The 144,179-nt window shown below is 44.4% G+C and overlaps 2 protein-coding genes and 4 long non-coding RNA genes across 7 annotated transcripts in view; all 6 read right to left on the reverse strand.

The window, feature by feature from the left end:
- Positions 1-25,813: 25,813 nt before the first annotated feature.
- aldocb (aldolase C, fructose-bisphosphate, b) lies at positions 25,814-83,127 on the reverse strand. Its single transcript, XM_052516038.1, has 9 exons — positions 82,882-83,127; positions 59,427-59,539; positions 58,833-59,044; positions 44,336-44,390; positions 37,492-37,652; positions 37,227-37,310; positions 29,836-30,010; positions 28,559-28,758; positions 25,814-27,567 (listed from the first exon to the last, which is right to left on the reverse strand). Exons 2-9 carry the CDS (start codon positions 59,536-59,538, stop codon positions 27,475-27,477), a joined length of 1,092 nt encoding a protein of 363 aa, XP_052371998.1. The 5' UTR covers position 59,539; positions 82,882-83,127; the 3' UTR covers positions 25,814-27,474.
- Positions 45,233-46,804, reverse strand: LOC127928740 (uncharacterized). The gene is made up of 4 exons (XR_008132042.1): positions 46,565-46,804; positions 45,895-45,936; positions 45,596-45,721; positions 45,233-45,301 (listed from the first exon to the last, which is right to left on the reverse strand). It is a non-coding gene; the product is annotated as an uncharacterized LOC127928740 (long non-coding RNA).
- On the reverse strand, positions 50,566-54,251 carry LOC127928739 (uncharacterized). Its single transcript, XR_008132041.1, has 3 exons — positions 53,903-54,251; positions 51,300-51,677; positions 50,566-50,626 (listed from the first exon to the last, which is right to left on the reverse strand). It is a non-coding gene; the product is annotated as an uncharacterized LOC127928739 (long non-coding RNA).
- Positions 56,164-57,889, reverse strand: LOC127928741 (uncharacterized). Its single transcript, XR_008132043.1, has 3 exons — positions 57,635-57,889; positions 56,591-57,553; positions 56,164-56,506 (listed from the first exon to the last, which is right to left on the reverse strand). It is a non-coding gene; the product is annotated as an uncharacterized LOC127928741 (long non-coding RNA).
- A 2,762-nt stretch (positions 83,128-85,889) lies between the features above and the next one.
- LOC127928753 (uncharacterized) lies at positions 85,890-86,365 on the reverse strand. Its single transcript, XR_008132068.1, has 3 exons — positions 86,189-86,365; positions 86,088-86,155; positions 85,890-86,054 (listed from the first exon to the last, which is right to left on the reverse strand). It is a non-coding gene; the product is annotated as an uncharacterized LOC127928753 (long non-coding RNA).
- Positions 86,366-125,309: 38,944 nt separating this feature from the next.
- The window catches only part of LOC118377889 (ribosomal protein S6 kinase-related protein-like), a 79,022-nt gene continuing 60,152 nt past the window's right edge, over positions 125,310-144,179 (reverse strand). For both annotated transcript variants that reach the window (XM_052516103.1, XM_052516104.1), the window contains exons 11-12: positions 143,176-143,286; positions 125,310-126,135 (exon numbers count right to left, since the gene is read on the reverse strand). In XM_052516103.1, the coding sequence (XP_052372063.1) occupies positions 125,572-126,135; positions 143,176-143,286 (675 nt within the window). In that variant the 3' untranslated portion in view covers positions 125,310-125,571. The remainder of the gene's footprint in view (positions 126,136-143,175; positions 143,287-144,179) is intronic.

Genomic DNA, 144,179 nt, shown 5'->3' on the forward strand with positions numbered 1-144,179 from the left:
GTAGATGTCCAAGGTACCATGGTAGCTCCAAGTACCACTCCTCAGAGACAGACTAAGGCAGCTGTCCAAGGGACCACTCCTCCTCAGAGACAAACTATGGTAGCTGTCCAAGGTACCACTCATCAGAGACAGACTATGGTAGCTGTCCAAGGTACCAGTCCTACCACTCTTCAGAGACCACTGTCCCCAGAGACAGACTATGGTAGCTGTCCAAGGTACCACTCCTCAGAGACAGACTATGGCAGACTAATTAATTTTTGCCTTTATTTAACCATGTTGGCTAGTTGAGAACAAGTTGTCATTGACAACTGCGACCTGGTTGAAGATAAAGGAAAGTGGTGCGACACATAACAGTCTATCTCGCTTTCATAATAAGGTGAAACTGATATGATAGAAAGTTGATAAAAATCAAGGTTTTGGACCAGTATGAGCTTCGTTATCATCAATTATAACGGTGGTATAATCCTGAATCCTGATTGGTTAAAATCGCATTCCGGCTGGTGTCTATTCCACATGTTACCAACCGGGGAAATCTATGACGTTGAAATGCCATTTACTCCGTTCCGTCTGACTGCTCAATTCACTTTCTCATCAGCCCAGCCGGGCAATTTATAAACTTGATCTCCACTATAAAAAGCATCTAGACATTATCTCACATGTCTTTTAGACTAAGATATAGTTTTCAACATGGATATTTGTATAAACGTTGCTGTCTGTCTCTCTGACATTTACAACATTGTTTCAATATTGAAATTCAATCTACAGCTGTCCATCGTAATGAACATGTCGGGAGTCTGGAGTCTGGATTCGGGATGAGACAGACAGGAAGGCATCTTTCTCAGCCAATCATGAATCAGCAAACAATTTTATGGATATATAAAATATTTATATCGACAGAAGACAGGTCAAATGAAACAAAGTTCAGTTTGAAGTGATTGTGTTAGCTGTGTTGTTGTCTTGCTCCTCTGAACAACTGTTACGGTTTTCATGTGGTGAAGAGAGTGGACCAAAACGCAAGGTGCGATCCATGTTTAATAAAACAAAACGTAATCAACAAAACGTAAATGAAAACCGAAACAGCCTAAACTGGTGCAAACTAACACAGACTAAGGACATCAAGACACTAGCGACAATCACCCACAATACAGAAAAGCAAAGAATATGGCTGCCTAAATATGGTTCCCAATCAGAGACAACGATAAACACCTGCCTCTGATTGAGAACACTTTTCGACAGCCATAGACTCTGCCTCTAGAACACCCCATTTCAAGCTTCAACCCTACCAAGCTACACACATACAAAAACCCATGTCACACCCTGGCCTGACCAAATACATTAAGAAAAACACAAAAATACTGACAACAGTGTCAGCTTCAGTTTGAAGTGATTGGGCGCTTGCTACTCAACAACAGTGTCCAGCTTCAGTTTGAAGTGATTGTGTTAGCTGTATGTTGTTGGTTTGCTACTCTGAACAACAGTGTCCAGCTTCAGTTTGAAGTGATTGTGTGCTGTGTTGTTGGCTTGTGTTAGCTGTGTTGTTAGCTGTGTTGTTTTGCTCCTCTGAACAACAGTGTCCAGCTTCAGTTTGAAGTGATTGTGTTAGCTGTGTTGTTGGCTTGCTCCTCTGAACAACAGTGTCTGGTTGAAGTTAGACAGTCCTCAGTTTTTTCTCTGCCAGGTGGAATCACACCTCATTGGCTCATTGTTATGGATCCAAATAAATGTCACTAGAAAACAAATGCAGCTACTTGGCTGATATTCTGACATTTGCCGTAGCTGGCTAAACTAGCAAACAAGGGATAAAGAACGCTGACAGCCAGCATGGCAATGGAACATTTAGAACGAGCGACTGGGTCTCGTCCATAGATACAGAACAAAAAGACTGAACGACTGGGTCGGGTCCATAGATACAGAAACAAAAATGACTAAACGACTGGACTGGGTCGAGTCCACAGATACAGAACAAAAGACATAGATACAGAACAAAAAGACTGAGCGACTGGTCGCGTCCATAGATACAGAACAACTGGCTTGAGAGTCCATAGATAAACGACTGGGTCTCGTCCATAGATACAGAACAAAAAAGCGAGCGTCCATAAATACAGAACAAAAGACTGAGGACTCACGCGTCCATAGATACAGAACAAACAAGACTGAACGACTGGGTCGGGTCCATAGATACAGAACAAAAGACTGAACAACTTGGTTGTATCAATTGTCAACCGAACTGATAGAACTGTCACATTCTGACTTTTATTTCCTTTGTTTTGTATTTATTTAGTATGGTCAGGCGTGAGTTGGGGTGGGCAATCACTCTAGTATCTCTACCTGTACATGACCATCTGATCATTTATCACTACCAGTATCTCTACCTGTACATGACCATCTGATCATTTATCACTACCAGTATCTCTACCTGTACATGACCATCTGATCATTTATCACATCAGTATCTCTACCTGTACATGACCATCTGATCATTTATCACTACCAGTATCTCTACCTGTACATGACCATCTGATCATTTATCACTACCAGTATCTCTACCTGTACATGACCATCTGATCATTTATCACTCTAGTATCTCTACCTGTACATGACCATCTGATCATTTATCACTCTAGTATCTCTACCTGTACATGACCATCTGATCATTTACCACTCTAGTATCTCTACCTGTACATGACCTTCTGATCATTTATCACTACCAGTATCTCTACCTGTACATGACCATCTGATCATTTATCACTCTATTATCTCTACCTGTACATGACCCTCTGATCATTTATCACTCTAGTATCTCTACCTGTACATGACCATCTGATCATTTATCACTATCAGTATCTCTACCTGTACATGACCATCTGATCATTTATCACTATCAGTATCTCTACCTGTACATGACCATCTGATCATTTATCACTCTAGTATCTCTACCTGTACATGACCATCTGATCATTTATCACTACCAGTATCTCTACCTGTACATGACCATCTGATCATTTATCACTCTAGTATCTCTACCTGTACATGACCATCTGATCATTTATCACTCTAGTATCTCTACCTGTACATGACCATCTGATCATTTATCACTCTAGTATCTCTACCTGTACATGACCATCTGATCATTTATCACTACCAGTATCTCTACCTGTACATGACCATCTGATCATTTATCACTCTAGTATCTCTACCTGTACATGACCATCTGATCATTTATCACTCTAGTATCTCTACCTGTACATGACCATCTGATCATTTACCACTCTAGTATCTCTACCTGTACATGACCATCTGATCATTTATCACTCTAGTATCTCTACCTGTACATGACCATCTGATCATTTATCACTACCAGTATCTCTACCTGTACATGACCATCTGATCATTTATCACTCTAGTATCTCTACCTGTACATGACCATCTGATCATTTATCACTACCAGTATCTCTACCTGTACATGACCATCTGATCATTTATCACTCTAGTATCTCTACCTGTACATGACCATCTGATCATTTATCACTACCAGTATCTCTACCTGTACATGACCATCTGATCATTTATCACTCTAGTATCTCTACCTGTACATGACCATCTGATCATTTATCACTCTAGTATCTCTACCTGTACATGACCATCTGATCATTTATCACTCTAGTATCTCTACCTGTACATGACCATCTGATCATTTATCACTCTAGTATCTCTACCTGTACATGACCATCTGATCATTTATCACTCTAGTATCTCTACCTGTACATGACCATCTGATCATTTATCACTCTAGTATCTCTACCTGTACATGACCATCTGATCATTTATCACTACCAGTATCTCTACCTGTACATGACCATCTGATCATTTATCACTCTAGTATCTCTACCTGTACATCACCATCTGATCATTTATCACTCTATTATCTCTACCTGTACATGACCATCTGATCATTTATCACTACCAGTATCTCTACCTGTACATGACCATCTGATCATTTATCACTCTAGTATCTCTACCTGTACATGACCATCTGATCATTTATCACTATCAGTATCTCTACCTGTACATGACCATCTGATCATTTATCACTACCAGTATCTCTACCTGTACATGACCATCTGATCATTTATCACTCTAGTATCTCTACCTGTACATGACCATCTGATCATTTATCACTCTAGTATCTCTACCTGTACATGACCATCTGATCATTTATCACTATCAGTATCTCTACCTGTACATGACCATCTGATCATTTATCACTACCAGTATCTCTACCTGTACATGACCATCTGATCATTTATCACTACCAGTATCTCTACCTGTACATGACCATCTGATCATTTATCACTATCAGTATCTCTACCTGTACATGACCATCTGATCATTTATCACTCTAGTATCTCTACCTGTACATGACCATCTGATCATTTATCACTATCAGTATCTCTACCTGTACATGACCATCTGATCATTTATCACTCTAGTATCTCTACCTGTACATGACCATCTGATCATTTATCACTCTAGTATCTCTACCTGTACATGACCATCTGATCATTTATCACTCTAGTATCTCTACCTGTACATGACCATCTGATCATTTATCACTCTAGTATCTCTACCTGTACATGACCATCTGATCATTTATCACTATCAGTATCTCTACCTGTACATGACCATCTGATCATTTATCACTCTAGTATCTCTACCTGTACATGACCTTCTGATCATTTATCACTATCAGTATCTCTACCTGTACATGACCATCTGATCATTTATCACACCAATATCTCTACCTGTACATGACCATCTGATCATTTATCACACCAATATCTCTACCTGTACATGACCATCTGATCATTTATCACTCTAGTATCTCTACCTGTACATGACCTTCTGATCATTTATCACTATCAGTATCTCTACCTGTACATGACCATCTGATCATTTATCACACCAATATCTCTACCTGTACATGACCATCTGATCATTTATCACACCAATATCTCTACCTGTACATGACCATCTGATCATTTATCACTATCAGTATCTCTACCTGTACATGACCATCTGATCATTTATCACTATCAGTATCTCTACCTGTACATGACCATCTGATCATTTATCACTATCAGTATCTCTACCTGTACATGACCATCTGATCATTTATCACTATCAGTATCTCTACCTGTACATGATCATCTGATCATTTATCACTATCAGTATCTCTACCTGTACATGATCATCTGATCATTTATCACTATCAGTATCTCTACCTGTACATGACCATCTGATCATTTATCACTATCAGTATCTCTACCTGCAGATGACCATCTGATCATTTATCACTACCAATATCTCTACCTGTACATGACCATCTGATCATTTATCACCCCAATATCTCTACCTGTACATGACCATCTGATCATTTATCACTCTAGTATCTCTACCTGTACATGACCATCTGATCATTTATCACTATCAGTATCTCTACCTGTACATGACCATCTGATCATTTATCACTACCAGTATCTCTACCTGTACATGACCATCTGATCATTTATCACTCTAGTATCTCTACCTGTACATGACCATCTGATCATTTATCACTCTAGTATCTCTACCTGTACATGACCATCTGATCATTTATCACTCTAGTATCTCTACCTGTACATGACCATCTGATCATTTATCACTACCAGTATCTCTACCTGTACATGACCATCTGATCATTTATCACTATCAGTATCTCTACCTGTACATGACCCTCTGATCATTTATCACTCCAATATCTCTACCTGTACATGACCATCTGATCATTTATCACTACCAGTATCTCTACCTGTACATGACCATCTGATCATTTATCACTCTAGTATCTCTACCTGTACATGACCATCTGATCATTTATCACTCTAGTATCTCTACCTGTACATGACCATCTGATCATTTATCACTCTAGTATCTCTACCTGTACATGACCATCTGATCATTTATCACTCTAGTATCTCTACCTGTACATGACCATCTGATCATTTACCACTCTAGTATCTCTACCTGTACATGCCCATCTGATCATTTACCACTCTAGTATCTCTACCTGTACATGACCATCTGATCATTTATCACTCTAGTATCTCTACCTGTACATGACCATCTGATCATTTACCACTCTAGTATCTCTACCTGTACATGACCTTCTGATCATTTATCACTCTAGTATCTCTACCTGTACATGACCATCTGATCATTTATCACTACCAGTATCTCTACCTGTACATGACCATCTGATCATTTATCACTCTAGTATCTCTACCTGTACATCACCATCTGATCATTTATCACTCTAGTATCTCTACCTGTACATGACCATCTGATCATTTATCACTACCAGTATCTCTACCTGTACATGACCATCTGATCATTTATCACTCTAGTATCTCTACCTGTACATGACCATCTGATCATTTATCACTATCAGTATCTCTACCTGTACATGACCATCTGATCATTTATCACTACCAGTATCTCTACCTGTACATGACCATCTGATCATTTATCACTCTAGTATCTCTACCTGTACATGACCATCTGATCATTTATCACTCTAGTATCTCTACCTGTACATGACCATCTGATCATTTATCACTATCAGTATCTCTACCTGTACATGACCATCTGATCATTTATCACTACCAGTATCTCTACCTGTACATGACCATCTGATCATTTATCACACCAGTATCTCTACCTGTACATGACCATCTGATCATTTATCACTACCAGTATCTCTACCTGTACATGACCATCTGATCATTTATCACTCTAGTATCTCTACCTGTACATGACCATCTGATCATTTATCACTATCAGTATCTCTACCTGTACATGACCATCTGATCATTTATCACTCTAGTATCTCTACCTGTACATGACCATCTGATCATTTATCACTCTAGTATCTCTACCTGTACATGACCATCTGATCATTTATCACTCTAGTATCTCTACCTGTACATGACCATCTGATCATTTATCACTCTAGTATCTCTACCTGTACATGACCATCTGATCATTTATCACTACCAGTATCTCTACCTGTACATGACCATCTGATCATTTATCACTCCAGTATCTCTACCTGTACATGACCATCTGATCATTTATCACTCTAGTATCTCTACCTGTACATGACCATCTGATCATTTATCACTATCAGTATCTCTACCTGTACATGACCATCTGATCATTTATCACTCTAGTATCTCTACCTGTACATGACCATCTGATCATTTATCACTCTAGTATCTCTACCTGTACATGACCATCTGATCATTTATCACTATCAGTATCTCTACCTGTACATGACCATCTGATCATTTATCACTACCAGTATCTCTACCTGTACATGACCTTCTGATCATTTATCACACCAGTATCTCTACCTGTACATGACCATCTGATCATTTATCACTACCAGTATCTCTACCTGTACATGACCATCTGATCATTTATCACTCTAGTATCTCTACCTGTACATGACCATCTGATCATTTATCACTACCAGTATCTCTACCTGTACATGACCATCTGATCATTTATCATTTATCACCAATATCTCTACCTGTACATGACCATCTGATCATTTATCACTCTAGTATCTCTACCTGTACATGACCATCTGATCATTTATCATGACCATCTGATCATTTATCTCTACCTGTACATGACCATCTGATCATTTATCTAGTACTACCTGTACATGACCATCTGATCATTTATCACTCTAGTATCTCTACCTGTACATGACCATCTGATCATTTATCACTATCAGTATCTCTACCTGTACATGATCTGATCATTTATCACTATCAGTATCTACCTGTACATGATCATCTGATCATTTATCACTATCAGTATCTCTACCTGTACATGACCATCTGATCATTTATCACTATCAGTATCTCTACCTGTAGATGACCATCTGATCATTTATCACTACCAATATCTCTACCCTACCTGTACATGACCATCTGATCATTTATCACCCCAGTATCTCTACCTGTACATGACCATCTGATCATTTATCACTCTATTATCTCTACCTGTACATGACCATCTGATCATTTATCACTATCAGTATCTCTACCTGTACATGACCATCTGATCATTTATCACTATCAGTATCTCTACCTGTACATGACCATCTGATCATTTATCACTACCAGTATCTCTACCTGTACATGACCATCTGATCATTTATCACTCTAGTATCTCTACCTGTACATGACCATCTGATCATTTATCACTACCAGTATCTCTACCTGTACATGACCATCTGATCATTTATCACTACCAGTATCTCTACCTGTACATGACCATCTGATCATTTATCACTATCAGTATCTCTACCTGTACATGACCATCTGATCATTTATCACTATCAGTATCTCTACCTGAACATGACCATCTGATCATTTATCACTACCAGTATCTCTACCTGTACATGACCATCTGATCATTTATCACTACCAGTATCTCTACCTGTACATGACCATCTGATCATTTATCACTATCAGTATCTCTACCTGTACATGACCATCTGATCATTTATCACTCTAGTATCTCTACCTGTACATGACCATCTGATCATTTATCACTATCAGTATCTCTACCTGTACATGACCATCTGATCATTTATCACTCTAGTATCTCTACCTGTACATGACCATCTGATCATTTATCACTCTAGTATCTCTACCTGTACATGACCATCTGATCATTTATCACTCTAGTATCTCTACCTGTACATGACCATCTGATCATTTATCACTACCAGTATCTCTACCTGTACATGACCATCTGATCATTTATCACTCCAGTATCTCTACCTGTACATGACCATCTGATCATTTATCACTCTAGTATCTCTACCTGTACATGACCATCTGATCATTTATCACTCTAGTATCTCTACCTGTACATGACCATCTGATCATTTATCACTCTAGTATCTCTACCTGTACATGACCCTCTGATCATTTATCACTCTAGTATCTCTACCTGTACATGACCATCTGATCATTTATCACTATCAGTATCTCTACCTGTACATGACCATCTGATCATTTATCACTACCAGTATCTCTACCTGTACATGACCTTCTGATCATTTATCACACCAGTATCTCTACCTGTACATGACCATCTGATCATTTATTTATCTCTACCTGTACATGACCATCTGATCATTTATCACTCTAGTATCTCTACCTGTACATGACCATCTGATCATTTATCACTACCAGTATCTCTACCTGTACATGACCATCTGATCATTTATCACTATCAGTATCTCTACCTGTACATGACCATCTGATCATTTATCACTATCAGTATCTCTACCTGTACATGACCATCTGATCATTTATCACTATCAGTATCTCTACCTGTACATGACCATCTGATCATTTATCACTATCAGTATCTCTACCTGTACATGACCATCTGATCATTTATCACTATCAGTATCTCTACCTGTACATGACCATCTGATCATTTATCACTACCAGTATCTCTACCTGTACATGACCATCTGATCATTTATCACTCTAGTATCTCTACCTGTACATGACCATCTGATCATTTATCACTCTAGTATCTCTACCTGTACATGACCATCTGATCATTTATCACTATCAGTATCTCTACCTGTACATGACCATCTGATCATTTATCACTCTAGTATCTCTACCTGTACATGACCATCTGATCATTTATCACTCTAGTATCTCTACCTGTACATGACCATCTGATCATTTATCACTCTAGTATCTCTACCTGTACATGACCATCTGATCATTTATCACTATCAGTATCTCTACCTGTACATGACCATCTGATCATTTATCACTATCAGTATCTCTACCTGTACATGACCATCTGATCATTTATCACTACCAGTATCTCTACCTGTACATGACCATCTGATCATTTATCACTCTAGTATCTCTACCTGTACATGACCATCTGATCATTTATCACTATCAGTATCTCTACCTGTACATGACCATCTGATCATTTATCACTCTAGTATCTCTACCTGTACATGACCATCTGATCATTTATCACTCTAGTATCTCTACCTGTACATGACCATCTGATCATTTATCACTATCAGTATCTCTACCTGTACATGACCATCTGATCATTTATCACTATCAGTATCTCTACCTGTACATGACCATCTGATCATTTATCACTACCAGTATCTCTACCTGTACATGACCATCTGATCATTTATCACTATCAGTATCTCTACCTGTACATGACCATCTGATCATTTATCACTACCAGTATCTCTACCTGTACATGACCATCTGATCATTTATCACTCCAGTATCTCTACCTGTACATGACCATCTGATCATTTATCACTATCAGTATCTCTACCTGTACATGACCATCTGATCATTTATCACTATCAGTATCTCTACCTGTACATGACCATCTGATCATTTATCACTCTAGTATCTCTACCTGTACATGACCATCTGATCATTTATCACTATCAGTATCTCTACCTGTACATGACCATCTGATCATTTATCACTATCAGTATCTCTACCTGTACATGACCATCTGATCATTTATCACATCAGTATCTCTACCTGTACATGACCATCTGATCATTTATCACTCTAGTATCTCTACCTGTACATGACCATCTGATCATTTATCACTATCAGTATCTCTACCTGTACATGACCATCTGATCATTTATCACTATCAGTATCTCTACCTGTACATGACCATCTGATCATTTATCACTACCAGTATCTCTACCTGTACATGACCATCTGATCATTTATCACTACCAGTATCTCTACATGACCATCTGATCATTTATCACTACCAGTATCTCTACCTGTACATGACCATCTGATCATTTATCACTACCAGTATCTCTACCTGTACATGACCATCTGATCATTTATCACTACCAGTATCTCTACCTGTACATGACCATCTGATCATTTATCACTCTAGTATCTCTACCTGTACATGACCATCTGATCATTTATCACTACCAGTATCTCTACCTGTACATGACCATCTGATCATTTATCACTACCAGTATCTCTACCTGTACATGACCATCTGATCATTTATCACTCTAGTATCTCTACCTGTACATGACCATCTGATCATTTATCACTCTAGTATCTCTACCTGTACATGACCATCTGATCATTTATCACTACCAGTATCTCTACCTGTACATGACCATCTGATCATTTTTACCAGTATCTCTACCTGTACATGACCATCTGATCATTTATCACTCTAGTATCTCTACCTGTACATGACCATCTGATCATTTATCACTCTAGTATCTCTACCTGTACATGACCATCTGATCATTTTCATCACTCTAGTATCTCTACCTGTACATGACCATCTGATCATTTATCACTACCAGTATCTCTACCTGTACATGACCATCTGATCATTTATCACTCTAGTATCTCTACCTGTACATGACCATCTGATCATTTATCACTACCAGTATCTCTACCTGTACATGACCATCTGATCATTTATCACTATCAGTATCTCTACCTGTACATGACCATCTGATCATTTATCACTCTAGTATCTCTACCTGTACATGACCATCTGATCATTTATCACTCTAGTATCTCTACCTGTACATGACCATCTGATCATTTATCACTCTAGTATCTCTACCTGTACATGACCATCTGATCATTTATCACTCTAGTATCTCTACCTGTACATGACCATCTGATCATTTATCACTACCAGTATCTCTACCTGTACATGACCATCTGATCATTTATCACTCTAGTATCTCTACCTGTACATGACCATCTGATCATTTATCACTACCAGTATCTCTACCTGTACATGACCATCTGATCATTTATCACTATCAGTATCTCTACCTGTACATGACCATCTGATCATTTATCACTCTAGTATCTCTACCTGTACATGACCATCTGATCATTTATCACTCTAGTATCTCTACCTGTACATGACCATCTGATCATTTATCACTACCAGTATCTCTACCTGTACATGACCATCTGATCATTTATCACTCTAGTATCTCTACCTGTACATGACCATCTGATCATTTATCACTCTAGTATCTCTACCTGTACATGACCATCTGATCATTTATCACTATCAGTATCTCTACCTGTACATGACCATCTGATCATTTATCACTCTAGTATCTCTACCTGTACATGACCATCTGATCATTTATCACTACCAGTATCTCTACCTGTACATGTGACCATCTGATCATTTATCACTACCAGTATCTCTACCTGTACATGACCATCTGATCATTTATCACTACCAGTATCTCTACCTGTACATGACCATCTGATCATTTATCACTCCAGTATCTCTACCTGTACATGACCATCTGATCATTTATCACTACCAGTATCTCTACCTGTACATGACCCTCTGATCATTTATCACTACCAGTATCTCTACCTGTACATGACCATCTGATCATTTATCACACCAGTATCTCTACCTGTACATGACCATCTGATCATTTATCACTCCAGTATCTCTACCTGTACATCACCATCTGATCATTTATCACTATCAGTATCTCTACCTGTACATGACCATCTGATCATTTATCACTCTAGTATCTCTACCTGTACATGACCATCTGATCATTTATCACTCCAGTATCTCTACCTGTACATCACCATCTGATCATTTATCACTATCAGTATCTCTACCTGTACATGACCATCTGATCATTTATCACTACCAGTATCTCTACCTGTACATGACCATCTGATCATTTATCACTACCAGTATCTCTACCTGTACATGACCATCTGATCATTTATCACTACCAGTATCTCTACCTGTACATGACCATCTGATCATTTATCACTACCAGTATCTCTACCTGTACATGACCATCTGATCATTTATCACTACCAGTATCTCTACCTGTACATGACCATCTGATCATTTATCACTACCAGTATCTCTACCTGTACATGACCATCTGATCATTTATCACTATCAGTATCTCTACCTGTACATGACCATCTGATCATTTATCACCCCAGTATCTCTACCTGTACATGACCATCTGATCATTTATCACTACCAGTATCTCTACCTGTACATGACCATCTGATCATTTATCACTACCAGTATCTCTACCTGTACATGTGACCATCTGATCATTTATCACTCTAGTATCTCTACCTGTACATGACCATCTGATCATTTATCACTACCAGTATCTCTACCTGTACATGACCATCTGATCATTTATCACTATCAGTATCTCTACCTGTACATGACCATCTGATCATTTATCACTATCAGTATCTCTACCTGTACATGACCATCTGATCATTTATCACTCTAGTATCTCTACCTGTACATGACCATCTGATCATTTATCACTACCAGTATCTCTACCTGTACATGACCATCTGATCATTTATCACTCTAGTATCTCTACCTGTACATGACCATCTGATCATTTATCACTCCAGTATCTCTACCTGTACATGACCATCTGATCATTTATCACTCTAGTATCTCTACCTGTACATGACCATCTGATCATTTATCACTCCAGTATCTCTACCTGTACATGACCATCTGATCATTTATCACTATCAGTATCTCTACCTGTACATGACCATCTGATCATTTATCACTCTATTATCTCTACCTGTACATGACCATCTGATCATTTATCACTCTAGTATCTCTACCTGTACATGACCATCTGATCATTTATCACTCTAGTATCTCTACCTGTACATGACCATCTGATCATTTATCACTCTAGTATCTCTACCTGTACATGACCATCTGATCATTTATCACTATCAGTATCTCTACCTGTACATGACCATCTGATCATTTATCACTATCAGTATCTCTACCTGTACATGACCATCTGATCATTTATCACTCTAGTATCTCTACCTGTACATGACCATCTGATCATTTATCACTCTAGTATCTCTACCTGTACATGACCATCTGATCATTTATCACTACCAGTATCTCTACCTGTACATGACCATCTGATCATTTATCACTATCAGTATCTCTACCTGTACATGACCATCTGATCATTTATCACTATCAGTATCTCTACCTGTACATGACCATCTGATCATTTATCACTCTAGTATCTCTACCTGTACATGACCATCTGATCATTTATCACACCAGTATCTCTACCTGCACATGTGACCATCTGATCATTTATCACTCTAGTATCTCTACCTGTACATGACCATCTGATCATTTATCACTCTAGTATCTCTACCTGTACATGACCTTCTGATCATTTATCACTCTAGTATCTCTACCTGTACATGACCATCTGATCATTTATCACTCTAGTATCTCTACCTGTACATGACCATCTGATCATTTATCACTCTAGTATCTCTACCTGTACATGACCATCTGATCATTTATCACTCCAGTATCTCTACCTGTACATGACCATCTGATCATTTATCACTCTAGTATCTCTACCTGTACATGACCATCTGATCATTTATCACTCTAGTATCTCTACCTGTACATGACCATCTGATCATTTATCACTATCAGTATCTCTACCTGTACATGACCATCTGATCATTTATCACACCAGTATCTCTACCTGTACATGACCATCTGATCATTTATCACTCTAGTATCTCTACCTGTACATGACCATCTGATCATTTATCACTCTAGTATCTCTACCTGTACATGACCCTCTGATCATTTATCACACCAGTATCTCTACCTGTACATGACCATCTGATCATTTATCACCCCAGTATCTCTACCTGTACATGACCATCTGATCATTTATCACCCCAGTATCTCTACCTGTACATGACCATCTGATCATTTATCACTCTAGTATCTCTACCTGTACATGACCATCTGATCATTTATCACTATCAGTATCTCTACCTGTACATGACCATCTGATCATTTATCACTATCAGTATCTCTACCTGTACATGACCATCTGATCATTTATCACTCCAGTATCTCTACCTGTACATGACCATCTGATCATTTATCACTCTCAGTATCTCTACCTGTACATGACCATCTGATCATTTATCACCCCAGTATCTCTACCTGTACATGACCATCTGATCATTTATCACTATCAGTATCTCTACCTGTACATGACCATCTGATCATTTATCACTATCAGTATCTCTACCTGTACATCACCATCTGATCATTTATCACTACCAGTATCTCTACCTGTACATGACCATCTGATCATTTATCACTATCAGTATCTCTACCTGTACATGACCATCTGATCATTTATCACTATCAGTATCTCTACCTGTACATGACCATCTGATCATTTATCACTCCAGTATCTCTACCTGTACATCACCATCTGATCATTTATCACTATCAGTATCTCTACCTGTACATGACCATCTGATCATTTATCACTACCAGTATCTCTACCTGTACATGACCATCTGATCATTTATCACTATCAGTATCTCTACCTGTACATGACCATCTGATCATTTATCACTATCAGTATCTCTACCTGTACATGACCATCTGATCATTTATCACTACCAGTATCTCTACCTGTACATGACCATCTGATCATTTATCACACCAGTGTTAATCTGATAAATGGTAATTATTCGCTCCTATGGCCTATTTATTGCCTACCTCCTCATGCCTTCTGCACACACTGTATATAGACTTTATTTTCTCTACTGTGTCATTGACTTGTTTGTTGTGTTATTGGCTTGTTTATTGTTTACTCCATGTGTAACTCTGTGTTGTTGTCTGTGTCACACTGCTTTGCTTTATCTTGGCCAGGTCGCAGTTGTAAATGAGAACTTGTTCTCAACTAGCCTACCTGGTTAAATAAAGGTGATTTTTTTAGTTTATTTTTTTTAATTAACAATAATAATAATAATAACAGCCTTGTAGAACCACCCCTCGTGGTATCTCCAGAACCACCCCCCTCCCCTCGTGGTATCTCCAGAACCACCCCCCTCCCCTCGTGGTATCTCCAGAACCACCCCCCTCCCCTCGTGGTATCTCCAGAACCATCCCCCCTCCCCTCGTGGTATCTCCAGAACCACCCTCCCCTCGTGGTATCTCCAGAACCACCCCCCTCCCCTCGTGGTATCTCCAGAACCACCCCCCCCCCCTCCCCTCGTGGTATCTCCAGAACCACCCCCTCCCCTCGTGGTATCTCCAGAACCACCCCCTCCCTCGTGGTATCTCCAGAACCACCCCCCCCTCGTGGTATCTCCAGAACCACCCCCTCCCCTCGTGGTATCTCCAGAACACCCCCCTCCTCTGGTATCTCCAGAACCCCCCTCCCGCGTGGTATCTCCAGAACCACCCCCCCCTCCCCTCGTGGTATCTCCAGAACCACCCCCTCCCCTCGTGGTATCTCCAGAACCACCCCCTCCCCTCGTGGTATCTCCAGAACCACCCCCTCCCCTCGTGGTATCTCCAGAACAACCCCCTCCCCTCTCACCGTCCACAGGGTGCTCCTCCAGGCGTGTGTGTGTGGGATCAATCTTCTTCTGGTGTTCAGCAGTCAGAGTTCCTCTAGAGAACACCACCTCCACTTCCACACTCAACTGTAGCTGTAACACACACAGCTCTGTTAACCTGCACACACACACACACACACACACACAGCTCTGTTAACCTGCACACACACACACACACACAGCTCTGTTAACCTGCCGGGTCACACACCACACACACATCACACACACACATCACACATCTACAACCATCACACGGGTCATCACACCATCTACTGCAGGGGTCTGTTACCACTGCATCACAACCATCACTGGTGGGTCATGTACAACCATCTACACACACACACTAGCTCTCTTACCACTACTGCACACACACAACACACCAGCTCTGTTAACCTGCACACACACCGCTCTGTTAACCTGCACACACACATCTACACCGCTCTGTCTAACCTGCACACACACACACTACGCTCATGTTAATCCTGCACACACACACACACCGCTACTCGGGTCTGTTAACCTGCACACACACATCTACACCGGTCTGTTAACCTGCACACACCACTAACACACGGCTCACCTACACACCCGCTCTGTTAACCTGCACACACCGCTCTGTTAACCTGCACACACACCTACCTGCACATCTACAACCATCTACTGCGGGTTAACCTGCACACACACAACCATCTACTGCACACACATCTACAACCATCTACCTGCGGGTCATCTACAACCATCTACTGCCGGGTCATCTACACCATCTACTGCCGGGTCATCTACAACCATCTACTGCCGGGTCATCTACAACCATCTACTGCCGGGTCATCTACAACCATCTAACCGGGTCATCTACACCATCTACACACACCGCGGGTCATCTACAACCATCTACCTGCACACATCTACAACATCTACTGCGGGTCATGTTAACCTGCACATCTACAACCATCTACTGCGGGTCATCTACAACCATCTACACATCCGGGTCATCTACAACCATCTACTGCCATCTACACATCTACTGCGGGTCTGTTAACCTGCGGGTCACCATCTACTAACCGGGCATCACACACCGCTCTGCGGGTTAACCTGCACACACACATCTATTAACCTGCACACACACAGCTACTGTTCACAACCATCTACTGCCGGGTCATCACACCATCTACTGCCGGGTCATCTACCACCTGCACACACACAGCTCTGTTAACCTGCACCATCTACACAGGTCTCTGTTAACCTGTCATCACACACAGCTCTGTACAACCAACGGGTCATCTCTCTACGCACACCACACCACACCACACAGCTGTGTTACCTGCGGGTCATCCAAGCTCATCTACAACCATCTGGGTGACAGGTAGCCATGCCCTGTATGTCTCAGTGGTTTTCCACCACAAGGGAACTCCCACAGCGATCACCACCACTGCTATGGCCAGGGCCGCCAGACGCCCTCGGTGACGCTCTGCAACACACACATTACATTAGACTACTAATCAGAGAGTGATCCACGGCCTGTGGGTCATCTACAACCATCTACTGCCGGGTCATCTACAACCATCTACTGCCGGGTCATCTACAACCATCTACTGCCGGGTCATCTACAACCATCTACTGCCGGGTCATCTACAACCATCTACTGCCGGGTCATCTACAACCATCTACTGCCGGGTCATCTACAACCATCTACTGCCGGGTCATCTACAACCATCTACTGCCGGGTCATCTACAACCATCTACTGCCGGGTCATCTACAACCATCTACTGCCGGGTCATCTACAACCATCTACTGACGGGTCATCTACAACCATCTACTGCCGGGTCATCTACAACCATCTACTGCCGGGTCATCTACAACCATCTACTGCCGGGTCATCTACAACCATCTACTGCCGGGTCATCTACAACCATCTACTGACGGGTAATCTACTCACAGGACATCTACAACCATCTACTGCGGGTCATCTACAACCATCTACTGCCGGGTCATCTACAACCATCTACTGCCGGGTCATCTATAACCATCTACTGCCGGGTCATCTAAAACCATCTACTGCCGGGTCATCTACAACCATCTACTGCGGGTCATCTACAACCATCTACTGACGGGTCATCTACAACCATCTACTGCCGGGTCATCTACAACCATCTACTGCCGGGTCATCTACAACCATCTACTGACGGGTCATCTACAACCATCTACTGTCATCTACAACCATCTACTGGGTCATCTACAACCATCTACTGCCGGGTCATCTACAACCATCTACTGCATCGGGTCATCTACAACCATCTACTGCGGGTCATCTACAACCATCTACTGCCGGGTCATCTACAACCATCTACTGCCGGGTCATCTACAACCATCTACTGCCGGGTCATCTACAACCATCTACTGCCGGGTCATCTACAACCATCTACTGCCGGGTCATCTACAACCATCTACTGACGGGTCATCTACAACCATCTACTGCCGGGTCATCTACAACCATCTACTGACGGGTCATCTACAACCATCTACTGACGGGTCATCTACAACCATCTACTGACGGGTCATCTACAACCATCTACTGACGGGTCATCTACAACCATCTACTGACGGGTCATCTACAACCATCTACTGACGGGTCATCTACAACCATCTACTGACAGGTCATCTACAACCATCTACTGACAGGTCATCTACAACCATCTACTGACGGGTCATCTACAACCATCTACTGACGGGTCATCTACAACCATCTACTGACGGGTCATCTACAACCATCTACTGACGGGTCATCTACAACCATCTACTGACGGGTCATCTACAACCATCTACTGCCGGGTCATCTACAACCATCTACTACCGGGTCATCTACAACCATCTACTCATCAACCATCTACCATCCGGGTCATCTACAACCATCTACTGACGGGTCATCTACAACCATCTACTGCCGGGTCATCTACAACCATCTACTGCCGGGTCATCTACAACCATCTACTGACAGGTCATCTACAACCATCTACTGCCGGGACATCTACTGACAGGACATCTACTCTGACGGGCCATCTAAGGCTGTAGGCATCCAGCCGAGGAACTACACTTCCTCCCTAGTTAACGTTACCTTTACATATATGTTCGGAGCACACTAGAAAACTAGCTCGATAATTAGCACTGTGGTCAACTCTGCCTTCCGTAAACAAGCGCAGTAACATGGACATATGGTCGTATGGGAGAACTAACCCTAATAAAAAAAAGATATGTAGTAATTTACCCTTTTTTTTTTTATTATTATTATTTCTCGCTGATATGAAAAGGTACGTTCCTTATGTTTCCAAAACCGTACCTCGAGTTAACGTTCAGACCGAGCGTCGGGTCGGTTAATAGAAAGGCCCCGGTAGTTATCGGCTATGACTGGGAAAGCGAGACAGACAACTCTCTGGGCACAACACTACAACTATGAAACAAACAAAAAATATTTACAAATAGTCAATAAACGCTGCCTACTTCATTCTCTTCTGAATATACTGTTGTAAATGTGTGTGTGTTTTATAGCGCTAAAACTGCGGTAGTTTAAAGAAAACGACGCATTATTGTGCCAGACGCTTCACTCACCCACTTCTATCGCCGCCATCTCTGTCCATGCAACTGGGCAGGGCTAGAAGGGCAGGACGGCTGTCCAATCGAAAACTCGCTATTCCCCCTACATCCTACCCAATCACGAATCAAAAGGCGGGCTTTAAATATCTAGGGGAGATTCTCGTCCGTGTTCTTTTATTTAACCTTTATTTAACGAGGCAGGTCAGTTAAATAAGAACACTTTTCTTCTTTTTTTTTTTTACAATGACGGCCTACCCGGAGTCATTGGTAACTGCACACCCCATACAATTACAATCAGTCGATAAAATCGACAACTATCATCAGAAATCAAAGGATATGAATCAGACAGTGGAGCGCCGCCTGACCTATTCGTAGTTGATCAGAAGGTTCAAAATCAACGTTTCATATCGTGAAGTAAATGTACTGTAAATGTACTGTACTGACAATAACGCGAGACTCCGACTACTCGTGGCCCAGCTGGCAAGCTTAAGTGGCATTGCTAGACCGCGGTTGCGTTCCAGGATGCAGGTCGTTTCGGGTGCGTTCCAGGATGCAGGTGAGTTCATTGCTAGGCTGCGGTTGCGTTGCTTTCCCGCGGGCGCCGTCGCAGGTTTACACGGGTACTTTCCAGGTGGTCTTCATCGCTTCATGGGGGTAATAAAACAGATTGTTAACATAACAGATTAGCATAATTGGTTCACATTATTTGATGATTTACTGTTCTCTACTTTTATTTATTTTGTACAAATCCCAAATCACGATTGCAAGGCTGACCAACTTTGTTCCTGGAGAGCTACCATCCTTTAGGTTTTCGCTCCAACCCCAGTAGTTACCAACGTGATTCAACATATCAACTAGTTAGGTAGCTAGACAAAGGTTTGAACAAAAACCAACTCCCATTCAAACTCAGAATCCTATACTGGATTTCTCCAGACTTCCAAGACCATATTTGGAAGGATGGCTACGATTGGCTAATGTTGGAACATATCCAGTGGCAATTTTATTAGCTAACGTGGTCATGTCGCTGGTCGGTAGCTAACGTGGTCATGTCGCTGGTCGGTAGCTAACGTGGTCATGTCGCTGGTCGGTAGCTAACGTGGTCATGTCGCTGGTCGGTAGCTAACGTGGTCATGTCGCTGGTCGGTAGCTAACGTGGTCATGTCGCTGGTCGGTAGCTAACGTGGTCATGTACCTATCCTAGGTATTCCTTGAAGAGGTGGGGTTTCAGGTGCTGGTCTGTCCTGGGTCGTGAGGAGTAACTAACGTGGTCATGTCGCTGGTCGGTAGCTAACGTGGGTCATCGGTAACTCGCTGGTCGGTAGCTAACGTGGTCATTTCGCTGGTCGTGGTAGCTAACGTGGTCAGCTAACGTGGTCGCTGGTGGTCGTGGTCATGTCGCTGGTCGGTAACGTGGTCATGTCGCTGGTCGGTAGCTAACGTGGTCGGCTGGTCAACTAACGTGGTCGCTGGTCGGTAGCTAACGTGGTCATGTCGCTGGTCGCTGGTCGGTAGCTAACGTGGTCATGTCGCTGGTCGGTAGCTAACGTGGTCATGTCGCTGGTCGGTAGCTAACGTGGTCATGTCGCTGGTCGGTAGCTAACGTGGTCATGTCGCTGGTCGGTAACTAACGTGGTCATGTCGCTGGTCGGTAGCTAACGTGGTCATGTCGCTGGTCGGTAGCTAACGTGGTCATGTCGCTGGTCGGTAGCTAACGTGGTCATGTCGCTGGTCGGTAGCTAACGTGGTCATGTCGCTGGTCGGTAGCTAACGTGGTCATGTCGCTGGTCGGTAGCTAACGTGGTCATGTCGCTGGTCGGTAGCTAACGTGGTCATATCGCTGGTCGGTAGCTAACGTGGTCATGTCGCTGGTCGGTAACTAAATCGCTGGTGGTCTAACGTGGTCGCTGGTCGGTAACGTGGTCAAGCTAACGTGGTCATATCGCTGGTCAGTAACTAACGTGGCTAACGTGGTCTAACGTGGTCATATCGCTGGTCGTAACTAACGTGGTCATAACGCTGGTCAGTACTAACGTGGTCTGGCTGGTCGGTAACTAACGTGGTCATGTCGCTGGTCGGTAGCTAACGTGGTCATGTCGTCGCGTGGTCGGTAGCTAACGTGGTCGCAGCTACGTGGTCGCTGGTCGGTAGCTACGTGGTCATGTTGCTGGTGGACACGTGGTTTTTTCTCGTGGTCATGTCGCTGGTCGGTCTAATTTTATTTTAGGATAGCAGCCGGTAGCTAACGTGGTCACAATAAATCGTAAGGGGCGCGGGTCTGTTGCATCCCACAGTGAGTGTGACGTTTGGTGTGGCGTTCATTTATGTTTTTAATTTGTACCCTTTGTTTGTAAACCATCTGTCAACAGTGGTGGGGTGTTGGACTGATCTTGTTGATGGTCTACATACCCGCTACATACCCGCTACATACCCGCTACATACCCGCTACATACCCGCTACATACCCGCTACATACCCGCTACAAACGGACTAAATGATGAAAACGCTGCATCCCACAGTGAGTGGCAGCGTTCATTTATGTTTTTAATTTGTACCAATAAACATCTGCAGTGGTGGGGTGGGATCTTGTTGATGGTCTACATACCCGCTACATACTACATGCATACTCAAACACAAACGCCATGGATATCCCAATGGCATGGATATCCCAATGGCCCATCTAATCCCTGATTGTCTGTGAGGGGATTACAAACCCAAATGCAAACGTGGAAAACGTGGGGGAATCAGACAAAGAGTTTTGTCAAGAATCTCTCTGTAGTTTGCTCTGTTCATCTTTCCCTCGATCCTGACCAGTCTCCTAGTCCCTGCCGCTGGAAAAACATCCCCGCAACATGATTTTGCCACCACCATGCTGCACCTTAGGGATGGTATTGGCCTGGTGATAAGCGGTGCCTGGTTTCTCCCAGATGTGACTCTTGGCATTTAGGCCAAAGAGTTCAATCTTGATTTCATCAGACCAGAGAATCTTGTTTCTCATGGTCAGAGTCCTTTAGGTGTCTTTTGGCAAACTCCAAGCGAGCTGTCATGTCTTTTACTGAGGAGTGGCTTCCGTCTGGCCACTCTACCATAAAGGCCTGATTGGTGGAGTGCTGCAGAGATGTTTGTCCTTCTGGAAGGTTCTCCCATCTTCACAGAGGAACTCTGGAGCTCTGTCAGAGTGACCATCGGGTTCTTGGTCACCTCCCTGACCAACGTCCTTCTCCGATTGCTCAGTTTGGCCGGGCAGCCACCTCTAGGAAGAGTCTTGGTGGTTCCAAACTTTGTCCATTTAAGAATGACAGAGGTCACTGTGTTCTCTGGGACCTTCAATGCTACAGACATTTTTGGTACCCTTCGCCAGATCTGTGCCTCGACACAATCCTGCCTCAGAGCTCTACAGACAATTCCCTCAACAATATGGCTTGGTTTTTGCTCTGACATGCACTGTCAACTGTGGGACCTTATAAAGACAGGTGTGTGCCTTTCCAAATCATGTCCAATCAATTGAATTAACCACAGATGAACTCATATCAAGTTGCAGAAACATCTTAAGGATGATCAATGGAAACAGGATGCACCTGAGCTCAATGTTGAGTCTCATAGCAAAGGGTCTGAATAATTTATCATTTTTTAAAACATTTGTTATCATTTCCAAAAAATAGTTTTTGCATTGCATTATGGGCTATTGTGATGTCATTGTGGGGTATTGTGATGTCATTATGGGGTATTATGATGTCATTACGGGGTATTGTGATGTCATTATGGGGTATTGTGATGTCATTATGGGGTATTGTGTGAAGATTGATCTGGGTTTGTGTAGGACTCTAACGAATGGTACCATACTGTTTCTACCATGGACTTTCTACCTTAACCAGGACTCTAACGACTGGTACCATACTGGTAATAGACGGATCAGTCTTGCTGACTGCCTCAATTTCAATATAAACCTACTGTATAACAGACTGTGATTGACAGGCTGGTATAAACCTACTGTATAACAGACTGTGATTGACAGGCTGGTATAAACCTACTGTATAACAGACTGTGATTGACAGGCTGGTATAAACCTACTGTATAACAGACTGTGATTGACAGGCTGGTATAAACCTACTGTATAACAGACTGTGATTGACAGGCTGGTATAAACCTACTGTATAACAGACTGTGATTGACAGGCTGGTATAAACCTACTGTATAACAGACTGTGATTGACAGGCTGGTATAAACCTACTGTATATTGACAGGCTGGACTAACAGACTGATTGACAGGCTGGTATAAACCTACTGTATAACAGACTGTGATTGACAGGCTGGTATAAACCTACTGTATAACAGACTGTGATTGACAGGCTGGTATAAACCTACTGTATAACAGACTGTGATTGACAGGCTGGTATAAACCTACTGTATAACAGACTGTGATTGACAGGCTGGTATAAACCTACTGTATAACAGACTGTGATTGACAGGCTGGTATAAACCTACTGTATAACAGACTGATTGACAGGCTGTATAACAGACTGATTGACAGGCTGGTAACCTACTGTATAACAGACTGTGATTGACAGGCTGGTATAAACCTACTGTATAACAGACTATTATGATTGACAGGCTGGTATAAACTTACTGTATAACAGACTGTGATTGACAGGCTGGTATAAACCTACTGTATAACAGACTGTTGTGATTGACAGGCTGGTATAAACCTACTGTATAACAGACTGTGATTGACAGGCTGGTATAAACCTACTGTATAACAGACTGTGATTTACAGGCTGGTATAAACCTACTGTATAACAGACTGTTGTGATTGACAGGCTGGTATAAACCTACTGTATAACAGACTGTGATTGACAGGCTGGTATAAACCTACTGTATAACAGACTGTTGTGATTGACAGGCTGGTATAAACCTACTGTATAACAGACTGTGATTGACAGGCTGTTATAAACCTACTGTATAACAGACTGTGATTGACAGGCTGGTATAAACCTACTGTATAACAGACTGTTGTGATTGACAGGCTGGTATAAACCTACTGTATAACAGACTGTGATTGACAGGCTGTTATAAACCTACTGTATAACAGACTGTGATTGACAGGCTGGTATAAACCTACTGTATAACAGACTGTTGTGATTGACAGGCTGGTATAAACCTACTGTATAACAGACTGTTGTGATTGACAGGCTGGTATAAACCTACTGTATAACAGACTGTGATTGACAGGCTGGTATAAACCTACTGTATAACAGACTGTGATTGACAGGCTGGTATAAACCTACTGTATAACAGACTGTGATTGACAGGCTGGTATAAACCTACTGTATAACAGACTGTGATTGACAGGCTGGTATAAACCTACTGTATAACAGACTGTGATTGACAGGCTGGTATAAACCTACTGTATAACAGACTGTGATTGACAGGCTGGTATAAACCTACTGTATAACAGACTGTGATTGACAGGCTGGTATAAACCTACTGTATAACAGACTGTGATTGACAGGCTGGTATAAACCTACTGTATAACAGACTGTGATTGACAGGCTGGTATAAACCTACAGGCTGTTTGTTGACTGCAGAGTAGGAGGAAGAAGAAAGTGATTGACATCAAATGTTTCTAACTATTTTGTCATATTTATTGTAGATTTTCTGTTAATTTTTCCCCCCACTATTCATCACAGCAAGCGCTTTAGAGAACAACAAACAAACAAAGGAACATCAACAAACATCACAGTATTCCAACACAGCAGTGACTGACTTACTGGCCCCCCCCCTACAAACCCCACACTCCACCCAGACCAGCCAATAGGATTCACCCTCACCTCCGGACTGTTCCACCGGTGGGGGAGAGGAGGTGAGTAAGACACAGAAGCATCACATAATAACTACAAGGTCGCTCTCACAACACAACACATAATAACACATTGATTGTGTACTTTAAAGCTATTATTATCATCAGAGAAGTGCAGTAGTCCTAGACAACACGCTGGCCATTCCCACAAACTGTTAAAACACACTGGGCCATTCCCAGCAACTGTTTTAGATGGCAAGTAATAAAGTTATTATCAGTAGTTTATTGATCGATTGATTGACTGATTGATAGCTAGATAGTTAGGTGTGTGAGAAAAAGACAGAGGTTAGAGGATGAGACTTGGTGGTCAGTGGTTAGCTGTTTGTCTGTCTTTCCTTCCACCCTTTGTGTTCAGTCTCTAGCTGACAATGGTACCTCTCTCTCTCTCCCTCCTCTCTCTCCCTCTGTTTCTCTCTCTCCCTCCTCTCTCTCCCTCTGTTTCTCTCTCTCCCTCCTGTCTCTCCCTCTTCTCTCTCTCCCTCTTCTCTCTCTCCCTCCCTCCTCTCTCCCTCTCTCTCCCTCTTCTCTCTCTCCCTCTTCTCTCTTTCTCTCTGTTTCTCTCTCTCTCCCTCCCTCCCCTCTCTCTCTCTCTGTTTCTCTCTCTCCCTCTTCTCTCTCTCCCTCTCCCCTCTCTCCCTCCTCTCACTCCTCTCTCTCTCCCTCCTCTTACTCTCTCTCTCTCCTCTCTCATCCTTCTCCTCTCCCTCTCTCTCTCTCCCTCTTCTCTCTCTCTCCCTCCTCTCTCCATCCCTCCCTCCTCTCCCTCCTCTCACGCTCTCTCTCCCTTCTCTCACTATCTCTCTCCTCTTTCTCCCTCCTCTCTCATCCCTCTCTTCTTACTCATTCCTAACTGGAACTCAACACGTCACACCCTGGTGTCTGTCAGATGTAATCTAGTATCTGATTGGTCCCTAACTGATGTTATCTTCTCTCTGGTTGGTCACTGTTTGATGTAATCTAGTATCTGATTGGTCCCTATCTGATGTTATCTTCTCTCTGGTTGGTCACTGTTTGATGTAATCTAGTATCTGATTGGTCCCTATCTGATGTTATCCTCTCTCTGGTTGGTCACTACTTTAGACCAGAGCCCTATGGCACCCTATTCCTATATAGTGCACTACTTTAGACCAGGTCTGTACACCCTATTCCCTATATAGTGCACTACTTTAGACCAGGTCTATATAGGGAATAGGACTCCATTTGGGACTTAGTAAAGCTTATTCATGATACCGCCCTCTCTCCCTTCAGCATCCTCTTCATCATCAACTCCCCATACTAATTAATACTCATATTAACCACATCGTTATGTTGCCACGACAACGATGCTGTTTCTAAAATACGGTAGACAACGCAGGTCTGTGGTTGGTGGGTGAGGGGAGGGGCTGCAGCGGTGGGTTGTGATGTAGGCGTGGCCTGGGGTGTTCAGTACGCGTGATTGGCCACGTAGAGAGACTGCCCCGCCGCTCCGCTGTCTCCTGTTGACTCATACTTCCCCTGGGCAGCCAGACCGTTCACCTGGAGGACAGGAGGGGAGGGGGGAGAGGGAGGAGAAGAGGGGAGAGGGAGGAGAAGAGGGGGGAGGGAGAGGTGGAGGGGGAGGAGAGGAGAGAGGGAGAGGTGGAGAGGGAGGACAGGAGGGGGAGGGAGGAGAGGAGGGGAGAGAGGAGAGGGTGGAGAGGAGGAGAGAGAGGAGAGGGAGGAGAAGAGGGGGAAGGGAGAGGTGGAGAGGGAGGACAGGGAGGGGGAGGGAGAGGTGGAGAGGGAGAGAGGAGGGGGAGGGAGGAGAGGAGGGGAGAGAGGAGAGGGAGGAGAAGAGGGGGAAGGGAGAGGTGGAGAGGGAGGAGAGGAGAGGGTGGAGAGGGGAGGAGAAGAGGGGGGAGGGAGGAGAGGAGGGGAGAGAGGAGAGGGTGGAGAGGAGGGGAGAGAGGAGAGGGAGGAGAAGAGGGGGAGGGAGAGGTGGAGAGGGAGGAGAGGAGAGGGGAGGGAGGGAGGACAGGAGGAGGGGAGGGAGAGGGGGAGAGGAGAGGGGGAGGGGAGGGGGCGGGAGAGGGGAGAGGAGGAGAGAGAGGAGAGGGAGGAGAAGAGGGGGAGGGAGAGGTGGAGAGGGAGGAGAGGAGAGGGTGGAGAGGAGAGGGGAGGGAGAGGTGGAGAGGGAGGACAGGAGGGGGAGGGAGGAGAGGAGGAGGGGAGGGAGGACAGGGAGGACAGGAGGAGGGGAGGGAGAGGGGGGAGGGGGGGGGGGGAGAGGGGAGAGGGTGGAGAGGAGGGGGAGGGAGGAGAGGGGGGAGGGTGGAGAGGGAGGACAGGAGGGGGAGGGAGGACAGGGAGGACAGGAGGGGGGAGGGAGAGGTGGAGAGGGAGGAGAGGAGGAGGGGAGGGAGAAGCGTTACATTGAAAGATAGAAGAGATGGATAAGTGGTAGAAGACCGATGTAGAGTTAGATAGAAGGTCCTGTATTGAAGAGTTATTTTGTACCCACACCCCCCACCCCGTCTCCTCAACTCACCTCAGCCCGTTTAAGGAACTCCTCGGCAGCAGCCTTCTCGTTGTCTCTCTCTCCTCTCCAGGCGTTGAGGGCTGAGGCCTGCAGGGCACGACCATAGGAGAAGGTCAAGGCCCAGGGTTTACCCAGAGGACAGGTGTTGATAGCATTCAGGTTAATACTGGCCTCCTCCTCTGACTGGCCCCCTGACAGGAACGTCACACCTGAGGAGGGAGGGTGGGAGGAAGGGTGGGAGGGAGAGAGAGAAGAGGAAGGAAGGAAGGAAGGAAGGAAGGAAGGAAGGAAGGAAGGAAGGAAGGAAGGGAGGGAGGGAGGGAGGGAGGGAGGGAGGGTGGGAGGAAGGGTGGGAGGAGGAAGGAAGGAAGGAAGGAAGGAAGGAAGGAAGGAAGGGAGGGAGGGAGGAAGGGTGGGAGGAAGGGTGGGAGGGAGAGAGAGAGAAGGAAGGAAGGAAGGAAGGAAGGAAGGAAGGAAGGAAGGAAGGAAGGAAGGAAGGAAGGAAGGAAGGAAGGAAGGGAGGGAGGGAGGGAGGGTGGGAGGAAGGGTGGGAGGAAGAGAGAGAAGAGGAAGGAAGGAAGGAAGGGAAGGAAGGAAGGGAGGGAGGGAGGGTGGGAGGAAGGGTGGGAGGGAGAGAGAGAAGAGGAAGGAAGGAAGGAAGGAAGGAAGGAAGGAAGGAAGGAAGGAAGGAAGGAAGGAAGGAAGGAAGGAAGGGAGGGAGGGAGGGAGGGTGGGAGGGAGGGAGGGAGGGAGGGGGAGGGAGGAGAGAGGGAAGGAAGGAAGGAAGGAAGGAAGGAAGGAAGGAAGGAAGGAAGGAAGGAAGGAAGGGAGGAAGGGAGGAAGGAAGGGAGGGAGGGAGGGAGGGTGGAGGAAGGAGGGATAGACGCACATTCAGTTAGATATTGACAGAATGTAAAACAATCACACAAATATAAAGTGTCTATGTGAGCATGCATGCCAGTCTGTGTGTCTGTGTCTGTCTGTGTGTGTCTGTGTGTGTCTGTGTGTGTCTGTGTCTGTCTGTGTGTGTCTGTGTGTGTCTGTGTGTGTCTGTGTGTGTCTGTGTCTGTCTGTGTGTGTCTGTGTGTGTGTCTGTGTGTGTCTGTGTGTGTCTGTGTGTGTCTGTGTGTGTCTGTGTCTGTCTGTGTGTGTCTGTGTGTGTCTGTGTGTGTCTGTGTGTGTCTGTGTCTGTCTGTGTGTGTCTGTGTGTGTGTGTGTGTGTGTGTCTGTGTCTGTCTGTGTCTGTCTGTGTCTGTCTGTGTGTGTGTGTGTGTGTCTGTGTGTACCTGTGACGGCAGGGGGTACGGTGCGGCGGAGGGCAGTGACCGTAGCCATGGCGATCTCTTCGTTAGTGTATTTTTGGGGGCAGGAGTGTCCGGGAGTCACCATGTTGGGCTTCAGCAGGGTCCCCTCCAGATAGACGTGGTGGTCTGATAGGGCCTTGTACACCGCAGACAGAACCTACAGACAGACAGATAGACGTGGTGGTCTGATAGGGCCTTGTACACCGCAGACAGAACCTACAGACAGACAGATAGACGTGGTGGTCTGATAGGGCCTTGTACACCGCAGACAGAACCTACAGACAGACAGATAGACGTGGTGGTCTGATAGGGCCTTGTACACCGCAGACAGAACCTACAGACAGACAGATAGACGTGGTGGTCTGATAGGTCCTGCCTTGTACACCGCAGACAGAACCTACAGACAGACAGATAGACGTGGTGGTCTGATAGGTCCTTCCTTGTACACCGCAGACAGAACCTAATCGTTGTCTCTAATTGGGGATCATATTTAAGTAGTTATTTTTCCCACTGGTGTTTGTGGGATATTGTTTAGAGTTAGTGCACGTAGCACCTCTGTTGTTACGGTTCATTGTTTGTTTATTGTTTCGTTTTGCTAAGTTTCACTTTTAATAAATTATGTGGAACTCAACAACGTGACAGAACCACCACACCAGGACCAAGCAGCCCGGGAGAAGATGGCATCCTGGTCTTTGGAGGAGGTTGAGGAGAGAATATCCTGGACTTGGGAAGAAATCTTGGCAAGACACGAAAGCCTGCCGTGGAAACAGACGACAGGAGAAAAAGGAGGACAGCGACAACGCCAGGGTTCGCGGCCACAGAGAAAGAGAAGACAGCCTGAACACATGGTGTGGTCGGCGGAACCGGGGAGTGAGGGGGAGTCGATGTTCCGGTGAGAGTTTTTGGAAAGGAGTATGCTGCAGTGCAGGCGTGTTGAAAAGTGCTTTCTCAGCCCGGCACCATCTGTGGCAGCTCTACGCACCAGGTCTCCAGTACGCCTCCACAGCCCAGTACGTCCTGTGCCTCCTCCTCGCACACTCCCTCAAGAGCGTGCCACCAGTCCGGTGTCACCTGTGCCGGCCCCACGCATAAGGTCACGCATAAGGTCTCCAGTGCGCCTCCCCAGTCCAGAGCTTAAGGCGACGGTTCCCAGTCCAGAGCTTCCGGCGACATTTCACAGTCCGGAACCTCCAACGACGGTCCAAAGTCTGGAACCTCCTGAGACGGTCCACATTCCGGAACCTTCTGAGACGGTCCACACATTCTGAGACGGTCCACATTCGGAGTCTCCTGATGCGGTCCATGGTCCAGAACCTCCAGCCCCAATGCAGGAGCCTTCTCTGCGCCGATGCCCAGTCCAAACACGGTGCCCAGTCCAAACACGGTGTCCAGTCCAAACACGGTGTCCAGTCCAAACACGGTGTCCAGTCCAAACACGGTGTCCAGTCCAAACACGGTGTCCAGTCCAAACACGGTGTCCAGTCCAAACAGGGTGTCCAGTCCAAACAGGGTGCCCAGTCCAAACACGGTGTCCAGTCCAAACACGGTGTCCAGTCCAAACACGGTGTCCAGTCCAAAACAGTCCAAACACGGTGCCCAGTCCAAACACGGTGTCCAGTCCAAACACGGTGTCCAGTCCAAACAGGGTGTCCAGTCCAAACACGGTGTCCAGTCCAAACAGGGTGTCCAGTCCCAGTCCAAACACGGTGCACCAGTCCAAACAGTGTTCAGCCAGGGTGTCCAGTCCAAACAGGGGTGTACCAGTCCAAACACTAGACACCCCCTCTAACGGTGTCCAGTCCCTTTGGTGTCCAGGTCCAAACACGGTGTCGGAGTCCAAACACGGTGTCCAGTCCAAACAGGGTGTCCAGTCCCTGACCATGGAGAGCCTTTATTTGCATGGTGGAGTAGGTCAGGCAGGACTGGGGTGTTCAGCCTAGTTTATTATTTCTATGTACACGGTTTAGTTTTTCTAGTGTTGTTTATTTTGGTATGATTCCCAATGAGAGGCAGGTTAATCGTTGTCTCTATTTGGGGATAATATTTAAGTGGTTATTTTTCCCACTGGTGTTTGTGGGATATTGTTTTGAGTGCACGAGCACCTCTGTAGTCACGGTTCATTGTTTGTTTATTGTTTTTTCTATGTTTTCACTTTTAATAAATTATGTGGAAACCGCGTGACAGAGACAGAGAAAGAGAGAGGTCCGAAACTCATATCATGTTCAACAAGTTGCCAGGTTGGGTCAGGGTCGCCAGGTTGGGTAAAGGAGCGCCAGGTAGGGTCAGGGTCGCCAGGTTGGGTCAAGGTCGCCAGGTTGGGTCAAGGTCGCCAGGTTGGGTCAGGGGCGCCAGGTTGGGTAAAGGGCACCAGGTTGGGTCAGTCCAAAAAGGGCACCAGGTTGGGTCAGGGTTGCCAGGTTGGGTAAAGGGCACCAGGTTGGGTCAGGGTCGCCAGGTTGGGTCGGGGCCGCCAGGTTGGGTCAGGGTCGCCAGGTTGGGTAAAGGCGCCAGGTTGGGTAAAGGGCACCAGGTTGGGTCAGGGTCGCCAGGTTGGGTAAAGGGCACCAGGTTGGGTCAGGGTTGCCAGGTTGGGTAAAGGGCACCAGGTTGGGTCAGGGGTCGCCAGGTTGGGTGGGGGCGCCAGGTTGGGTCAGGGCGCCAGGTTGGGTAAAGGGCGCCAGGTTGGGTAAAGGGCACCAGGTTGGGTCAGAAACGCCAGGTTGGGTAAAGGGCACCAGGTTGGGTCAGGGTTGCCAGGTTGGGTAAAGGGCACCAGGTTGGGTCAGGTCGCCAGGTTGGGTCGGGGTCGCCAGGTTGGGTCAGGGGCGCCAGGTTGGGTAAAGGGCACCAGGTTGGGTCAGGGTCGCCAGGTTGGGTAAAGGGCACCAGGTTGGGTCAGGGTTGCCAGGTTGGGTAAAGGGCACCAGGTTGGGTCAGGGTCGCCAGGTTGGGTAAAGGGCACCAGGTTGGGTCAGGGGCGCCAGGTTGGGTAAAGGGCACCAGGTTGGGTCAGGGTCGCCAGGTTGGGTAAAGGGCACCAGGTTGGGTCAAGGGCCAGGTTGGGTCAGGGTCGCCAGGTTGGGTAAAGGGCACCAGGTTGGGTCAGGGTCGCCAGGTTGGGTAAAGGGCACCAGGTTGGGTCAGGGGCGCCAGGTTGGGTAAAGGGCACCAGGTTGGGTCAGGGTCGCCAGGTTGGGTCGGGGTCGCCAGGTTGGGTCAGGGTCGCCAGGTTGGGTAAAGGGCACCAGGTTGGGTAAAGGGCGCCAGGTTGGGTAAAGGGCACCAGGTTGGGTAAAGGGCACCAGGTTGGGTAAAGGGCACCAGGTTGGGTAAAGGGCACCAGGTTGGGTAAAGGGCACCAGGTTGGGTCAGGGTCGCCAGGTTGGGTAAAGGGCACCAGGTTGGGTAAAGGGCACCAGGTTGGGTCAAGGGCACCAGGTTGGGTAAAGGGCACCAGGTTGGGTCAAAGGCACCAGGTTGGGTCAGTGTCGCCAGGTTGGGTCAGTGTCGCCAGGTTGGGTAAAGGGCACCAGGTTGGGTAAAGGGCACCAGGTTGGGTCAGGGTCGCCAGGTTGGGTAAAGGGCACCAGGTTGGGTCAGGGTCGCCAGGTTGGGTAAAGGGCACCAGGTTGGGTAAAGGGCACCAGGTTGGGTCAGGGTCGCCAGGTTGGGTAAAGGGCACCAGGTTGGGTCAGTGTCGCCAGGTTGGGTAAAGGGCACCAGGTTGGGTAAAGGGCACCAGGTTGGGTCAGTGTCGCCAGGTTGGGTAAAGGGCACCAGGTTGGGTAAAGGGCACCAGGTTGGGTCAGGGTCGCCAGGTTGGGTAAAGGGCACCAGGTTGGGTCAGTGTCGCCAGGTTGGGTAAAGGGCACCAGGTTGGGTAAAGGGCACCAGGTTGGGTAAAGGGCACCAGGTTGGGTAAAGGGCACCAGGTTGGGTAAAGGGCACCAGGTTGGGTAAAGGGCACCAGGTTGGGTCAGGGTCGCCAGGTTGGGTAAAGGGCACCAGGTTGGGTAAAGGGCACCAGGTTGGGTAAAGGGCACCAGGTTGGGTAAAGGGCACCAGGTTGGGTCAGTGTCGCCAGGTTGGGTAAAGGGCACCAGGTTGGGTCAGGGCGCCAGGTTGGGTAAAGGGCACCAGGTTGGGTAAAGGGCACCAGGTTGGGTCAGTGTCGCCAGGTTGGGTAAAGGGCACCAGGTTGGGTCAGTGTCGCCAGGTTGGGTAAAGGGCACCAGGTTGGGTCAGGGTTGCCAGGTTGGGTAAAGGGCACCAGGTTGGGTCAGGGTCGCCAGGTTGGGCCGGGGCAACCAGGTTGGGTCAGGGGCGCCAGGTTGGGTAAAGGGCACCAGGTTGGGTCAGGGCGCCAGGTTGGGTAAAGGGCACCAGGTTGGGTCAGGGTTGCCAGGTTGGGTAAAGGGCACCAGGTTGGGTCAGGGTCGCCAGGTTGGGTAAAGGGCACCAGGTTGGGTCAGGGTTGCCAGGTTGGGTAAAGGGCACCAGGTTGGGTCAGGGCGCCAGGTTGGGTAAAGGGCACCAGGTTGGGTCAAGGTCGCCAGGTTGGGTAAAGGGCGCCAGGTTGGGTAAAGGGCACCAGGTTGGGTCAGGGCACCAGGTTGGGTAAAGGGCACCAGGTTGGGTCAGGGTTGCCAGGTTGGGTAAAGGGCACCAGGTTGGGTCAGGGCACCAGGTTGGGTCGGGGTCGCCAGGTTGGGTCAGGGGGCACCAGGTTGGGTAAAGGGCGCCAGGTTGGGTAAAGGCACCAGGTTGGGTAAAGGGCACCAGGTTGGGTAAAGGGCACCAGGTTGGGTAAAGGGCACCAGGTTGGGTAAAGGGCACCAGGTTGGGTAAAGGGCACCAGGTTGGGTCAAAGGGCACCAGGTTGGGTAAAGGGCACCAGGTTGGGTAAAGGGCACCAGGTTGGGTAAATGGCACCAGGTTGGGGCACCAGGTTGGGTAAAGGGCACCAGGTTGGGTAAAGGGCACCAGGTTGGGTCAGTGTCACCAGGTTGGGTCAGTGTCGCCAGGTTGGGTAAAGGGCACCAGGTTGGGTAAAGGGCACCAGGTTGGGTCAGTGTCGCCAGGTTGGGTAAAGGGCACCAGGTTGGGTCAGGGTCGCCAGGTTGGGTAAAGGGCACCAGGTTGGGTAAAGGGCACCAGGTTGGGTCAGGGTCGCCAGGTTGGGTAAAGGGCACCAGGTTGGGTCAGTGTCGCCAGGTTGGGTAAAGGGCACCAGGTTGGGTAAAGGGCACCAGGTTGGGTAAAGGGCACCAGGTTGGGTCAGTGTCGCCAGGTTGGGTAAAGGGCACCAGGTTGGGTAAAGGGCACCAGGTTGGGTCAGGGTCGCCAGGTTGGGTAAAGGGCACCAGGTTGGGTCAGTGTCGCCAGGTTGGGTAAAGGGCACCAGGTTGGGTCAGTGTCGCCAAGGGCACCAGGTTGGGTCAGTGTCGCCAGGTTGGGTAAAGGGCACCAGGTTGGGTAAAGGGCACCAGGTTGGGTAAAGGGCACCAGGTTGGGTCAGTGTCGCCAGGTTGGGTAAAGGGCACCAGGTTGGGTAAAGGGCACCAGGTTGGGTCAGGGTCGCCAGGTTGGGTAAAGGGCACCAGGTTGGGTCAGTGTCGCCAGGTTGGGTAAAGGGCACCAGGTTGGGTCAGGGCACCAGGTTGGGTAAAGGGCACCAGGTTGGGTAAAGGGCACCAGGTTGGGTAAAGGGCACCAGGTTGGGTAAAGGGCACCAGGTTGGGTAAAGGGCACCAGGTTGGGTAAAGGGCACCAGGTTGGGTAAAGGGCACCAGGTTGGGTAAAGGGCACCAGGTTGGGTAAAGGGCACCAGGTTGGGTAAAGGGCACCAGGTTGGGTAAAGGGCACCAGGTTGGGTAAAGGGCACCAGGTTGGGTAAAGGGCACCAGGTTGGGTAAAGGGCACCAGGTTGGGTAAAGGGCACCAGGTTGGGTAAAGGGCACCAGGTTGGGTCAGGGTCGCCAGGTTGGGTAAAGGGCACCAGGTTGGGTCAGGGTCGCCAGGTTGGGTAAAGGGCACCAGGTTGGGTAAAGGGCACCAGGTTGGGTAAAGGGCACCAGGTTGGGTCAGTGTCGCCAGGTTGGGTAAAGGGCACCAGGTTGGGTAAAGGGCACCAGGTTGGGTAAAGGGCACCAGGTTGGGTCAGGGTCGCCAGGTTGGGTAAAGGGCACCAGGTTGGGTAAAGGGCACCAAGTTGGGTAAAGGGCACCAGGTTGGGTAAAGAGCACCAGGTTGGGTAAAGGGCACCAGGTTAAAGGGCACCAGGTTAAAGGGCACCAGGTTGGGTAAAGGGCACCAGGTTGGGTAAAGGGCACCAGGTTGGGTAAAGGGCACCAGGTTGGGTAAAGGGCACCAGGTTGGGTAAAGGGCACCAGGTTGGGTAAAGGGCACCAGGTTGGGTAAAGGGCACCAGGTTGGGTAAAGGGCACCAGGTTGGGTAAAGGGCACCAGGTTGGGTAAAGGGCACCAGGTTGGGTAAAGGGCACCAGGTTGGGTAAAGGGCACCAGGTTGGGTAAAGGGCACCAGGTTGGGTAAAGGGCACCAGGTTGGGTAAAGGGCACCAGGTTGGGTAAAGGGCACCAGGTTGGGTAAAGGGCACCAGGTTGGGTAAAGGGCACCAGGTTGGGTCAGGGTCGCCAGGTTGGGTAAAGGGCACCAGGTTGGGTAAAGGGCACCAGGTTGGGTAAAGGGCACCAGGTTGGGTAAAGGGCACCAGGTTGGGTAAAGGGCACCAGGTTGGGTAAAGGGCACCAGGTTGGGTCAGGGTCGCCAGGTTGGGTAAAGGGCACCAGGTTGGGTAAAGGGCACCAGGTTGGGTAAAGGGCACCAGGTTGGGTCAGTGGCACCAGGTTGGGTAAAGGGCACCAGGTTGGGTAAAGGGCACCAGGTTGGGTCAGGGTCGCCAGGTTGGGTAAAGGGCACCAGGTTGGGTAAAGGGCACCAGGTTGGGTAAAGGGCACCAGGTTGGGTCAGGGCACCAGGTTGGGTAAAGGGCACCAGGTTGGGTAAAGGGCACCAGGTTGGGTAAAGGGCACCAGGTTGGGTCAGTGTCGCCAGGTTGGGTAAAGGGCACCAGGTTGGGTAAAGGGCACCAGGTTGGGTAAGGGTCGCCAGGTTGGGTAAAGGGCACCAGGTTGGGTCAGGGTTGCCAGGTTGGGTAAAGGGCACCAGGTTGGGTAAAGGTCGCCAGGTTGGGTAAAGGTCGCCAGGTTGGGTAAAGGGCACCAGGTTGGGTAAAGGGCACCAGGTTGGGTCAGGGTTGCCAGGTTGGGTAAAGGGCACCAGGTTGGGTAAAGGGCACCAGGTTGGGTCAGGGTTGCCAGGTTGGGTAAAGGGCGCCAGGTTGGGTCATTACCTTCTCAGTGATGTACTGACAACGTTTCAGGTCATGGTCTCCGTCAGGAAGGATCTCAGGCTCCACAATGGGAACGATGCCGTTCTGAAAAACACACACACACAGGGGTGTTACACACACACACACACACACACACACACACACACACACACACACACACACACACACACACACACACACACACACACACACACACACACACACACACACACACACACACACACACACACACACACACACACACACACACACACACACACCCTACCTGTTGACAGATGCTGGCGTAGCGTGCCAGTACGTTGGCGTTCTCCATGATGGCGAGTTCTGAGGGGGTGTTGTCGCTGATCTTCAGGACGCTACGCCACTTAGCGAAGTCTGCTCCATCCTTCTTATACTGAGCACAACGCTCTGCCAGGCCATCCAGACCTACACACACACACACACGGTTATGTAGTTATCTAGTTATGTGCTTATGTACAACCAATAGTGATTGACTGTGTGTGTTATCACCCTGGGTTGGTGATTGACTGTGTGTTATCACCCTGGGTTGGTGATTGACTGTGTGTGTTATCACCCTGGGTTGGTGATTGACTGTGTATTATCACCCTGGGTTGGTGATTGACTGTGTGTTATCACCCTGGGTTGGTGATTGACTGTGTGTTATCACCCTGGGTTGGTGATTGACTGTGTGTTATCACCCTGGTTGGTGATTGACTGTGTGTTATCACCCTGGGTTGGTGATTGTTATCACCCTGGGTTGGTGATTGACTGTGTGTTATCACCCTGGTTGGTGATTGACTGTGTGTTATCACCCTGGTTGGTGATTGACTGTGTGTTATCACCCTGGGTTGGTGATTGACTGTGTGTTCTCACCCTGGGTTGGTGATTGACTGTGTGTTATCACCCTGGGTTGGTGATTGACTGTGTGTGTTATCACCCTGGGTTGGTGATTGACTGTGTGTATTATCACCCTGGGTTGGTGATTGACTGTGTGTGTTATCACCCTGGGTTGGTGATTGACTGTGTGTTATCACCCTGGGTTGGTGATTGACTGTGTGTTATCACCCTGGGTTGGTGATTGACTGTGTGTTATCACCCTGGGTTGGTGATTGACTGTGTGTGTGTTCTCACCCTGGGTTGGTGATTGACTGTGTGTGTTATCACCCTGGGTTGGATTGATTGACTGTGTGTGTTATCACCCTGGGTTGGTGATTGACTGTGTGTGTTATCACCCTGGGTTGGTGATTGACTGTGTGTTATCACCCTGGGTTGGTGATTGACTGTGTGTTATCACCCTGGGTTGGTGATTGACTGTGTGTTCTCACCCTGGGTTGGTGATTGACTGTGTGTTATCACCCTGGGTTGGTGATTGACTGTGTGTTATCACCCTGGGTTGGTGATTGACTGTGTGTTATCACCCTGGGTTGGTGATTGACTGTGTGTTATCACCCTGGGTTGGTGATTGACTGTGTGTGTTCTCACCCTGGGTTGGTGATTGACTGTGTGTTATCACCCTGGGTTGGTGATTGACTGTGTGTTATCACCCTGGGTTGGTGATTGACTGTGTGTTATCACCCTGGGTTGGTGATTGACTGTGTGTGTTATCACCCTGGGTTGGTGATTGACTGTGTGTGTTCTCACCCTGGGTTGGTGATTGACTGTGTGTGTTATCACCCTGGGTTGGTGATTGACTGTGTGTGTTATCACCCTGGGTTGGTGATTGACTGTGTGTATTATCACCCTGGGTTGGTGATTGACTGTGTGTGTTCTCACCTGGGTTGGTGATTGAAGTGTGTTATCACCCAGGTTGGTGATTGACTGTGGGTTATCACCCTGGGTTGGTGATTGACTGTGTGTGTTATCACCCTGGGTTGGTGATTGACTGTGTGTATTATCACCCTGGGTTGGTGATTGACTGTGTGTATTATCACCCTGGGTTGGTGATTGACTGTGTGTTATCACCCTGGGTTGGTGATTGACTGTGTGTGTTCTCACCCTGGGTTGGTGATTGACTGTGTGTTATCACCCTGGGTTGGTGATTGACTGTGTGTGTTATCACCCTGGGTTGGTGATTGACTGTGTGTTATCACCCTGGGTTGGTGATTGACTGTGTGTGTTATCACCCTGGGTTGGTGATTGACTGTGTGTTATCACCCTGGGTTGGTGATTGACTGTGTGTTATCACCCTGGGTTGGTGATTGACTGTGTGTATTATCACCCTGGGTTGGTGATTGACTGTGTATTATCACCCTGGGTTGGTGATTGACTGTGTGTTATCACCCTGGGTTGGTGATTGACTGTGTGTGTTCTCACCCTGGGTTGGTGATTGACTGTGTGTGTTCTCACCCTGGGTTGGTGATTGACTGTGTGTATTATCACCCTGGGTTGGTGATTGACTGTGTGTATTATCACCCTGGGTTGGTGATTGACTGTGTGTTATCACCCTGGGTTGGTGATTGACTGTGTGTGTTATCACCCTGGGTTGGTGATTGACTGTGGTGTTATCACCCTGGGTTGGTGATTGACTGTGTGTTATCACCCTGGGTTGGTGATTGACTGTGTGTGTTATCACCCTGGGTTGGTGATTGACTGTGTGGTTATCACCCTGGGTTGGTGATTGACTGTGTGGTTATCACCTGGGTTGGTGATTGACTGTGGTTATCACCCTGGGTTGGTGATTGACTGTGTGTATTATCACCCTGGGTTGGTGATTGAAAGTGTTATCACCCTGGGTTGGTGATTGACTGTGTGTGTTATCACCCTGGGTTGGTGATTGACTGTGTGTGTTATCACCCTGGGTTGGTGATTGACTGTGTGTTATCACCCTGGGTTGGTGATTGACTGTGTGTGTTCTCACCCTGGGTTGGTGATTGACTGTGTGTTATCACCCTGGGTTGGTGATTGACTGTGTGTGTTCTCACCCTGGGTTGGTGATTGACTGTGTGTTATCACCCTGGGTTGGTGATTGACTGTGTGTGTTATCACCCTGGGTTGGTGATTGACTGTGTGCATTATCACCCTGGGTTGGTGATTGACTGTGTGTTATCACCCTGGGTTGGTGATTGACTGTGTGTGTTCTCACCCTGGGTTGGTGATTGACTGTGTGTTATCACCCTGGGTTGGTGATTAACTGTGTTATCACCTGGGTTGGTGATTGAAAGTTATCACCCTGGGTTGGTGATTGACTGTGTGTGTTATCACCCTGGGTTGGTGATTGACTGTGTGTGTTCTCACCCTGGGTTGGTGATTGACTGTGTGTTATCACCCTGGGTTGGTGATTGACTGTGTGTATTATCACCCTGGGTTGGTGATTGACTGTGTGTTATCACCCTGGGTTGGTGATTGACTGTGTGTATTATCACCCTGGGTTGGTGATTGACTGTGTGTGTTCTCACCCTGGGTTGGTGATTGACTGTGTGTATTATCACCCTGGGTTGGTGATTGACTGTGTGTGTTATCACCCTGGGTTGGTGATTGACTGTGTGTTATCACCCTGGGTTGGTGATTGACTGTGTGTGTTATCACCCTGGGTTGGTGATTGACTGTGTGTTATCACCCTGGGTTGGTGATTGACTGTGTGTATTATCACCCTGGGTTGGTGATTGACTGTGTGTGTTATCACCCTGGGTTGGTGATTGACTGTGTGTGTTATCACCCTGGGTTGGTGATTGACTGTGTGTGTTATCACCCTGGGTTGGTGATTGACTGTGTGTTATCACCCTGGGTTGGTGATTGACTGTGTGTGTTATCACCCTGGGTTGGTGATTGACTGTGTGTTATCACCCTGGGTTGGTGATTGACTGTGTGTTATCACCCTGGGTTGGTGATTGACTGTGTGTCATCACCCTGGGTTGGTGATTGACTGTGTGTGTTATCACCCTGGGTTGGTGATTGACTGTGTGTTATCACCCTGGTTGGTGATTGACTGTGTGTTATCACCCTGGGTTGGTGATTGACTGTGTGTTATCACCCTGGGTTGGTGATTGACTGTGTGTTATCACCCTGGGTTGGTGATTGACTGTGTGTTATCACCCTGGGTTGGTGATTGACTGTGTGTGTTATCACCCTGGGTTGGTGATTGACTGTGTGTGTTATCACCCTGGGTTGGTGATTGACTGTGTGTGTTATCACCCTGGGTTGGTGATTGACTGTGTGTTATCACCCTGGGTTGGTGATTGACTGTGTGTGTTCTCACCCTGGGTTGGTGATTGACTGTGTGTGTTATCACCCTGGGTTGGTGATTGACTGTGTGTTATCACCCTGGGTTGGTGATTGACTGTGTGTTCTCACCCTGGGTTGGTGATTGACTGTGTGTTATCACCCTGGGTTGGTGATTGACTGTGTGTTATCACCCTGGGTTGGTGATTGACTGTGTGTTATCACCCTGGGTTGGTGATTGACTGTGTGTGTTATCACCCTGGGTTGGTGATTGACTGTGTGTTATCACCCTGGGTTGGTGACTGACTGTGTGTATTATCACCCTGGGCTGGTGATTGACTGTGTTATCACCCTGGGTTGGTGATTGACTGTGTATTATCACCCTGGGTTGGTGATTGACTGTGTGTTATCACCCTGGGTTGGTGATTGACTGTGTGTTATCACCCTGGGTTGGTGATTGACTGTGTGTGTTATCACCCTGGGTTGGTGATTGACTGTGTGTTATCACCCTGGGTTGGTGATTGACTGTGTGTGTTATCACCCTGGGTTGGTGATTGACTGTGTGTGTTCTCACCCTGGGTTGGTGATTGACTGTGTGTGTTATCACCCTGGGTTGGTGATTGACTGTGTGTTATCACCCTGGGTTGGTGATTGACTGTGTGTATTATCACCCTGGGTTGGTGATTGACTGTGTGTTATCACCCTGGGTTGGTGATTGACTGTGTGTGTTATCACCCTGGGTTGGTGATTGACTGTGTGTGTTATCACCCTGGGTTGGTGATTGACTGTGTGTGTTATCACCCTGGGTTGGTGATTGACTGTGTGTATTATCACCCTGGGTTGGTGATTGACTGTGTGTATTATCACCCTGGGTTGGTGATTGACTGTGTGTTATCACCCTGGGTTGGTGATTGACTGTGTGTGTTCTCACCCTGGGTTGGTGATTGACTGTGTGTTATCACCCTGGGTTGGTGATTGACTGTGTGTTATCACCCTGGGTTGGTGATTGACTGTGTGTTATCACCCTGGGTTGGTGATTGACTGTGTATTATCACCCTGGGTTGGTGATTGACTGTGTGTTATCACCCTGGGTTGGTGATTGACTGTGTGTTCTCACCCTGGGTTGGTGATTGACTGTGTGTATTATCACCCTGGGTTGGTGATTGACTGTGTTATCACCCTGGGTTGGTGATTGACTGTGTGTTATCACCCTGGGTTGGTGATTGACTGTGTGTATTATCACCCTGGGTTGGTGATTGACTGTGTGTGTTCTCACCCTGGGTTGGTGATTGACTGTGTGTGTTATCACCCTGGGTTGGTGATTGACTGTGTATTATCACCCTGGGTTGGTGATTGACTGTGTGTGTTATCACCCTGGGTTGGTGATTGACTGTGTATTATCACCCTGGGTTGGTGATTGACTGTGTGTATTATCACCCTGGGTTGGTGATTGACTGTGTGTTATCACCCTGGGTTGGTGATTGACTGTGTGTTCTCACCCTGGGTTGGTGATTGACTGTGTGTTCTCACCCTGGGTTGGTGATTGACTGTGTGTTATCACCCTGGGTTGGTGATTGACTGTGTGTTCTCACCCTGGGTTGGTGATTGACTGTGTGTGTTATCACCCTGGGTTGGTGATTGACTGTGTGTTCTCACCCTGGGTTGGTGATTGACTGTGTGTTATCACCCTGGGTTGGTGATTGACTGTGTGTTCTCACCCTGGGTTGGTGATTGACTGTGTGTTCTCACCCTGGGTTGGTGATTGACTGTGTGTTATCACCCTGGGTTGGTGATTGACTGTGTGTGTTCTCACCCTGGGTTGGTGATTGACTGTGTGTATTATCACCCTGGGTTGGTGATTGACTGTGTGTTATCACCCTGGGTTGGTGATTGACTGTGTGTTATCACCCTGGGTTGGTGATTGACTGTGTATTATCACCCTGGGTTGGTGATTGACTGTGTGTGTTATCACCCTGGGTTGGTGATTGACTGTGTGTTATCACCCTGGGTTGGTGATTGACTGTGTGTGTTATCACCCTGGGTTGGTGATTGACTGTGTGTTATCACCCTGGGTTGGTGATTGACTGTGTGTTATCACCCTGGGTTGGTGATTGACTGTGTGTTCTCACCCTGGGTTGGTGATTGACTGTGTGTGTTATCACCCTGGGTTGGTGATTGACTGTGTGTGTTATCACCCTGGGTTGGTGATTGACTGTGTGTGTTATCACCCCTGGTGATTGACTGTGTGTTATCACCCTGGGTTGGTGATTGACTGTGTGTATTATCACCCTGGGTTGGTGATTGACTGTGTGTTCTCACCCTGGGTTGGTGATTGACTGTGTGTATTATCACCCTGGGTTGGTGATTGACTGTGTGTTATCACCCTGGGTTGGTGATTGACTGTGTGTTATCACCCTGGGTTGGTGATTGACTGTGTGTGTTATCACCCTGGGTTGGTGATTGACTGTGTGTTCTCACCCTGGGTTGGTGATTGACTGTGTGTGTTATCACCCTGGGTTGGTGATTGACTGTGTGTTATCACCCTGGGTTGGTGATTGACTGTGTGTTATCACCCTGGGTTGGTGATTGACTGTGTGTGTTATCACCCTGGGTTGGTGATTGACTGTGTGTTATCACCCTGGGTTGGTGATTGACTGTGTGTTATCACCCTGGGTTGGTGATTGACTGTGTGTTCTCACCCTGGGTTGGTGATTGACTGTTATCACCCTGGTTGGTGATTGACTGTGTGTTATCACCCTGGTTGGTGATTGACTGTGTGTTATCACCCTGGGTTGGTGATTGACTGTGTGTGTTATCACCCTGGGTTGGTGATTGACTGTGTGTGTTATCACCCTGGGTTGGTGATTGACTGTGTGTGTTATCACCCTGGGTTGGTGATTGACTGTGTGTGTTATCACCCTGGGTTGGTGATTGACTGTGTGTGTTCTCACCCTGGGTTGTGGTCTCTCCATCGGTTCCGGCCAGTGGGACAACACCTTTATCCACCTACAGACAGACAGACAGACAGACAGACAAGACAGACAAGACAGACAAGACAGACAAGACAAGACAGACAAGACAGACAAGACAAGACAGACAGACAGACAGACAGACAGACAGACAGACAGACAGACAGACAGACAGACAGAGACAGAGACAGACAGACAGACAGACAGACAGACAGACAGACAGAGACAGACAGACAGACAGACAGAGACAGACAGACAGACAGACAGAGACAGACAGACAGACAGAGACAGACAGACAGACAGACAGACAGACAGACAGACAGACAGACAGACAGACAGACAGAGACAGACAGACAGACAGACAGACAGACAGAGACAGACAGACAGACAGACAGACAGACAGACAGACAGACAGACAGACAGACAGAGACAGACAGACAGACAGACAGACAGACAGACAGACAGACAGACAGACAGACAGAGACAGACAGACAGACAGACAGACAGACAGACAGTTGTAATACCCATGAGCACAACAATGTGAAGTCAATAAGTCATCGTTCTATCTGAGCTGAGCGAGGCCAATCAGCTGTTCGCCGTAGCCTACACTTGGTCGCCTGAGCGATGGAGCAAATTAAAAACAGGGTGCCAAGTTTCACTTATTTTTTTGCGAGTCTGTAAAAAATTATAAAATAAAGATAATTTACAGTAAATACATTTTAAATTGCGTGATATGATTGCGTTTTGAGCTATCTGAAGATGAATGTACTGACTATGACTGGTCCACCTAGCTATCTGGAGATGAATGTACCTATGACTGGTCCAGCTATCTGAAGATGAATGTACTGACTATGACTGGTCCACCTAGCTATCTGGAGATGAATGTCCTGACTATGACTGGTCCACCTAGCTATCTGGAGATGAATGTACTGACTATAACTGGTCCACCTAGCTATCTGTAGATGAATGTCCTGACTATGACTGGTCCACCTAGCTATCTGGAGATGAATGTCCTGACTATGACTGGTCCACCTAGCTATCTGGAGATGAATGTACTGACTATGACTGGTCCACCTAGCTATCTGAAGATGAATGTCCTGACTATGACTGGTCCACCTCGCTATCTGAAGATGAATGTACTGACTATGACTGGTCCACCTAGCTATCTGGAGATGAATGTACTGACTATGACTGGTCCACCTAGCTATCTGGAGATGAATGTCCTGACTATGACTGGTCCACCTAGCTATCTGTAGATGAATGTACTGACTATGACTGGTCCACCTAGCTATCTGTAGATGAATGTACTGACTATGACTGGTCCACCTAGCTATCTGAAGATGAATGTACTGACTATGACTGGTCCACCTAGCTATCTGTAGATGAATGTACTGACTATGACTGGTCCAGCTATCCTAGCTATCTGAAGATGAATGTACTGACTATGACTGGTCCACCTAGCTATCTGGAGATGAATGTACTGACTATGACTGGTCCACCTAGCTATCTGGAGATGAATGTACTGACTATGACTGGTCCACCTAGCTATCTGAAGATGAATGTACTGACTATGACTGGTCCACCTAGCTATCTGTAGATGAATGTCCTGACTAACTGGTCCACCTAGCTATCTGGAGATGAATGTACTGACTATGACTGGTCCACCTAGCTATCTGTAGATGAATGTCCTGACTATGACTGGTCCACCTAGCTATCTGGAGATGAATGTACTGACTATGACTGGTCCACCTAGCTATCTGGAGATGAATGTCCTGACTATAACTGGTCCACCTAGCTATCTGGAGATGAATGTCCTGACTATAACTGGTCCACCTAGCTATCTGGAGATGAATGTCCTGACTATGACTGGTCCACCTAGCTATCTGGAGATGAATGTACTGACTATGACTGGTCCACCTAGCTATCTGGAGATGAATGTCCTGACTATGACTGGTCCACCTAGCTATCTGTAGATGAATGTACTGACTATGACTGGTCCACCTAGCTATCTGTAGATGAATGTACTGACTATGACTGGTCCACCTAGCTATCTGGAGATGAATGTACTGACTATGACTGGTCCACCTAGCTATCTGTAGATGAATGTCCTGACTATGACTGGTCCACCTAGCTATCTGGAGATGAATGTACTGACTATGACTGGTCCACCTAGCTATCTGGAGATGAATGTCCTGACTATGACTGGTCCACCTAGCTATCTGGAGATGAATGTACTGACTATGACTGGTCCACCTAGCTATCTGTAGATGAATGTACTGACTATGACTGGTCCACCTAGCTATCTGGAGATGAATGTACTGACTATGACTGGTCCACCTAGCTATCTGGAGATGAATGTACTGACTATGACTGGTCCACCTAGCTATCTGGAGATGAATGTACTGACTATGACTGGTCCACCTAGCTATCTGGAGATGAATGTCCTGACTATGACTGGTCCACCTAGCTATCTGGAGATGAATGTACTGCTATCTGGAGATGAATGTATGACTGACTGGTCCACCTAGCTATCTGGAGATGAATGTACTGACTATGACTGGTCCACCTAGCTATCTGGAGATGAATGTCCTGACTATGACTGGTCCACCTAGCTATCTGGAGATGAATGTACTGACTATGACTGGTCCACCTAGCTATCTGGAGATGAATGTACTGACTATGACTGGTCCACCTAGCTATCTGGAGATGAATGTACTGACTATAACTGGTCCACCTAGCTATCTGGAGATGAATGTACTGACTATGACTGGTCCACCTAGCTATCTGGAGATGAATGTACTGACTATGACTGGTCCACCTAGCTATCTGGAGATGAATGTCCTGACTATGACTGGTCCACCTAGCTATCTGGAGATGAATGTACTGACTATGACTGGTCCACCTAGCTATCTGGAGATGAATGTACTGACTATGACTGGAGATGAATGTCCACCTAGCTATCTGGAGATGAATGTACTGACTATGACTGGTCCACCTAGCTATCTGGAGATGAATGTACTGACTAGGACTGGTCCACCTAGCTATCTGAAGATGAATGTACTGACTATGACTGGTCCACCTAGCTATCTGTAGATGAATGTACTGACTATGACTGGTCCACCTAGCTATCTGAAGATGAATGTAATGTACTGACTAGGACTGGTCCACCTAGCTATCTGAAGATGAATGTACTGACTATGACTGGTCCACTTAGCTATCTGGAGATGAATGTACTGACTATGACTGGTCCACCTAGCTATCTGGAGATGAATGTACTGACTAGGACTGGTCCACCTAGCTATCTGAAGATGAATGTACTGACTATGACTGGTCCACCTAGCTATCTGTAGATGAATGTACTGACTATAACTGGTCCACCTAGCTATCTGAAGATGAATGTACTGACTAGGACTGGTCCACCTAGCTATCTGAAGATGAATGTACTGACTATGACTGGTCCACCTAGCTATCTGAAGATGAATGTACTGACTATAACTGGTCCACCTAGCTATCTGGAGATGAATGTACTGACTATAACTGGTCCACCTAGCTATCTGTAGATGAATGTACTGACTATGACTGGTCCACCTAGCTATCTGGAGATGAATGTACTGACTATGACTGGTCCACCTCGCTATCTGGAGATGAATGTACTGACTATGACTGGTCCACCTAGCTATCTGGAGATGAATGTACTGACTATAACTGGTCCACCTAGCTATCTGTAGATGAATGTACTGACTATGACTGGTCCATCTAGCTATCTGTAGGTGAATGTCCTGACTATGACTGGTCCACCTAGCTATCTGGAGATGAATGTACTGACTATGACTGGTCCATCTAGCTATCTGGAGATGAATGTACTGACTATGACTGGTCCACCTAGCTATCTGGAGATGAATGTACTGACTATGACTGGTCCACCTAGCTATCTGGAGATGAATGTCCTGACTATGACTGGTCCACCTAGCTATCTGAAGATGAATGTACTGACTATGACTGGTCCACCTAGCTATCTGGAGATGAATGTACTGACTATGACTGGTCCACCTAGCTATCTGGAGATGAATGTACTGACTATGACTGGTCCACCTAGCTATCTGGAGATGAATGTCCTGACTATGACTGGTCCACCTAGCTATCTGGAGATGAATGTACTGACTATGACTGGTCCACCTAGCTATCTGGAGATGAATGTACTGACTATGACTGGTCCACCTAGCTATCTGGAGATGAATGTACTGACTATAACTGGTCCACCTAGCTATCTGGAGATGAATGTACTGACTATGACTGGTCCACCTAGCTATCTGGAGATGAATGTACTGACTATGACTGGTCCACCTAGCTATCTGGAGATGAATGTCCTGACTATGACTGGTCCACCTAGCTATCTGGAGATGAATGTACTGACTATGACTGGTCCACCTAGCTATCTGGAGATGAATGTACTGACTATGACTGGTCCACCTAGCTATCTGGAGATGAATGTACTGACTATGACTGGTCCACCTCGCTATCTGGAGATGAATGTACTGACTAGGACTGGTCCACCTAGCTATCTGAAGATGAATGTACTGACTATGACTGGTCCACCTAGCTATCTGTAGATGAATGTACTGACTATAACTGGTCCACCTAGCTATCTGAAGATGAATGTACTGACTAGGACTGGTCCACCTAGCTATCTGAAGATGAATGTACTGACTATGACTGGTCCACTTAGCTATCTGGAGATGAATGTACTGACTATGACTGGTCCACCTAGCTATCTGGAGATGAATGTACTGACTAGGACTGGTCCACCTAGCTATCTGAAGATGAATGTACTGACTATGACTGGTCCACCTAGCTATCTGTAGATGAATGTACTGACTATAACTGGTCCACCTAGCTATCTGAAGATGAATGTACTGACTAGGACTGGTCCACCTAGCTATCTGAAGATGAATGTACTGACTATGACTGGTCCACCTAGCTATCTGAAGATGAATGTACTGACTATAACTGGTCCACCTAGCTATCTGGAGATGAATGTACTGACTATAACTGGTCCACCTAGCTATCTGTAGATGAATGTACTGACTATGACTGGTCCACCTAGCTATCTGGAGATGAATGTACTGACTATGACTGGTCCACCTAGCTATCTGGAGATGAATGTACTGACTATGACTGGTCCACCTAGCTATCTGGAGATGAATGTACTGACTATAACTGGTCCACCTAGCTATCTGTAGATGAATGTACTGACTATGACTGGTCCATCTAGCTATCTGTAGGTGAATGTCCTGACTATGACTGGTCCACCTAGCTATCTGGAGATGAATGTACTGACTATGACTGGTCCATCTAGCTATCTGGAGATGAATGTACTGACTATGACTGGTCCACCTAGCTATCTGGAGATGAATGTACTGACTATGACTGGTCCATCTAGCTATCTGTAGGTGAATGTCCTGACTATGACTGGTCCACCTAGCTATCTGTAGGTGAATGTCCTGACTATGACTGGTCCACCTAGCTATCTGTAGATGAATGTACTGACTATGACTGGTCCATCTAGCTATCTGTAGATGAATGTCCTGACTATGACTGGTCCACCTAGCTATCTGGAGATGAATGTCCTGATTATGACTGGTCCACCTAGCTATCTGAAGATGAATGTACTGACTATGACTGGTCCACCTAGCTATCTGGAGATGAATGTACTGACTATGACTGGTCCACCTAGCTATCTGAAGATGAATGTCCTGACTATGACTGGTCCACCTAGCTATCTGGAGATGAATGTACTGACTATGACTGGTCCACCTAGCTATCTGGAGATGAATGTACTGACTATGACTGGTCCACCTAGCTATCTGAAGATGAATGTACTGACTATGACTGGTCCACCTAGCTATCTGGAGATGAATGTCCTGACTATGACTGGTCCACCTAGCTATCTGGAGATGAATGTCCTGACTATGACTGGTCCACCTAGCTATCTGGAGATGAATGTACTGACTATGACTGGTCCACCTAGCTATCTGGAGATGAATGTACTGACTATGACTGGTCCACCTAGCTATCTGGAGATGAATGTCCTGACTATGACTGGTCCACCTAGCTATCTGGAGATGAATGTCCTGACTATGACTGGTCCACCTAGCTATCTGGAGATGAATGTACTGACTATGACTGGTCCACCTAGCTATCTGGAGATGAATCTGACTATGACTGGTCCACCTAGCTATCTGGAGATGAATGTCCTGACTATGACTGGTCCACCTAGCTATCTGGAGATGAATGTCCTGACTATGACTGGTCCACCTAGCTATCTGAAGATGAATGTCCTGACTATGACTGGTCCACCTAGCTATCTGGAGATGAATGTCCTGACTATGACTGGTCCACCTAGCTATCTGAAGATGAATGTACTGACTATGACTGGTCCACTTAGCTATCTGGAGATGAATGTACTGACTATGACTGGTCCACCTCGCTATCTGGAGATGAATGTACTGACTATGACTGGTCCACCTAGCTATCTGTAGATGAATGTCCTGACTATGACTGGTCCACCTAGCTATCTGGAGATGAATGTACTGACTATGACTGGTCCACCTAGCTATCTGGAGATGAATGTACTGACTATGACTGGTCCACCTCGCTATCTGGAGATGAATGTACTGACTATGACTGGTCCACCTAGCTATCTGGAGATGAATGTCCTGATTATGACTGGTCCACCTAGCTATCTGAGAGATGAATGTCCTGACTATGACTGGTCCACCTAGCTATCTGGAGATGAATGTACTGACTATGACTGGTCCACCTAGCTATCTGGAGATGAATGTACTGACTATGACTGGTCCACCTAGCTATCTGGAGATGAATGTACTGACTATGACTGGTCCACCTAGCTATCTGGAGATGAATGTACTGACTATGACTGGTCCACCTAGCTATCTGGAGATGAATGTCCTGACTATGACTGGTCCACCTAGCTATCTGGAGATGAATGTACTGACTATGACTGGTCCACCTAGCTATCTGGAGATGAATGTACTGACTATGACTGGTCCACCTAGCTATCTGGAGATGAATGTACTGACTATGACTGGTCCACCTAGCTATCTGGAGATGAATGTACTGACTATGACTGGTCCACCTAGCTATCTGGAGATGAATGTCCTGACTATGACTGGTCCACCTAGCTATCTGGAGATGAATGTACTGACTATGACTGGTCCACCTAGCTATCTGGAGATGAATGTCCTGACTATGACTGGTCCACCTAGCTATCTGCAGATGAATGTCCTGACTATGACTGGTCCACCTAGCTATCTGGAGATGAATGTCCTGACTATGACTGGTCCACCTAGCTATCTGGAGATGAATGTACTGACTATGACTGGTCCACCTAGCTATCTGGAGATGAATGTCCTGACTATGACTGGTCCACCTAGCTATCTGGAGATGAATGTACTGACTATGACTGGTCCACCTAGCTATCTGGAGATGAATGTACTGACTATGACTGGTCCACCTAGCTATCTCTAGATGAATGTACTGACTATGACTGGTCCACCTAGCTATCTGGAGATGAATGTACTGACTATAACTGGTCCACCTAGCTATCTGGAGATGAATGTACTGACTATAACTGGTCCACCTAGCTATCTGGAGATGAATGTACTGACTATGACTGGTCCACCTAGCTATCTGGAGATGAATGTCCGACTATAACTGGTCCACCCAGCTATCTGAAGATGAATGTACTGACTATGACTGGTCCACCTAGCTATCTGGAGATGAATGTCCTGACTATGACTGGTCCACCTAGCTATCTGAAGATGAATGTACTGACTATGACTGGTCCACCTAGCTATCTGGAGATGAATGTACTGACTATGACTGGTCCACCTAGCTATCTGGAGATGAATGTACTGACTATGACTGGTCCACCTAGCTATCTGGAGATGAATGTCCTGACTATAACTGGTCCACCTAGCTATCTGGAGATGAATGTACTGACCATGACTGGTCCACCTAGCTATCTGGAGATGAATGTACTGACCATGACTGGTCCACCTAGCTATCTGGAGATGAATGTACTGACTATAACTGGTCCACCTAGCTATCTGGAGATGAATGTACTGACTATGACTGGTCCACCTAGCTATCTGGAGATGAATGTACTGACTATGACTGGTCCACCTAGCTATCTGGAGATGAATGTCCTGACTATAACTGGTCCACCTAGCTATCTGGAGATGAATGTACTGACTATGACTGGTCCACCTAGCTATCTGGAGATGAATGTACTGACTATGACTGGTCCACCTAGCTATCTGGAGATGAATGTACTGACTATGACTGGTCCACCTAGCTATCTGGAGATGAATGTACTGACTATGACTGGTCCACCTAGCTATCTGGAGATGAATGTACTGACTATGACTGGTCCACCTAGCTATCTGGAGATGAATGTACTGACTATGACTGGTCCACCTAGCTATCTGGAGATGAATGTACTGACTATGACTGGTCCACCTAGCTATCTGGAGATGAATGTACTGACTATGACTGGTCCACCTAGCTATCTGGAGATGAATGTACTGACTATGACTGGTCCACCTAGCTATCTGGAGATGAATGTACTGACTATGACTGGTCCACCTAGCTATCTGGAGATGAATGTCCTGACTATGACTGGTCCACCTAGCTATCTGTAGATGAATGTACTGACTATGACTGGTCCACCTAGCTATCTGGAGATGAATGTACTGACTATGACTGGTCCACCTAGCTATCTGTAGATGAATGTCCTGACTATGACTGGTCCACCTAGCTATCTGGAGATGAATGTCCTGACTATGACTGGTCCACCTAGCTATCTGGAGATGAATGTACTGACTATGACTGGTCCACCTAGCTATCTGGAGATGAATGTCCTGACTATGACTGGTCCACCTAGCTATCTGGAGATGAATGTCCTGACTATGACTGGTCCACCTAGCTATCTGAAGATGAATGTCCTGACTATGACTGGTCCACCTAGCTATCTGGAGATGAATGTACTGACTATGACTGGTCCACCTAGCTATCTGGAGATGAATGTACTGACTATGACTGGTCCACCTAGCTATCTGGAGATGAATGTACCGACTATGACTGGTCCACCTAGCTATCTGGAGATGAATGTACTGACTATGACTGGTCCACCTAGCTATCTGTAGATGAATGTCCTGACTATGACTGGTCCACCTAGCTATCTGGAGATGAATGTACTGACTATGACTGGTCCACCTAGCTATCTGGAGATGAATGTACTGACTATGACTGGTCCACCTCGCTATCTGGAGATGAATGTACTGACTATGACTGGTCCACCTAGCTATCTGGAGATGAATGTACTGATTATGACTGGTCCACCTAGCTATCTGAAGATGAATGTCCTGACTATGACTGGTCCACCTAGCTATCTGGAGATGAATGTACTGACTATGACTGGTCCACCTAGCTATCTGGAGATGAATGTACTGACTATAACTGGTCCACCTAGCTATCTGGAGATGAATGTACTGACTATGACTGGTCCACCTAGCTATCTGAAGATGAATGTCCTGACTATGACTGGTCCACCTAGCTATCTGGAGATGAATGTACTGACTATGACTGGTCCACCTAGCTATCTGGAGATGAATGTACTGACTATGACTGGTCCACCTAGCTATCTGGAGATGAATGTACTGACTATGACTGGTCCACCTAGCTATCTGGAGATGAATGTACTGACTATGACTGGTCCACCTAGCTATCTGGAGATGAATGTCCTGACTATGACTGGTCCACCTAGCTATCTGGAGATGAATGTACTGACTATGACTGGTCCACCTAGCTATCTGGAGATGAATGTCCTGACTATGACTGGTCCACCTAGCTATCTGTAGATGAATGTCCTGACTATGACTGGTCCACCTAGCTATCTGGAGATGAATGTCCTGACTATGACTGGTCCACCTAGCTATCTGGAGATGAATGTACTGACTATGACTGGTCCACCTAGCTATCTGGAGATGAATGTCCTGACTATGACTGGTCCACCTAGCTATCTGGAGATGAATGTACTGACTATGACTGGTCCACCTAGCTATCTGGAGATGAATGTACTGACTATGACTGGTCCACCTAGCTATCTCTAGATGAATGTACTGACTATGACTGGTCCACCTAGCTATCTGGAGATGAATGTACTGACTATAACTGGTCCACCTAGCTATCTGGAGATGAATGTACTGACTATAACTGGTCCACCTAGCTATCTGGAGATGAATGTACTGACTATGACTGGTCCACCTAGCTATCTGGAGATGAATGTCCTGACTATAACTGGTCCACCCAGCTATCTGAAGATGAATGTACTGACTATGACTGGTCCACCTAGCTATCTGGAGATGAATGTCCTGACTATGACTGGTCCACCTAGCTATCTGAAGATGAATGTACTGACTATGACTGGTCCACCTAGCTATCTGGAGATGAATGTACTGACTATGACTGGTCCACCTAGCTATCTGGAGATGAATGTACTGACTATGACTGGTCCACCTAGCTATCTGGAGATGAATGTCCTGACTATAACTGGTCCACCTAGCTATCTGGAGATGAATGTACTGACCATGACTGGTCCACCTAGCTATCTGGAGATGAATGTACTGACCATGACTGGTCCACCTAGCTATCTGGAGATGAATGTACTGACTATAACTGGTCCACCTAGCTATCTGGAGATGAATGTACTGACTATGACTGGTCCACCTAGCTATCTGGAGATGAATGTACTGACTATGACTGGTCCACCTAGCTATCTGGAGATGAATGTCCTGACTATAACTGGTCCACCTAGCTATCTGGAGATGAATGTACTGACTATGACTGGTCCACCTAGCTATCTGGAGATGAATGTACTGACTATGACTGGTCCACCTAGCTATCTGGAGATGAATGTACTGACTATGACTGGTCCACCTAGCTATCTGGAGATGAATGTACTGACTATGACTGGTCCACCTAGCTATCTGGAGATGAATGTACTGACTATGACTGGTCCACCTAGCTATCTGGAGATGAATGTACTGACTATGACTGGTCCACCTAGCTATCTGGAGATGAATGTACTGACTATGACTGGTCCACCTAGCTATCTGGAGATGAATGTACTGACTATGACTGGTCCACCTAGCTATCTGGAGATGAATGTACTGACTATGACTGGTCCACCTAGCTATCTGGAGATGAATGTACTGACTATGACTGGTCCACCTAGCTATCTGGAGATGAATGTCCTGACTATGACTGGTCCACCTAGCTATCTGGAGATGAATGTACTGACTATGACTGGTCCACCTAGCTATCTGGAGATGAATGTACTGACTATGACTGGTCCACCTAGCTATCTGTAGATGAATGTCCTGACTATGACTGGTCCACCTAGCTATCTGAAGATGAATGTCCTGACTATGACTGGTCCACCTAGCTATCTGGAGATGAATGTACTGACTATGACTGGTCCACCTAGCTATCTGGAGATGAATGTACTGACTATGACTGGTCCACCTAGCTATCTGTAGATGAATGTCCTGACTATGACTGGTCCACCTAGCTATCTGGAGATGAATGTACTGACTATGACTGGTCCACCTAGCTATCTGTAGATGAATGTCCTGACTATAACTGGTCCACCTAGCTATCTGGAGATGAATGTCCTGACTATGACTGGTCCACCTAGCTATCTGAAGATGAATGTCCTGACTATAACTGGTCCACCTAGCTATCTGGAGATGAATGTACTGACTATGACTGGTCCACCTAGCTATCTGGAGATGAATGTCCTGACTATAACTGGTCCACCTAGCTATCTGGAGATGAATGTACTGACTATGACTGGTCCACCTAGCTATCTGGAGATGAATGTACTGACTATGACTGGTCCACCTAGCTATCTGGAGATGAATGTACTGACTATGACTGGTCCACCTAGCTATCTGGAGATGAATGTACTGACTATGACTGGTCCACCTAGCTATCTGGAGATGAATGTACTGACTATGACTGGTCCACCTAGCTATCTGTAGATGAATGTACTGACTATGACTGGTCCACCTAGCTATCTGGAGATGAATGTACTGACTATGACTGGTCCACCTAGCTATCTGGAGATGAATGTACTGACTATGACTGGTCCACTTAGCTATCTGGAGATGAATGTACTGACTATGACTGGTCCACCTAGCTATCTGGAGATGAATGTACTGACTATGTCTGGTCCACCTAGCTATCTGTAGATGAATGTACTGACTATGACTGGTCCACCTAGCTATCTGAAGATGAATGTACTGACTATGACTGGTCCACTTAGCTATCTGGAGATGAATGTACTTCCTGGAAGTCTCTCTGGATAACAGAGTCTCCTAAATTACTCAAATGTAAACATACATTATCTTTTGCCACACGTTCTATATTACAGACATCCTGATGTATACTTTTAAATTATATTATGTGAATTTAACATATCATTTTCTGAGATGACTAATGTTACTGTCCCAACTACAACCCCAAAATACTTAAAAACATGTAATTGAAATAGGGTAGAATTTCATTCATTCCTATGGAGAACAGCTCCTACTGGGCAGTACCAATATGGCCGACCGGTGGCTTCAAAACCTCTCAATGGCCAATACATAGAATCAGTTAATCCAGCTCCTACTGGGCAGTACCAATATGGCCGACCGGTGGCTTCAAAACCTCTCAATGGCCAATACATAGAATCAGTTAATCCAGCTCCTACTGGGCAGTACCAATATGGCCGACCGGTGGCTTCAAAACCTCTCAATGGCCAATACATAGAATCAGTTAATCCAGCTCCTACTGGGCAGTACCAATATGGCCGACCGGTGGCTTCAAAACCTCTCAATGGCCAATACATAGAATCAGTTAATCCAGCTCCTACTGGGCAGTACCAATATGGCCGACCGGTGGCTTCAAAACCTCTCAATGGCCAATACATAGAATCAGTTAATCCAGCTCCTACTGGGCAGTACCAATATGGCCGACCGGTGGCTTCAAAACCTCTCAATGGCCAATACATAGAATCAGTTAATCCAGCTCCTACTGGGCAGTACCAATATGGCCGACCGGTGGCTTCAAAACCTCTCAATGGCCAATGCATAGAATCAGTTAATCCAGCTCCTACTGGGCAGTACCAATATGGCCGACCGGTGGCTTCAAAACCTCTCAATGGCCAATACATAGAATCAGTTAATCCAGGGTTTATATACATTGTTAGGTGGAAGTGGAAACAGTGGAAACAGTGGGAACAGTGGAAACAGTAGAAACAGTGGAAACAGTAGAAACAGTGGAAACAGTGGAAACAGTGGAAACAGTGGAAACAGTGGAAACAGTAGAAACAGTGGAAACAGTGGAAACAGTGGGAACAGTAGAAACAGTGGAAACAGTGGAAACAGTAGAAACAGTGGAAACAGTGGGAACAGTGGAAACAGTGGAAACAGTGGAAACAGTGGCTTCAAAACAGTGGGGAACAGTGGAAACAGTGGAAACAGTGGGAACAGTGGGAACAGTGGGAACAGTGGAAACAGTGGGAACAGTGGAAACAGTGGGAACAGTGGGAACAGTGGAAACAGTGGGAACAGTGGAAACAGTGGAAACAGTGGGAACAGTGGAAACAGTGGTGGCATTGCTCTCTTTTCAACACTCTCACAGCAAACAGACACAGAAGAAGATTGATCAAACATTTGAGGTTAACAAACACCGTGTGTGTCGCCCTGTATGTTCTCTCTCTGCCTGGTGACCTCAGTGTCCTTAAACTAAACTAATCCACTGGGTATTAATACATGTGTGTGTGTCTGCTAATGTGTGTGTGTGTCTGCTAATGTGTGTGTGTGTCTGCTAATGTGTGTGTGTGTCTGCTAATGTGTGTGTGTGTGTCTGCTAATGTGTGTGTGTGTCTGCTAATGTGTGTGTGTGTGTCTGCTAATGTGTGTGTGTGTGTCTGCTAATGTGTGTGTGTGTCTGCTAATGTGTGTGTGTGTCTGCTAATGTGTGTGTATGTCTGCTAATGTGTGTGTGTGTGTGCTAATGTGTGTGTGTGTGTGTCTGCTAATGTGTGTGTGTGTCTGCTAATGTGTGTGTGTGTGTGTCTGCTAATGTGTGTGTGTGTCTGCTAATGTGTGTGTGTGTCTGCTAATGTGTGTGTGTGTGTCTGCTAATGTGTGTGTGTGTCTGCTAATATGTGTGTGTGTCTGCTAATGTGTGTGTGTGTCTGCTAATGTGTGTGTGTGTGTCTAATGTGTGTGTGTCTAATGTGTGTGTGTGTGTGTCTAATGTGTGTGTGTCTAATGTGTGTGTGTGTGTCTAATGTGTGTGTGTGTCTAATGTGTGTGTCTGCTAATATGTGTGTGTGTGTCCCTACCTTGATGCCCACTACAATCCCCCTGTCCTTGATGAGCTGGGAGAAGTTGGTCCCGTCATCAGAGTTCTGGTAGAGAGTCTCGTGGAAGAAGATCACTCCACCAATACAAGCATCCATTCTCTCATCGGCCGTGAACAGCAGCTGGCGATACAGACGACGGTTCTCCTCGGTGTTCTCTACCCCGATGGGGTTGAGACGCTTACCCATGCTGCCTGCACACACACACACACACACACACACACACACACACATTAGAGACACACACACGTTAGGCACACACACAAACACACATTAGACACACACACACACACACATTAGACACACACACACACACACACACACACACATTAGACACACACACACACGTTAGACACGGACACACACACACACATTAGACACACACACTTTAGAGGCACACACACATACATTAGACACACACACATTAGGGACACACACACACATTAGACACACACACATTAGACACACACACACACACGTTAGGGACACACCACACACACACATTAGACACCCACGTTAGAGACACACACACGTTAGAGAGACACACACACGTTAGAGAGACACACAGCCACTGACCGGTGGACTCATCTGCAGCCAGGATTCCTTTCCCCGGAGCCGTGATCCTCTCTGCTATCTCCTGCAGCTCCTTCTTCTGCTCTGTGGTCAGAGCTGGGTACTGGTGAGGCATCCTGGGGAGGGAGGGAGGGAGGGAGGGAGGGAGGGAGAGAGAGAGAGAGAGAGACAGAGAGACAGAGAGAGAGAGAGACAGACAGAGACAGAGATGGAGAGAGAGACAGAGAGAGAGAGAGACAGCAGAGAGAGACAGAGGAGAGAAGAGAGAGAGAGCAGAGAGAGAGAGAGAGAGAGAGAGAGAGAGAGAGAGAGAGAGAGAGAGAGAGAGAGAGAGAGAGACAGACAGAGAGACAGAGAAGAGAGAGAGACAGACAGACAGACAGACAGAGAAAGACAGAGAAAGACAGAGAGAGAGAGATGAGTGAGCATAGCATGACCTACTATTCTACATAGGCCTAACATTCTGAATATAATATCATAGCATAACCTTTGTGTCTGCGTGTCCAGGGACAATATTTTTACTATTATATTTCATTCTTATAATTTTGTATAACTTTTTGTCCACCCCGTTTTCAGAGGACAAAAGTATTTTTATTCTACAATTTGAAATGTGTTCCATTCAGAATGTAGTTAGATATACATCCCACATGACAAGGTACTGAAACATCTATTCCTAACATCTACGCTATTCCTGATTATATGGTGTTTTCGCTCCAGCTATTACAGGTCATGAACCTCGGCAAAACCCAGCCCTCGGATAAACCAGCCCTCGGCAAAACCCAGCCCTCGGCAAAACCCAGCCCTCGGCTAAACCCAGCCCTCGGCTAAACCCAGCCCTCGGCTAAACCAGCCCTCGGCTATTCTCAGCCCATCACACCTACACTGCATATACAAAAGTATGTGGACACGCCTTTAAATTAGTGGATTTGGCTGTTTCACCCACACCAGAGCATACAGCCGTACAATCTCCATAGACAAACATGGGGAGAGAGAAGAGGCCTCACTGAAGACCTCAGTAACTTTCAACGTGGCACCGTCATAGGATGACACCTTTCCAACAAGTCAGTTCATCACATTTCTGCCCTGCTAGAGCTGCCCCGGTCAAATGTAAGTTCTGTTATTGTGAAGTGGAAATGTCTAGGAGCAACAACGGCTCAGCCGTGAAGTGGTAGGCCACACAAGCTCAGAGAATGGGACACCGAGTGCTGATGTGTGTAAAAATCGTCTGTCCTCGGTTGCAACACTACTGAGTTCCAAAATGAAATGGGTTTCATGAAATGGGTTTCCATGGCATCCGAAACACAAGCCTAAGATCAACATGGGCAATGCCAAGCATCGGCTAGAGTGGTGTAAAGATCGCTGCCATTGGACTCTGGAGCAGTTGAAACGCATTCACTCCACCTGTTGTTTACCAAGCATCTCACTGTTAGTCTACACCTGTTGTTTACCAAGCATCTCACTGTTAGTCTACACCTGTTGTTTACCAAGCATCTCACTGTTAGTCTACACCTGTTGTTGTTAGTCTACACCTGTTGTTTACCAAGCATTTCACTGTTAGTCTACACCTGTTGTTTATCAAGCATCTCACTGTTAGTCTACACCTGTTGTTTACCAAGCATCTCACTGTTAGTCTACACCTGTTGTTTACCAAGCATCTCACTGTTAGTCTACACCTGTTGTTTACCAAGCATCTCACTGTTAGTCTACACCTGTTGTTTACCAAGCATCTCACTGTTAGTCTACACCTGTTGTTTACCAAGCATTTCACTGTTAGTCTACACCTGTTGTTTACCAAGCATTTCACTGTTAGTCTACACCTGTTGTTTATCAAGCATTTCACTGTTAGTCTACACCTGTTGTTTACCAAGCATTTCACTGTTAGTCTACACCTGTTGTTTACCAAGCATTTCACTGTTAGTCTACACCTGTTGTTTATCAAGCATTTCACTGTTAGTCTACACCTGTTGTTTATCAAGCATCTCACTGTTAGTCTACACCTGTTGTTGTTAGTCTACACCTGTTGTTTACCAAGCATTTCACTGTTAGTCTACACCTGTTGTTTACCAAGCATTTCACTGTTAGTCTACACCTGTTGTTTACCAAGCATTTCACTGTTAGTCTACACCTGTTGTTTACCAAGCATTTCACTGTTAGTCTACACCTGTTGTTTACCAAGCATTTCACTGTTAGTCTACACCTGTTGTTGTTAGTCTACACCTGCTGTTTACCAAGCATTTCACTGTTAGTCTACACCTGTTGTTTACCAAGCATTTCACTGTTAGTCTACACCTGTTGTTTACCAAGCATTTCACTGTTAGTCTACACCTGTTGTTTACCAAGCATTTCACTGTTAGTCTACACCTGTTGTTTACCAAGCATTTCACTGTTAGTCTACACCTGTTGTTTATCAAGCATCTCACTGTTAGTCTACACCTGTTGTTTACCAAGCATTTCACTGTTAGTCTACACCTGTTGTTTACCAAGCATTTCACTGTTAGTCTACATCTGTTGTTTACCAAGCATTTCACTGTTAGTCTACACCTGTTGTTTACCAAGCATTTCACTGTTAGTCTACACCTGTTTACCAAGCATCTCACTTAGTCTACACCTGTTGTTTACCAAGCATCTCACTGTTAGTCTACACCTGTTGTTTACCAAGCATCTCACTGTTAGTCTACACCTGTTGTTTACCAAGCATCTCACTGTTAGTCTACACCTGTTGTTTATCAAGCATTTCACTGTTAGTCTACACCTGTTGTTTATCAAGCATCTCACTGTTAGTCTACACCTGTTGTTTATCAAGCATCTCACTGTTAGTCTACACCTGTTGTTTACCAAGCATTTCACTGTTAGTCTACACCTGTTGTTTACCAAGCATCTCACTGTTAGTCTACATCTGTTGTTTACCAAGCATTTCACTGTTAGTCTACACCTGTTGTTTACCAAGCATTTCACTGTTAGTCTACACCTGTTGTTTACCAAGCATTTCACTGTTAGTCTACACCTGTTGTTTACCAAGCATCTCACTGTTAGTCTACACCTGCTGTTTACCAAGCATTTCACTGTTAGTCGACACCTGTTGTTTATCAAGCATCTCACTGTTAGTCTACACCTGTTGTTTACCAAGCATCTCACTGTTAGTCTACACCTGTTGTTTATCAAGCTTTTGTAGTGGAACAATGAGAGAAGGTGGTATTCTGGCGACAGGTGACTTGTAGGCGCTGAGGCCCAGCGGGAAGACTCAATCCCAATTGATGACATTGTCTGGATGGCTGCGCTACCACAACTTATCTGTGGTAATCTCCAGGAAGCGACGTTCCCACGGAACCCTGGGAGCACAGACACTGTTGGAGGTTTGAAGACAGATGAAAACGTGACTAAATGAATGTTACTGTGTGAATCAAATAGTCACGGTTGGATTGTTTCCAGAGTTCACGGAGCATTTGAATGTGTTTTATATTGTACTATGGATGGATGTATTGTTATTTTGTTCGTTGGACGGAGGACAGTTGACTGAGGAGCGACACAGGGGTGTCCTCCTATCATCTGAATCCAATGGATTCTAATCTGGCTGCGTTCTCCTGGCTTTTACTAGCAAAGTGCAAAGAAAATGTTCATTCAGGTTGGCGGTGAATTTGGTTCAGAGGACAGTGAATTTGGTTCAGAGGACAGTGAATTTGGTTCAGAGGACAGTGAATTTGGTTCAGAGGACAGTGAATTTGGTTCAGAGGACAGTGAATTTGGTTCAGAGGACAGTGAATTTGGTTCAGAGGACAGTGAATTTGGTTCAGAGGACAGTGAATTTGGTTCAGAGGACAGTGAATTTGGTTCAGAGGACAGTGAATTTGTTCCGTACTTTAAGATCTTGCTACCAAGTGTATCACTTCTGTAAGAGACGATTGTGATGTGAAGACCACGTTAAGTCAGACTATAGCTGAGGACTATAGTCCTCTGAGTAGTCTGGTTGTTCTAGCGTTCATTCTTTTGTGATTAATAAATTATATTAATTTAATAAATTATATTAGTTTAATAAATTATATTAGTTTAATAAATTATATTAGTTTAATAAATTATATTCATTTAATAAATTACAGTAGTTTAATAAATTACATTAGTTGAACTGAGTAAATGCATTTCCTAATTTTACAGAGTCATTATTTTATTGACTATACACTTATAATTTCGTAGGTCTACTGGTAGTTTCTCGGCTACCGACTTCATATCTCTGATCTGCGTGCCTCAATACATTAATGCTAGAACAGCGGTTTGTATCTCGTCTCTTAGACACATGTTTATTCTAATCATACTGAGAGGTGATACCTGGACACATGTTTATTCTAATCATACTGAGAGGTGATACCTGGACACATGTTTATTCTAATCATACTGAGAGGTGATACCTGGACACATGTTTATTCTAATCATACTGAGAGGTGATACCTGGACTAGATTCTCTAGAGATGTACACAGTTGCATTTATACACATAGTAAGGAAGTCAGATTGATTCATTACTGTTCTATTATATTCACACATCACTTCTATATTATATATTATTCTACATAACGGTCTAGATGTGTGATAAATAGCATTTGATTTGAAGAGGGATGGTGTCATGTACCTGACCGTAGAGAGCCTTTTTATTTCTCTATTTGGTCAGGGTGTGATTTGGGTTTCGGGCATTCTAGTTTTCTATTTCTTTGTTGGCCCGGTATGGTTCCCAATCAGAGGCAGCTGTCTATCGTTGTCTCTGATTGGGGATCAAACTTAGGCAGCCTGTTTCCCACCCTATGTTGTTTGTTCGCACAGTTTTGTACCTTAACCATTTGTACGCTCTGGATAAGAGCGTCTGCTAAATGACTTAAATGTTAAATGTATATAGACAAAATATGACATTTGTAATGTCTTTATTCATTTGGAACTTTTGTGAGTGTAATGTTTACTGTTAATATTTATTGTTTATTTCACTTCTGTTTTTTTATCTATTTCACTTTTTATTAGCATTTTTTAAATGTATTTATCCTTTATTTAACGAGGCAGGTCAGTTAAGAACATTACTTTGTTTACATGTGTTTCCCATGACAATAAAGACCCTTCAATTGAAATTGAATTGAGACGGTGGGGGGGGAGAAAGAGAGAAAAGAAAAATAGAGATGGAGAAAGGGGAGGTATTACCTAATTGTCCTTGTCTAAACTCTGCTGTCAGTCCTCATTAGATCTGAAAGAGGACACACACACACACACACACACACACACACACACACACACACAAACACACACTCTCTCTCTCTCTCTTTCCACACCACTCGTTTTTCTGCCCATTCACCATTCTATCTGTCCTTCGTTGGTTATTTTAGTCAGTGGCTCTCTCTCTTTCAGTCCTGCACTCCCCATACACAACAGAACTGGTCCAAACCTGCCATCAAACCGGTCCAAACCTGTTCTAGAACCGGTCCAAAACTGTTCTATAGAACCGGTCCAAAACTGTTCTAGAACCGGTCCAAACCTGCCCTAGGACCGTGTCCTTTTAAAAACACTGTCAGTCACACTGACCGTCTCCTCTACTGACCGTCTCCTCTACTGACCGTCTCCTCTACTGACCGTCTCCTCTACCGACCGTCTCCTCTACCGACCGTCTCCTCTACCGACCGTCTCCTCTACTGACCGTCTCCTCTACCGACCGTCTCCTCTACCGACCGTCTCCTCTACCGACCGTCTCCTCTACCGACCGTCTCCTCTACTCACCGTCTCCTCCTCTACCGACCGTCTCCTCTACTGACCGTCTCCTCTACCGACCGTCTCCTCTACTGACCGTCTCCTCTACTGACCGTCTCCTCTACCGACCGTCTCCTCTAAAGACCGTCTCCTCTACCGACCGTCTCCTCTACCGACCGTCTCCTCTACCGACCGTCTCCTCTACCGACCGTCTCCTCTAAAGACCGTCTCCTCTACCGACCGTCTCCTCTACCGACCGTCTCCTCTACCGACCGTCTCCTCTACCGACCGTCTCCTCTACCGACCGTCTCCTCTAACGACCGTCTCCTCTACCGACCGTCTCCTCTAACGACCGTCTACTCTACTGACCGTCTCCTCTACCGACCGTCTCCTCTACCGACCGTCTCCTCTAAAGACCGTCTCCTCTACCGACCGTCTCCTCTACCGACCGTCTCCTCCTCTATTGACCGTCTCCTCTACTCACCGTCTCCTCCTCTACTGACCGTTTCCTCTACTGCGTCACTGTGTGTCCTTTTAAAAACACTGTCAGTCACCAGGTGCCAGGTTTCATCTAGAGGTGACGCTTAGCATTTAGGCCAAAGAAAGGGTTCAATCTTGGTTTCCTCAGACCAGAGAATCTCATTAGATCTGAAAGAGGACACGCCTTTTGACAAACTGCAAGCGGGCTGTCATGTCTTTTACTGAGGAGTGGCTTCCGTCTGGCCACTCTACCATAAAGGACTGATTAGTGCTGCAGAGATGTTTGTCCTTCTGGAAGGTTCTCCCATCTCCACGAAGAAACTCTGGAGCTCTGTCAGAGTGACCATCGGGTTTTTGGTCACCTCCCTGACCAACGTCCTTCTCCTCCGATTGCTCAGTTTGGCCGGCCACCAAACATGTTTTTAATTATGAAAAATATGAATCATATTTCAACCCATGAGGCCAAAGAGAGCATTTTCTGTTGACTGCAGGGAAGGGTTACATCATTCTTTACTTAAGTACTTTACACCACCGCCTGTGGGTAGATACACAATGGCCTCCAGTCCACTCATTGACTTGAATGGGGATGGCTGTTCTATTCATTCTATCTCTATGGTGTGTGTACCGTCTGGCCTGGTAGGTAGCCCCGTTCTGATTGGCTCAGAACAGACTGAACACTGTTCTAAAGCATTCCACTACCTCACTCTACTGATTCTCCCGTTTTCTCTCCCTCACTCCATTTTCTCCTCTCCCTCACTCTGTTCTCTCTCCTCTCCCTCACTCTGTTCTCTTCTCTCCCTCACTCCGTTTTCTATCGTTCCCTCTCCTCTCCCTCACTCTGTTTTCTCTCGTTCTCTCTCCTCTCCCTCACTCCATTTTCTCTCGTTCTCTCTCCTCTCCCTCACTGTTTTCTCTCCCCTCTCCCTCACTTCGTTTTCTCTGTTCTCTCTCCTCTCCCTCACTCTGTTTTCTCTCGTTCTCTCTCCTCTCCCTCACTCTGTTCTCTCTCCTCTCCCTCACTCTGTTCTCTCTCCTCTCCCTCACTCTGTTCTCTCTCCTCTCCCTCACTCCGTTCTCTCCTCTCCCTCACTCTGTTCTCTCTCCTCTCCCTCACTCTGTTCTCTCTCCTCTCCCTCACTCTGTTCTCTCTCCTCTCCCTCACTCTGTTCTCTCTCCTCTCCCTCACTCTGTTCTCTCTCCTCTCCCTCACTCTGTTCTCTCTCCTCTCCCTCACTCTGTTCTCTCTCCTCTCCCTCACTCTGTTCTCTCTCCTCACTCTGTTCTCTCTCCTCACTCTGTTCTCTCTCCTCACTCTGTTCTCTCTCCTCACTCTGTTCTCTCTGTTCTCCTCTCCCTCACTCTGTTCTCTCTCCTCTCCCTCACTCTGTTCTCTCTCCTCTCCCTCACTCTGTTCTCTCTCCTCTCCCTCACTATGTTCTCTCCTCTCCCTCACTATGTTCTCTCCTCCCCTCACTATGTTCTCTCCTCCCCTCACTATGTTCTCTCCTCCCCCTCACTATGTTCTCTCCTCCCCCTCACTCTGTTCTCTCTCCTCTCCCTCACTCTGTTCTCTCTCCTCTCCCTCACTGTTCTCTCCTCTCCCTCACTATGTTCTCTCCTCTCCCTCACTATGTTCTCTCCTCCCCTCACTATGTTCTCTCCTCCCCTCACTATGTTCTCTCCTCCCCTCACTATGTTCTCTCCTCCCCCTCACTCTGTTCTCTCCCTCTCCTTCACTCTGATCTCTCTCCTCTCCCTCACTCTGTTTTCTCTCCTCTCCCTCACTCTGTTTTCTCTCCTCTCCCTCACTCTGTTCTCTCTCCTCTCCCTCACTCCGTTCTCTCTCCTCTCCCTCACTCTGTTCTCTCTCCTCTCCCTCACTCCGTTCTCTCTCCTCTCCCCCACTCTGTTCTCTCTCCTCTCCCTCACTCTGTTTTCTCTCCTCTCCCTCACTCTGTTTTCTCTCCTCTCCCTCACTCTGTTTCTCTCCTCTCCCTCACTCTGTTCTCTCTCCTCTCCCCCACTCTGTTCTCTCTCCTCTCCCTCACTCTGTTTTCTCTCCTCTCCCTCATTCTTTTTTCTCTCGTCCTCTCTCCTCTCCCTCACCCCGTTCTCTCTCCGCTCCCTCACTCTGTTTTCTCTCTCCCTCACTCCGTTTTCTCTCATTCTCTCTCCTCTCTCCTCATTCCCTTTTTCTCTCTCTCTTTTTTCTTCTGAAAATCACATTTCTTTCCCGTAGAATAACAATTTAATTGTATGTTGTAAGTTCACAATGAGGCTTGAACAACATCAGGACACCACTTTTGAGGTCTTGATGGAAATCAAAGAAATTGTGATTTTTTTTGTTTGTTGTGTGGTTAGCCTTTAATTCACGTGTGCACCAGCAAGAGAGTGTTGTTTGGTTAGCAGCTTCTGTAGCGATCATGTGATGGAGTTTGCAAAATAAATCGCCACTGGATTAATAACCATGACTTTGCCAAGTATGCTGCTTTGTACGTATAATTGAGAAGGTTTTTGGGAAAGCCTTCCCATCTACCTGAAAACGGTTACCATTAGCATCTTTAGCAGCTAAAGCCTTCCCATCTACCTGAAAACGGTTACCATTAGCATCTTTAGCAGCTAAAGCCTTCCCATCTACCTGAAGACGGTTACCATTAGATTCTTTAGCAGCTAAAGCCTCCCCATCTACCTGAAGACGGTTATCATTAGCATCTTTAGCAGCTAAAGCCTTCCCATATACCTGAAAACGGTTACCATTAGCATCTTTAGCAGCTAAAGCCTTCCCATATACCTGAAAACGGTTACCATTAGCATCTTTAGCAGCTAAAGCCTCCCCATCTACCTGAAGACGGTTACCATTAGATTCTTTAGCAGCTAAAGCCTCCCCATCTACCTGAAGACGGTTACCATTAGCATCTTTAGCAGCTAAAGCCTCTCCATCTACCTGAAGACGGTTACCATTAGCATCTTTAGCAGCTAAAGCCTTCCCATCTACCTGAAGACGGTTACCATTAGCATCTTTAGCAGCTAAAGCCTTCCCATCTACCTGAAAAAGCCTTCCCATCTACCTGAAGACGGTTACCATTAGCATCTTTAGCAGCTAAAGCCTTCCCATCTACCTGAAGACGGTTACCATTAGCATCTTTAGCAGCTAAAGCCTTCCCATCTACCTGAAGACGGTTATCATTAGCATCTTTAGCAGCTAAAGCCTTCCCATATACCTGAAAACGGTTACCATTAGCATCTTTAGCAGCTAAAGTCTTCCCATATACCTAAAAACGGTTACCATTAGCATCTTTAGCAGCTAAAGCCTCCACATCTACCTGAAGACGGTTACCATTAGCATCTTTAGCAGCTAAAGCCTCCCCATCTACCTGAAGACGGTTATCATTAGCATCTTTAGCAGCTAAAGCCTTCCCATCTACCTGAAGACGGTTACCATTAGCATCTTTAGCAGCTAAAGCCTTCCCATCTACCTGAAGACGGTGACCATTAGCATCTTTAGCAGCTAAAGCCTTCCCATCTACCTGAAGACGGTTACCATTAGCATCTTTAGCAGCTAAAGCCTTCCCATATACCTGAAGACGGTTACCATTAGCATCTTTAGCAGCTAAAGCCTTCCCATATACCTGAAAACGGTTACCATTAGCATCTTTAGCAGCTAAAGCCTTCCCATATACCTAAAAACGGTTACCATTAGCATCTTTAGCAGCTAAAGCCTCCCATCTACCTGAAGACGGTTACCATTAGCATCTTTAGCAGCTAAAGCCTCCCCATCTACCTGAAGACGGTTACCATTAGCATCTTTAGCAGCTAAAGCCTTCCCATCTACCTGAAGACGGTTACCATTAGCATCTTTAGCAGCTAAAGCCTTCCCATCTACCTGAAGACGGTTACCATTAGCATCTTTAGCAGCTAAAGCCTTCCCATCTACCTGAAGACGGTTACCATTAGCATCTTTAGCAGCTAAAGCCTCCCCATCTACCTGAAGACGGTTATCATTAGCATCTTTAGCAGCTAAAGCCTTCCCATCTACCTGAAGACGGTTACCATTAGCATCTTTAGCAGCTAAAGCCTTCCCATCTACCTGAAGACGGTTACCATTAGCATCTTTAGCAGCTAAAGCCTTCCCATCTACCTGAAGACGGTTACCATTAGCATCTTTAGCAGCTAAAGCCTTCCCATATACCTGAAGACGGTTACCATTAGCATCTTTAGCAGCTAAAGCCTTCCCATATACCTGAAAACGGTTACCATTAGCATCTTTAGCAGCTAAAGCCTTCCCATATACCTAAAAACGGTTACCATTAGCATCTTTAGCAGCTAAAGCCTCCCCATCTACCTGAAGACGGTTACCATTAGCATCTTTAGCAGCTAAAGCCTCCCCATCTACCTGAAGACGGTTACCATTAGCATCTTTAGCAGCTAAAGCCTTCCCATCTACCTGAAGACGGTTACCATTAGCATCTTTAGCAGCTAAAGCCTCCCCATCTACCTGAAGACGGTTACCATTAGCATCTTTAGCAGCTAAAGCCTTCCCATCTACCTGAAGACGGTTACCATTAGCATCTTTAGCAGCTAAAGCCTTCCCATCTACCTGAAAACGGTTACCATTATCATCTTTAGCAGCTAAAGCCTCCCCATCTACCTGAAGACGGTTACCATTAGCATCTTTAGCAGCTAAAGCCTCTCCATCTACCTGAAGACGGTTACCATTAGCATCTTTAGCAGCTAAAGCCTTCCCATCTACCTGAAGACGGTTACCATTAGCATCTTTGGCAGCTAAAGCCTCTCCATCTACCTGAAGACGGTTACCATTAGCATCTTTAGCAGCTAAAGCCTCCCCATCTACCTGAAGACGGTTACCATTAGCATCTTTAGCAGCTAAAGCCTTCCCATATACCTGAAGACGGTTACCATTAGCATCTTTAGCAGCTAAAGCCTTCCCATATACCTGAAGACGGTTACCATTAGCATCTTTAGCAGCTAAAGCCTTCCCATCTACCTGAAGACGGTTACCATTAGCATCTTTAGCAGCTAAAGCCTTCCCATATACCTGAAGACGGTTACCATTAGCATCTTTAGCAGCTAAAGCCTTCCCATATACCTGAAAACGGTTACCATTAGCATCTTTAGCAGCTAAAGCCTTCCCATATACCTAAAAACGGTTACCATTAGCATCTTTAGCAGCTAAAGCCTCCCATCTACCTGAAGACGGTTACCATTAGCATCTTTAGCAGCTAAAGCCTCCCCATCTACCTGAAGACGGTTACCATTAGCATCTTTAGCAGCTAAAGCCTTCCCATCTACCTGAAGACGGTTACCATTAGCATCTTTAGCAGCTAAAGCCTTCCCATCTACCTGAAGACGGTTACCATTAGCATCTTTAGCAGCTAAAGCCTTCCCATCTACCTGAAGACGGTTACCATTAGCATCTTTAGCAGCTAAAGCCTCCCCATCTACCTGAAGACGGTTATCATTAGCATCTTTAGCAGCTAAAGCCTTCCCATCTACCTGAAGACGGTTACCATTAGCATCTTTAGCAGCTAAAGCCTTCCCATCTACCTGAAGACGGTGACCATTAGCATCTTTAGCAGCTAAAGCCTTCCCATCTACCTGAAGACGGTTACCATTAGCATCTTTAGCAGCTAAAGCCTTCCCATATACCTGAAAACGGTTACCATTAGCATCTTTAGCAGCTAACGCCTTCCCATATACCTGAAAACGGTTACCATTAGCATCTTTAGCAGCTAACGCCTTCCCATATACCTGAAAACGGTTACCATTAGCATCTTTAGCAGCTAAAGCCTACCCATCTACCTGAAGACGGTTACCATTAGCATCTTTAGCAGCTAAAGCCTCCCCATCTACCTGAAGACGGTTACCATTAGCATCTTTAGCAGCTAAAGCCTCCCCATCTACCTGAAGACGGTTACCATTAGCATCTTTAGCAGCTAAAGCCTCCCCATCTACCTGAAGACGGTTACCATTAGCATCTTTAGCAGCTAAAGCCTTCCCATCTACCTGAAGACGGTTACCATTAGCATCTTTAGCAGCTAAAGCCTTCCCATCTACCTGAAAACGGTTACCATTATCATCTTTAGCAGCTAAAGCCTCCCCATCTACCTGAAGACGGTTACCATTAGCATCTTTAGCAGCTAAAGCCTCTCCATCTACCTGAAGACGGTTACCATTAGCATCTTTAGCAGCTAAAGCCTTCCCATCTACCTGAAGACGGTTACCATTAGCATCTTTGGCAGCTAAAGCCTCTCCATCTACCTGAAGACGGTTATCATTAGCATCTTTAGCAGCTAAAGCCTCCCATCTACCTGAAGACGGTTACCATTAGCATCTTTAGCAGCTAAAGCCTTCCCATATACCTGAAAACGGTTACCATTAGCATCTTTAGCAGCTAAAGCCTTCCCATATACCTGAAAACGGTTACCATTAGCATCTTTAGCAGCTAAAGCCTTCCCATCTACCTGAAGACGGTTACCATTAGCATCTTTAGCAGCTAAAGCCTTCCCATATACCTGAAGACGGTTACCATTAGCATCTTTAGCAGCTAAAGCCTTCCCATATACCTGAAAACGGTTACCATTAGCATCTTTAGCAGCTAAAGCCTTCCCATATACCTAAAAACGGTTACCATTAGCATCTTTAGCAGCTAAAGCCTCCCCATCTACCTGAAGACGGTTACCATTAGCATCTTTAGCAGCTAAAGCCTCCCCATCTACCTGAAGACGGTTATCATTAGCATCTTTAGCAGCTAAAGCCTTCCCATCTACCTGAAGACGGTTACCATTAGCATCTTTAGCAGCTAAAGCCTTCCCATCTACCTGAAGACGGTGACCATTAGCATCTTTAGCAGCTAAAGCCTTCCCATCTACCTGAAGACGGTTACCATTAGCATCTTTAGCAGCTAAAGCCTTCCCATATACCTGAAGACGGTTACCATTAGCATCTTTAGCAGCTAAAGCCTTCCCATATACCTGAAAACGGTTACCATTAGCATCTTTAGCAGCTAAAGCCTTCCCATATACCTAAAAACGGTTACCATTAGCATCTTTAGCAGCTAAAGCCTCCCCATCTACCTGAAGACGGTTACCATTAGCATCTTTAGACACACAGCTAAAGCCTCCCCATCTACCTGAAGACGGTTATCATTAGCATCTTTAGCAGCTAAAGCCTTCCCATCTACCTGAAGACGGTTACCATTAGCATCTTTAGCAGCTAAAGCCTTCCCATCTACCTGAAGACGGTTACCATTAGCATCTTTAGCAGCTAAAGCCTTCCCATCTACCTGAAGACGGTTACCATTAGCATCTTTAGCAGCTAAAGCCTCCCCATCTACCTGAAGACGGTTACCATTAGCATCTTTAGCAGCTAAAGCCTTCCCATCTACCTGAAGACGGTTATCATTAGCATCTTTAGCAGCTAAAGCCTTCCCATCTACCTGAAGACGGTTACCATTAGCATCTTTAGCAGCTAAAGCCTTCCCATCTACCTGAAGACGGTGACCATTAGCATCTTTAGCAGCACAAAGCCTTCCCATCTACCTGAAGACGGTTACCATTAGCATCTTTAGCAGCTAAAGCCTTCCCATATACCTGAAAACGGTTACCATTAGCATCTTTAGCAGCTAAAGCCTTCCCATATACCTGAAGACGGTTACCATTAGCATCTTTAGCAGCTAAAGCCTTCCCATATACCTGAAGACGGTTACCATTAGCATCTTTAGCAGCTAAAGCCTTCCCATATACCTGAAGACGGTTACCATTAGCATCTTTAGCAGCTAAAGCCTTCCCATCTACCTGAAGACGGTTACCATTAGCATCTTTAGCAGCTAAAGCCTTCCCATATACCTGAAGACGGTTACCATTAGCATCTTTAGCAGCTAAAGCCTTCCCATATACCTGAAAACGGTTACCATTAGCATCTTTAGCAGCTAAAGTCTTCCCATATACCTAAAAACGGTTACCATTAGCATCTTTAGCAGCTAAAGCCTCCCCATCTACCTGAAGACGGTTACCATTAGCATCTTTAGCAGCTAAAGCCTCCCCATCTACCTGAAGACGGTTATCATTAGCATCTTTAGCAGCTAAAGCCTTCCCATCTACCTGAAGACGGTTACCATTAGCATCTTTAGCAGCTAAAGCCTTCCCATCTACCTGAAGACGGTGACCATTAGCATCTTTAGCAGCTAAAGCCTTCCCATCTACCTGAAGACTGTTACCATTAGCATCTTTAGCAGCTAAAGCCTTCCCATATACCTGAAGACGGTTACCATTAGCATCTTTAGCAGCTAAAGCCTTCCCATATACCTGAAAACGATTAGCATTAGCATCTTTAGCAGCTAAAGCCTTCCCATATACCTAAAAACGGTTACCATTAGCATCTTTAGCAGCTAAAGCCTCCCCATCTACCTGAAGACGGTTACCATTAGCATCTTTAGCAGCTAAAGCCTCCCCATCTACCTGAAGACGGTTATCATTAGCATCTTTAGCAGCTAAAGCCTTCCCATCTACCTGAAGACGGTTACCATTAGCATCTTTAGCAGCTAAAGCCTTCCCATCTACCTGAAGATGGTTACCATTAGCATCTTTAGCAGCTGGAAAGCCTTCCCATCTACCTGAAAACGGTTACCATTAGCATCTTTAGCAGCTAAAGCCTCCCCATCTACCTGAAGACGGTTACCATTAGCATCTTTAGCAGATAAAGCCTTCCCATCTACCTGAAGACGGTTATCATTAGCATCTTTAGCAGCTAAAGCCTTCCCATCTACCTGAAGACGGTTACCATTAGCATCTTTAGCAGTAAAGTTCCCATATACCTGAAAACGGTTACCATTAGCATCTTTAGCAGCTAAAGCCTTCCCATATACCTAAAAATGGTTACCATTAGCATCTTTAGCAGCTAAAGCCTCCCCATCTACCTGAAGACGGTTACCATTAGCATCTTTAGCAGCTAAAGCCTCCCCATCTACCTGAAGATGGTTATCATTAGCATCTTTAGCAGATAAAGCCTTCCCATCTACCTGAAGATGGTTACCATTAGCATCTTTAGCAGATAAAGCCTTCCCATCTACCTGAAGACGGTTACCATTAGCATCTTTAGCAGCTAAAGCCTTCCCATCTACCTCAAAATGGTTACCATTATCATCTTTAGCAGCTAAAGCCTCCCCATCTACCTGAAGACGGTTACCATTAGCATCTTTAGAAGGATCTCCATCTACCTGAAGATGGTTACCATTAGCATCTTTAGCAGCTAAAGCCTTCCCATCTACCTGAAGACTGGTTACCATTAGCATCTTTGGCAGCTAAAGCCTGTCCATCTACCTGAAGATGGTTATCATTAGCATCTTTAGCAGCTAAAGCCTTCCCATCTACCTGAAGACGGTTACCATTAGCATCTTTAGCAGCTAAAGCCTTCCCATTATACCTGAAGATGGTTACCATTAGCATCTTTAGCAGATGGAAAGCATTTCCCATATACCTGAAGATGGATGGCATTAGCATCTTTAGCAGCTAAAGCCTTTATGCTACCTGAAGATGGTTACCATTAGCATCTTTAGCAGCTAAAGGATCCCATATACCTGAAGACGGTTACCATTAGCATCTTTAGCAGCTAAAGCCTTCCCATATACCTGAATGCTGTGTTTACCATTAGCATCTTTAGCAGCAAAGTCTTCCCATATACCTAAAAATGGTTACCATTATGCATCTTTAGCAGGATAAAGGATCCCCATCTACCTGAAGATGGTTACCATTAGCATCTTTAGCAGCTAAAGCCTCCCCATCTACCTGAAGACGGTTATCATTAGCTGTCTTTAGCAGCTAAAGCCTTCCCATCTACCTGAAGATGGTTACCATTAGCATCTTTAGCAGCTAAAGCCTTCCCATCTACCTGAAGATGGTGACCATTAGCATCTTTAGCAGATGGAAAGCCTTCCCATCTACCTGAAGACGGTTACCATTAGCATCTTTAGCAGATAAAGCCTTCCCATATACCTGAAGATGGTTACCATTAGCATCTTTAGCAGCTAAAGCCTTCCCATATACCTGAAAACGGTTACCATTAGCATCTTTAGCAGCTAAAGCCTTCCCATATACCTAAAACGGTTACCATTAGCATCTTTAGCAGCTAAAGCCTTCTACCTGAAGACGGTTACCATTAGCATCTTTAGCAGATAAAGCCTCCCCATCTACCTGAAGACGGTTACCATTAGCATCTTTAGCAGCTAAAGCCTTCCCATCTACCTGAAGACGGTTACCATTATCATCTTTAGCAGCTAAAGCCTCCCCATCTACCTGAAGATGGATTACCATTAGCATCTTTAGCAGCTAAAGATGCCCCCATCTACCTGAAGATGGTTATCATTAGCATCTTTAGCAGGAAAGATGCCCCCATCTACCTGAAGACGGTTACCATTAGCATCTTTAGCAGCTAAAGCCTTCCCATATACCTGAAGATGGTTATCATTAGCAACTTTAGCAGATAAAGCCTTCCCATCTACCTGAAGAGGATTACCATTAGCATCTTTAGCAGCTAAAGATGCCATTATCTACCTGAAGACGGTTACCATTAGCATCTTTAGCAGCTAAAGCCTCCCCATATACCTGAAGACAGTTATCATTATGCATCTTTAGCAGCTAAAGATGCCCCCATCTACCTGAAGACGGTTACCATTAGCATCTTTAGCAGCTAAAGCCTCCCCATATACCTGAAGACAGTTATCATTAGCATTTTTAGCAGCTGGATGGCATTATCTACCTGAAGATGGATTGGCATTAGCATCTGTTTAGCAGCTGGAAAGATGCCCCCATCTACCTGAAGATGGATGGCATTATGCATCTTTAGCAGATGGAAAGATGGCATCTATGCTGTGTTTAAGATGGATTATCATTATGCTGTCTTTAGCAGCTGGAAAGATGCCCCCATCTACCTGAAGATGGTTGGCATTAGCATCTTTAGCAGGAAAGATGCCCCCATCTGCTGAAGACGGTTACCATTAGCATCTTTAGCAGAAAGCCTTCCCATCTACCTGAAGATGGATACCATTAGCATCTTTAGCAGCTAAAGCCTCCCATCTACCTGAAGTGTTTACCATTAGCATCTTTGGCAGCTAAAGCCTCCCCATCTACCTGAAGACGGTTACCATTAGCATCTTTAGCAGGATGCAGACATTACAGACTGTGTTCAGACAGACAGATGGATGACACACACAGACAGACACACACAGACACACTAGACAGACACACAGAGGATGGACAGACATTATGCTGACACACACAGACAGACACACACAGACTGTGTTCAGACAGACACACACAGACACACAGACAGACACACACAGACAGACAGACACACACACACAGACACACACAGACACACAGACACAGACAGACAGACTCAGACAGACACACACAGACACACACAGACAGACAGACACACAGACACACACAGACAGACACACACAGACACACTCAGACAGACAGACACACAGACACACACAGACAGACACACACAGTGTTCAGACAGACACACAGTATGCACAGTTTAGAGGATGGACAGACATTATGCTCAGACAGACACACACAGACACACAGACAGACACACACAGACAGACAGACACACACACACAGACACACACAGACACACAGACACAGACAGACAGATGGACAGCATTACACACAGACACACATGGACACATGGCATTATGCTGTGTTTAGACAGATGGATGACAGACAGACTGTGTTTAGAGGATGGCATGGCATTCCATTGCTGTCTTCAGAAAGTTGCAAGGAATACGAATCATTGATGTAATCTGTTCATGACTGAGCTAGTTTCTAATAAGAGGATGGATGGATGGCATTATGCTGTGTTTAGAGGATGGATGGCATTATGCTGTGTTTAGAGGATGGATGGCATTATGCTGTGTTTAGAGGATGGATGGCATTATGCTGTGTTTAGAGGATGGATGGCAGTATGCTGTGTTTAGAGGATGGATGGCATTATGCTGTGTTTAGAGGCCAAACTCAATTACATTGTTTCCAATATGACAGAGATGGCGAATTCCGCAGAGGCCTCCTGTTGGGGGAGGGAGGGGGGGGGACAAAGGAGAACAAAGAGAGAAGGAGGAGGGGTACGTACTCTATGATGACTAATGTGTTTGGCACAGTTGGACAACACACTCCTCTCAGGACGGAGGAGCCAGAGACATTTGGATCAGGGATGGGCAACTCCAGTCCTTGGGGGACTGATTAGTGTCACACCCATCCCTGTAGCTAACACACCTGTTGACAGTGACGCGGGGCTTTTAGAGGTTGTGTCTGGTGCAGCACGCAGCAGAGTTTATATTTTGAGCTCTAACAACCTCCTTCAGCTCTAACAACCTGTCGTCTCCTTCAGCTCTAACAACCGGTCGTCTCCTTCAGCTCTAACAACCTGTCGTCTCCTTCAGCTCTAACAACCTGTCGTCTCCTTCAGCTCTAACAACCTGTCGTCTCCTTCAGCTCTAACAACCGGTCGTCTCCTTCAGCTCTAACAACCTGTCGTCTCCTTCAGCTCTTATGACCTGTCATCTGCTTCAGCAGCAGTTTCTAATTTGAGCTCTCACAAACCTTTCATCTCCTTCAGCAGCACAGATACAGGTTAATAGGATCACCCAGGCCTGCTGCACGTGCATACCATAAAGCCTGACTCACCTCCTGTAAATCGTTAGTTAGGCAAGCAGACCAACAGACAGACAGACAGGCAGGCAGGCAGACCGACAGACAGACAGACAGGCAGGCAGGCAGGCAGACCGACGGACAGAAAGACAGGCAGGCAAGCAGACAGACAGACAGGCAGACAGACAGCAAGGCAGGCAGACCGACGGACAGAAAGACAGGCAGGCAGGCAGACAGACAGCAGGACAGAAAGGCAGGCAGGCAGACAGACCGAAAGACAGGCAGGCAGGCAGACAGACTGACAGCAGGACAGACAGACAGACAGACAGACAGACAGGCAGGCAGGCAGACAGACAGCAGGACAGACAGAAAGACAGACAGGCAGGCAGGAAGGAAGGAAGGCAGGCAGACAGACAGACAGACAGACAGACAGCAGGACAGACAGAAAGACAGGCAGGCAGGCAGACAGACAAGGTCTCTAGTTATGTCTGGTAAAGAGTATAATCTTAGTATAGTCCGAGTATAGTCCGAGTATAGTCTGAGTATAGTCCGAGTATAGTCTGAGTATAGTCTGAGTATAGTCCGGGTATAGTCCGGGTATAGTCAGAGTATAGTCCGGGTATAGTCCGGGTATAGACCGGGTATAGTCTGAGTATAGTCCGAGTATAGATTGGGTATAGTCTGAGTATAGTCTGAGTACAGTCTGAGTATAGCCCGAGTATAGATTGGGTATAGTCTGAGTATAGTCTGATTATAGTCTGAGTATAGCCCGAGTATAGCCCGGGTATAGTCTGAGTATAGTCTGAGTATAGTCTGAGTACAGTCCGAGTATAGATTGGGTATAGTCTGAGTATAGTCTGATTATAGTCTGAGTATAGCCCGAGTATAGTCTGAGTATAGTCTGAGTACAGTCTGAGTATAGATTGGGTATAGTCTGAGTATAGTCCGAGTATAGTCTGAGTATAGTCTGAGTATAGTCCGGGTATAGTCCGGGTATAGTCAGAGTATAGTCCGGGTATAGTCCGGGTATAGACCGGGTATAGTCTGAGTATAGTCCGAGTATAGATTGGGTATAGTCTGAGTATATTATTACAGCAATGACCACCAGAAATGACTAGTCATGCAGGATACCCTCGCAACACACAGTAGACTTTCCCACAGTGACAACGCCCCAATCAGATGACATCATCATGACTCAAGCTAACCTGCTTGAGAGGGTAGTGAGGAGAGGGTAGGAGAGGAGGAGAGGGTAGGAGAGGAGGAGAGGGTAGGAGAGGAGGAGAGGGTAGGAGAGGAGGAGAGGGTAGGAGAGGAGGAGAGGGTAGTGAGGAGAGGAGGAGAGGGTAGGAGAGGAGGAGAGGGTATGAGGAGAGGAGGAGAGAGGGTAGGAGAGGAGGAGAGGGTAGGAGAGGAGGAGAGGGTAGTGAGGAGGAGAGGGTAGGAGAGGAGGAGAGGGTAGTGAGGAGGAGAGGGTAGTGAGGAGGAGAGGGTAGGAGAGGAGGAGAGGGTAGTGAGGAGGAGAGGGTAGGAGAAGGATGAGGGTAGGAGAGGAGGAGAGGGTAGTGAGGAGGAGGAGAGGGTAGGAGAGGAGGAGAGGGTAGGAGAGGAGGAGAGGGTAGGAGAGGAGGAGAGGGTAGTGAGGAGGAGAGGGTAGGAGAGGAGGGAGAGGGTAGTGAGGAGGAGAGGGTAGGAGAGGAGGAGAGGGTAGTGAGGAGGAGGAGAGGGTAGTGAGGAGGAGAGGGTAGGAGAGGAGGAGAGGGTAGTGAGGAGGAGAGGGTAGGAGAGGAGGAGAGGGTAGTGAGGAGAGGAGGAGAGGGTAGTGAGGAGGAGAGGGTAGGAGAGGAGGAGAGGGTAGGAGAGGAGGAGAGGGTAGTGAGGAGAGGAGGAGAGGGTAGTGAGGAGGAGAGGGTAGGAGAGGAGGAGAGGGTAGGAGAGGAGGAGAGGGTAGTGAGGAGAGGAGGAGAGGGTAGTGAGGAGGAGAGGGTAGGAGAGGAGGAGAGGGTAGTGAGGAGAGAGGAGGAGAGGGTAGGAGAGGAGGAGAGGGTAGTGAGGAGGAGAGGGTAGGAGAGGAGGAGAGGGTAGTGAGGAGAGGAGGAGAGGGTAGTGAGGGGGAGGAGAGGGTAGGAGAGGAGGAGAGGGTAGTGAGGGGGAGGAGAGGGTAGTGAGGAGAGGAGGAGAGGGTAGGAGAGGAGGAGAGGGTAGGAGAGGAGGAGAGGGTAGGGAGAGGAGGAGAGGGTAGTGAGGGAGGAGGAGAGGGTAGGAGAGGAGGAGAGGGTAGGAGAGGAGGAGAGGGTAGGAGAGGAGGGGAGGGTAGTGAGGAGAGGAGGAGAGGGTAGGAGAGGAGGAGAGGGTAGGAGAGGAGGAGAGGGTAGGAGAGGAGGAGAGGGTAGTGAGGGGGAGGAGAGGGTAGGAGAGGAGGAGAGGGTAGTGAGGGGGAGGAGAGGGTAGGGAGAGGGTAGTGAGGAGAGGAGGAGAGGGTAGGAGAGGAGGAGAGGGTAGGAGAGGAGGAGAGGGTAGTGAGGAGAGGAGGAGAGGGTAGGAGAGGAGGAGAGGGTAGGAGAGGAGGAGAGGGTAGTGAGGAGAGGAGGAGAGGGTAGGAGAGGAGGAGAGGGTAGTGAGGAGAGGAGGAGAGGGTAGGAGAGGAGGAGAGGGTAGTGAGGAGAGGAGGAGGGGGTAGGAGAGGAGGAGAGGGTAGGAGAGGAGGAGAGGGTAGGAGAGGAGGAGAGGGTAGTGAGGGGGGAGGAGAGGGTAGGAGAGGAGGAGAGGGTAGTGAGGAGAGGAGGAGAGGGTAGGAGAGGAGGAGAGGGTAGTGAGGAGAGGGTAGTGAGGAGAGGGTAATGAGGAGAGGAGGAGAGGGTAGTGAGGAGAGGGTAATGGGGAGAGGAGGGGAGGAGAGGGTAGTGAGGAGGAGAGGGTAGTGAGGAGAGGAGGAGAGGGTAGGAGAGGAGGAGAGGGTAGTGAGGGGGAGGAGAGGGTAGGAGAGGAGGAGAGGGTAGGAGAGGAGGAGAGGGTAGTGAGGGGGAGGAGAGGGTAGGAGAGGAGGAGAGGGTAGTGAGGAGAGGAGGAGAGGGTAGGAGAGGAGGAGAGGGTAGTGAGGGGGAGGAGAGGGTAGGAGAGGAGGAGAGGGTAGTGAGGGGGAGGAGAGGGTAGTGAGGGGGAGAGAGGGTAGGAGAGGAGGAGAGGGTAGTGAGGGGGAGGAGAGGGTAGGAGAGGAGGAGAGGGTAGTGAGGGGGAGGAGAGGGTAGGAGAGGAGGAGAGGGGGGAGAGGGTAGGAGAGGAGGAGAGGGTAGTGAGGGGGAGGAGAGGGTAGGAGAGGAGGAGAGGGTAGTGAGGGGGAGGAGAGGGTAGGAGAGGAGGAGAGGGTAGTGAGGAGAGGAGGAGAGGGAAGTGGGGAGAGAAGGAGAGTGAGGAGAGGGTAGTGAGGAGAGGAGGAGAGGGTTGAGGAGAGGAGGAGAGGGTAGTGAGGAGAGGGTAATGGGGAGAGGAGAGGAGGAGAGGGTGAGAAGGAGAGGGTAGTGAGGAGAGGGTAATGGGGAGAGGAGAGGAGGAGAGGGTAATGAGGAGAGGAGGAGAGGGTAGTGAGGAGAGGGTAATGGGGAGAGGAGAGGAGGAGAGGAGGAGAGGGTAATGAGGAGAGGAGGAGAGGGTAGTGAGGAGAGGGTAATGGGGAGAGGAGAGGAGGAGGAGAGGGTAATGAGGAGAGGAGAGGGTAGTGAGGAGAGGGTAGTGAGGAGAGGAGAGGAGGAGAGGGTAGTGAGGAGAGGGTAGTGAGGAGAGGAGGAGAGGAGGAGAGGGTAGTGAGGAGAGGGTAATGGGGAGAGGAGAGGAGGAGAGGGTAGGAGCGGAGGAGAGGGTAGTGAGGAGAGGAGGAGATGCATAGTGCTCTGGAGAAGAACCCCGACATTAAGGACTGTCCTATGCCTATTTACCACATCCACTCCCAGTTTACCGTAGTTTTCAGTAAATATCGACAATAAGACTGTGCTATGAAATTGCCCGTGTTCAGGTGTCGTTAAACTCGTTATTAGTCCGTAATAAGCGTCTCTGTCCTTCTCTCTCCTCGTCTGTCTGCAACAGGCTGACACAACTTCATCTTCAGCCAGCTAGACTGCTACTGCCCTCGCTTCGTCCCGCAACGTCATTAGTTATATTAATTTAAACAGAAAACACTAAATGACTAATAGAAATGTTAACAGAAATGTCTAGGTCTTGAGACAAGGTAACTAACTAACTGCTGCTCCTAGCTCTAGTCTCTCTGTCTGTCTCTCTGTCTGTCTCTCGGTCTGTCTCTCGGTCTGTCTCTCCGTCCCTCTCAGCTCCTTCACCTCCAACCGCGAAGACAATAACAACCGAATCTGCTACAGAAAGCTACAGTATAATTCATAGTTTCTCTCGCTACAAAATATATATCAACATATGTGTCCACAAATACCGACAAGACATTTGGCTAGTTAAGTAGCTGTCACGTGCATAAGCTTTTTTGACAGAACGGTTCAGCTGACTGGGCAATTAACACGTTTCTCATCTAAATGACAGAACAGCAAAATGTCATGTTACTGAAATGAGAAATATCACAAAGAGGAGTGTGTCTTACCTGATAATATTGTAGTTATCTAGTTAAATAGGTTATGGGCAGGTGTTGTCTTCGGTGTAGAGGAGAGTAGACGGTGGACTGCTGCTGTTTGGAGGTCTGTTAGTTCAGTGCCGCAGCGCAACGTGACCCTGTTACAAAACTCTCCTTACCGGGAGGGGCCCGACGTCATCACCCCAGACACCGAATATTCATGAGGACGCGGAGACAGATGGGGATGGTAAAGGCCCTGGCGTCGACGAGCACAGCTTGCGCTCCGGGGTGGTCATATCGATAAGCCCTGAGTCAGGATGTGTCTCTGTTGTATATGACGCAGGTGATCATGGGAATTGTTATGGAAGTCTTGATTTAATCAGCGGGGCTCTTGATTTAATCAGCGGGGCTCTTGATTTAATCAGCGGGGCTCTTGGTTTAATCAGCGGGGCTCTTGATTTAATCAGCGGGGCTCTTGATTTAATCAGCGGGGCTCTTGATTTAATCAGCGGGGCTCTTGATTTAATCAGCGGGGCTCTTGATTTAATCAGCGGGGCTCTTGATTTAATCAGCGGGGCTCTTGATTTAATCAGCGGGGCTCTTGGTTTAATCAGCGGGGCTCTTGATTTAATCAGCGGGGCTCTTGATTTAATCAGCGGGGCTCTTGGTTTAATCAGCGGGGCTCTTGATTTAATCAGCGGGGCTCTTGATTTAATCAGCGGGGCTCTTGGTTTAATCAGCGGGGCTCTTGATTTAATCAGCGGGGCTCTTGGTTTAATCAGCGGGGCTCTTGGTTTAATCAGCGGGGCTCTTGGTTTAATCAGCGGGGCTCTTGGTTTAATCAGCGGGGCTCTTGATTTAATCAGCGGGGCTCTTGGTTTAATCAGCGGGGCTCTTGGTTTAATCAGCGGGGCTCTTGGTTTAATCAGCGGGGCTCTTGATTTAATCAGCGGGGCTCTTGATTTAATCAGCGGGGCTCTTGGTTTAATCAGCGGGGCTCTTGGTTTAATCAGCGGGGCTCTTGGTTTAATCAGCGGGGCTCTTGGTTTAATCAGCGGGGCTCTTGGTTTAATCAGCGGGGCTCTTGGTTTAATCAGCGGGGCTCTTGGTTTAATCAGCGGGGCTCTTGATTTAATCAGCGGGGCTCTTGATTTAATCAGCGGGGCTCTTGATTTAATCAGCGGGGCTCTTGGTTTAATCAGCGGGGCTCTTGATTTAATCAGCGGGGCTCTTGGTTTAATCAGCGGGGCTCTTGGTTTAATCAGCGGGGCTCTTGGATTTAATCAGCGGGGCTCTTGATTTAATCAGCGGGGCTCTTGGTTTAATCAGCGGGGCTCTTGGTTTAATCAGTGGGCTCTTGGTTTAATCAGACAGAAGGCTCTTGGTTTAATCAGAGGGGCTCTTGATTTAATCTCCCGGGGCTCTTGGTTTAATCAGAGAAGGCTCTTGGTTTAATCCAGCGGGGCTCTTGGTTTAATCAGCGGGGCTCTTGATTTAATCAGCGGGGCTCTTGGTTTAATCAGCGGGGCTCTTGGTTTAATCAGCGGGGCTCTTGATTTAATCAGCGGGGCTCTTGATTTAATCAAACATTTTAATCAGAAGGGAACTGATTTAATCAGCGGGGCTCTTGATTTAATCAGACGGGGCTCTTGATTTAATCAGCGGGGCTCTTGATTTAATCAGCGGGGCTCTTGGTTTAATCAGCGGGGCTCTTGGTTTAATCACGGGGCTCTTGATTTAATCACGGGGCTCTTGATTTAATCAGCGGGGCTCTTGGTTTAATCAGAACGGGGCTTTTTGATTTAATCTAGATATTAGCGGGGCTCTTGATTTAATCAGCGGGGCTCTTGGTTTAATCAGCGGGGCTCTGCACCTTTAATCAGCGGGGCTCTTGGTTTAATCAGCGGGGCTCTTGATTTAATCAGCAAGTAGGGCTCTTGGTTTAATCAGCGGGGCTCTTGGTTTAATCACACAGGGCATTGTTTAATCAGCGGGGCTCTTGATTTAATCAGGGGGGCTCTTGGTTTAATCAGACCAGGGGCTCTTGGTTTAATCAGCGGGGCTCACAGAATCAGGGGGAAGCTCTTGGTTTAATCAGCGGGGCTCTTGGTTTAATCAGACCGGGGCTCTTGATTTAATCAGACCGGGGCTCTTGATTTAACAGACCAGGGGCTCTTGATTTAATCAGCGGGGCTCTTGGTTTAATCAGCGGGGCTCTTGATTTAATCAGCGGGGCTCTTGATGGGCTATTTTGTGAGACTGTCTGACAGACAGAAGGCCAGGTTGTGACAGACAGAGACAGACATACGCACACATCTCCCTCTCTCCCTAGAGAAAGAGAAGTCCTCTACTCTCTCTCTACCCTCCTTCCCTATCCTTCCCTCCCAGCAACACCATCCTCAGTCCTTCCTCACCCTCCTCTCTCTCTCGACCCTCTCCTTTTCTCTTTCCCCTCTCTCCCGTCTTTATCCTCGCTCTCTTTCAGAAAAGGGTTCTAGCTTGATGAAGTGGAAACATTTAAATGAAGAGAACTGCATCTACAAACCAAGCACATCCTCCCTTCCTCAGACACACACACACACACACACACACAACACACACACACACACACACACACACACACACACACACACACACACACACACACACACACACATTTACATTCACAGTCATTTAGCAGACCTCTTAACAGATCACAGACAAATTGGTGCATTCACCTTATGACATCACAGACCAGTGGAACAGCCACTTGCATCTAAATCCAGGGGGTAGAAGATAACATGACATCACCAGACCAGGGGTAGAAGACCTAACATGACATCACAGACCAGGGGTCAGAGCAGAACTTTGAACTTTTTGGGATTATGTGTGTATTGTTTTGTACTGCTAGATATTACTGCACTGTTGCTAGAGCTAGAAACGCAAGCATTTCGCTGCACCTGTGAAAACATCTGCAAATCTGTGTACGTGACCAAAACAAGTTGATTTGACTCCAGGAAAACACCCCAAGTAGGAAACAGTTTAATAGTTGAGCTGATGGAAGTTAGGACAACACAGAGCATTGGTGCAACAACGTCATCACAGACCAGGGGGTAGAAGACCTAACATGACATCACAGACCAGGGGGTAGAAGACCTAACATGACATCACAGACCAGGGGGTAGAAGACCTAACATGACATCACAGACCAGGGGGTAGAAGACCTAACATGACATCACAGACCAGGGGTAGAAGACCTAACATGACATCACAGACCAGGGGGTAGAAGACCTAACATGACATCACAGACCAGGGGGTAGAAGACCTAACATGACATCACAGACCAGGGGTAGAAGACCTAACATGACATCACAGACCAGGGGGTAGAAGACCTAACATGACATCACAGACCAGGGGGTAGAAGACCTAACATGACATCACAGACCAGGGGGTAGAAGACCTAACATGACATCACAGACCAGGGGGTAGAAGACCTAACATGACATCACAGACCAGGGGGTAGAAGACCTAACATGACTGAGAAGGAGAAAAAACACATCTGACAGCAACAATCACATCTCGGGCCAACTTCATGAGCCGATTTAGTTCGGCCCCGGTACAATGGAATCAATAGAATAGTCCCAAAGGTGCGAATTCTAAATCCAGTGCTGCTTAAATACTTTTGAGTATTTGAAAATATTTAGTATTTGACTCAGGTCTAATAAGAATAAGGAACGGATCAGATGTGAGGCATTCTGGGTAAGAAATAAGAGCAGTCCTTTATAAAAAAATAAAAACTCCAGTCTATACAGTACTAGCATAGTAGTACACCTGCTATAGACAGGCTAGAGTTGTCATAGAGATGTTATAACAGGTGTTATAGCAGGCTGAATCCCAGGTAGGGTTGTCTAGTTCTGCTGTTATACAGCTGGTATCCTACTGCTACAGTGGTTATATAGTGATGTGCAGGTTAACTCATAACCCCAGTCCCCGTGGGTGGTTATATAGTGATGTGCAGGTTAACTCATAACCCCAGTCCCCGTGGGCTGTTATATAGTGATGTGCAGGTTAACTCATAACCCCAGTCCCCGTGGGCTGTTATATAGTGATGTGCAGGTTAACTCATAACCCCAGTCCCCGTGGGCTGTTATATAGTGATGTGCAGGTTAACTCATAACCCCAGTCCCCGTGGGCTGTTATATAGTGATGCGCAGGTTAACTCATAACCCCAGTCCCCGTGGGCTGTTATATAGTGATGTGCAGGTTAACTCATAACCCCAGTCCCCGTGGGCTGTTATATAGTGATGTGCAGGTTAACTCATAACCCCAGTCCCCGTGGGCTGTTATATAGTGATGTGCAGGTTAACTCATAACCCCAGTCCCCGTGGGCTGTTATATAGTGATGTGCAGGTTAACTCATAACCCCAGTCCCCGTGGGCTGTTATATAGTGATGTGCAGGTTAACTCATAACCCCAGTCCCCGTGGGCGGTTATATAGTGATGTGCAGGTTAACTCATAACCCCAGTCCCCGTGGGCTGTTATATAGTGATGTGCAGGTTAACTCATAACCCCAGTCCCCGTGGGCTGTTATATAGTGATGTGCAGGTTAACTCTTAACCCCAGTCCCCGTGGGCGGTTATATAGTGATGCGCAGGTTAACTCATAACCCCAGTCCCCGTGGGCGGTTATATAGTGATGTGCAGTTGAATAAGGACAGGTAAGTTGAATAAGGACAGGTAGTTGAATAAGGACAGGTGAGTTGAATAAGGACAGGTGGGTTGAATAAGGACAGGTGGGTTGAATAAGGACAGGTGGGTTGAATTAGGACAGGTGGGTTGAATTAGGACAGGTGGTTTGAATAAGGACAGGTAGGTTGAATAAGGACAGGTGAGTTGAATAAGGACAGGTGAGTTGAATAAGGACAGATGGGTTGAATAAGGACAGGTGGTTGAATAAGGACATGTGGGTTGAATAAGGACAGGTAGGTTGAATAAGGACAAGTTAGTTGAATTAGGACAGGTGGTTGAATAAGGACAGGTAGGTTGAATAAGGACAGGTGGATTGAATAAGAACAGGTAAGTTGAATAAGGACGGGTGCGTTGAATAAGGACAGGTTGGTTGAATAAGGACAGGTAGGTTGAATAAGGACAAGTTAGTTGAATTAGGACAGGTGGTTGAATAAGGACAAGTAGGTTGAATAAGGACAGGTGGATTGAATAAGGACAGGTGGGTTGAATAAGAACAGGTAAGTTGAATAAGGACGGGTGCATTGAATAAGGACAGGTTGGTTGAATAAGGACATGTAGGTTGAATTAGGACAGGTATGTTGAATAAGGACAGGTATGTTGAATAAGGACAGGTGAGTTGAATAAGGACAGGTAGGTTTAATAAGGACAGGTGAGTTGAATAAGGACAGGTTGGTTGAATAAGGACAGGTAGGTTGAATTAGGACAGGTATGTTGAATAAGGACAGGTGGGTTGAATAAGGACAGGTAGGTTTAATACGGACAGGTGAGTTGAATAAGGACAGGTGAGTTGAATAAGGACAGATGAGTTGAATAAGGACAGGTGGGTTGAATAAGGACAGGTAGGTTGAATAAGGACAAGTTAGTTGAATTAGGACATGTAGGTTGAATTAGGACAGGTATGTTGAATAAGGACAGGTATGTTGAATAAGGACAGGTGAGTTGAATAAGGACAAGTTAGTTGAATTAGGACAGGTGGGGTTAATAAAGGGGAGGAAAAATACATATTTATTCAAATTAAAGAAATGTATCATTCTATAGGCTCCATTTAGTTTTTTCTTCATTATATTATGCTATCTGGCGTTAATCTGGCCTAAGCTTTAAGGCCTAACTGTACGGGCGCCAAATATCCTACACGCCAATCAGCAAATGCTGTCGGTAATATTTCTGATTATTACATCCATTTCTGGTATCTGATCTAGTTGTGTTAGATCTACATTTTGATTGGCTCCCACAAGCCTCATATCAACGTAAGAATATCTGTTTTGAGTTGAACTTGACTCAGCTGATAATGAAATCCAATAGGAATCAACGTAAAAAAAATAAAAATAAAACGAGCAAACTCCTCGTTGATTGACCTTATACTGACGTCCCCATAAGTATTTGGCTAGTAGTGTTTTTGCTGATTATATCAGCGACCACTGGCCTATTGCTTGCATTAGAGATACCAAATTGAAAAACTCTGACCGTGGCATAAATGTGAAAAGACATGTTAAAAAAATTATTGCCCCTAGGCATTCCTTCATGATCTATATTATTTTTCTACTTGCTGCATACCAGGCCCTGTTTTGGCACTTTAAATCTTATCATCCATTTGTCCACCTCTGGCTGATAAACATGCCTCTTTCAAGCGACCCAGAAAACCAAACGAATCCATGGTCCATCTCCTGGACTCTTAGACGTTCTTGTCCTGAGTTATTTTCTAACTGTAAATGGTGTTCTTAATGTTAATCAATCTGGATTCAGACCTAAACATAACACCACTATGATACTTCAGACCTAAACATAACACCACTATGATACTTCAGACCTAAACATAACACCACTATGATACTTCAGACCTAAACATAACACCACTATGATACTTCAGACCTAAACATAACACCACTATGATACTTCAGACCTAAACATAACACCACTATGATACTTCAGACCTAAACATAACACCACTATGATACTTCAGACCTAAACATAACACCACTATGATACTTCAGACCTAAACATAACACCACTATGATACTTCAGACCTAAACATAACACCACTATGATACTTCAGACCTAAACATAACACCACTATGATACTTCAGACCTAAACATAACACCACTATGATACTTCAGACCTAAACATAACACCACTATGATGCTTCAGACCTAAACATAACACCACTATGATACTTCAGACCTAAACATAACACCACTATGATACTTCAGACCTAAACATAACACCACTATGATGCTTCAGACCTAAACATAACACCACTATGATACTTCAGACCTAAACATAACACCACTATGATACTTCAGACCTAAACATAACACCACTATGATACTTCAGACCTAAACATAACACCACTATGATGCTTCAGACCTAAACATAACACCACTATGATACTTCAGACCTAAACATAACACCACTATGATGCTTCAGACCTAAACATAGCACCACTATGATGCTTCAGACCTAAACATAACACCACTATGATACTTCAGACCTAAACATAACACCACTATGATACTTCAGACCTAAACATAACACCACTATGATGCTTCAGACCTAAACATAACACCACTATGATACTTCAGACCTAAACATAACACCACTATGATGCTTCAGACCTAAACATAGCACCACTATGATGCTTCAGACCTAAACATAACACCACTATGATACTTCAGACCTAAACATAACACCACTATGATACTTCAGACCTAAACATAACACCACTATGATACTTCAGACCTAAACATAGCACCACTATGATGCTTCAGACCTAAACATAACACCACTATGATACTTCAGACCTAAACATAACACCACTATGATACTTCAGACCTAAACATAACACCACTATGATACTTCAGACCTAAACATAGCACCACTATGATGCTTCAGACCTAAACATAACACCACTATGATGCTTCAGACCTAAACATAACACCACTATGATACTTCAGACCTAAACATAACACCACTATGATGCTTCAGACCTAAACATAACACCACTATGATGCTTCAGACCTAAACATAACACCACCATGATACTTCAGACCTAAACATAACACCACTATGATACTTCAGACCTAAACATAACACCACTATGATACTTCAGACCTAAACATAACACCACTATGATACTTCAGACCTAAACATAACACCACTATGATACTTCAGACCTAAACATAACACCACTATGATACTTCAGACCTAAACATAACACCACTATGATACTTCAGACCTAAACATAACACCACTATGATACTTCAGACCTAAACATAACACCACTATGATACTTCAGACCTAAACATAACACCACTATGATACTTCAGACCTAAACATAACACCACTATGATACTTCAGACCTAAACATAACACCACTATGATACTTCAGACCTAAACATAACACCACTATGATACTTCAGACCTAAACATAACACCACTATGATACTTCAGACCTAAACATAACACCACTATGATACTTCAGACCTAAACATAACACCACTATGATGCTTCAGACCTAAACATAACACCACTATGATACTTCAGACCTAAACATAACACCACTATGATACTTCAGACCTAAACATAACACCACTATGATGCTTCAGACCTAAACATAACACCACTATGATACTTCAGACCTAAACATAACACCACTATGATACTTCAGACCTAAACATAACACCACTATGATACTTCAGACCTAAACATAACACCACTATGATGCTTCAGACCTAAACATAACACCACTATGATACTTCAGACCTAAACATAACACCACTATGATGCTTCAGACCTAAACATAGCACCACTATGATGCTTCAGACCTAAACATAACACCACTATGATACTTCAGACCTAAACATAACACCACTATGATACTTCAGACCTAAACATAACACCACTATGATGCTTCAGACCTAAACATAACACCACTATGATACTTCAGACCTAAACATAACACCACTATGATGCTTCAGACCTAAACATAGCACCACTATGATGCTTCAGACCTAAACATAACACCACTATGATACTTCAGACCTAAACATAACACCACTATGATACTTCAGACCTAAACATAACACCACTATGATACTTCAGACCTAAACATAGCACCACTATGATGCTTCAGACCTAAACATAACACCACTATGATACTTCAGACCTAAACATAACACCACTATGATACTTCAGACCTAAACATAACACCACTATGATACTTCAGACCTAAACATAGCACCACTATGATGCTTCAGACCTAAACATAACACCACTATGATACTTCAGACCTAAACATAACACCACTATGATACTTCAGACCTAAACATAACACCACTATGATACTTCAGACCTAAACATAACACCACTATGATACTTCAGACCTAAACATAACACCACTATGATACTTCAGACCTAAACATAGCACCACTATGATACTTCAGACCTAAACATAACACCACTATGATACTTCAGACCTAAACATAGCACCACTATGATACTTCAGATCTAAACATAACACCACTATGATACTTCAGACCTAAACATAGCACCACTATGATACTTCAGACCTAAACATAACACCACTATGATACTTCAGACCTAAACATAGCACCACTATGATACTTCAGACGTAAACATAACACCACTATGATGCTTCAGACCTAAACATAACACCACTATGATGCTTCAGACCTAAACATAGCACCACTATGATACTTCAGACCTAAACATAACACCACTATGATGCTTCAGACCTAAACATAACACCACTATGATGCTTCAGACCTAAACATAGCACCACTATGATGCTTCAGACCTAAACATAACACCACTATGATGCTTCAGACCTAAACATAACACCACTATGATACTTCAGACCTAAACATAACACCACTATGATACTTCAGACCTAAACATAACACCACTATGATACTTCAGACCTAAACATAACACCACTATGATACTTCAGACCTAAACATAACACCACTATGATGCTTCAGACCTAAACATAACACCACTATGATACTTCAGACCTAAACATAACACCACTATGATACTTCAGACCTAAACATAACACCACTATGATGCTTCAGACCTAAACATAACACCACTATGATACTTCAGACCTAAACATAACACCACTATGATACTTCAGACCTAAACATAACACCACTATGATACTTCAGACCTAAACATAACACCACTATGATGCTTCAGACCTAAACATAACACCACTATGATACTTCAGACCTAAACATAACACCACTATGATGCTTCAGACCTAAACATAGCACCACTATGATGCTTCAGACCTAAACATAACACCACTATGATACTTCAGACCTAAACATAACACCACTATGATACTTCAGACCTAAACATAACACCACTATGATGCTTCAGACCTAAACATAACACCACTATGATACTTCAGACCTAAACATAACACCACTATGATGCTTCAGACCTAAACATAGCACCACTATGATGCTTCAGACCTAAACATAACACCACTATGATACTTCAGACCTAAACATAACACCACTATGATACTTCAGGCCTAAACATAACACCACTATGATACTTCAGACCTAAACATAGCACCACTATGATGCTTCAGACCTAAACATAACACCACTATGATGCTTCAGACCTAAACATAACACCACTATGATACTTCAGACCTAAACATAACACCACTATGATGCTTCAGACCTAAACATAACACCACTATGATGCTTCAGACCTAAACATAACACCACCATGATACTTCAGACCTAAACATAACACCACTATGATACTTCAGACCTAAACATAACACCACTATGATACTTCAGACCTAAACATAACACCACTATGATGCTTCAGACCTAAACATAGCACCACTATGATGCTTCAGACCTAAACATAACACCACCATGATACTTCAGACCTAAACATAGCACCACTATGATACTTCAGACCTAAACATAACACCACTATGATGATTCAGACCTAAACATAGCACCACTATGATACTTCAGACCTAAACATAACACCACTATGATGCTTCAGACCTAAACATAACACCACTATGATACTTCAGACCTAAACATAACACCACTATGATACTTCAGACCTAAACATAACACCACTATGATGCTTCAGACCTAAACATAACACCACTATGATACTTCAGACCTAAACATAACACCACTATGATGCTTCAGACCTAAACATAGCACCACTATGATGCTTCAGACCTAAACATAACACCACTATGATACTTCAGACCTAAACATAACACCACTATGATACTTCAGACCTAAACATAACACCACTATGATACTTCAGACCTAAACATAGCACCACTATGATGCTTCAGACCTAAACATAACACCACTATGATGCTTCAGACCTAAACATAACACCACTATGATACTTCAGACCTAAACATAACACCACTATGATGCTTCAGACCTAAACATAACACCACTATGATGCTTCAGACCTAAACATAACACCACCATGATACTTCAGACCTAAACATAACACCACTATGATACTTCAGACCTAAACATAACACCACTATGATACTTCAGACCTAAACATAACACCACTATGATGCTTCAGACCTAAACATAGCACCACTATGATGCTTCAGACCTAAACATAACACCACCATGATACTTCAGACCTAAACATAGCACCACTATGATACTTCAGACCTAAACATAACACCACTATGATGATTCAGACCTAAACATAGCACCACTATGATACTTCAGACCTAAACATAACACCACTATGATGCTTCAGACCTAAACATAACACCACTATGATACTTCAAACCTAAACATAGCACCACTATGATGCTTCAGACCTAAACATAACACCACTATGATGCTTCAGACCTAAACATAACACCACTATGATGCTTCAGACCTAAACATAACACCACTATGATACTTCAGACCTAAACATAGCACCACTATGATACTTCAGACCTAAACATAGCACCACTATGATGCTTCAGACCTAAACATAACACCACTATGATGCTTCAGACCTAAACATAGCACCACTATGATGATTCAGACCTAAACATAACACCACTATGATGATTCAGACCTAAACATAACACCACTATGATGCTTCAGACCTAAACATAACACCACTATGATACTTCAGACCTAAACATAGCACCACTATGATACTATGATACTTCAGACCTAAACATAGCACCACTATGATACTATGATGCTTCAGACCTAAACATAACACCACTATGATACTTCAGACCTAAACATAGCACCACTATGATACTATGATACTTCAGACCTAAACATAACACCACTATGATGCTTCAGACCTAAACATAACACCACTATGATACTTCAGACCTAAACATAGCACCACTATGATACTATGATACTTCAGACCTAAACATAGCACCACTATGATACTTCAGACCTAAACATAACACCACTATGATACTTCAGACCTAAACATAGCACCACTATGATACTATGATACTTCAGACCTAAACATAACACCACTATGATACTTCAGACCTAAACATAGCACCACTATGATGCTTCAGACCTAAACATAGCACCACTATGATGCTTCAGACCTAAACATAACACCACTATGGCTCCCATGATGCCTCAGACCTAAACATAGCACCACTATGATACTTCAGACCTAAACATAGCACCACTATGATGCTTCAGACCTAAACATAGCACCACTATGATACTTCAGACCTAAACATAGCACCACTATGATGCTTCAGACCTAAACATAACACCACTATGATACTTCAGACCTAAACATAGCACCACTATGATGCTTCAGACCTAAACATAGCACCACTATGATGCTTCAGACCTAAACATAGCACCACTATGATGATTCAGACCTAAACATAACACCACTATGATACTTCAGACCTAAACATAGCACCACTATGATACTTCAGACCTAAACATAACACCACTATGATACTTCAGACCTAAACATAACACCACTATGATACTTCAGACCTAAACATAACACCACTATGATACTTCAGACCTAAACATAACACCACTATGGCTCCCATGATGCCTCAGACCTAAACATAGCACCACTATGATACTTCAGACCTAAACATAACACCACTATGATACTTCAGACCTAAACATAACACCACTATGATACTTCAGACCTAAACATAGCACCACTATGATACTTCAGACCTAAACATAACACCACTATGATACTTCAGACCTAAACATAACACCACTATGATACTTCAGACCTAAACATAACACCACTATGATACTTCAGACCTAAACATAACACCACTATGATACTTCAGACCTAAACATAACACCACTATGATGCTTCAGACCTAAACATAACACCACTATGATACTTCAGACCTAAACATAACACCACTATGATACTTCAGACCTAAACATAACACCACTATGATGCTTCAGACCTAAACATAACACCACTATGATACTTCAGACCTAAACATAACACCACTATGATACTTCAGACCTAAACATAACACCACTATGATAGTTCAGACCTAAACATAACACCACTATGATGCTTCAGACCTAAACATAACACCACTATGATACTTCAGACCTAAACATAACACCACTATGATGCTTCAGACCTAAACATAGCACCACTATGATGCTTCAGACCTAAACATAACACCACTATGATACTTCAGACGTAAACATAACACCACTATGATACTTCAGACCTAAACATAACACCACTATGATACTTCAGACCTAAACATAACACCACTATGATACTTCAGACCTAAACATAACACCACTATGATACTTCAGACCTAAACATAGCACCACTATGATGCTTCAGACCTAAACATAACACCACTATGATGCTTCAGACCTAAACATAACACCACTATGATGCTTCAGACCTAAACATAACACCACTATGATACTTCAGACCTAAACATAACACCACTATGATGCTTCAGACCTAAACATAACACCACCATGATACTTCAGACCTAAACATAGCACCACTATGATACTTCAGACCTAAACATAACACCACTATGATGATTCAGACCTAAACATAGCACCACTATGATACTTCAGACCTAAACATAACACCACTATGATGCTTCAGACCTAAACATAACACCACCATGATACTTCAGACCTAAACATAGCACCACTATGATACTTCAGACCTAAACATAACACCACTATGATGATTCAGACCTAAACATAGCACCACTATGATACTTCAGACCTAAACATAACACCACTATGATACTTCAGACCTAAACATAGCACCACTATGATGCTTCAGACCTAAACATAACACCACTATGATGCTTCAGACCTAAACATAACACCACTATGATGCTTCAGACCTAAACATAACACCACTATGATACTTCAGACCTAAACATAGCACCACTATGATACTTCAGACCTAAACATAGCACCACTATGATGCTTCAGACCTAAACATAACACCACTATGATGCTTCAGACCTAAACATAGCACCACTATGATGATTCAGACCTAAACATAACACCACTATGATGATTCAGACCTAAACATAACACCACTATGATGCTTCAGACCTAAACATAACACCACTATGATGCTTCAGACCTAAACATAACACCACTATGATACTTCAGACCTAAACATAACACCACTATGATGCTTCAGACCTAAACATAGCACCACTATGATGCTTCAGACCTAAACATAACACCACTATGATACTATGATGCTTCAGACCTAAACATAACACCACTATGATACTTCAGACCTAAACATAGCACCACTATGATACTATGATACTTCAGACCTAAACATAACACCACTATGATGCTTCAGACCTAAACATAACACCACTATGATACTCAGACCTAAACATAGACCTAAACATAAGACCTAAACATAGCACCACTATGATACTTCAGACCTAAACATAACACCACTATGATACTTCAGACCTAAACATAGCACCACTATGATACTATGATACTTCAGACCTAAACATAACACCACTATGATACTTCAGACCTAAACATAGCACCACTATGATGCTTCAGACCTAAACATAGCACCACTATGATGCTTCAGACCTAAACATAACACCACTATGGCTCCCATGATGCCTCAGACCTAAACATAGCACCACTATGATACTTCAGACCTAAACATAGCACCACTATGATGCTTCAGACCTAAACATAGCACCACTATGATACTTCAGACCTAAACATAGCACCACTATGATGCTTCAGACCTAAACATAACACCACTATGATACTTCAGACCTAAACATAGCACCACTATGATGCTTCAGACCTAAACATAGCACCACTATGATGCTTCAGACCTAAACATAGCACCACTATGATGATTCAGACCTAAACATAACACCACTATGATGATTCAGACCTAAACATAACACCACTATGATGCTTCAGACCTAAACATAACACCACTATGATACTTCAGACCTAAACATAGCACCACTATGATGCTTCAGACCTAAACATAGCACCACTATGATGCTTCAGACCTAAACATAGCACCACTATGATGCTTCAGACCTAAACATAGCACCACTATGATGATTCAGACCTAAACATAGCACCACTATGATGATTCAGACCTAAACATAACACAACTATGATGATTCAGACCTAAACATAGCACCACTATGATGCTTCAGACCTAAACATAACACCACTATGATGCTTCAGACCTAAACATAACACCACTATGGCTCCCATGATGCTTCAGACCTAAACATAACACCACTATGATGCTTCAGACCTAAACATAACACCACTATGGCTCCCATGATACTTCAGACCTAAACATAACAGCACTATGATGCTTCAGACCTAAACATAACACCACTATGATGCTTCAGACCTAAACATAACACCACTATGGCTCCCATGATGCTTCAGACCTAAACATAACACCACTATGATACTTCAGACCTAAACATAACACCACTATGATGCTTTAGACCTAAACATAGCACCACTATGATGCTTCAGACCTAAACATAACACCACTATGATGCTTTAGACCTAAACATAACAGCACTATGATGCTTCAGACCTAAACATAACACCACTATGATGCTTCAGACCTAAACATAACACCACTATGATACTTCAGACCTAAACATAACACCACTATGATGCTTTAGACCTAAACATAACAGCACTATGATGCTTCAGACCTAAACATAACACCACTATGATGCTTCAGACCTAAACATAACACCACTATGGCTCCCATGATGCTTCAGACCTAAACATAACACCACTATGATGCTTCAGACCTAAACATAACACCACTATGGCTCCCATGATGCTTCAGACCTAAACATAGCACCACTATGATACTTCAGACCTAAACATAACACCACTATGATGCTTTAGACCTAAACATAGCACCACTATGATGCTTCAGACCTAAACATAGCACCACTATGATGCTTCAGACCTAAACATAACACCACTATGATACTTCAGACCTAAACATAGCACCACTATGATACTTCAGACCTAAACATAGCACCACTATGATGATTCAGACCTAAACATAACACCACTATGATGCTTCAGACCTAAACATAACACCACTATGATACTTCAGACCTAAACATAGCACCACTATGATGCTTCAGACCTAAACATAACACCACTATGATGCTTCAGACCTAAACATAGCACCACTATGATGCTTCAGACTAAACATAAACACTATGCAGACCTAAACATAGCACCACTATGATGCTTCAGACCTAAACATAGCACCACTATGATGCTTCAGACCTAAACATAGCACCACTATGATGATTCAGACCTAAACATAACACCACTATGATGATTCAGACCTAAACATAACACCACTATGATACTTCAGACCTAAACATAGCACCACTATGATGCTTCAGACCTAAACATAACACCACTATGATACTTCAGACCTAAACATAGCACCACTATGATCAGACCTAAACATAGCACCAATATGATGCTTCAGACCTAAACATAACACCACTATGATGCTTCAGACCTAAACATAGCACCACTATGATGATTCAGACCTAAACATAACACCACTATGATGCTTCAGACCTAAACATAACACCACTATGATGATTCAGACCTAAACATAACACCACTATGATACTTCAGACCTAAACATAGCACCACTATGATACTATGATACTTCAGACCTAAACATAGCACCACTATGATACTTCAGACCTAAACATAGCACCACTATGATACTTCAGACCTAAACATAACACCACTATGATACTTCAGACCTAAACATAGCACCACTATGATACTATGATACTTCAGACCTAAACATAACACCACTATGATACTTCAGACCTAAACATAGCACCACTATGATGCTTCAGACCTAAACATAGCACCACTATGATGCTTCAGACCTAAACATAACACCACTATGGCTCCCATGATGCCTCAGACCTAAACATAGCACCACTATGATACTTCAGACCTAAACATAGCACCACTATGATGCTTCAGACCTAAACATAGCACCACTATGATGCTTCAGACCTAAACATAGCACCACTATGATACTTCAGACCTAAACATAACACCACTATGATACTTCAGACCTAAACATAACACCACTATGATGCTTCAGACCTAAACATAACACCACTATGATGCTTTAGACCTAAACATAGCACCACTATGATGCTTCAGACCTAAACATAGCACCACTATGATGCTTCAGACCTAAACATAGCACCACTATGATGCTTTAGACCTAAACATAGCACCACTATGATGCTTTAGACCTAAACATAGCACCACTATGATGCTTCAGACCTAAACATAACACCACTATGATGCTTCAGACCTAAACATAGCACCACTATGATGCTTCAGACCTAAACATAGCACCACTATGATGCTTTAGACCTAAACATAGCACCACTATGATGCTTCAGACCTAAACATAGCACCACTATGATGCTTTAGACCTAAACATAGCACCACTATGATACTTCAGACCTAAACATAACACCACTATGATGATTCAGACCTAAACATAACACCACTATGATGCTTCAGACCTAAACATAGCACCACTATGATGCTTCAGACCTAAACATAACACCACTATGATGATTCAGACCTAAACATAACACCACTATGATGCTTCAGACCTAAACATAACACCACCATGGCTCCCATGATGCTTCAGACCTAAACATAGCACCACTATGATACTTCAGACCTAAACATAACACCACTATGATGCTTCAGACCTAAACATAACACCACTATGATGCTTCAGACCTAAACATAACACCACTATGATGATTCAGACCTAAACATAACACCACTATGATACTTCAGACCTAAACATAGCACCACCATGATACTATGATGCTTCAGACCTAAACATAACACCACTATGATACTTCAGACCTAAACATAGCACCACTATGATACTATGATACTTCAGACCTAAACATAGCACCACTATGATACTTCAGACCTAAACATAGCACCACTATGATACTTCAGACCTAAACATAACACCACTATGATACTTCAGACCTAAACATAGCACCACTATGATGATACTTCAGACCTAAACATAACACCACTATGATACTTCAGACCTAAACATAGCACCACTATGATGCTTCAGACCTAAACATAGCACCACTATGATGCTTCAGACCTAAACATAACACCACTATGGCTCCCATGATGCCTCAGACCTAAACATAGCACCACTATGATACTTCAGACCTAAACATAGCACCACTATGATGCTTCAGACCTAAACATAGCACCAATGATGCTTCAGACCTAAACATAGCACCACTATGATACTTCAGACCTAAACATAACACCACTATGATACTTCAGACCTAAACATAACACCACTATGATGCTTCAGACCTAAACATAACACCACTATGATGCTTTAGACCTAAACATAGCACCACTATGATGCTTCAGACCTAAACATAGCACCACTATGATGCTTCAGACCTAAACATAGCACCACTATGATGCTTTAGACCTAAACATAGCACCACTATGATGCTTTAGACCTAAACATAGATGATGCTTCAGACCTAAACATAACACCACTATGATGCTTCAGACCTAAACATAGCACCACTATGATGCTTCAGACCTAAACATAGCACCACTATGATGCTTTAGACCTAAACATAACACCACTATGATGCTTCAGACCTAAACATAGCACCACTATGATGCTTTAGACCTAAACATAGCACCACTATGATACTTCAGACCTAAACATAACACCACTATGATGATTCAGACCTAAACATAACACCACTATGATGCTTCAGACCTAAACATAGCACCACTATGATGCTTCAGACCTAAACATAACACCACTATGATGATTCAGACCTAAACATAACACCACTATGATGCTTCAGACCTAAACATACACCACCACTATGATGCTTCAGACCTAAACATAGCACCACTATGATACTTCAGACCTAAACATAACACCACTATGATGCTTCAGACCTAAACATAACACCACTATGATGCTTCAGACCTAAACATAGCACCACTATGATGATTCAGACCTAAACATAACACCACTATGAAGACCTAAACATAACACCACTATGATGCTTCAGACCTAAACATAACACCACTATGATGCTTCAGACCTAAACATAGCACCACTATGATGATTCAGACCTAAACATAACACCACTATGATGCTTCAGACCTAAACATAACACCACTATGATACTTCAGACCTAAACATAGCACCACTATGATACTATGATACTTCAGACCTAAACATAGCACCACCACTATGATGCTTCAGACCTAAACATAGCACCACTATGATACTTTAGACCTAAACATAGCACCACTATGATGCTTCAGACCTAAACATAGCACCACTATGATGCTTCAGACCTAAACATAACACCACTATGATGCTTCAGACCTAAACATAGCACCACTATGATGCTTCAGACCTAAACATAGCACCACTATGATGCTTTAGACCTAAACATAGCACCACTATGATGCTTCAGACCTAAACATAGCACCACTATGATGCTTCAGACCTAAACATAGCACCACTATGATACTTCAGACCTAAACATAACACCACTATGATGATTCAGACCTAAACATAACACCACTATGATGCTTCAGACCTAAACATAGCACCACTATGATGCTTCAGACCTAAACATAACACCACTATGATGATTCAGACCTAAACATAACACCACTATGATGCTTCAGACCTAAACATAACACCCACTATGATGCTTCAGACCTAAACATAGCACCACTATGATACTTCAGACCTAAACATAACACCACTATGATGCTTCAGACCTAAACATAACACCACTATGATGCTTCAGACCTAAACATAACACCACTATGATGATTCAGACCTAAACATAACACCACTATGATACTTCAAACCTAAACATAGCACCACCATGATACTATGATGCTTCAGACCTAAACATAACACCACTATGATACTTCAGACCTAAACATAGCACCACTATGATACTATGATACTTCAGACCTAAACATAGCACCACTATGATACTTCAGACCTAAACATAGCACCACTATGATACTTCAGACCTAAACATAACACCACTATGATACTTCAGACCTAAACATAGCACCACTATGATACTATGATACTTCAGACCTAAACATAACACCACTATGATACTTCAGACCTAAACATAGCACCACTATGATGCTTCAGACCTAAACATAGCACCACTATGATGCTTCAGACCTAAACATAACACCACTATGGCTCCCATGATGCCTCAGACCTAAACATAGCACCACTATGATACTTCAGACCTAAACATAGCACCACTATGATGCTTCAGACCTAAACATAGCACCACTATGATGCTTCAGACCTAAACATAGCACCACTATGATACTTCAGACCTAAACATAACACCACTATGATACTTCAGACCTAAACATAACACCACTATGATGCTTCAGACCTAAACATAACACCACTATGATGCTTTAGACCTAAACATAGCACCACTATGATGCTTCAGACCTAAACATAGCACCACTATGATGCTTCAGACCTAAACATAGCACCACTATGATGCTTTAGACCTAAACATAGCACCACTATGATGCTTTAGACCTAAACATAGCACCACTATGATGCTTCAGACCTAAACATAACACCACTATGATGCTTCAGACCTAAACATAGCACCACTATGATGCTTCAGACCTAAACATAGCACCACTATGATGCTTTAGACCTAAACATAGCACCACTATGATGCTTCAGACCTAAACATAGCACCACTATGATGCTTTAGACCTAAACATAGCACCACTATGATACTTCAGACCTAAACATAACACCACTATGATGATTCAGACCTAAACATAACACCACTATGATGCTTCAGACCTAAACATAGCACCACTATGATGCTTCAGACCTAAACATAACACCACTATGATGATTCAGACCTAAACATAACACCACTATGATGCTTCAGACCTAAACATAACACCACCATGGCTCCCATGATGCTTCAGACCTAAACATAGCACCACTATGATACTTCAGACCTAAACATAACACCACTATGATGCTTCAGACCTAAACATAACACCACTATGATGCTTCAGACCTAAACATAGCACCACTATGATGATTCAGACCTAAACATAACACCACTATGATACTTCAGACCTAAACATAACACCACTATGATGCTTCAGACCTAAACATAACACCACTATGATGCTTCAGACCTAAACATAGCACCACTATGATGATTCAGACCTAAACATAACACCACTATGATGCTTCAGACCTAAACATAACACCACTATGATACTTCAGACCTAAACATAGCACCACTATGATACTATGATACTTCAGACCTAAACATAGCACCACTATGATACTATGATGCTTCAGACCTAAACATAGCACCACTATGATACTTCAGACCTAAACATAGCACCACTATGATGCTTCAGACCTAAACATAACACCACTATGATGCTTCAGACCTAAACATAACACCACTATGATACTTCAGACCTAAACATAGCACCACTATGATACTATGATACTTCAGACCTAAACATAACACCACTATGATGCTTCAGACCTAAACATAACACCACTATGATACTTCAGACCTAAACATAGCACCACTATGATGCTTCAGACCTAAACATAGCACCACTATGATGCTTCAGACCTAAACATAGCACCACTATGATGATTCAGACCTAAACATAACACCACTATGATGATTCAGACCTAAACATAACACCACTATGATACTTCAGACCTAAACATAGCACCACTATGATGCTTCAGACCTAAACATAACACCACTATGATACTTCAGACCTAAACATAGCACCACTATGATACTTCAGACCTAAACATAGCACCAATATGATGCTTCAGACCTAAACATAACACCACTATGATGCTTCAGACCTAAACATAGCACCACTATGATGCTTCAGACCTAAACATAACACCACTATGATGCTTCAGACCTAAACATAGCACCACTATGATGATTCAGACCTAAACATAACACCACTATGATGCTTCAGACCTAAACATAACACCACTATGATGATTCAGACCTAAACATAACACCACTATGATACTTCAGACCTAAACATAGCACCACCATGATACTATGATGCTTCAGACCTAAACATAACACCACTATGATACTTCAGACCTAAACATAGCACCACTATGATACTATGATACTTCAGACCTAAACATAGCACCACTATGATACTTCAGACCTAAACATAGCACCACTATGATACTTCAGACCTAAACATAACACCACTATGATACTTCAGACCTAAACATAGCACCACTATGATACTATGATACTTCAGACCTAAACATAACACCACTATGATACTTCAGACCTAAACATAGCACCACTATGATGCTTCAGACCTAAACATAGCACCACTATGATGCTTCAGACCTAAACATAACACCACTATGGCTCCCATGATGCCTCAGACCTAAACATAGCACCACTATGATACTTCAGACCTAAACATAGCACCACTATGATGCTTCAGACCTAAACATAGCACCACTATGATACTTCAGACCTAAACATAGCACCACTATGATGCTTCAGACCTAAACATAACACCACTATGATGCTTTAGACCTAAACATAACACCACTATGGCTCCCATGATGCTTCAGACCTAAACATAGCACCACTATGATGCTTCAGACCTAAACATAACACCACTATGGCTCCCATGATGCCTCAGACCTAAACATAGCACCACTATGATACTTCAGACCTAAACATAGATGATGCTTCAGACCTAAACATAGCACCACTATGATGCTTCAGACCTAAACATAGCACCACTATGATACTTCAGACCTAAACATAACACCACTATGATACTTCAGACCTAAACATAACACCACTATGATGCTTCAGACCTAAACATAACACCACTATGATGCTTTAGACCTAAACATAGCACCACTATGATGCTTCAGACCTAAACATAGCACCACTATGATGCTTCAGACCTAAACATAGCACCACTATGATGCTTTAGACCTAAACATAGCACCACTATGATGCTTTAGACCTAAACATAGCACCACTATGATGCTTCAGACCTAAACATAACACCACTATGATGCTTCAGACCTAAACATAGCACCACTATGATGCTTCAGACCTAAACATAGCACCACTATGATGCTTTAGACCTAAACATAGCACCACTATGATGCTTCAGACCTAAACATAGCACCACTATGATGCTTTAGACCTAAACATAGCACCACTATGATACTTCAGACCTAAACATAACACCACTATGATGATTCAGACCTAAACATAACACCACTATGATGCTTCAGACCTAAACATAGCACCACTATGATGCTTCAGACCTAAACATAACACCACTATGATGATTCAGACCTAAACATAACACCACTATGATGCTTCAGACCTAAACATAACACCACCATGGCTCCCATGATGCTTCAGGCCTAAACATAGCACCACTATGATACTTCAGACCTAAACATAACACCACTATGATGCTTCAGACCTAAACATAACACCACTATGATGCTTCAGACCTAAACATAGCACCACTATGATGATTCAGACCTAAACATAACACCACTATGATACTTCAGACCTAAACATAACACCACTATGATGCTTCAGACCTAAACATAACACCACTATGATGCTTCAGACCTAAACATAGCACCACTATGATGATTCAGACCTAAACATAACACCACTATGATGCTTCAGACCTAAACATAACACCACTATGATACTTCAGACCTAAACATAGCACCACTATGATACTATGATACTTCAGACCTAAACATAGCACCACTATGATACTATGATGCTTCAGACCTAAACATAGCACCACTATGATACTTCAGACCTAAACATAGCACCACTATGATGCTTCAGACCTAAACATAACACCACTATGATGCTTCAGACCTAAACATAACACCACTATGATACTTCAGACCTAAACATAGCACCATTATGATACTATGATACTTCAGACCTAAACATAACACCACTATGATACTTCAGACCTAAACATAGCACCACTATGATGCTTCAGACCTAAACATAGCACCACTATGATGCTTCAGACCTAAACATAACACCACTATGGCTCCCATGATGCCTCAGACCTAAACATAGCACCACTATGATACTTCAGACCTAAACATAGCACCACTATGATGCTTCAGACCTAAACATAGCACCACTATGGTACTTCAGACCTAAACATAGCACCACTATGATGCTTCAGACCTAAACATAACACCACTATGATACTTCAGACCTAAACATAGCACCACTATGATGCTTCAGACCTAAACATAGCACCACTATGATGCTTCAGACCTAAACATAGCACCACTATGATGATTCAGACCTAAACATAACACCACTATGATGATTCAGACCTAAACATAACACCACTATGATGATTCAGACCTAAACATAGCACCACTATGATGCTTCAGACCTAAACATAGCACCACTATGATGCTTCAGACCTAAACATAACACCACTATGATACTTCAGACCTAAACATAGCACCACTATGATGCTTCAGACCTAAACATAGCACCACTATGATGCTTCAGACCTAAACATAGCACCACTATGATGATTCAGACCTAAACATAGCACCACTATGATACTTCAGACCTAAACATAACACCACTATGATGCTTCAGACCTAAACATAGCACCACTATGATACTTCAGACCTAAACATAGCACCACTATGATGCTTCAGACCTAAACATAACACCACTATGATACTTCAGACCTAAACATAGCACCACTATGATGCTTCAGACCTAAACATAGCACCACTATGATGCTTCAGACCTAAACATAGCACCACTATGATGATTCAGACCTAAACATAACACCACTATGATGATTCAGACCTAAACATAGCACCACTATGATGCTTCAGACCTAAACATAACACCACTATGGCTCCCATGATGCTTCAGACCTAAACATAGCACCACTATGATGCTTTAGACCTAAACATAGCACCACTATGATGCTTCAGACCTAAACATAACACCACTATGATACTTCAGACCTAAACATAGCACCACTATGATGCTTCAGACCTAAACATAGCACCACTATGATGCTTCAGACCTAAACATAACACCACTATGATGATTCAGACCTAAACATAACACCACTATGATGCTTCAGACCTAAACATAACACCACCATGGCTCCCATGATGCTTCAGACCTAAACATAGCACCACTATGATGATTCAGACCTAAACATAACACCACTATGATGCTTCAGACCTAAACATAACACCACTATGATGCTTCAGACGTAAACATAGCACCACTATGATGCTTCAGACCTAAACATAACACCACTATGATGCTTCAGACCTAAACATAACACCACTATGATGCTTCAGACCTAAACATAACACCACTATGATGCTTCAGACCTAAACATAACACCACTATGATACTTCAGACCTAAACATAACACCACTATGATGCTTCAGACCTAAACATAGCACCACTATGATGCTTCAGACCTAAACATAACACCACTATGATACTTCAGACCTAAACATAACACCACTATGGCTCCCATGATACTTCAGACCTAAACATAACACCACTATGATGCTTCAGACCTAAACATAGCACCACTATGATACTTCAGACCTAAACATAACACCACTATGGCTCCCATGATACTTCAGATCTAAACATAACACCACTATGATGCTTCAGACCTAAACATAGCACCACTATGATACTTCAGACCTAAACATAACACCACTATGATGCTTCAGACCTAAACATAACACCACTATGATGCTTCAGACCTAAACATAGCACCACTATGATGATTCAGACCTAAACATAACACCACTATGATGCTTCAGACCTAAACATAACACCACTATGATACTTCAGACCTAAACATAGCACCACTATGATACTATGATACTTCAGACCTAAACATAGCACCACTATGATACTATGATGCTTCAGACCTAAACATAGCACCACTATGATACTTCAGACCTAAACATAGCACCACTATGATGCTTCAGACCTAAACATAACACCACTATGATGCTTCAGACCTAAACATAACACCACTATGATACTTCAGACCTAAACATAGCACCACTATGATACTATGATACTTCAGACCTAAACATAACACCACTATGATGCTTCAGACCTAAACATAACACCACTATGATACTTCAGACCTAAACATAGCACCACTATGATGCTTCAGACCTAAACATAGCACCACTATGATGCTTCAGACCTAAACATAGCACCACTATGATGATTCAGACCTAAACATAACACCACTATGATGATTCAGACCTAAACATAACACCACTATGATACTTCAGACCTAAACACAGCACCACTATGATGCTTCAGACCTAAACATAACACCACTATGATACTTCAGACCTAAACATAGCACCACTATGATACTTCAGACCTAAACATAGCACCAATATGATGCTTCAGACCTAAACATAACACCACTATGATGCTTCAGACCTAAACATAGCACCACTATGATGCTTCAGACCTAAACATAACACCACTATGATGCTTCAGACCTAAACATAGCACCACTATGATGATTCAGACCTAAACATAACACCACTATGATGCTTCAGACCTAAACATAACACCACTATGATGATTCAGACCTAAACATAACACCACTATGATACTTCAGACCTAAACATAGCACCACCATGATACTATGATGCTTCAGACCTAAACATAACACCACTATGATACTTCAGACCTAAACATAGCACCACTATGATACTATGATACTTCAGACCTAAACATAGCACCACTATGATACTTCAGACCTAAACATAGCACCACTATGATACTTCAGACCTAAACATAACACCACTATGATACTTCAGACCTAAACATAGCACCACTATGATACTATGATACTTCAGACCTAAACATAACACCACTATGATACTTCAGACCTAAACATAGCACCACTATGATGCTTCAGACCTAAACATAGCACCACTATGATGCTTCAGACCTAAACATAACACCACTATGGCTCCCATGATGCCTCAGACCTAAACATAGCACCACTATGATGCTTCAGACCTAAACATAGCACCACTATGATGCTTCAGACCTAAACATAACACCACTATGATGCTTCAGACCTAAACATAACACCACTATGATGATTCAGACCTAAACATAACACCACTATGATACTTCAGACCTAAACATAGCACCACCATGATACTATGATGCTTCAGACCTAAACATAACACCACTATGATACTTCAGACCTAAACATAGCACCACTATGATACTATGATACTTCAGACCTAAACATAGCACCACTATGATACTTCAGACCTAAACATAGCACCACTATGATGCTTCAGACCTAAACATAACACCACTATGATGCTTTAGACCTAAACATAACACCACTATGGCTCCCATGATGCTTCAGACCTAAACATAACACCACTATGATACTTCAGACCTAAACATAGCACCACTATGATACTATGATACTTCAGACCTAAACATAGCACCACTATGATACTTCAGACCTAAACATAGCACCACTATGATACTTCAGACCTAAACATAACACCACTATGATACTTCAGACCTAAACATAGCACCACTATGATACTATGATACTTCAGACCTAAACATAACACCACTATGATACTTCAGACCTAAACATAGCACCACTATGATGCTTCAGACCTAAACATAGCACCACTATGATGCTTCAGACCTAAACATAACACCACTATGGCTCCCATGATGCCTCAGACCTAAACATAGCACCACTATGATACTTCAGACCTAAACATAGCACCACTATGATGCTTCAGACCTAAACATAGCACCACTATGATACTTCAGACCTAAACATAGCACCACTATGATGCTTCAGACCTAAACATAACACCACTATGATGCTTTAGACCTAAACATAACACCACTATGGCTCCCATGATGCTTCAGACCTAAACATAGCACCACTATGATGCTTCAGACCTAAACATAACACCACTATGGCTCCCATGATGCCTCAGACCTAAACATAGCACCACTATGATACTTCAGACCTAAACATAGCACCACTATGATGCTTCAGACCTAAACATAGCACCACTATGATGCTTCAGACCTAAACATAGCACCACTATGATACTTCAGACCTAAACATAACACCACTATGATACTTCAGACCTAAACATAACACCACTATGATGCTTCAGACCTAAACATAACACCACTATGATGCTTTAGACCTAAACATAGCACCACTATGATGCTTCAGACCTAAACATAGCACCACTATGATGCTTCAGACCTAAACATAGCACCACTATGATGCTTTAGACCTAAACATAGCACCACTATGATGCTTTAGACCTAAACATAGCACCACTATGATGCTTCAGACCTAAACATAACACCACTATGATGCTTCAGACCTAAACATAGCACCACTATGATGCTTCAGACCTAAACATAGCACCACTATGATGCTTTAGACCTAAACATAGCACCACTATGATGCTTCAGACCTAAACATAGCACCACTATGATGCTTTAGACCTAAACATAGCACCACTATGATACTTCAGACCTAAACATAACACCACTATGATGATTCAGACCTAAACATAACACCACTATGATGCTTCAGACCTAAACATAGCACCACTATGATGCTTCAGACCTAAACATAACACCACTATGATGATTCAGACCTAAACATAACACCACTATGATGCTTCAGACCTAAACATAACACCACCATGGCTCCCATGATGCTTCAGGCCTAAACATAGCACCACTATGATACTTCAGACCTAAACATAACACCACTATGATGCTTCAGACCTAAACATAACACCACTATGATGCTTCAGACCTAAACATAGCACCACTATGATGATTCAGACCTAAACATAACACCACTATGATACTTCAGACCTAAACATAACACCACTATGATGCTTCAGACCTAAACATAACACCACTATGATGCTTCAGACCTAAACATAGCACCACTATGATGATTCAGACCTAAACATAACACCACTATGATGCTTCAGACCTAAACATAACACCACTATGATACTTCAGACCTAAACATAGCACCACTATGATACTATGATACTTCAGACCTAAACATAGCACCACTATGATACTATGATGCTTCAGACCTAAACATAGCACCACTATGATACTTCAGACCTAAACATAGCACCACTATGATGCTTCAGACCTAAACATAACACCACTATGATGCTTCAGACCTAAACATAACACCACTATGATACTTCAGACCTAAACATAGCACCACTATGATACTATGATACTTCAGACCTAAACATAACACCACTATGATACTTCAGACCTAAACATAGCACCACTATGATGCTTCAGACCTAAACATAGCACCACTATGATGCTTCAGACCTAAACATAACACCACTATGGCTCCCATGATGCCTCAGACCTAAACATAGCACCACTATGATACTTCAGACCTAAACATAGCACCACTATGATGCTTCAGACCTAAACATAGCACCACTATGGTACTTCAGACCTAAACATAGCACCACTATGATGCTTCAGACCTAAACATAACACCACTATGATACTTCAGACCTAAACATAGCACCACTATGATGCTTCAGACCTAAACATAGCACCACTATGATGCTTCAGACCTAAACATAGCACCACTATGATGATTCAGACCTAAACATAACACCACTATGATGATTCAGACCTAAACATAACACCACTATGATGATTCAGACCTAAACATAGCACCACTATGATGCTTCAGACCTAAACATAGCACCACTATGATGCTTCAGACCTAAACATAACACCACTATGATACTTCAGACCTAAACATAGCACCACTATGATGCTTCAGACCTAAACATAGCACCACTATGATGCTTCAGACCTAAACATAGCACCACTATGATGATTCAGACCTAAACATAGCACCACTATGATACTTCAGACCTAAACATAACACCACTATGATGCTTCAGACCTAAACATAGCACCACTATGATACTTCAGACCTAAACATAGCACCACTATGATGCTTCAGACCTAAACATAACACCACTATGATACTTCAGACCTAAACATAGCACCACTATGATGCTTCAGACCTAAACATAGCACCACTATGATGCTTCAGACCTAAACATAGCACCACTATGATGATTCAGACCTAAACATAACACCACTATGATGATTCAGACCTAAACATAGCACCACTATGATGCTTCAGACCTAAACATAACACCACTATGGCTCCCATGATGCTTCAGACCTAAACATAGCACCACTATGATGCTTTAGACCTAAACATAGCACCACTATGATGCTTCAGACCTAAACATAACACCACTATGATACTTCAGACCTAAACATAGCACCACTATGATGCTTCAGACCTAAACATAGCACCACTATGATGCTTCAGACCTAAACATAACACCACTATGATGATTCAGACCTAAACATAACACCACTATGATGCTTCAGACCTAAACATAACACCACCATGGCTCCCATGATGCTTCAGACCTAAACATAGCACCACTATGATGATTCAGACCTAAACATAACACCACTATGATGCTTCAGACCTAAACATAACACCACTATGATGCTTCAGACGTAAACATAGCACCACTATGATGCTTCAGACCTAAACATAACACCACTATGATGCTTCAGACCTAAACATAACACCACTATGATGCTTCAGACCTAAACATAACACCACTATGATGCTTCAGACCTAAACATAACACCACTATGATACTTCAGACCTAAACATAACACCACTATGATGCTTCAGACCTAAACATAGCACCACTATGATGCTTCAGACCTAAACATAACACCACTATGATACTTCAGACCTAAACATAACACCACTATGGCTCCCATGATACTTCAGACCTAAACATAACACCACTATGATGCTTCAGACCTAAACATAGCACCACTATGATACTTCAGACCTAAACATAACACCACTATGGCTCCCATGATACTTCAGATCTAAACATAACACCACTATGATGCTTCAGACCTAAACATAGCACCACTATGATACTTCAGACCTAAACATAACACCACTATGATGCTTCAGACCTAAACATAACACCACTATGATGCTTCAGACCTAAACATAACACCACTATGATGATTCAGACCTAAACATAGCACCACTATGGCTCCCATGATGCCTGTCGTAAATTATATTGCAAATGCCTTAGATGATAGAAAGAATTGTGTTGCCATGTTTGTAGCTTTTAATACTGTAGACCATGTTATTCTGTTGAATATGCTGTCCTCCATAGGGTTGGGTAATGATGCCTTGTTGATGGTTTAATAATGATCTCAGTGACAGAACTCAGGCCATCAAGGTAGATGGGGGGGTCCAATCTGAGTACCTTAAGTTACATGAAGGGGTGCCCCAAGGAACGATACTCAGCCCACACTGTTTACAATCTGTATAAATTGGTAACATTGGTAATGCTGTAAAAAAACAACAACGTAATATTAATTAGTCTACAGACGATAGTGTTGTATTCCATTGCTCCATCGGTTGAGCCTTTTCACATTTGAAGTCTGATTTCCAACCACAGCAGAGGTCACTACTGGATCTAGAGTTAGCGTGTAACGGCGTTCTTCGTTTGTGGAAAGAGAGTCGGACCGAAATGCAGCGTGTTTGTTACTCACGATCTTTAATGAATGAAAACGAAACGATACATGAAATAACTCAATAAAAAAACAACAAACGGAACGTGAAACCTAATTACAGCCTATCTGGTGAAACTACACAGAGACAGGAACAATCACCCACAAAATACACAGCGAAACCAGGCTACCTAAATACGGTTCCCAATCAGAGACAACGAGAAACCTAATTACAGCCTATCTGGTGAAACTACACAGAGACAGGAACAATCACCCACGAAATACACAGCGAAACCAGGCTACCTAAATACGGTTCCCAATCAGAGACAACGAGAAACCTAATTACAGCCTATCTGGTGAAACTACACAGAGACAGGAACAATCACCCACAAAATACACAGCGAAACCAGGCTACCTAAATACGGTTCCCAATCAGAGACAACGAGAAACCTAATTACAGCCTATCTGGTGAAACTACACAGAGACAGGAACAATCACCCACAAAATACACAGCGAAACCAGGCTACCTAAATACGGTTCCCAATCAGAGACAACGAGAAACCTAATTACAGCCTATCTGGTGAAACTACACAGAGACAGGAACAATCACCCACGAAATACACAGCGAAACCAGGCTACCTAAATACGGTTCCCAATCAGAGACAACGAGAAACCTAATTACAGCCTATCTGGTGAAACTACACAGAGACAGGAACAATCACCCACAAAATACACAGCGAAACCAGGCTACCTAAATACGGTTCCCAATCAGAGACAACGAGAATCATCTGACTCTGATTGAGAACCGCCTCAGGCAGCCAAGCCCATACAACACCCCTAATCATTCACAATCCCAATAATACAAAAACCCCAATACGAAATACAACAACAAAACCCCATGTCACACCCTGGCCTGACCAAATATATACCGAAAACACAAAATACAATGACCAAGGCGTGACATAGCGATAAATGCAAACAAGACACAATGTATCTTGGTCCCATAACCCAGATTTAAATGAATTTGTAATTACTAATTTGAACGGTATACAAATTGAGCGAGTTCCGTCCTACAAATATCTTGGTATCTGGCTTGATGACAAACTGTCATTTAAAAAAAAACATGTCGCTGAGCTGGTGAAGAAGTTGAAGTTCAAGGTTGGTTTCTTTTACAGAAACAAAGCAGAAACTTGCTGAATTTTCTCGTAGCTGTCTACATACGGCCAGAGACTGGCACTAAAACTGCACTCAATGAGCTGTATTCCGCTGTAAGCAAACAGGAAACCGTTCACCCAGAGGTGGCGCTCCTAGTGGCCGGGGACATTAATGCAGGGAAACATGAATCACTTTTACCTCATTTCTATCAGCATGTTAAATGTGCAACCAGATGAAAAAAATCTCTAGACCACCTTTACTCCACATACAGAGATGCGTACAAAGGTCTCCATTTGGCAAATCTGACCATAATTCTATCCTCCTGATTCCTGCTTACAAGTCAAAACTATAACAGACTGGAACATGTTCCGGGATTCTTCCGATGGCATTGAGGAGTACACCACATCAGTCACTGGCTTTATCAATAAGTGTATCGATGACTTCGTCCCCACAGTGACTGTCCGTACATACCCAAACCAGAAGTCATGGATTACAGGCAACATTCGCACTCGGCTAAAGGGTATAGCTGCCACTGTCAAGAAGCAGGACTCTAACCTGGAAGCTTATAAGAAATCCCGCTATGCCCTGCGACGAACCATCAAACAGGCAGATCAAATCGTACTACACCGGCTCCGACGCTCGTCGGATGTGGCAGGGCTTGCAAATTATTACAGACTACAAAGGGAAGCACAGCAGAGAGCTGTCCAATGATACAAGCTCAGTGAAATAATTAATATTCTTGCATCGAGGCAAGTAACACTGAAACATGCATGAGAGCATTAGCTGTTCCGGATGACTGTGTGATCACGCTCTCCGTAGCCGATGTGAGTAAGACCTTTAAACAGGTCAACATTCACAAGGCCTCAAGGCCAGACGGATTACCAGGATGTGTACTCCGAGCATGCACTGACCAACTGGCAAGTGTCTTCACTGACATTACCAACATGTTTCAAGCAGACCACCATAGTCCCTGTGTTACGTTCCCCAGTTTCTGTGTTGTAATTTGTGTATTTTTACCTTCTTTGCTTTGGTTCCGTCCAGTCCCTTTTCCCCATATTACCGTGTGACTGAATAAAGTCCTTGTAACGGTACCACTCTCTCTGTCTTTGTCATCCTTACTCACACCTACAGTCCACTTTCACTTCACGGGGAGTTGAGTTGTAGCAGGGTGTTGCGTTCCCTCTTCATAGAGGCGTGCGTAACACCCTGTACCAAGAACACTAAGGTAACGGGGAGTTGAGTTGTAGCAGGGTGTTGCGTTCCCTCTTCTTAGAGGCGTGCGTAACACCCTGTACCAAGAACACTAAGGTAACCTGTCAAAATGACTACCGACCTGTAGAACTCACATCTGTAGCCATGAAATGCTTTGAAAGGCTGGTCATGGCTCACAACACCATTATCACAGAAACCCTAGACCCACTCCAATTTGCATACCACCCCAACAGATCCACAGATGATGCAATCTCTATTGCACTCCACACTGGCCTTTCAGACCTGGACAAAAGGAACACCTATGTGAGAATGCTGTTCATTGACTACAGCTCAGCATTCAACACCATAGTGCCCTCAAAGCTCATCACTAAGCTGAAGACCCTGGAACTAAGCACCTCCCTCTGCAACTGTAATTCCTGATGGTCTGCCCCCAGGTGGACACATCCATCATGCTGATCCTCAACACGGGGCCCCTCAGGGGTGCGTGTTCAGTCTCCTTCTGTACTCCCTGTTCACTTATGACTGCATGGCCAGGCATGACTCCAACACCATTAAGATTGCCGATGACACAACAGTGGTTGGACTGATCACCGACAACGATGAAACAGCCGATAGGGAGGAGGTCAGAGACCTGACCGTGTGGTGCCAGAACAACAACCTCTCCCTTAATGTGATCAAGACAAAAGAGATGATCGTGGACTACAGGAGAAGGAGGACAGAGCACACCCCCATTCTCATCGACGGGGCTGTAGTGGAGCAAGTTGAGAGATTCAAGTTCCTTGGTATCCACATCACCAACAAACTAACATGGTCCAAGCACACAGAGACAGTCGTGATGAGGGCACGACAAAACCTATTCCCCCTCAGGAGACTGAAAAGGTCCTCAGATCCTCAAAAGGTTTTACAGCTGCATCATCAAGAGCATCCTGACGGGTTGCATCACTGCCTGATATGGCCACTGCTCGGCCTCCAACCGCAAGGCACTACAAAGGGTAGTGCATACTGCCCAGTAGATCACTGGGGCCAAGCTTCCATTCAATCCAGGACCTCTATACCAGGCGGTATCAGAGGAAGCCCTAAGCCCCTTATTTCTCAATTTCCGCCTGAATGACGTGCCCAAAGTAAACTGCCTGTAGCTCAGGCCCTGAAGCCAGGATATTTATATAATTGGTACCATTGGAAAGGAAACACTTTGGAGTTTGTACAAATTGTAAAATAGTGCGTACGGCCCAGTACATCACCGGGGCCAAGCTTCCTGCCATCCTGGACCTCTATACCAGGCGGTGTCAGAGGAAGGTGGGGGCGCTACTGCACATCTTGTATGAAAAGGCTGGACGGGGTGCTAGTGGAGATATAGTGGAGATGGAGTAGAAGCGTTGCCTCAGATCTCATTATTGTGAATTTTTGAAATCTTAATTTGTTAAATGATTTATTTCCAGTTTGCCCAAAACAATAATAACGTTGTTTCCTATATTCCCCAGCCACTAACTAGCAGCGGAAAATGTGAAATATGGTCGACGAAAACCAACAGAACATCTAAATGCAAAGTTGACAAAGGCCCAGGCCCAACAAGCAGCAGCTAGCGCCATTTTGAGTACAGATGGCGACAACTCTCCAGATAACCAACTACCCCGGCCATGTGTCAACAAATGAAAGAGGGTATAATAAAAACTTTCAACGATCGTTTTGAAAGTTGCTGAAGCAAAGTTTGAATCTCTCAAGACAGCACAGGCCGAACTGCATCACTTTCAGGAAAAGGAGTTAATTCTTCAACTTGGACAACAGCAAACTATGGAAAACCAAGTCCAAAAGGTTCTCATCTTCATCCGACTACACCATGGAGGTGATGGAGCAACAGTGGGCATTCCGAGATGTGATTATAGTCCATGAGAGACGTGGCTACATGTCCATCACAACGGCAGGACGAGTCTTCACCCAACCAGAAGAGGCTGCAAGCAACTTATCAAAACTACAGCAAACACCCTGAAAGGGTGAAATCACTCGCCACAAATTTCTGGGATATTGACTGATCAAACAGCGGATTTTATGTTTATTCATGAACGGTAATGTATTCATTTGTTTTCCAACAACCGCAGGGATGGTTGTTACTTAAGTCTGACTGTTAGCCTGCTAGGGTAGTATTGGGTCTGTTCTAGCCATCATGCGTGAGATGGGGAGGGAGGGTTTCTCTGGGGGAGTAGTGGGGAGGGAGGGAGGGTTTCTCTGGGGGAGTAGTGGGGAGGGAGGGAGGGTTTCTCTGGGGGAGCAGTGGGGAGGGAGGGTTTCTCTGGGGGAGTAGTGGGGGGGAGGGAGGGTTTCTCTGGGGGAGCAGTGGGGAGGGAGGGAGGGAGGGTTTCTCTGGGGGAGCAGTGGGGAGGGAGGGAGGGTTTCTCTGGGGGAGTAGTGGGGAGGGAGGGAGGGTTTCTCTGGGGGAGTAGTGGGGAGGCAGGGTTTCTCTGGGGGAGCAGTGGGGAGGGAGGGAGGGTTTCTCTGGGGGAGTAGTGGGGAGGGAGGGTTTCTCTGGGGGAGCAGTGGGGAGGGAGGGAGGGTTTCTCTGGGGGAGTAGTGGGGAGGGAGGGAGGGTTTCTCTGGGGGAGTAGTGGGGAGGGAGGGTTTCTCTGGGGGAGTAGTGGGGAGGGAGGGTTTCTCTGGGGGAGTAGTGGGGAGGGAGGGAGGGTTTCTCTGGGGGAGTAGTGGGGAGGGAGGGAGGGTTTCTCTGGGGGAGTAGTGGGGAGGGAGGGAGGGTTTCTCTGGGGGAGTAGTGGGGAGGGAGGGTTTCTCTGGCGGAGTAGTGGGGAGGGAGGGTTTCTCTGGGGAAGTAGTGGAGAGGGAGGGTTTCTCTGGGGGAGTAGTGGAGAGGGAGGGAGGGTTTCTCTGGGGGAGTAGTGGAGAGGGAGGGAGGGTTTCTCTGGGGAAGTAGTGGGGAGGGAGGGTTTCTCTGGGGAGTAGTGGGGAGGGAGGGAGGGAGGGTTTCTCTGGGGGAGTAGTGGGGAGGGAGGGAGGGTTTCTCTGGGGGAGTAGTGGGGAGGGAGGGTTTCTCTGGGGGAGTAGTGGGGAGGGAGGGTTTCTCTGGGGAGTAGTGGGGAGGGAGGGAGGGTTTCTCTGGGGGAGTAGTGGGGAGGGAGGGAGGGTTTCTCTGGGGGAGCAGTGGGGAGGGAGGGTTTCTCTGGGGAGCAGTGGGGAGGGAGGGTTTCTCTGGGGAGCAGTGGGGGAGGGAGGGAGGGTTTCTCTGGGGGAGCAGTGGGGAGGGAGGGTTTCTCTGGGGAGTAGTGGGGAGGCAGGGTTTCTCTGGGGAGCAGTGGGGAGGGAGGGAGGGAGGGTTTCTCTGGGGAGCAGTGGGGAGGGAGGGTTTCTCTGGGGGAGCAGTGGGGAGGGAGGGAGGGTTTCTCTGGGGGAGCAGTGGGGAGGGAGGGTTTCTCTGGGGGAGTAGTGGGGAGGGAGGGAGGGTTTCTCTGGGGGAGTAGTGGGGAGGGAGGGTTTCTCTGGGGAGCAGTGGGGAGGGAGGGAGGGTTTCTCTGGGGGAGTAGTGGGGAGGGAGGGTTTCTCTGGGGGAGCAGTGGGGAGGGAGGGAGGGTTTCTCTGGGGGAGCAGTGGGGAGGAGGGTTTCTCTGGGGGAGTAGTGGGGAGGGAGGGAGGGTTTCTCTGGGGGAGTAGTGGAGAGGGATGGAGGGTTTCTCTGGGGAAGTAGTGGGAGGGAGGGTTTCTCTGGGGGAGTAGTGGGGAGGGAGGGAGGGAGGGTTTCTCTGGGGGAGTAGTGGGGAGGGAGGGAGGGTTTCTCTGGGGGAGTAGTGGGGAGGGAGGGTTTCTCTGGGGAGTAGTGGGGAGGGAGGGTTTCTCTGGGGGAGTAGTGGGGAGGGAGGGTTTCTCTGGGGGAGTAGTGGGGAGGGAGGGTTTCTCTGGGGGAGCAGTGGGGAGGGAGGGAGGGTTTCTCTGGGGAGTAGTGGGGAGGAGGGTTTCTCTGGGGGAGTAGTGGGGAGGGAGGGTTTCTCTGGGGGAGTAGTGGGGAGGGAGGGTTTCTCTGGGGGAGTAGTGGGGAGGGAGGGTTTCTCTGGGGGAGCAGTGGGGAGGGAGGGATGGTTTCTCTGGGGAGCAGTGGGGAGGGAGGGAGGGAGGGTTTCTCTGGGGGAGCAGTGGGGAGGGAGGGAGGGTTTCTCTGGGGGAGTAGTGGGGAGGGGGAGGGTTTCTCTGGGGGAGCAGTGGGGAGGGAGGGAGGGTTTCTCTGGGGAGTAGTGGGGAGGGAGGGAGGGTTTCTCTGGGGGAGCAGTGGGGAGGGAGGGATGGTTTCTCTGGGGGAGTAGTGGGGAGGGAGGGTTTCTCTGGGGAAGTAGTGGGGAGGGAGGGATGGTTTCTCTGGGGGAGTAGTGGGGAGGGAGGGATGGTTTCTCTGGGGGAGCACCCCACATTAATCTAGTGGACATCTGGAGACTGAAACATCCCACATTAATCTAGAGGACATCTGGAGACTGAAACATCCCACATTAATCTAGAGGACATCTGGAGACTGAAACATCCCACAGGAATCTAGAGGACATCTGGAGACTGAAACATCCCACATTAATCTAGAGGACATCTGGAGACTGAAACATCCCACATTAATCTAGAGGACATCTGGAGACTGAAACATCCCACATTAATCTAGTGGACATCTGGAGACTGAAACATCCCACATTAATCTAGAGGACATCTGGAGACTGAAACATCCCACAGGAATCTAGTGGACATCTGGAGACTGAAACATCCCACATTAATCTAGAGGACATCTGGAGACTGAAACATCCCACATTAATCTAGAGGACATCTGGAGACTGAAACATCCCACATTAATCTAGAGGACATCTGGAGACTGAAACATCCCACAGGAATCTAGTGGACATCTGGAGACTGAAACATCCCACAGGAATCTAGTGGACATCTGGAGACTGAAACATCCCACAGGAATCTAGTGGACATCTGGAGACTGAAACATCCCACATTAATCTAGTGGACATCTGGAGACTGAAACATCCCACAGGAATCTAGAGGACATCTGGAGACTGAAACATCCCACAGGCATCTAGAGGACATCTGGAGACTGAAACATCCCACATTAATCTAGAGGACATCTGGAGACTGAAACATCCCACAGGCATCTAGTGGACATCTGGAGACTGAAACATCCCACATTAATCTAGAGGACATCTGGAGACTGAAACATCCCACAGGCATCTAGTGGACATCTGGAGACTGAAACATCCCACATGAATCTAGAGGACATCTGGAGACTGAAACATCCCACATTAATCTAGTGGACATCTGGAGACTGAAACATCCCACATTAATCTAGAGGACATCTGGAGACTGAAACATCCCACAGACAAAGACTACTCATTCTACTCTCATGTTCACAAGTCTTATTCTAGAATCAACTACTTCCTAATAGATTCCAAACTGATACCCAATGTGATCAATTCAAAAAACCATAGCATCTTAACAAGTGACGACAATCCAAGATTGAATCTTTCTTTACCAAAAACAGAATTACAGTTTTAACCCCTCCTTGCCTACAGACCAAGCATTCATTGACTGCATGACAACCAAGTTGAATGTGTTTCCTCGTGACACGGGAGAGGTATCTGATACACCACGGGAAACTTTGAAAGTGTTTATGAGAGGTCATTTTATTTCAGTCTGACATTTAATAAAAAGGGACTCGCATGTGACTGGATGAGATAGAAAAAATCCTCCCAGCTTTGGAGAAAACATACAGAACTTCACTCTCTCAGATTGACGACAACAATATTTAAAAATTAAAATATGAATACAATTATATTCTTAATTCTCAGGTCCTTCTATTAAAGCTGTGCCAAAAACTATTTGAAGTAAAAAATAATAATAAAAAAATCGGAAAGGTTGCTGGCTAAAGGGTGTCCATAAAATCTGGTTGAGGGTGTACCTTGCTGACAGACCCTAAAAAGATAAACTGCTTCAAAGAATTTTACTCAGAGGTGTATTCTTCCAAATCCGATGCTTCTAGTTCTGACGTTTCAGCCTTCTAGTTCTGACGTTTCGGCCTTCTAGTTCTGACGTTTCGGCCTTCTAGTTCTGACGTTTCGGCTTCTAGTTCTGACGTTTCGGCCTTCTAGTTCTGACGTTTCGGCCTTCTAGTTCTGACGTTTCGGCCTTCTAGTTCTGACGTTTCGGCCTTCTAGTTCTGACGTTTCGGCCTTCTAGTTCTGACGTTTCGGCCTTCTAGTTCTGACGTTTCAGCCTTCTAGTTCTGACGTTTCAGCCTTCTAGTTCTGACGTTTCAGCCTTCTTTGATTCCATCAGCCTGCCAAAACTTGATGATAGCACCCAAAAAATTATAGAAAAATAAAACATCACATTTACACAAGTATTCAGACCCTTTTACTCTCCAATTGCACTGTATTTGTAGAGGAATGCAACTGCTTTTCTGTGTGATTTGTATGTTTTATTTGTGCTTACCATGACTGTGTTTTTGTGTTTTTATGTATATATATATATATATATATCAAGCTCTATGATATATATATATATACAGTATCAGTTTTAGAACACCTACTCATTCAAGGGTTTCTCTTCATTCTTACTGTTTTCTACATTATAGAATAATAGTGAAGACATCAACACTATGAAATAACACATATGGAATCAGGTAGTAAGCGTAAAAGTGTCAATCAAATCTAAATATATTTTATATTTGAGATTCTTCAAAGTAGCCACCCTTTGCTTTCATGACAGCTTTGCACACTCTTGGCATTCTCTCAACCAGCTTCATGAGGTAGTCACCTGGAATGCATTTCAATTAACAGGTGTGTCTTGTTAAACATTAATTTGTGGAATTTCTTTCCTTATTAACACGTTTGAGCCAATCAGTTGTGTTGTGACAAGGTAGGGCTGGTATACAGAAGATAGCCCTACTTGGTAAAAGACCCAAGTCCATATTATGGCAAGAACAGCTCAAATAAGCAAAGAGAAACGACAGTTCATCATTACTTTAAGACATGAAGGTCAGTCAATCTGGAACATTTCAATAACTTTGAACAGTTCTTCAGGTACAGTTGCAAAAACCATCAAGTGCTGTGATGAAACTGTCTCTTCGAGGACTGTCACAGGAAAGGAAGACCCAGAGTTACCTCTGCTGCAGAGGATAAGTTCATTAGAGTTACCAGCCTCAGAAATTGCAGCCCAAATAAATGCTTCACAGAGTTCAAGTAACAGACACATCTCAACATCAACTGTTCAGAGGAGACTGTGTGAATCCGGCCTTCATGGTCAAATTGCTGCAAAGAAACCACTACTAAAGGACACCAATAAAAGAAGACACTTGCTTGGGCCAAGAAACACGAGTAATCTACATTAGACCAGTGGAAATTTGTCCTTTGGTCTGGAGGAGGAAGTGTGATGGTGTGGGAGTGCTTTGCTGGTGATACTGTCAGTGATTCATTTACAATTCAAGGCACACTTAACCAGCATGGCTACCACAGCATTCTGCAGCGATATGCCATCCCATCTGGGGTGCACTTAGTGGATTATCATTTGTTTTTCAACAAGACATTGACCCAAAACACACCTCCAGGCTGTGTAAGAGCTATCTGACCAAGAAAGAGAGTAATGGAGTGCTGCATCAGATGAGCTGGCCTCCACAATCACCTGACCTCAACCCAATTGAGATGGTTTGGGATGAGTTGGACCACAGAGTGAAGGAAAAGCAGCCAACAAGTGCTCAGCATATGTGGGAACTCCTTCAAGACTGTTGGAAAAGCATTCCTCATGAAGCTGGTTGAGAGAATGTCAAGAGTGTGTAAAGCTGTCATCAAGGCTAAGGGTGGCTACTTTGAAGAATCTAAAATATTAAATATATTTGGATTTCTTTAACACTTTTTGGTTACTACATGGTACCATATGTGTTATTTCATCGTTTTGATGTCTTCACTATTATTCTACAATGTAGAAAATAAAGAAAAACCCTGGAATGACCAGATCTGTGTGTGTATATATATACATTATGTTGTTTTTTTGTGTAATTTTTCGATTTCAGTTTACAAATCTGAACATATCTTTATTACTCAAATATTCTACAGGAGAGGGAGGGGCTAAAGGGCAGGGGACTTCCTGTGACATCATGGAATGTCATAGTCCTAGAACGTCATGCTCCCAGCTGGCTACGGTGTGTGTGTGTGACCTTTCTCCATTCTCTGAGTGTCTGTAGGTCACACAAACATCTCCTTCTTCCCATGTGTCGGAGGCCTGTGAGTGTGTGTGGAGCTGGGCATGGAAGAGTGTGTGTGTCCAAGGTGATTCTGGCAGCCCGGGCCAGGTAGCGGTGTGTGTAAGTGTGTGTGTGTATCAGGGTCGCCCAGGTGTGTGTGTGTATCGGAGTCGTCCAGGTGTGTGTGTGTATCGGGGTCGTCCAGGTGTGTGTGTATCGGGGTCGTCCAGGTGTGTGTGTATCGGGGTCGTCCAGGTGTGTGTCAGGCGTCCCTGCAGGGCTGAGCAGGGTATCGTAGTCGAAGCCTCTTAACGGCTGCAGAGACAGGGTCAGTCCTCTTCGGGCCTTGGCCGGCCGGTCAGGACGCTCCCGCAGTGCCAAGATGACCTCCACAGGTCGTCGCTGTAGTAACGCCAGGTCAAAGGTCGCGCCGTGGAAAAAGGTCTGCCGTTTGAAACGATCCAGGGTCCGCAGCCGCCGCGTCGGTGTCTTACACAGCAGCTGTCAATCAATCAATCAATCAATCAATCAATCAATCAATCACATCTATTTCTAAAGCCCTTTTAACCACAATGTGTGTGTGTGTCATAGACTTAGATAGACAACTCTAGTGTCCCATTAGATAGACAACTCTAGTGTCCCATTAGATAGACTACTCTAGTGTCCCATTAGATAGACTACTCTAGTGTCCCATTAGATAGACTACTCTAGTGTCCCATTAGATAGACTACTCTAGTGTCCCATTAGATAGACTACTCTAGTGTCCCATTAGATAGACAACTCTAGTGTCCCATTAGATAGACTACTCTAGTGTCCCATTAGATAGACTACTCTAGTGTCCCATTAGATAGACAACTCTAGTGTCCCATTAGATAGACTACTCTAGTGTCCCATTAGATAGACTACTCTAGTGTCCCATTAGATAGACAACTCTAGTGTCCCATTAGATAGACAACTCTAGTGTCCCATTAGATAGACAACTCTAGTGTCCCATTAGATAGACAACTCTAGTGTCCCATTAGATAGACTACTCTAGTGTCCCATTAGATAGACAACTCTAGTGTCCCATTAGATAGACTACTCTAGTGTCCCATTAGATAGACTACTCTAGTGTCCCATTAGATAGACTACTCTAGTGTCCCATTAGATAGACTACTCTAGTGTCCCATTAGATAGACTACTCTAGTGTCCCATTAGATAGACTACTCTAGTGTCCCATTAGATAGACTACTCTAGTGTCCCATTAGATAGACTACTCTAGTGTCCCATTAGATAGACTACTCTAGTGTCCCATTAGATAGACTACTCTAGTGTCCCATTAGATAGACTACTCTAGTGTCCCATTAGATAGACTACTCTAGTGTCCCATTAGATAGACTACTCTAGTGTCCCATTAGATAGACTACTCTAGTGTCCCATTAGATAGACTACTCTGGTGTCCCATTAGATAGACTACTCTAGTGTCCCATTAGATAGACTACTCTAGTGTCCCATTAGATAGACTACTCTAGTGTCCCATTAGATAGACTACTCTAGTGTCCCATTAGATAGACTACTCTAGTGTCCCATTAGATAGACTACTCTAGTGTCCCATTAGATAGACTACTCTAGTGTCCCATTAGATAGACTACTCTGGTGTCCCATTAGATAGACTACTCTAGTGTCCCATTAGATAGACTACTCTAGTGTCCCATTAGATAGACTACTCTAGTGTCCCATTAGATAGACTACTCTAGTGTCCCATTAGATAGACTACTCTAGTGTCCCATTAGATAGACTACTCTAGTGTCCCATTAGATAGACTACTCTGGTGTCCCATTAGATAGACAACTCTAGTGTCCCATTAGATAGACAACTCTAGTGTCCCATTAGATAGACAACTCTAGTGTCCCATTAGATAGACTACTCTAGTGTCCCATTAGATAGACTACTCTAGTGTCCCATTAGATAGACTACTCTAGTGTCCCATTAGATAGACTACTCTAGTGTCCCATTAGATAGACTACTCTAGTGTCCCATTAGATAGACTACTCTAGTGTCCCATTAGATAGACTACTCTAGTGTCCCATTAGATAGACTACTCTAGTGTCCCATTAGATAGACTACTCTAGTGTCCCATTAGATAGACTACTCTAGTGTCCCATTAGATAGACTACTCTAGTGTCCCATTAGATAGACTACTCTAGTGTCCCATTAGATAGACTACTCTGGTGTCCCATTAGATAGACTACTCTACTGTCCCATTAGATAGACTACTCTAGTGTCCCATTAGATAGACAACTCTAGTGTCCCATTAGATAGACTACTCTAGTGTCCCATTAGATAGACTACTCTAGTGTCCCATTAGATAGACTACTCTAGTGTCCCATTAGATAGACTACTCTAGTGTCCCATTAGATAGACTACTCTGGTGTCCCATTAGATAGACTACTCTAGTGTCCCATTAGATAGACTACTCTAGTGTCCCATTAGATAGACTACTCTAGTGTCCCATTAGATAGACTACTCTAGTGTCCCATTAGATAGACAACTCTAGTGTCCCATTAGATAGACAACTCTAGTGTCCCATTAGATAGACTACTCTAGTGTTCCATTAGATAGACAACTCTAGTGTCCCATTAGATAGACTACTCTAGTGTCCCATTAGATAGACAACTCTAGTGTCCCATTAGATAGACTACTCTAGTGTCCCATTAGATAGACAACTCTAGTGTCCCATTAGATAGACTACTCTAGTGTCCCATTAGATAGACAACTCTAGTGTCCCATTAGATAGACAACTCTAGTGTCCCATTAGATAGACTACTCTAGTGTCCCATTAGATAGACTACTCTAGTGTCCCATTAGATAGACTACTCTAGTGTCCCATTAGATAGACAACTCTAGTGTCCCATTAGATAGACTACTCTAGTGTCCCATTAGATAGACTACTCTAGTGTCCCATTAGATAGACTACTCTAGTGTCCCATTAGATAGACTACTCTAGTGTCCCATTAGATAGACAACTCTAGTGTCCCATTAGATAGACAACTCTAGTGTCCCATTAGATAGACTACTCTAGTGTCCCATTAGATAGACAACTCTAGTGTCCCATTAGATAGACTACTCTAGTGTCCCATTAGATAGACTACTCTAGTGTCCCATTAGATAGACTACTCTAGTGTCCCATTAGATAGACTACTCTAGTGTCCCATTAGATAGACTACTCTAGTGTCCCATTAGATAGACTACTCTAGTGTCCCATTAGATAGACTACTCTAGTGTCCATTAGATAGACTACTCTAGTGTCCCATTAGATAGACTACTCTAGTGTCCATTAGATAGACTACTCTAGTGTCCCATTAGATAGACTACTCTAGTGTCCCATTAGATAGACTACTCTAGTGTCCCATTAGATAGACTACTCTAGTGTCCCATTAGATAGACTACTCTAGTGTCCCATTAGATAGACTACTCTAGTGTCCCATTAGATAGACTACTCTAGTGTCCCATTAGATAGACTACTCTAGTGTCCCATTAGATAGACTACTCTAGTGTCCCATTAGATAGACAACTCTAGTGTCCCATTAGATAGCCTACTCTAGTGTCCCATTAGATAGACTACTCTAGTGTCCCATTAGATAGACTACTCTAGTGTCCCATTAGATAGACTACTCTAGTGTCCCATTAGATAGACTACTCTAGTGTCCCATTAGATAGACTACTCTAGTGTCCCATTAGATAGACTACTCTAGTGTCCCATTAGATAGACTACTCTAGTGTCCCATTAGATAGACTACTCTTGTGTCCCATTAGATAGACAACTCTAGTGTCCCATTAGATAGACTACTCTAGTGTCCCATTAGATAGACTACTCTAGTGTCCCATTAGATAGACTACTCTAGTGTCCCATTAGATAGACTACTCTAGTGTCCCATTAGATAGACTACTCTAGTGTCCCATTAGATAGACAACTCTAGTGTCCCATTAGATAGACAACTCTAGTGTCCCATTAGATAGACAACTCTAGTGTCCCATTAGATAGACAACTCTAGTGTCCCATTAGATAGACAACTCTAGTGTCCCATTAGATAGACTACTCTAGTGTCCCATTAGATAGACAACTCTAGTGTCCCATTAGATAGACTACTCTAGTGTCCCATTAGATAGACTACTCTAGTGTCCCATTAGATAGACTACTCTAGTGTCCCATTAGATAGACTACTCTAGTGTCCCATTAGATAGACTACTCTAGTGTCCCATTAGATAGACTACTCTAGTGTCCCATTAGATAGACTACTCTAGTGTCCCATTAGATAGACAACTCTAGTGTCCCATTAGATAGACAACTCTAGTGTCCCATTAGATAGACAACTCTAGTGTCCCATTAGATAGACTACTCTAGTGTCCCATTAGATAGACTACTCTAGTGTCCCATTAGATAGACAACTCTAGTGTCCCATTAGATAGACAACTCTAGTGTCCCATTAGATAGACAACTCTAGTGTCCCATTAGATAGACTACTCTAGTGTCCCATTAGATAGACTACTCTAGTGTCCCATTAGATAGACAACTCTAGTGTCCCATTAGATAGACAACTCTAGTGTCCCATTAGATAGACAACTCTAGTGTCCCATTAGATAGACTACTCTAGTGTCCCATTAGATAGACTACTCTAGTGTCCCATTAGATAGACAACTCTAGTGTCCCATTAGATAGACAACTCTAGTGTCCCATTAGATAGACAACTCTAGTGTCCCATTAGATAGACTACTCTAGTGTCCCATTAGATAGACTACTCTAGTGTCCCATTAGATAGACAACTCTAGTGTCCCATTAGATAGACAACTCTAGTGTCCCATTAGATAGACAACTCTAGTGTCCCATTAGATAGACAACTCTAGTGTCCCATTAGATAGACTACTCTAGTGTCCCATTAGATAGACAACTCTAGTGTCCCATTAGATAGACAACTCTAGTGTCCCATTAGATAGACAACTCTAGTGTCCCATTAGATAGACTACTCTAGTGTCCCATTAGATAGACAACTCTAGTGTCCCATTAGATAGACTACTCTAGTGTCCCATTAGATAGACTACTCTAGTGTCCCATTAGATAGACTACTCTAGTGTCCCATTAGATAGACTACTCTAGTGTCCCATTAGATAGACAACTCTAGTGTCCCATTAGATAGACTACTCTAGTGTCCCATTAGATAGACTACTCTAGTGTCCCATTAGATAGACTACTCTAGTGTCCCATTAGATAGACTACTCTAGTGTCCCATTAGATAGACTACTCTAGTGTCCCATTAGATAGACTACTCTAGTGTCCCATTAGATAGACTACTCTAGTGTCCCATTAGATAGACTACTCTAGTGTCCCATTAGATAGACAACTCTAGTGTCCCATTAGATAGACTACTCTAGTGTCCCATTAGATAGACTACTCTAGTGTCCCATTAGATAGACTACTCTAGTGTCCCATTAGATAGACAACTCTAGTGTCCCATTAGATAGACTACTCTAGTGTCCCATTAGATAGACTACTCTAGTGTCCCATTAGATAGACTACTCTAGTGTCCCATTAGATAGACTACTCTAGTGTCCCATTAGATAGACAACTCTAGTGTCCCATTAGATAGACTACTCTAGTGTCCCATTAGATAGACTACTCTAGTGTCCCATTAGATAGACTACTCTAGTGTCCCATTAGATAGACTACTCTAGTGTCCCATTAGATAGACAACTCTAGTGTCCCATTAGATAGACTACTCTAGTGTCCCATTAGATAGACTACTCTAGTGTCCCATTAGATAGACAACTCTAGTGTCCCATTAGATAGACTACTCTAGTGTCCCATTAGATAGACAACTCTAGTGTCCCATTAGATAGACTACTCTAGTGTCCCATTAGATAGACTACTCTAGTGTCCCATTAGATAGACTACTCTAGTGTCCCATTAGATAGACTACTCTAGTGTCCCATTAGATAGACTACTCTAGTGTCCCATTAGATAGACAACTCTAGTGTCCCATTAGATAGACTACTCTAGTGTCCCATTAGATAGACTACTCTAGTGTCCCATTAGATAGACTACTCTAGTGTCCCATTAGATAGACTACTCTAGTGTCCCATTAGATAGACTACTCTAGTGTCCCATTAGATAGACTACTCTGGTGTCCCATTAGATAGACTACTCTGGTGTCCCATTAGATAGACTACTCTAGTGTCCCATTAGATAGACTACTCTAGTGTCCCATTAGATAGACTACTCTAGTGTCCCATTAGATAGACTACTCTAGTGTCCCATTAGATAGACTACTCTAGTGTCCCATTAGATAGACTACTCTAGTGTCCCATTAGATAGACTACTCTAGTGTCCCATTAGATAGACTACTCTGGTGTCCCATTAGATAGACTACTCTAGTGACTAGACTACTCTAGTGTCCCATTAGATAGACTACTCTAGTGTCCCATTAGATAGACTACTCTAGTGTCCCATTAGATAGACTACTCTAGTGTCCCATTAGATAGACTACTCTAGTGTCCCATTAGATAGACTACTCTAGTGTCCCATTAGATAGACTACTCTGGTGTCCCATTAGATAGACTACTCTAGTGTCCCATTAGATAGACTACTCTAGTGTCCCATTAGATAGACTACTCTAGTGTCCCATTAGATAGACTACTCTAGTGTCCCATTAGATAGACTACTCTAGTGTCCCATTAGATAGACTACTCTAGTGTCCCATTAGATAGACTACTCTAGTGTCCCATTAGATAGACTACTCTAGTGTCCCATTAGATAGACTACTCTGGTGTCCCATTAGATAGACTACTCTAGTGTCCCATTAGATAGACTACTCTGGTGTCCCATTAGATAGACTACTCTAGTGTCCCATTAGATAGACTACTCTAGTGTCCCATTAGATAGACTACTCTAGTGTCCCATTAGATAGACTACTCTGGTGTCCCATTAGATAGACTACTCTAGTGTCCCATTAGATAGACTACTCTAGTGTCCCATTAGATAGACTACTCTAGTGTCCCATTAGATAGACTACTCTAGTGTCCCATTAGATAGACAACTCTAGTGTCCCATTAGATAGACAACTCTAGTGTCCCATTAGATAGACAACTCTAGTGTCCCATTAGATAGACAACTCTAGTGTCCCATTAGATAGACAACTCTAGTGTCCCATTAGATAGACTACTCTAGTGTCCCATTAGATAGACAACTCTAGTGTCCCATTAGATAGACAACTCTAGTGTCCCATTAGATAGACAACTCTAGTGTCCCATTAGATAGACTACTCTGGTGTCCCATTAGATAGACAACTCTAGTGTCCCATTAGATAGACAACTCTAGTGTCCCATTAGATAGACAACTCTAGTGTCCCATTAGATAGACAACTCTAGTGTCCCATTAGATAGACAACTCTAGTGTCCCATTAGATAGCCTACTCTAGTGTCCCATTAGATAGACAACTCTAGTGTCCCATTAGATAGACTACTCTAGTGTCCCATTAGATAGACAACTCTAGTGTCCCATTAGATAGACTACTCTAGTGTCCCATTAGATAGACAACTCTAGTGTCCCATTAGATAGACTACTCTAGTGTCCCATTAGATAGACAACTCTAGTGTCCCATTAGATAGACAACTCTAGTGTCCCATTAGATAGACAACTCTAGTGTCCCATTAGATAGACTACTCTAGTGTCCCATTAGATAGACTACTCTAGTGTCCCATTAGATAGACTACTCTAGTGTCCCATTAGATAGACTACTCTAGTGTCCCATTAGATAGACAACTCTAGTGTCCCATTAGATAGACTACTCTAGTGTCCCATTAGATAGACTACTCTAGTGTCCCATTAGATAGACAACTCTAGTGTCCCATTAGATAGACTACTCTAGTGTCCCATTAGATAGACTACTCTAGTGTCCCATTAGATAGACAACTCTAGTGTCCCATTAGATAGACTACTCTGGTGTCCCATTAGATAGACTACTCTGGTGTCCCATTAGATAGACAACTCTAGTGTCCCATTAGATAGACTACTCTAGTGTCCCATTAGATAGACAACTCTAGTGTCCCATTAGATAGACAACTCTAGTGTCCCATTAGATAGACAACTCTAGTGTCCCATTAGATAGACTACTCTAGTGTCCCATTAGATAGACTACTCTAGTGTCCCATTAGATAGACAACTCTAGTGTCCCATTAGATAGACTACTCTAGTGTCCCATTAGATAGACTACTCTAGTGTCCCATTAGATAGACTACTCTGGTGTCCCATTAGATAGACTACTCTAGTGTCCCATTAGATAGACTACTCTAGTGTCCCATTAGATAGACTACTCTAGTGTCCCATTAGATAGACTACTCTGGTGTCCCATTAGATAGACTACTCTGGTGTCCCATTAGATAGACTACTCTGGTGTCCCATTAGATAGACTACTCTAGTGTCCCATTAGATAGACTACTCTAGTGTCCCATTAGATAGACTACTCTAGTGTCCCATTAGATAGACTACTCTAGTGTCCCATTAGATAGACTACTCTAGTGTCCCATTAGATAGACTACTCTAGTGTCCCATTAGATAGACTACTCTAGTGTCCCATTAGATAGACTACTCTAGTGTCCCATTAGATAGACTACTCTAGTGTCCCATTAGATAGACTACTCTGGTGTCCCATTAGATAGACTACTCTGGTGTCCCATTAGATAGACTACTCTAGTGTCCCATTAGATAGACTACTCTAGTGTCCCATTAGATAGACTACTCTAGTGTCCCATTAGATAGACTACTCTGGTGTCCCATTAGATAGACTACTCTAGTGTCCCATTAGATAGACTACTCTGGTGTCCCATTAGATAGACTACTCTAGTGTCCCATTAGATAGACTACTCTAGTGTCCCATTAGATAGACTACTCTAGTGTCCCATTAGATAGACTACTCTAGTGTCCCATTAGATAGACTACTCTAGTGTCCCATTAGATAGACTACTCTAGTGTCCCATTAGATAGACTACTCTAGTGTCCCATTAGATAGACTACTCTAGTGTCCCATTAGATAGACTACTCTGGTGTCCCATTAGATAGACTACTCTAGTGTCCCATTAGATAGACTACTCTAGTGTCCCATTAGATAGACTACTCTAGTGTCCCATTAGATAGACTACTCTGGTGTCCCATTAGATAGACTACTCTAGTGTCCCATTAGATAGACTACTCTGGTGTCCCATTAGATAGACTACTCTAGTGTCCCATTAGATAGACTACTCTAGTGTCCCATTAGATAGACTACTCTAGTGTCCCATTAGATAGACTACTCTGGTGTCCCATTAGATAGACTACTCTAGTGTCCCATTAGATAGACTACTCTAGTGTCCCATTAGATAGACTACTCTAGTGTCCCATTAGATAGACTACTCTAGTGTCCCATTAGATAGACAACTCTAGTGTCCCATTAGATAGACAACTCTAGTGTCCCATTAGATAGAAAACTCTAGTGTCCCATTAGATAGACAACTCTAGTGTCCCATTAGATAGAAAACTCTAGTGTCCCATTAGATAGACTACTCTAGTGTCCCATTAGATAGACAACTCTAGTGTCCCATTAGATAGACTACTCTAGTGTCCCATTAGATAGACAACTCTAGTGTCCCATTAGATAGACTACTCTGGTGTCCCATTAGATAGACAACTCTAGTGTCCCATTAGATAGACAACTCTAGTGTCCATTAGATAGACAACTCTAGTGTCCCATTAGATAGACAACTCTAGTGTCCCATTAGATAGACAACTCTAGTGTCCCATTAGATAGCCTACTCTAGTGTCCCATTAGATAGACAACTCTAGTGTCCCATTAGATAGACTACTCTAGTGTCCCATTAGATAGACAACTCTAGTGTCCATTAGATAGACTACTCTAGTGTCCCATTAGATAGACAACTCTAGTGTCCCATTAGATAGACAACTCTAGTGTCCCATTAGATAGCCTACTCTAGTGTCCCATTAGATAGCCTACTCTAGTGTCCCATTAGATAGACAACTCTAGTGTCCCATTAGATAGACTACTCTAGTGTCCCATTAGATAGACAACTCTAGTGTCCCATTAGATAGACTACTCTAGTGTCCCATTAGATAGACAACTCTAGTGTCCCATTAGATAGACTACTCTAGTGTCCCATTAGATAGACAACTCTAGTGTCCCATTAGATAGACAACTCTAGTGTCCCATTAGATAGACTACTCTGGTGTCCCATTAGATAGACTACTCTGGTGTCCCATTAGATAGACAACTCTAGTGTCCCATTAGATAGACAACTCTAGTGTCCCATTAGATAGACAACTCTAGTGTCCCATTAGATAGACAACTCTAGTGTCCCATTAGATAGACAACTCTAGTGTCCCATTAGATAGACAACTCTAGTGTCCCATTAGATAGACAACTCTAGTGTCCCATTAGATAGACAACTCTAGTGTCCCATTAGATAGACAACTCTAGTGTCCCATTAGATAGCCTACTCTAGTGTCCCATTAGATAGCCTACTCTAGTGTCCCATTAGATAGACAACTCTAGTGTCCCATTAGATAGACTACTCTAGTGTCCCATTAGATAGACAACTCTAGTGTCCCATTAGATAGACTACTCTAGTGTCCCATTAGATAGACAACTCTAGTGTCCCATTAGATAGACAACTCCAGTGTCCCATTAGATAGACAACTCTAGTGTCCCATTAGATAGACAACTCTAGTGTCCCATTAGATAGACAACTCTAGTGTCCCATTAGATAGACTACTCTAGTGTCCCATTAGATAGACTACTCTAGTGTCCCATTAGATAGACTACTCTAGTGTCCCATTAGATAGACAACTCTAGTGTCCCATTAGATAGACTACTCTAGTGTCCCATTAGATAGACTACTCTAGTGTCCCATTAGATAGACAACTCTAGTGTCCCATTAGATAGACTACTCTAGTGTCCCATTAGATAGACTACTCTAGTGTCCCATTAGATAGACAACTCTAGTGTCCCATTAGATAGACTACTCTGGTGTCCCATTAGATAGACAACTCTAGTGTCCCATTAGATAGACAACTCTAGTGTCCCATTAGATAGACTACTCTAGTGTCCCATTAGATAGACAACTCTAGTGTCCCATTAGATAGACAACTCTAGTGTCCCATTAGATAGACAACTCTAGTGTCCCATTAGATAGACAACTCTAGTGTCCCATTAGATAGACTACTCTAGTGTCCCATTAGATAGACTACTCTAGTGTCCCATTAGATAGACAACTCTAGTGTCCCATTAGATAGACTACTCTAGTGTCCCATTAGATAGACTACTCTAGTGTCCCATTAGATAGACTACTCTAGTGTCCCATTAGATAGACTACTCTAGTGTCCCATTAGATAGACTACTCTAGTGTCCCATTAGATAGACTACTCTAGTGTCCCATTAGATAGACTACTCTAGTGTCCCATTAGATAGACTACTCTAGTGTCCCATTAGATAGACTACTCTAGTGTCCCATTAGATAGACTACTCTAGTGTCCCATTAGATAGACTACTCTAGTGTCCCATTAGATAGACTACTCTAGTGTCCCATTAGATAGACTACTCTAGTGTCCCATTAGATAGACTACTCTAGTGTCCCATTAGATAGACTACTCTAGTGTCCCATTAGATAGACTACTCTAGTGTCCCATTAGATAGACTACTCTAGTGTCCCATTAGATAGACTACTCTAGTGTCCCATTAGATAGACTACTCTGGTGTCCCATTAGATAGACTACTCTAGTGTCCCATTAGATAGACTACTCTAGTGTCCCATTAGATAGACTACTCTAGTGTCCCATTAGATAGACTACTCTGGTGTCCCATTAGATAGACTACTCTAGTGTCCCATTAGATAGACTACTCTGGTGTCCCATTAGATAGACTACTCTAGTGTCCCATTAGATAGACTACTCTAGTGTCCCATTAGATAGACTACTCTAGTGTCCCATTAGATAGACTACTCTGGTGTCCCATTAGATAGACTACTCTAGTGTCCCATTAGATAGACTACTCTAGTGTCCCATTAGATAGACTACTCTAGTGTCCCATTAGATAGACTACTCTAGTGTCCCATTAGATAGACAACTCTAGTGTCCCATTAGATAGACAACTCTAGTGTCCCATTAGATAGACAACTCTAGTGTCCCATTAGATAGACAACTCTAGTGTCCCATTAGATAGACAACTCTAGTGTCCCATTAGATAGACTACTCTAGTGTCCCATTAGATAGACAACTCTAGTGTCCCATTAGATAGACAACTCTAGTGTCCCATTAGATAGACAACTCTAGTGTCCCATTAGATAGACTACTCTGGTGTCCCATTAGATAGACAACTCTAGTGTCCCATTAGATAGACAACTCTAGTGTCCCATTAGATAGACAACTCTAGTGTCCCATTAGATAGACAACTCTAGTGTCCCATTAGATAGACAACTCTAGTGTCCCATTAGATAGCCTACTCTAGTGTCCCATTAGATAAACAACTCTAGTGTCCCATTAGATAGACTACTCTAGTGTCCCATTAGATAGACAACTCTAGTGTCCCATTAGATAGACTACTCTAGTGTCCCATTAGATAGACAACTCTAGTGTCCCATTAGATAGACTACTCTAGTGTCCCATTAGATAGACAACTCTAGTGTCCCATTAGATAGACAACTCTAGTGTCCCATTAGATAGACAACTCTAGTGTCCCATTAGATAGACTACTCTAGTGTCCCATTAGATAGACAACTCTAGTGTCCCATTAGATAGACTACTCTAGTGTCCCATTAGATAGACTACTCTAGTGTCCCATTAGATAGACAACTCTAGTGTCCCATTAGATAGACTACTCTAGTGTCCCATTAGATAGACTACTCTAGTGTCCCATTAGATAGACAACTCTAGTGTCCCATTAGATAGACTACTCTAGTGTCCCATTAGATAGACTACTCTAGTGTCCCATTAGATAGACAACTCTAGTGTCCCATTAGATAGACTACTCTGGTGTCCCATTAGATAGACTACTCTGGTGTCCCATTAGATAGACAACTCTAGTGTCCCATTAGATAGACTACTCTAGTGTCCCATTAGATAGACAACTCTAGTGTCCCATTAGATAGACAACTCTAGTGTCCCATTAGATAGACAACTCTAGTGTCCCATTAGATAGACTACTCTAGTGTCCCATTAGATAGACTACTCTAGTGTCCCATTAGATAGACAACTCTAGTGTCCCATTAGATAGACTACTCTAGTGTCCCATTAGATAGACTACTCTAGTGTCCCATTAGATAGACTACTCTGGTGTCCCATTAGATAGACTACTCTAGTGTCCCATTAGATAGACTACTCTAGTGTCCCATTAGATAGACTACTCTAGTGTCCCATTAGATAGACTACTCTGGTGTCCCATTAGATAGACTACTCTAGTGTCCCATTAGATAGACTACTCTGGTGTCCCATTAGATAGACTACTCTAGTGTCCCATTAGATAGACTACTCTAGTGTCCCATTAGATAGACTACTCTAGTGTCCCATTAGATAGACTACTCTAGTGTCCCATTAGATAGACTACTCTAGTGTCCCATTAGATAGACTACTCTAGTGTCCCATTAGATAGACTACTCTAGTGTCCCATTAGATAGACTACTCTAGTGTCCCATTAGATAGACTACTCTAGTGTCCCATTAGATAGACTACTCTGGTGTCCCATTAGATAGACTACTCTGGTGTCCCATTAGATAGACTACTCTAGTGTCCCATTAGATAGACTACTCTAGTGTCCCATTAGATAGACTACTCTAGTGTCCCATTAGATAGACTACTCTAGTGTCCCATTAGATAGACTACTCTAGTGTCCCATTAGATAGACTACTCTAGTGTCCCATTAGATAGACTACTCTAGTGTCCCATTAGATAGACTACTCTAGTGTCCCATTAGATAGACTACTCTGGTGTCCCATTAGATAGACTACTCTAGTGTCCCATTAGATAGACTACTCTGGTGTCCCATTAGATAGACTACTCTGGTGTCCCATTAGATAGACTACTCTAGTGTCCCATTAGATAGACTACTCTAGTGTCCCATTAGATAGACTACTCTAGTGTCCCATTAGATAGACTACTCTAGTGTCCCATTAGATAGACTACTCTAGTGTCCCATTAGATAGACTACTCTAGTGTCCCATTAGATAGACTACTCTAGTGTCCCATTAGATAGACTACTCTAGTGTCCCATTAGATAGACTACTCTGGTGTCCCATTAGATAGACTACTCTAGTGTCCCATTAGATAGACTACTCTAGTGTCCCATTAGATAGACTACTCTAGTGTCCCATTAGATAGACTACTCTGGTGTCCCATTAGATAGACTACTCTAGTGTCCCATTAGATAGACTACTCTGGTGTCCCATTAGATAGACTACTCTAGTGTCCCATTAGATAGACTACTCTAGTGTCCCATTAGATAGACTACTCTAGTGTCCCATTAGATAGACTACTCTGGTGTCCCATTAGATAGACTACTCTAGTGTCCCATTAGATAGACTACTCTAGTGTCCCATTAGATAGACTACTCTAGTGTCCCATTAGATAGACTACTCTAGTGTCCCATTAGATAGACAACTCTAGTGTCCCATTAGATAGACAACTCTAGTGTCCCATTAGATAGAAAACTCTAGTGTCCCATTAGATAGACAACTCTAGTGTCCCATTAGATAGACAACTCTAGTGTCCCATTAGATAGACTACTCTAGTGTCCCATTAGATAGACAACTCTAGTGTCCCATTAGATAGACAACTCTAGTGTCCCATTAGATAGACAACTCTAGTGTCCCATTAGATAGACAACTCTAGTGTCCCATTAGATAGACTACTCTAGTGTCCCATTAGATAGACAACTCTAGTGTCCCATTAGATAGACTACTCTAGTGTCCCATTAGATAGACAACTCTAGTGTCCCATTAGATAGACAACTCTAGTGTCCCATTAGATAGACTACTCTGGTGTCCCATTAGATAGACAACTCTAGTGTCCCATTAGATAGACAACTCTAGTGTCCCATTAGATAGACAACTCTAGTGTCCCATTAGATAGACAACTCTAGTGTCCCATTAGATAGACAACTCTAGTGTCCCATTAGATAGCCTACTCTAGTGTCCCATTAGATAGACAACTCTAGTGTCCCATTAGATAGACTACTCTAGTGTCCCATTAGATAGACAACTCTAGTGTCCATTAGATAGACTACTCTAGTGTCCCATTAGATAGACAACTCTAGTGTCCCATTAGATAGACTACTCTAGTGTCCCATTAGATAGACAACTCTAGTGTCCCATTAGATAGACAACTCTAGTGTCCCATTAGATAGACAACTCTAGTGTCCCATTAGATAGACTACTCTAGTGTCCCATTAGATAGACTACTCTAGTGTCCCATTAGATAGACTACTCTAGTGTCCCATTAGATAGACTACTCTAGTGTCCCATTAGATAGACAACTCTAGTGTCCCATTAGATAGACTACTCTAGTGTCCCATTAGATAGACTACTCTAGTGTCCCATTAGATAGACAACTCTAGTGTCCCATTAGATAGACTACTCTAGTGTCCCATTAGATAGACTACTCTAGTGTCCCATTAGATAGACTACTCTAGTGTCCCATTAGATAGACAACTCTAGTGTCCCATTAGATAGACTACTCTAGTGTCCCATTAGATAGACTACTCTGGTGTCCCATTAGATAGACAACTCTAGTGTCCCATTAGATAGACTACTCTAGTGTCCCATTAGATAGACTACTCTAGTGTCCCATTAGATAGACAACTCTAGTGTCCCATTAGATAGACTACTCTAGTGTCCCATTAGATAGACTACTCTAGTGTCCCATTAGATAGACAACTCTAGTGTCCCATTAGATAGACTACTCTGGTGTCCCATTAGATAGACTACTCTGGTGTCCCATTAGATAGACAACTCTAGTGTCCCATTAGATAGACTACTCTAGTGTCCCATTAGATAGACAACTCTAGTGTCCCATTAGATAGACAACTCTAGTGTCCCATTAGATAGACAACTCTAGTGTCCCATTAGATAGACTACTCTAGTGTCCCATTAGATAGACTACTCTAGTGTCCCATTAGATAGACAACTCTAGTGTCCCATTAGATAGACTACTCTAGTGTCCCATTAGATAGACTACTCTAGTGTCCCATTAGATAGACTACTCTGGTGTCCCATTAGATAGACTACTCTAGTGTCCCATTAGATAGACTACTCTAGTGTCCCATTAGATAGACTACTCTAGTGTCCCATTAGATAGACTACTCTAGTGTCCCATTAGATAGACTACTCTAGTGTCCCATTAGATAGACTACTCTGGTGTCCCATTAGATAGACTACTCTAGTGTCCCATTAGATAGACTACTCTAGTGTCCCATTAGATAGACTACTCTAGTGTCCCATTAGATAGACTACTCTAGTGTCCCATTAGATAGACTACTCTAGTGTCCCATTAGATAGACTACTCTAGTGTCCCATTAGATAGACTACTCTAGTGTCCCATTAGATAGACTACTCTAGTGTCCCATTAGATAGACTACTCTAGTGTCCCATTAGATAGACTACTCTGGTGTCCCATTAGATAGACTACTCTAGTGTCCCATTAGATAGACTACTCTAGTGTCCCATTAGATAGACTACTCTAGTGTCCCATTAGATAGACTACTCTGGTGTCCCATTAGATAGACTACTCTAGTGTCCCATTAGATAGACTACTCTGGTGTCCCATTAGATAGACTACTCTAGTGTCCCATTAGATAGACTACTCTAGTGTCCCATTAGATAGACAACTCTAGTGTCCCATTAGATAGACTACTCTAGTGTCCCATTAGATAGACTACTCTAGTGTCCCATTAGATAGACTACTCTAGTGTCCCATTAGATAGACTACTCTAGTGTCCCATTAGATAGACTACTCTAGTGTCCCATTAGATAGACTACTCTAGTGTCCCATTAGATAGACAACTCTAGTGTCCCATTTGAGAATGTGCAGCACCATTGAGGAATTGTACTATTTTGAAGTAATCAGCTGGTCGGGACTTCCTATAGGTTAAGGTTGGATCACATGATTCCATCAGGGCAAGAGGAGGGATCAGCCAATGAGGTGACAGTATGCAGCCTTTCAGTTGGTCTACCAACTCATAGAAGTACCAGTAGAAGAAGTGACTACTTCATAATGAAGAGGGTCTCCATGGTGATGGTATTAACATAATGGAGATGGTCTCCATGGTGACGGTACAGAGATAATGGAGATGGTCTCCATGGTGATGGTATTAACATAATGGAGATGGTCTCCATGGTGACGGTAAAGAGATAATGGGACAGATAGAAAGATGAGAAATGTAACTCAGTATATGGTGTGTGTGTGTGTGTGTGTGTGTGTGTGTGTGTGTGTGTGTGTGTGTGTGTGTGTGTGTGTGTGTGTGTGTGTGTGTATACCTCAGTGATAAGTAGAGCCAGTGGAGGGCTGAAGCTGAGGGGGATGTCGTAGGGGAAACACCTCACTCTCCTCAACATACTGTAGTGGTCTGGTTCAGGCAGGACTGGGAACTGGACCGGTGGGAGAGAGAAAGAGGGGAGAGAGAGAGAGAAGAAGGGGACAGGGGAGAGGGAGAGAGAGAGGGGAGAGAGAGAGGGGAGGAGGGGACAGGGGAGAGAGAGAGAGAGAGAGGGGAGAAGGGGACAGGGGAGAGAGAGAGAGGGGAGAAGGGGACAGGGGGAGAGAGAGAAAGGGAGAGAGAGAGGGGAGAGAGAGAGGAGAAGGGGACAGGGGAGAGAGAAAGAGAGGGACAGAAAAAGAGGGGAGAGAGAGAGGGGAGAGAGAGGGGAGAAGGGGACAGGGGAGAGAGAAAGAGAGGGAGAGAAAAAGAGGGGAGAGAGAGGGGGGAGAGAGAGGATATGTACATACACTACTGTTAAAAAGTTTTGGGTCACTTAGAAATATCCTTGTTTTTTAAGGAAAAGCAAATGTTTTGTCCATTAAAATAACATCAATTTGGTCAGAAATAAGTGTACACATTGTTAATGTTGTAAATGACTATTGTAGCTGGAAACGGCTGGTTTTTAATGGAATATCTACATAGGCGTACAGAGGCCCATTATCAGCAACCATCACTCCTGTGTTCCAATGGAACGTTGTGTTAACTAATCCAAGTTTATAATTTTAAAAGGCTAATTGATCATTAGAAAACCCTTTTGCAATTATGTTAGCACAGCTGAAAACTGTTATGATTAAAGAAGCAATAAAACAGGCCTTCTTTAGACTAGTTGAGTATCTGGATCATCAGCATTTGTGGGTTCGATTACAGGCTCAAAATGGCCAGAAACAAAGAACTTTCTCCTGAAACTTGTCAGTCTTCTCTTGTTCTGAGAAATGAAGGCTGTTCCATGCAAGAAATTGCCAAGAAACTTAGGATCTCGTACAATACTGTGTACTACTCCCT

The sequence above is a fragment of the Oncorhynchus keta genome, unplaced genomic scaffold (genome assembly GCF_023373465.1).
Source record: "Oncorhynchus keta strain PuntledgeMale-10-30-2019 unplaced genomic scaffold, Oket_V2 Un_scaffold_3664_pilon_pilon, whole genome shotgun sequence".
NCBI classification, from domain to species: domain Eukaryota; kingdom Metazoa; phylum Chordata; class Actinopteri; order Salmoniformes; family Salmonidae; genus Oncorhynchus; species Oncorhynchus keta.

Coding starts and splice junctions, on each gene's coding strand:
- aldocb (XM_052516038.1), bottom strand. CDS start 59,538: ATGCCTCACCAGTACCCAGCTCTGACCACAGAGCAGAAGAAGGAGCTG. Junction 59,045..59,426: donor GGCTGCAGATGAGTCCACCG/GTCAGTGGCTGT, acceptor GTGTGTGTGCAG/GCAGCATGGGTAAGCGTCTC. Junction 30,011..37,226: donor GTCAGTACATCACTGAGAAG/GTAATGACCCAA, acceptor GTCTGTCTGTAG/GTTCTGTCTGCGGTGTACAA.